Source organism: Eleutherodactylus coqui, chromosome 2 (assembly GCF_035609145.1).
Source record: "Eleutherodactylus coqui strain aEleCoq1 chromosome 2, aEleCoq1.hap1, whole genome shotgun sequence".
Classification (NCBI taxonomy): Eukaryota; Metazoa; Chordata; class Amphibia; order Anura; family Eleutherodactylidae; genus Eleutherodactylus; species Eleutherodactylus coqui.
In genome coordinates this window covers 226010851-226155029 of record NC_089838.1, presented here as the reverse complement: position 1 = coordinate 226155029, position 144179 = coordinate 226010851, and the positions used below count along the sequence as shown (strand labels likewise).

Genomic DNA, 144179 nt, shown 5'->3' with positions numbered 1-144179 from the left:
TGCCTCGGGACATCTCCTTTAATGTGGCTTAAGTGGTAACTAGGCCTGGAGGCAGCCCAGTGTAACGAAAAATTGGTTCAAGTTACAGTTCCAACGCTTTTAAGCGCATTGAAACTTATAAAAATTGTTCAGAAAAATTATTTGAGTGAGCCTTGTGGCCCTAAGAAAAATTGCCCGTTCAGCGTGATTACGTGAGGTTTCAGGAGGAGGAGCAGGAGGAGGAGGAGGAATATTAGACACAGATTGATGAAGCAGAAATGTCCCTGTTTTGGATGGTGAGAGAGAACGTAGCTTCCATCCGCGGGTGCAGCCTACGTATTGCTTACGTATCGCTGCTGTCCGCTGGTGGAGAAGAGAAGTCTGGGGAAATCCAGCCTTTGTTCATCTTGATGAGTGTTAGCCTGTCGGCACTGTCGGTTGACAAGCGGCTACGCTTATCTGTGATGATTCCTCCAGCCGCACTAAACACCCTCTCCGACAAGACGCTAGCCGCAGGACAAGCAAGCACCTCCAGGGCATACAGCGCTAGTTCAGGCCACGTGTCCAGCTTCGACACCCAGTAGTTGTAGGGGGCAGAGGCGTCACCGAGGATGGTCGTGCGATCGGCTACGTACTCCCTCACCATCCTTTTACAGTGCTCCCGCCGACTCAGCCTTGACTGGGGAGCGGTGACACAGTCTTGGTGGGGAGCCATAAAGCTGGCCAGGCCCTTAAAGACTGTTGCACTGCCTGGGATGTACATGCTGCTCGATCTCCGCACCTCCCCTGCTACCTTGCCCTCGGTACTGCGCCTTCTGCCACTAGCGCTGTCGGCTGGGAATTTTACCATCAGCTTGTCCGCAAGGGTCCTGTGGTATAGCAACACTCTCGAACCCCTTTCCTCTTCGGGAATGAGAGTGGGCAGGTTCTCCTTATAGCGTGGGTCGAGCAGTGTGTACACCCAGTAATCCGTTGTGGCCAGAATGCGTGCAACGCGAGGGTCACGAGAAAGGCATCCTAACATGAAGTCAGCCATGTGTGCCAGGGTACCAGTACGCAACACATGGCTGTCTTCACTAGGAAGATCACTTTCAGGATCCTCCTCCTCCTCCTCCTCAGGCCATACACGCTGAAAGGATGACAGGCAATCAGCCGGTGTACCGTCAGCAGCGGGCCAAGCTGTCTCTTCCCCCTCCTCCTCATCCTCCTCATGCTCCTCCTCCTCCTCCTGTACGCGCTGAGAAATAGACAGGAGGGTGCCCTGACTATCCAGCGGCATACTGTCTTCCCCCGCCCCCGTTTCCGAGCGCAAAGCAGCTGCCTTTATGGTTTGCAGGGAATTTCTCAAGATGCATAGCAGAGGAATGGTGACGCTAATGATTGTAGCATCGCCGCTCACCACCTGGGTAGACTCCTCAAAATTACCAAGGACATGGCAGATGTCTGCCAACCAGGCCCACTCTTCTGAAAGGAATTGAGGAGGCTGACTCCCACTGCGCCGCCCATGTTGGAGTTGGTATTCGACTATAGCTCTACGTTGTTCATAGAGCCTGGCCAACATGTGGAGCGTAGAGTTCCACCGTGTGGGCACGTCGCACAGCAGTCGGTGCACTGGCAGCTTAAAGTGATGTTGCAGGGTGCGCAGGGTGTCAGCGTCCGTGTGGGACTTGCGGAAATGTGCGCAGAGCCGGCGCGCCTTTACGAGCAGGTCTGACAAGCGTGGGTAGCTTTTCAGAAAGCGCTGAACCACCAAATTAAAGACGTGGGCCAGGCATGGCACGTGCGTGAGGCTGCCGAGCTGCAGAGCCGCCACCAGGTTACGGCCGTTGTCACACACGACCATGCCCGGTTGGAGGCTCAGCGGCGCAAGCCAGCGGTCGGTCTGCTGTGTCAGACCCTGCAGCAGTTCGTGGGCCGTGTGCCTCTTATCGCCTAAGCTGAGTAGTTTCAGCACGGCCTGCTGACGCTTGCCCACCGCTGTGCTGCCACACCGCGCGACACCGACTGCTGGCGACATGCTGCTGCTAACACATCTTGATTGCGAGACAGAGGAGGAGGAGGAGGAGGAGGGTGCTTTAGTGGAGGAAGCATACACCTCCGCAGATACCACCACCGAGCTGGGGCCCGCAATTCTGGGGGTGGGTAGGACATGAGCGGTCCCAGGCTCTGACTCTGTCCCAGCCTCCACTAAATTCACCCAATGTGCCGTCAGGGAGATGTAGTGGCCCTGCCCGCCTGTGCTTGTCCACGTGTCCGTTGTTAAGTGGACCGTGGCAGTAACCGCGTTGGTGAGGGCGCGTACAATGTTGCGGGAGACGTGGTCGTGCAGGGCTGGGACGGCACATCGGGAAAAGTAGTGGCGACTGGGAACTGAGTAGCGCGGGGCCGCCGCCTCCATGATACTTTTGAAGGACTCCGTTTCCACAACCCTATACGGCAGCATCTCAAGGCTGATGAATTTTGCTATGCGGACGGTTAACGTTTGAGCGTGCGGGTGCGTGGCGGCGTACTTGCGCTTGCGCTCCAACAGTTGCGCAAGCGACGGCTGGACGGTGCGCTGAACTACACTGCTGGATGGGGCCGAGGACAGCGGAGATGAGGGTGTGGGTGCAGGCCATGAGGCGGTAGTGCCTGTGTCCTGAGAGGGGGGTTGCATCTCAGTGGCAGGTTGGGGCACAGGGGGAGAGGCAGGGGTGCAAACCAGAGGCGGTGAACGGCCTTCGTCCCACCTTGTGGGGTGCTTGGCCATCATATGTCTGCGCATGGTGGTGGTGGTGAGGCTGTTGGTGTTGGCTCCCCGGCTGAGCTTTGCGCGACAAAGGTTGCACACCACTGTTCGTCGGTCGTCAGGCGTCTCTGTGAAAAACTGCCAGACCTTAGAGCACCTCGGCCTCTGCAGGGTGGTATGGCGCGAGGGGGCGCTTTGGGAAACAGTTGGTGGATTATTCGGTCTGGCCCTGCCTCTACCCCTGGCCACCGCACTGCCTCTTGCAACCTGCCCTGCTGATGCCCTTGACTCCCCCTCTGAAGACCTGTCCTCCTGAGTAAGCGTTGCACACCAGGTGGGGTCAGTCACCTCATCGTCCTGCTGCTCTTCCTCCGAATCCTCTGTGCGCTGCTCCCTCGGACTTACTGCCCTTACTACTACCTCACTGCAAGACAACTGTGTCTGATCGTCATCGTCCTCCTCACCCACAGAAAGTTGTTGAGACAGTTGGCGGAAGTCCCCAGCCTCTTCCCTCGGACCCCGGGAACTTTCGAATGGTTGGGCATCAGTGACGATAAACTCCTCTGGTGGGAGAGGAACCGCTGCTGCCCAATCTAAGCAGGGGCCCGAGAATAGTTCCTGGGAGTGTTCCCGCTCCTGAGCAGGTGTCATTGTAGTGGAGTGAGGAGGCTGGGAGGAAGGAGGAGCAGCAGACAGAGGATTCGGATTTGCAGCAGTGGACGGCGCAGAACTGCGTGTTGACGATAGGTTGCTCGAAGCACTTTCTGCCATCCAGGACAGGACCTGCTCACACTGCTCATTTTCTAATAACCGTCTCCCGCGTGGACCCATTAATTGGGCGATGAATGTGGGGACGCCAGAAATGTGCCTCTCTCCTAATCGCGCAGCAGTCGGCTGCGACACATCTGGATCAGGAGCTCGGCCTGTGCCCACACCCTGACTTGGCCCTCCGCGTCCTCGGCCGCGTCCACGTCCTCTAGGCCTACCCCTACCCCTCAGCATGCTGTATTACCAGTGATTTGATTTCACAGGCAGGAAATAAATTGGCGCAAGACTGCAGCGAAATATAATTTTTTCCGTTTTTTGAAAACGAAAGGCCCCACTGCCTCTAGTGAATGAATAATCTAAGTTTAATAACTGTGCTGTGTCCCTGCTAATGTGTCACAGAACGTGAGGGTAGCAGAGTTATTAACTCTGGCAGAGCAGGTATTTTTTTTCCCAATTAAGGAAAGCAAATGGCGAAGCCAGGAGTAAAACGTAGCTGGGTGCGTCTGATTTTTAAACGTTGCACACGCAGCCGACACGTGTCCACCGCCCTTAGGACGGACAGAGGCAGGACAAATAGAATTATTTTCAGTTTTTTTCCACCAAAAGGCAGCACTGCGTATATTCAATGAACATGAGAAGTTTAATAACTGTGCTGTGGCCCTGCTAATGTGTCACAGAACGTGAGGGTAGCAGAGTTATTAACTCTGGCAGAGCAGGTATTTTTTTTCCCAATTAAGGAAAGCAAATGGCGAAGCCAGGAGTAAAACGTAGCTGGGTGCGTCTGATTTTTAAACGTTGCACATGCAGCCGACACGTGTCCACCGCCCTTAGGACGGACAGAGGCAGGACAAATACAATTATTTTCAGTTTTTTTCCACCAAATGGCAGCACTGTGTATATTCAATGAATAATAACTGTGTTGTGGCCCTGCCTACACAATTCTTTCCCTGCAGTATCAATGGAGGGTGCAATGCTCTGCAGAGGCGATTTTGAGAAGAAAAAAAAATGCAGCACAGCTAACAGCAGCCAGCACAGTACTGCACACGGTTAAATATGGCCCTAGAAAGGACCGTTGAGGTTCTTGAAGGCTACACTCACTCCTAACACTCTCCCTGCCTATGCAGCACTTCTGTCCCTAATGCCGGGTGCAACGCTCTGCAGAGGCGATTTTGAGAAAAAAAATAATTGCCACTGCTAACAGCAGCCAACACACAGCTATCAGTGGCCCTAATAAGGACCTTTGGGGGTCTTGAAGCCTACACTAACTACCAATTCTTTCCCTACAGCAGCTCCGGTACAAACAGCACTGTCCCTCATCTAACTCACACCGCATCTGAGGCGAGCCGCGGGAGGGGCCGACTTTTATATTCGGCGGACACCTGATCACCCCAGCCACTCACAGCAGGGGGGTGGTATAGGGCTTAAACGTTGCAGGGGGAAGTTGTAATGCCTTCCCTGTCTTTCAATTGGCCAGAAAAGCGCGCTAACGTCTCAGGGAAGGAAGTGAAAGTAACCCGAACACCGCATGGTGTTTGTTACGAATAACGAACATCCCGAACACCCTAATATTCGCACGAATATCAAGCTCGGACGAACACGTTCGCTCATCTCTAATCTTAAGCTTTCCACTTACAACCGTTTTTATCATGATGGGTCAGGGTGGTTCTATGAATGTGGCTCAGTGGTTAGCACTGTTGCTTTGCAGTGTTGGAGTTGTAGGTTGATATCTGTCTGTATGGAGTTTTTCAAAGTTGATGTTGTCCTTGATGAGATTTAAACCTAGGAGCCCAGTATTGCAAGGCAACAATGATAACCACTGATCCGCATTCAGAATCAACACTGGTTTTCCTCAAGTTCTATCTGCATCACATTAAGTACAAGGCAATAAAAAGGATGCATCTGTATTCAGTTTCCATAACTGGAAACAGGAAAGCGCAGCACATTTTTGGTCCAGTATTTAAAAAAAAAACATAATGGAGACAGAAAATACAGTAATGGATTGAAACTGAAGACCTTCCGCTTTAATAGGTTTCTATGGGCTGGAAAACGAAAACCTTTTCTTTCCATTTGCTTTTCACATGACAGATCAGGAAATCACTAGTGTAAAAGGCCCTTAGGCCGGTTTCACATGGCCGAGAATCTCACATGCGTTTGGAGCATTGTAAGACTCATAAAACTTGCACGAATATGGATCATAGTGCGGGAAATGCATGCCCTATTTTTTCATGTTCCTTGGAATGCATTGCCCATTGTTTTCAATGGGACAGTAAAACGCACCGCACGTGAAAACAATGGGAAAGACTTACTGATCCTCTAACGCACCTGAAAGTCGCACCAGAATCGCTATTTCACATAAATGATGGAAGATGTTTTTGAAAACGCCCGTTGACTAGTGTGATATCGCGCCCCTGTGTAGGTAGCCTTAGGGTGGCTTCAGACACAGCATTTTTTTTTAAATGCACTTGCAGTTTTTCCTGAAGCTTTTTCAGCCAAACCCTGAAGTGCATCCAGCAGGAAGAAGAAGTACAAGTTCTTCCATTATAGTTCTCATTCTTGTTTAATCCACTTCTGGCTTTGACTCAAAAAAGTGCATCAGAAACTGTAAGTGCGTTTTCCAAATAAAATGCTGTATGTGAAGCCACCCCTATTACTTCCATTATAGAAAGTGATATGGGATTAAGTAGTTGGTACCCATTTTACAGTTAAAGAAATACTTTAAAAAAAAGAAGAAATCCATCATAGAATTAGTTACCTTCGCTGTGGAGAATCCAGTTCTGTTGTATTCTGCATTTCTTTCCAGCCTCCAGGTCACATGATGACCAGCCTTCTGACAACGCTCTGTTTCCAACTGTCATAAAGATAGGGAAGATGGAATAATACCTCCACAGTACCCATCAAAATTAGACTCTTTATACAAGCCTTGTAATATTGACTGGGAATTAAAAGCAAAGCCAGACTCCATGTACAGACAGCTGTTTCAGGGTATTTGCACTTCATCAGTGTACAGTAGGAGTATGGTTTTACTACTGAAAGGCCTGGGACGGGGGTTAGAAATGCTATCTCTTCTCCTTAGGGATAGCACCTATAAGGTGTGTGAGGAGACTCAAATGGTCATTCATCAACTTCTGGGTAATGTGGAAATAGGGAAGATGGAATAATAGCTCCACAGTGCCACCTATTGGAAGGCAGCATTCCTTCAAGCCAAAGTTATAAGAAAAACCGACTTTGTCCAAAGCAAGCAATTACACTGCAGTTTCATTTCATATTTTGCTCTTCAAAATTAAAGCTGTCCTATGATTGGTTGCTATAGGACGAGGTACAGGTCAGTGATACTGTGATATTATTAAAAAAAAACAAAACAGAGTGCTTCTTTAGTTTTCCTGGTGTTGACGCTACTGTACTACTAAGTAAGTAGAATCCTGTTTTTACTCAGGAGAGAAGTCTAAGAAGTATTCAAATACAGACACCAGAGCATAAACAAGTTGACAGTCTGCATTCCCGCATTATACATAGTTTCCTTCTACTTATCTTTTAACCCCTTCTCGTCATAACAATTTTAGACAGGTTTTTTGTTTTTTCACTCCCACCTTTGAAGAGCCTTTTTCTTTTTTTCCATTTCTACATCAACATACCCATAAGGGTGCCCACCCACTAGCGTTTTTTTACTGCGAAATTCGCAGCGTTTTTTTTTTTTCTGCAGGGGTCTTTGGGCTATGGGACATGCAAAGCTAAAATCGCGATCGCGCAAAATCGCGATATCGCGGTAAATCGCGATTTTGCGCGATCGCGATTTTTACATTACAAGTCCCATAGACCCCCTGCAGAAAAAAAAAACCTGCGAATTTCGCAGTGAAAAAAAACGCCAGTGGGTGGGCGCCCTTAGGGTGACTACCCACTACAGTTTTTTTTCACTACGAAATTCGCAGTTTTTTTTTCTGCAGGGGTCTATGGGACTTGTAATGTTAAAATCGCGATCGCGCAAAATCGCGATTTTGCGCGATCGCGATTTTAACATTACAAGTCCCATAGACCCCTGCAGGAAAAAAACCCATGAATTTCGCTGTGAAAAAAAACTGTAGTGGGTAGTCACCCTAAGGGCGCCCACCCACTGGCGTTTTTTTTCCCTGCGAAATTCGCAGCATTTTTTTCTCTGCAGGGGTCTATGGGACTTGTAATGTTAAAATCGCGATCGCGCAAAATCGCGATTTCGCGGTAAATTGCGATTTTGCGCGATCGCGATTTTAACATTACAAGTCCCATAGACCCCTGCAGAGAAAAAAATGCTGCGAATTTCGCAGGGAAAAAAAACGCCAGTGGGTGGGCGCCCTAAGACAGCTTGTTTTTTGGAGAGTGAGTTTTATTTGTATTGGCATAATTCCATGTACCATAAAATATATTGAGGAACTTTAAAAAATTGTGGAATAGAGAAAGAAAAAAAAATGGCATAACTTTTTAAAAACTATTTGTTTTGATTTCACTGGTTGTGTTGATAAATGACATGTGAACCTCATTAGATTAGTACGGATACAGCGAGACCAAATTTATATACTTATTCTTGTGTTTTACTCCTTTGACAAAATGAAATAGGGGCACCTGTATCTTTTACTGGCACCATATAGGACTATATTTTGATTATTCCTTATTCTTATTTTTGGGAGAAGTGGCCAGGTAACAGCAATTCTGGCATTTATTTTTTACATTGTACACCATGCAAGAGGAGTAACAGTCCATTAGAGTTTGGGTTTTTACATCTGAGCACTTTTTTTCACTGTCACACTCCAACAACCATAAACGTTTTTTTGTTATGGAAACTTTTTGGTTTAAGAAATTTAAGACGTTTTATTAAATTTTTCCAACATACAAAATGATGAAACATCCAAAAAAGAAATTGGGATAAAAGGGGATAGGACTGGGTAATCGTCAGCATTACTCATCATTATAATTTCTACAGTAATCAAAGAGTATGACGAAACAAGACAAACTTCCCAAGGAACATCACATTTGGCAAGTAAGCAAATAGACACCACCAGACATAGACACAGACCAGGGAGGACCACACTCAGGAAAGAACACAAGGGGGCGGACTCGAGGAGAAGGAGGCCCGAGTCCGAGCCTACTCTTCTTCCACATCTTACCCCGCCCCTCCAAGTCAGGAGATGCCTGACTCCACCTTTCAAGCTCGCCTGAGAACCTGAAAGCAACTCAGGCCTGCCAAGTACAATAGTGTTTTTCCCAGGCCTCCGGCTCCTCCGACCCCCCTCCCTTAAAATGCATAAGTGTGTGGAGCTCCTCCACCCACATTATCCAGGTCGGGGTAGTGGTGGACCGCCAAAGCCTTGGAATAGTCCTCCTGACTGCTATAACAAAGAATGGGAGGAGACTATAGATGAGCGAGTATACTCGCTAAAGGCAATTACTCAAGCGAGCATTGCGTTTAGCTAGTATCTCTCCCGCTCGAGACTGCAGGTTCGGATGTCGGCAGCGGGCACGGAGCTGCGGGGGAGAGCGGGGCGGAACGGAGGGGAGATCTCTCTCCCCCTCTCTTCCCCCCGTTCCCTCCTGCTGACAGCCGCTACTCACTGCTCCCCCGCGCCGGCACCCGAACCTTCAGTCTCGAGCGCGGGAGATACTCGCTAAAGGCAATGCTAGCTCGAGCAATTGCCTTTAGCGAGTATACTCGCTCATCTCTAGAGGAGACTCCTTTTCGTTACTCTCATTGAGCCAGGGAACATTGAGAGAAGAGCCACTTCTTATGGAAACTTTTTAACGGTACATGTACTGTATAGTTTTTGTCATTTGTGTTTTTGGTTAGATGGACTGGGAAAAAAGCAATTTGGTGTCTGTTTTGTTTTGACACCGTTCAGTGTGTGATATAAATTTATTCTCTTGTGAAGATGATTATAGTGATGCCAAATATACAGGTTTTTTTTAGTGTTCTGATGCATTTAAAAACACAAAGTAAATGTTTGTCTTTTTTGTTGCTTTATTCCAAGAGCCTTAAAATTTTTATTTTTCCAATGATGGAGCTGTACGAGTGAGTTTTTTATGAAAGAGAAATTGTAGTTTTCATTGGTACCATTTTGGAGTACATAAAACTTTTCATTTTGTTTTAATTTTTTTTCAATAATTGGGAGGCAAGAACATTTCAAATTTCATTGGCACCATTTTGAGGGACATGACACTTTTTTGAAGATGTAAAGCAAGCAGCCATTCTGGCATTCCTGGATATTGTTAGGCAACACACAAAGAAGGTTTATTATGTAGTGATTAATAAGTCAGCACTACCAAAACCCTATTAATAATCTATAGATTTATTAATTTCTGCATAGGCTTTTAGAAGTTGGCTATCCAGGCCTATGTTACACATGATACTAACTGATCACTGCTGGTCACATCTCATTTGCTACCACCATGTGCCCCTTTATTTTAAATATTATTCGATGTTGTCTTTGTCTTTTTGAATAATAAAGTGTTTAGGTTATATTTTAGGGGATATTACCTATGGGTATTTTTTGCATTTGGCAATTAGAATTGTGGTTATAAAACTTATTGTTGGCTCGTTTACTAATCATTCAGTTTTGATACCAATCGTTCAGTTTGTCTCATATATACAGTGAATGTGAACGACTAAACGATTTCTTGTTTGAATGAGACAACGGTGTGCTTGTATAAACAGGTTGCACAAGCGAACTTACATCATTCGCTCATTCAAACGATATATCATGTTTCGTATCCTCCATTTTGTCTTGTAACCTGCTCTTCTGTTAATATTTCACAGTCTTTTCTTTAGCTCATATTGTTTCAATCACAAGAATGCAAGGCTATTTCCAGAAGTCTCATGAGAAACAGTTCCTATCGGCTTGAGAGAAGTCCTACCTCTAAAGACGTCACTGCACTTGTTGTATTTGTAATAACAACAAAGGAGAAAAGCTGGCTCCTTAAAAACACTTATTTTATTTCAGAAAATCCATAACATTGTAAACGGTAGATATCATGTAACACCATGTCTATGTCTAGATGCGTTTTGAAAGACACTTTTTTCTTGATCTCAGCTGGATCACAAAGAAATGTCTTTCAAAATGCGTCTGAGAGTAGACATCGTGTTATATGGGTACCTTCCATTTGTAATTTTATCGATTTTCTGGAATATAAGAAGTGTTTTTAAGGAGTCGGCTTTTCTCCTTTGTTGTTGCTGTTTGAGTCACGGTCGGCCTGAGCACCTGAAAAACTTTGCGCTAAATCAGGATAAATACTAGCCACTAACCCATGGGTGTCAAACTCATTTGCACTGAGGGCCACATCAGCCTTATGGGTGCCTTCAAATGGCCGATTGTAATTGTAATACAGTATAGTAATAGTGGCCCCTCATAGTGGCAGCAGTAGTAAAAGTGACCCCAGTAGTAATAGGGTCCCCATAGTGGTCCCAGTAGTAAGTGACCCCAGTATTGATAGGGACCGCGATAGTGGCCCTAGTAGCAATAGTAACTCCATAGTGGCCACAGTAGTAACAGTGACCCCCATAGTGGCCCCAGTAATAACAATGCCCCCCTATAGTGGCCCCAGTGGTAACAGTGACCCCCATAGTGACCACAGTAATAATAGTGACCCAGGTAGTAAGTGATCACAGTAATCAGAGTGGCTCCAATAGTAAGAGTGGTTTCCATAGTGGCCCAAGTAGTAATAATGCCCCCCATAGTGACCCCAGTAATAATTGTCCCCCATAGTAGCTCCAGTATTAAGTGACCACAGTAATCAAAGTAGCTCCAATAACAAGAGTGACCCCCATAGTGGCCCTAGTGGTAACCGTGTCCCGCGGCTGTTTTCTGCCTAAACCCCTAGACTCCTATGGGCGCTGCCGGAGAAGGGAGGTGTGAGAGTTTAGCAGCGTGTCTGCTATACTCCCACTCCCTCCCTACTCCTCTTCCTAGCGGTTTGCAATGGGAGGAGGCAGGATGGGAGCTAGTGTGCTAAGCTCTCTCTCCATCCAACCCCCTCCTATTGCTGGCAGCCGACAAGGGGTGGAGAGAGGGCGGGAGCTTAGCACACTAGCTCCCGCCCCATCCCCTCGCTCGACGGTATCCCGGGTTCGGCCAGACCGAGCCATCTGAACGGCCGCATGGATTGGTGATGCAGCCATGACTTGGTAACTGCTGACTCTCGTTCATGCGATTTTCTATCCCGCTGTGGCTGTGACACGACTGACCGAAAATCACTGTCCCGTGTGAATGAGCTCTTAGGTTGTTGCATGGCTGGCGAGCCACAGAAAATGAGGCGGAGGGCTGGTTTCGGACTGCAGGCCTGGTCTTTGACACACATGCATTAACCAGATGAAGATAACAATGTTTTATGCATTTTGGAATTTTTAATAAAGAATGATAATAAATAAATTATAATAAATTAGAATTTTTAAAATTGAGGCATGTTCTAGCCTCATTTCAAATGTCTTTGTATAAAATATCTCTGTGGATTAGCTAAAAAATTAGATGACTTCCTATGACATTCAAAGTGTGTATGATTTGTAAGCTTCTTTGAGCTCGGACATGAACACCTAATTTTGCCACATGAAAACATGCTGAATATTTATGCTATCAAATGTGGGGCTGGAGAGTCATTCTTCTAAAGGCAGCTATCCCAAATGGAAGCATTTCTGCATTCTGGAATAGACAGATTAAAGAGCTCCATAAAAGAGGTAAGAAAATTTATTTTATTTTTTTCAAACCACCTCTAGCTTTAAAGAATCTGACAGACAGTATGTTTTTGGGTAAGAAATCTGCATGTAAATGGTGAAGTGGTGTCCGGAGTGTGTGTAGTGTGAACCTGTCACAAAAGGAAATTTCTGAGCATTATTGTCCGTACCCTGTGAATGTGCATGATCTTTAAGTTATTACAAAGGAATGGTTCGCAGGAACCACGTCATCGCCATAGCAACGGCATCCTCTGTACTGCGCACATGCACCGGCACATCGACTAGCACATTGACAAGAGAGGAGAAGACGGAGGAGAGGTGAGCTGGGGTCACCGGGTCGAACTCCGCTGTGGGAATCCTGCATGCGAGGGCCGACCTGCCCCTATACAGGTGGCCATAAAGTGTGAACAAAAGGCTCAACCAGGTAGTTAAACCACAAATGGTGGAGCTAGATGATGTAAGGAATACAAACCAGTATAGTGAAAGAAGAAAAAAAGAAGTGTTTGTGTATGTTATAAATATATACCATTTATGCTCTTGTTGCATGCAACGCAAGTACATGATGTATTCAAAATATTGGGTTCTACTTATTTGAATACGATTGGAGTATGAGCTTAAAATGAGAGAATTGTTTACTTGACAAACCTGACAAGTGCATTGGAAACAGAATCAAATTAAAAACAAAAATTTGCTTAAAAGGGCATCACATTGTCAATGTAGGTAGATTTATGGTGTCAGAGACCTGCCCAGTCAACCTATTAATGCAGTCATACTAACAGGGATACAAGCAGACATTATATATACCTCAAACTATATAATAATAATAATAATAATCTTTATTTGTATAGCGCCAACTTATTCCGCAGCGCTTTCAGGCATGGATAAATGCAAAACAATACAACAATTACAATATAAGGTACATTGGGTTAGACACAAATGGGTTGAGGGTGGAACAGGAGGTGCAGGGGGTGGGGAACACAGGCAATAGGAAATATTATGTACAGATCATTTATCAGAAGGCAAACAGGGTGGAGCACCATAGTGAGGGGCAGGGGACTAGGTCAGGAGATTTGGTATGCTTCCCTGAAGAGGTGCGTTTTTAAGGCACGTCTGAAATTTCGTGCATCGGGAATTGTCCGGATGCCTTGGGGTAGAGCATTCCAGAGGATGGGTGCTGCTCTAGTGAAGTCCTGTAGGCGAGCATGAGAGGTTCGTATTACAGGGGTGTTTAGTCTGAGGGTGTTAGCCGATCGGAGTGAGCGGGCTGGGTGGTGTACTGACAGTAGGGAGGCGATGTATGGTGGTGCAGCGCCATGCAGAGCTTTGTGAGTGAGGTAGAGGAGTTTAAATTTAGTTCTGCAGTGGATGGGCAGCCAATGCAGCGACTGGCATAATGCAGAGGCGTCTGAATAACGACTGGATAGAAAAAGGAGTCTAGCTGCTGCATTTAGTATGGATTGGAGCGGAGCGAGTCTAGTGCGGGGGAGGCCAATGAGTAGCGAGTTGCAGTAGTCAAGCCGGGAGTGGATGAGCGCAACCACGAGCGTCTTTAGCGTGTCCGTGGTTAGGAACGGACGTATTTTAGCAATATTTCTGAGGTGCATGTGGCATGTTTGGGCCAGAGATTGGATATGGGGGGCAAAGGAGAGGTCAGAGTCCAGTGTGACGCCAAGGCATCGGGCATGCCGTCGGGGGGTTATGATGGTGCCAGACACTGGAATGGAGATGTTGAGGGGAGGTCGGTTAGAAGGTGGAAAGACAAGGAGGTCAGTTTTAGAGAGGTTTAGTTTGAGAAAAAGGGAGGACATAGTGTTAGAGACAGCAGACAGACAGTCGGTGATATTTTGGAGGAATGGTCCAGAGATTTCACGAGAGGAGGTGTATAGTTGGGTGTCGTCAGCATAGAGATGGTATTGGAGGCCAAATCTGTGGATGGTTTGTCCAATTGGGGCTGTATAGATAGAGAAAAGAAGGGGACCAAGGACCGAGCCCTGGGGTACCCCGACAGCGAGAGGAAGTGGAGCAGAGATAGAACCAGCAAAGGAAACACTGAAAGAGCGGTCAGAGAGGTAGGAGGAGAACCAGGAGAGAGCAGTATCCTTTAGACCAATAGAGTGGAGCATAGTGAGAAGGAGATTATGGTCGACCGTGTCAAATGCAGCAGACAGGTCAAGGAGGATTAGTAGAGAGTAATATCCTCTCGACTTTGCAGTCATCAGGTCATTTGTTACTTTTGTAAGGGCAGTTTCGGTCGAGTGTAGAGAGCGGAAACCAGACTGGAGGGGGTCGAGGAGTGAGTTGTCAGAGAGAAAGCGAGTAAGCCGGGAGTAGACCAGGCGTTCCAGTAATTTGGAGATAAAGGGGAGGTTTGAGACGGGTCGGTAGTTAGCAGCATTAGTCGGGTCCAGGGTTGGTTTTTTAAGCAGAGGGGATATAATGGAGTGTTTGAATGAGGAGGGAAAAGTGCCAGAGGTTAGGGAGAGGTTGCAGATTGTGGTAAGGTGAGTAATGAGAGCTGGGGAAAGGGAGCGGAGGAGGTGAGAGGGGAGAGGGTCGCTGGCGCAGGTGGTAGGGCGGGCAGTGGAAAGGAGCCTGGAGACTTCTTCCTCTGTCGTTGGTTCTAACGTAGATAGTGAGTAGGTGCTGGGTGCAGTGCTGATGAAGCTGGGATCAGGGCTAACCACGCAGCTTTCAGAGATTTCTTTTCGAATGTGGTCAATTTTTTCTTTGAAATAGGCAGCTAGCTCTCCAGCAGTCAGGTCTGTCGCAGGGGCCTGTTCCTTGGGGCTGAGGAGGGAGTGAAAGGTCTCAAAGAGTTGTTTGGGGTTGTGGGATAGTGAGGAGACAAGGGAGGTGAAATAAACTTGTTTGGCATGGTGAAGGGCTAGGTTATACATTTTAAGCATGAATTTGAAGTGGAGGAAGTCTGCTGGCAGCTTTGACTTTCTCCACAGCCGCTCGGCGCACCTAGAGCACCGCCGGATGAAGCGTGTTTGGGACGTGAGCCAGGGTTGCCGTGGTCTGCGTTTGACAGCTCGCGTCATGGGCGGTGCCACTTCATCCAAGGCACGGCTGAGGGTGGTGTGGTAGTATTCGGCTGCCAGGTTAGGGCAGGGGAGGCGAGAGATGGGCGATAGGGAGGACTGAATAGCTTCGGCAAACTGTTTAGTGCGGACAGACTGGAGGTTCCTAGAGGTGCGATAGATAGGAGGGTCAGGAGAGATGCTAGGGTGCCTGATGGAGAAAGAGAGAAGGTTGTGATCCGAGAGTGGAAGTGGGGAGTTAGTAAAGTGAGAAGCAGAGCAGAGACGGAGGAAAACTAAATCGAGAGTGTTACCATCTCTATGAGTGGGGGAGTCAGAGATTAGCGATAGGCCAAGGGAGGAGGTAAGTGTTAAGAGCCGGGAGGCAGATGAGGAGCTAGAGTCGTTAGTAGGAATGTTGAAATCACCAAGGATGAGGGTTGGCATTTCACAGGATAGGAAGTGGGGGAGCCAGGCAGCAGGCAGCTATATTAGGAGTATTAGGCATTTAATGAACCAACAGTTAACCACCATTTGTGCTAAAGTTTTGGTGCAAGTTCCAGGGGTGTTATGGTCCCCTTAGTCTCATAATACCTCTTGCAGGCATGGAAATACTCCATGGAGCACAAATTAAAAATCCTTCAGACAGATTCACAAAGTATGAGACCTCCCTGCTAGCACCCTCACATCACAATTAAAAATAGTTCTAACTACAGCTTTATTCCTTCTGCTGAATTTATAAAAGGTTGGAATGAAGGGCGGCAGGCGGCAGGAGGCAGACCATGACATTGAATTTCAAGCACGATTGTGTAGAATTAATGGAAGTGAAACTAGGAGTTTTGAAAGCCACCATTCACTACTCACCCAATGGTACTGATACAGAGAGGAGATGCAGCAGCCCGACTCCCCTTGACTGAGGTAAGGCTGAGAGGAGACTTAATAGCAGTCTACAAATATCTGAAGGGCTGTCACAGTGCAGAGGAATCAACCCTATTCTCATTTGCACAACAAAAGGTTAGAAGCTATGGGATGAAACTGAAAGGGAGGAGAGACTAATTAGATATTAGAAAAAACTTTGACAGTGAGGGTGATCAATAAGTGGAACAGGTTACCACGGAAGGTGGTGAGTTCTCCTTTAATGGAAGTGTTCAAACAAAGGCTGGACAAATATCTGTGTGGGATGATTAAGTGAATGACCCGATGACCCTGGAGGTCCCTTCCATCTCTACCATTCTATGAAATTGCTGGAACAGGTCTCAAATGGAGAAAAGGAAGAGTGGCAAAAGAGAAGAGTAAACAGAACATTGATGAGGTCTGAAGAATCTCCTGTTCCTGCTCTGCATGCTTGACTCCATGATGTCACCTGAGCCATGAACAAATCAATCAATACAAGGGGGTAATGTATGGTATACTGTATTTTGCTTGGCTTTCCCAGGGTTCAAAACTGCTGCGACCGTTTGCACTGGACTGCATGGTATGAGCAAGTCACAACCGAGGCCAATTGGTCAAAGTACCTCCTCACTGTTACTTCAAGGCCACACTGCTTCAGCGACTGCAGATTGACTGCATACAGCTACTGAAGGAATGTGTTTTGGAATTTAGGTTGGTTTATATAGACCTCTTCTTACATTTGCTAGAGGCATGGCTTGTAAAATAAAATAAGAATGGCAAACGCCAAAACTACAGCTAAGAGATTGTTAAATGAAGTAATTTGTATATATATGATGTACCAGAAGTCATAGAAAATAATCAAAATGCACATTTTGAGTTGAGCCCCTATGATGTTTAGTTTGATTGAGCCCCTGTAATAGGCCTATACTTTCTCCAATCCCAACATGAGGATCTCACTTCCAACATGGGTACATGTATTACATATATATATATAGACTTAACGGTCACTCATAAAAGGTGTATTTTCCTCAATTTCAGATCCAGACTCAAAAGAGGAGTCGCTAAGCAATATAGGTGCTTAGCGACTTTCAGGTGACTGGATTGTCCTCAAAAGGACATATCGGAAAAAAGTTTGGAACAGAGATTTGATGGACCATGCCAGATCCAGTTGACGACTGCCACTTCAGTAAAACTAAAAGGAAAAGACAACTGGATACACGTCAGCTGCTGCAAGAGAGTTCTCGCTCCTGAACCAGAAAAAGACTCATCGCTATTGTTATGCACTGCCGTACACACACGGACTAAATAATGTGTTAAAAGATTGGGACAATGTTTGTTAAAAATCATGAAATATGTGTTGTAGCATTTGATGATGCAGGAAACGGAATAATTGTTGAATGTATGCCCCTATAGCATCCTCATCTATACCCTTTGTGGCTACACCCCTTTCTGTGCAGATCAGGTCATGGTTTAAAAAAATTCTTGGTACCCCTGTGTTGTCACAAAAGCACCAGAGCACAACTACCCCAGTAATGGCTGGAGCGTGTCTCGGTGACCCCTGGTTGAGTAATTGCTCATGGGGATCATCATGCCATCATTTGCCCAGGAAAATGCCACTGTAGACTGTTATCCCTCCTGGACAAAATGTGCATGTGTAGAAGTCACAAACAATGTGGCCACTCAATTTCTGAATCACACCTACTATGGGGATTGCAGTGGGTGACCTAATACACGTGTACAATGTGTGCAACACCATGATAGATTGGGTTAGAGAGTAGGATGTCTTGCTCTTTGGTGGCAAGTTGTCTGGAGTCCTAGAGCACATGACAGTAGCCATACTACTTTTGTGTTACCGCATGCTTGTCTGTCATAGACGGTAAGCATTGAACATACACTCTTCAAAAGAGCAGCAGATAATTGGCAGAGGCCAAATGGTAAGCCTGAGGTAATGTTTATGGGCATGGCTAACAGGATGGTTTATTTGCCCACTCATACTATAAACGGGAGTTTAGCTAGTGAAAGCTACAGACTATCTAGATGATCAAACTTTCACAGTATCGGGGCTGCTTAATCAAACTAACACCATTCAAGTTTAATTGATTGTTGTTACTAACCAACACACAATCTTGCTAGATTATAGTACAGATGCCCTAGGTTTTGTACTTTGTCACACTTAGGTATTCTCATGCATCAAACACCTGACTACAATTTAGAGCAAAAAGGGATTTTTGTCAGCTAAATGAAACCTGTGAAAGACCTCCCACACTGATGAGTAATACAGTGGATCCAGGAATATAAGCCCTCCCCCCAAAATAAGCCCTACCTACACCTCATGAAGAAGAAGAAAAGCAATATTCACCTAGCAGGCACCATCCGGGTCCCTCCTACTGGTCTCTGGCAGGTTTCCACTGCACTTTTCAGCGCCGACAGATCATCTCTTGCTAGTAACAGGGCTTGAATACCCCGCCTCTAGCAAGAGATTGCTCCGAATGTTTTGCGAGCGCCGCCTCGGCCAGTCAGAGCCGGCGCTCGCAAACCAATCAGAACAAGCTCTTGCTGAAGGCAGGGTTATTCAAGCCCTGTTACCAGCAAGATGATCTGTCAGTGCTGACAAGTGCACAGGAAGCCTGCAGGAGCGCCAGAGACCAGTGGGAGGGACCTGGATGGCGACATCTAGGTGAGTAGAAGACCCTGTGCCACTTTTGGGGCAAAAATTAATGTAAAAGATAGGGTCTTATTTTCGGGGAAACACAGTAGTGAAGTAATGGGGGTAGTGGGGGTCTGGGAACTAGCAATAACTAATGGCTGGGTATGGCATATAATATTGCAAGAGGCCTTAATGCTACCTTATTACTGTTGGACGTGTAAAGTACTAGAAAAGCTGCTCTACAGAACAGAGCTACAATTGATGTTATTCAATCATGGATGTGAGAAATTTTAAGATGTATGTTGTTTAAACTTAACTGATTATTCTGAATCTATTCCTAAAAATATGCAAGATATTAGAAAAAGTTAATAGAGATACTCAGGTAAAATAAGGACCAGGGATAGTTTAATTGGGTTTCTGGTTCCTGGTTCAGTGCGTCTTAGCCTTGGTCTACTTTTCAGTATACTTTCTAGTGTAGTGGTATACTCTTTGCTGTTGCATTCAGTGCATACCAATTCTAGCGGGTTTTATATAACTGGTTCATGGGTCCACAAATACACAAATTTGCAACTTATGTTGTGGGAAATCCAACCCCGACATAACTAAATGGTTGCATCATGTTTCCTCATGTTATATCTATCCCAGCACACAGAATACACGTCTTTTTCCCTCAGGCCCAGGGTTAGCTATAGGGCCTATAGGGACGGGCTGGGGCCACCCTATCTTGGTGTAACCAGGAGAATAATTCTTGGATAATCCTTAGGAACATCCAGCTCCCTCGAAATTAGGTAAGGCAACATGTTCCTTAGTGGTTAGCTCAAGTTTTTGGGAGGAGAATGGAAATCATGCTAAATGGGGGGGGGGGGGGGGGCTATGTAACAGGATTTGTGAGAGAAGCTATATTTCCTATCCTCCATTTTGTCTTGTAACCTGCTCTTCTCTTAAGCCTTTCACTGTCTTTCCTTTAGCTTATATTATGGTTTCAATCACAAGAATGTAAAGCCATTTCTAGAAGTTTTATGAGAAATAGTTGCAATCAGCCTAAGAGAAGTCCTACCTCTAAAGAGTCGTCACTGCACATGAATTTTTAATAATCAATGATAATAAATGAATTATAATAAATTATAATTACTACAAGTGAGGCGTGTTCGAGCCTTGTTTCAAATTTCTCTGTATAAAATATCTCTGTGGATTAGTTAATAAATCAGACTTCCTCTCACATTCAAAGTGTGTGCAATTTGTAAGCATCTTCGAGCTTGAACATTAACACATAATTTGGCCACCTAAAAACATACCAACTAGCGAATATTTATGCTAACAAAATGGACTTACTCTCCAAGCTCATTTTTTAAATGCAAATTAATCACACCAGGTCTCTTCTCTTTTGTGTATGTGTTACTTCAGATATTTTGTTACAGCATACCTTACGAAGAGACCCATGTAGTTTTGAAAGCTTGAGCTATTAACTATTCTTTTTGCTAGCCATTAAAAGGTATATTTACGTTTATTATACTTCTCTAAGAGCAATAATATTCTGTGCCTCCTTGTTACCTCTGTTTACACAGCATGCATCACTAGATTTATTTTATTCCACTATGGAGCTGGATGAATTTTCCCTTACTACATGATTGTTTCCTGGCTATACAGAATGTATGCTTCAGAGTTGGTGCACATTCACTGGAGCGGAAAGCTTTTCCAGCGACTCAGCTACCTATATTCTCCTGCTGCATATAGGGTATTTTATTCGTCCAGAGGTCCCTCAGTTGTTATCTAATGCTGATCTGCTTTTTGGCTCTTTGTATTTCAAATGTTCAATCAGGCATCTATTGGAAGAGATTCATAATGCCTCATCATACATTATGTTGTTTATGTCACCAACCACTGCAAGATTATGCTTCTATAAAGAAATATAAAGTGGATTTAGAAGGGGGTCAAGCATGTTTAAATTCTGAAACCAAAGAGCCATTCAAATGGTTCAAGGAGTAGCTTCCGAATAGTTTAAAAAAATTACAGCAGTTCATAAAGCTAAAAAGTCTTGCAACAGGAAGAGTTGTTCATCTTTTTTTTCCTGAGATATCATTGGAGGATCCAACAAGGGTATCAGAGGGAAATATTCACATTCTTGGATTCATACTTGGACAGTTATCTACTTAAATCAGGACCATTCACTTCAACTAATGAAGTTAATCCAGAACGCTGTTAAATCTACCTAAACTTCTGAAAATATGTCTGAAAAGTAGAGTTTCATTTTCTTGTTAATAAAGCATCAAGTTCTGGTAGACCTTAAAGGGGTTGTCTCACGAAATCAAGTGGGGTTATGCACTTCTGTATGGCCATATTAATGCACTTTGTAATATACATCGTGCATTAAATATGAGCCATACAGAAGTTATTCACTTACCTTCCCTGCGCTGGCGTCCCCGTCTCCATGGCTCCGTCTAACTTCAGCGTCTAATCGTCCGATTAGACGCGCTTGCGCAGAAGGGTCTTCTGCCTTCGGGTCTGTCCGGCAGCAGCGGAGTTCTGGCTCCGCCCCCTTCTACACGGCATCACGTAGCTCCGCCCCATCACGTGTGCCGACTCCAGCCTCCTGATTGGCTGGAATCGGCACACGTGACAGGGCGGAGCTACGCGATGACGCGTAGAAGGGAGCGGAGCCAGAACGCCGCTCGTGACAGACCGAGCTGAAGGCAGAATACCCTTCTGCGCAAGCGCGTCTAATCGGGTGATTAGACGCTGAAGTTAGACGGAGCCATGGAGACGGGGATGCCAGCGCAGGGAAGGTAAGTGAATAACTTCTGTATGGCTCATATTTAATGCACGATGTATATTACAAAGTGCATTAATATGGCCATACAGAAGTGCTTAACCGCACTTGCTTTCGCGAGACAACCCCTTTAAGAACAAAAGCAGCAGAAGCAACACAGGTGGTTTGATACAGTAGACAGATTTAAGTTCATGTATAAAGTTATATCCAGTGGCAACTTGTATCTTAGGAAGCCCTTAATATCACTGTGGCTAAATTAGCAAAATCCCTTTTTACTTTAGAGGATCTCTCAGCACTTAAAGTGATCCTGTATTTCTTACCCGGCTCCCTGATCCCTTAATACTTAAGCAAAACAGCGTTATGTCCACTACATCTCAGCGCCATTTTACGATTTCACCCAGTCATGCACCCGTGCTTCTCCCATGAACCAATGAGCAAAGTCATAAAGACAACAGTGCGTCATCAGGCCAGCCAGTACACACAGTCCCAGCTCATTAGGCTTACAATCTGCACTACCCCACAGTGTATGCACCCATATACCCAGAAGTTCACACCGACAAGGCTCATGAAAACATAAAAACCTAAGCAGTGTCTGTGTCCATGAACATAAGAATGCATGCGCTGGGGCATAACTTTATCATGGTAACTTTGAGAGCATAGACATGCTTAAATACAACGCCACACCACAGCTAAGTTAATCAAAAGGAGCCTATTTTACTCTCCAACAATTAGGGCAAAAAAGCACGGATCATTATGTGGAACATAGCATTCCGATTGAGTGGGCATATTTCCTGGTCCTCCCATTTTGGAGTGCAATTCATGGTTTGTTTGGAATGGTTCAAGTTGCTATTTGCTCTGTTACCTGACAGGTGTAATTGTTTCTACGTCGAAGGTATGGCTTGAGGGCAGCAATTCGTCCATGAAGATAGTTTCTGGCCAGACTTCTCTGAATAGTAGATGAGGGTACCTGGATCCCACAGGTTTCTGCCAGTTCTGAGCTAATAGCACTGCTGGATATCTTTCAAATTCAAAGGGAAGCATGTGGTGTTTTTCATTACCTTGTTCCTTGGCTGACCACTTGGGTGGCCATTTATTTGTGCTTCTTTAAAAAAAAAGAGAGTTTGAACAGAGCACCTTGAGACCACAGTCTGCTTTGAAATCTTTGAATAGGAGACACCTTACTAATGCAGTATTACTACCTTGTATTTTATTGCTATGCTTAGTCTTGCCATGGTGTATGACTTGACATGACACGTCTTCCAAAATCTCACCTTTGCAGCAAAATTTGTTCTTCACCCAATGTTAAGCATCCTACATAGTTGTGTGTTTCACTTAATAACTGTACTTCATCCTAATATGTAAATGATAATCATTATCACCTGTTTGGTATAATTGCCTAATCATACACCTGACTATAAATCACTGACTTTGAACAAGTGTAACTAGAAGAATTAATGATGTTTTGAAGACAAAGGGTAGCCACAAATATTCATATGGAAAAAATCATGCAATTTTTGTGCATTCTGAGACAACTTGCACACAGGTGTACTTACATGGGTGATTTTTCTTTTGCTCTTCTTTTGTGTGAGTCTCGTATGAGAATAGAACATGCAGTTTGGCGGTGTCCCGCACATCGCACAGCACACAGACTGAGTGTGTGCACTGTGCGAGTCGTGCTCAAGAATGTCGGGCACGACTTGCTGTCGCCCATGTGAACGCACCCTTTCTTTTGTTCCTTCACTTTACATTGTTAACTTACAAAAATAAAACTATTAACACTTCTATTTATGAAAGGATTCTTTGCAGCATTGTTTCACACCTAAATCTTTTGCATAGTACTGTACCAATAAAAATGTGATGCATTCCTTCATTCCTTATTGAAACCCTGGAGACAGGACTTTTATCCAGAGAGGAATTTAGATTTACATCACTGAGCAACCTCTAAATTCCAACATTTTATACTTAATAAAGATAAATAATGGTAAGAATTTTAACGGTAGACCAAGTTCAAAGGCCAGAATAAAAGGCATTGAACATTATAAAGCAATGGAAAAGCTCATGATTCGAAGAGTGCCACATCACCTGTCAAACATGGTGGAGGCAGTGTTATGGCATGGGTATGACTTCCAATGAAATAGAGTTACTGGCATTTAATGCTGTGATTGTAGACAGATGTAGAAGGATGAATTCTAATTTGTAGAAAGCTTTACTTTCTGTTCACATTCACTCATGTTACAAAATGGATTGGATGCTGGTTTATAGTACAGATGGTTAATTCTTTAACCCTTTCCAATCCACTGTCTGACATCTTAAGACATTATGATTTAAGGTTGTACAGCTCCAATGTTGGAAGTCGCCCGCCGGGGTTCTCTTACTGTATATTGCCAGCCTTTCTGCTGTCTGAGCCTATCCAGCATGTCACCTCATGCAGTACTGGCTTCAGCCAGCATAAAGCGCCGTTTTAGAACAGCAAAAAGAGTAAGCCCCATAGGAAAATCTGTATACAAATTGGATTGGAAAGGGTTAAAACATACTGTGAAAGTAACCCAAGAGCTTTTTAAGGCTACTGGTACACAGACAGTATTTGTTTTTATGTGCAAGTAGCCTTAGGCAAAGAAATGGAATATACTTCAACTGGCCAAGTCAGTCACCTGACCTCAACCTAACGGAATGCTTTTCACTTATTGAAAACAAAAGTGAAAAAAGAAAGAAAGTCACGCAAATAAGCAGTAACGGAAGATGGCTGCAGTAGTCCTGACAAAACATAGCAAAAAGGAGAAACTCAGCAGGAATGTCCATGCATTCCAGACTTCAGGCAGTCTTTGACAGCAAACTATTTGGTTTTATGTATTAAAAATAATTCTTATATTTATAATTGTTAGTTTGACTAATTACTTTTGAGACAGTAAAAATAGGGGAATTGTGTAAAAAATTGCATTTATATTACCACTAACAATAATAAAAATTAATAACCTTTTAATAAAAGATTAGTGCTACATTTTTGTTAAACCCCTTGAATTGTTGAATTAAAGCTGAAAGGTTACATGTCAATCACATATTGAAGGCTGTGTTTCAAATCCATTGTGGTGGTAGACGCAGGCTAAATTATGAAAATTGCATCACTGTCCGAATACTTCTGGACCCAACAGTGTATGACAGATAGCGCCATCTAAAAAAATCCTTTGTTGGATTATCAATAACTAGAGATGAGCGAACGCGTTCGTCCGAGCTTGATATTCGTGCGAATATTAGGGTGTTCGGGATGTTCGTTATTCGTAACGAACACCATGCGGTGTTCTGGTTACTTTCACTTCCTTCCCTGAGACGTTAGCGCGCTTTTCTGGCCAATTGAAAGACAGGGAAGGCATTACAACTTCCCCCTGCAACGTTTAAGCCCTATACCACCCCCCTGCTGTGAGTGGCTGGCGAGATCAGGTGTTCGCCTAATATAAAAGTCGGCCCCTCCCGCGGCTCGCCTCAGATGACTGGTGAGTTAGATGAGGGACAGTGCTGTTTATACCGGAGCTGCTGTAGGGAAAGAATTGGTAGTTAGTGTAGGCTTCAAGACCCCCCAAAGGTCCTTATTAGGGCCACTGATAGCTGTGTGTTGGCTGCTGTTAGCAGTGGCATTTTTTTTTCCTCAAAATCGGCTCTGCAGAGCGTTGCACCTGGCATTAGGGACAGAAGTGCTGCATAGGCAGGGAGAGTGTTAGGAGTGAGTGTAGCCTTCAAGAACCTCAACGGTCCTTTCTAGGGCCATATTTATCCGTGTGCAGTACTGTCCAGGCTGCTGTTAGCTGTGCTGCATTTTGTTTGGGCTTCTCAAAATCGCCTCTGCAGAGCATTCCACCCTCCATTGATACTGCAGGGAAAGAATTGTATAGGCAGGGCCACAACACAGTTATTATTCATTGAATATACGCAGTTCTGCCTTTTGGTGGAAAAACAAGTGAAAACAAATCTATTTGTCCAGCCTCTGTCCGTCCTTACGGGCGGTGGACACGTGTGAGCTGCGTGAAAAACATTGCTAAATCATACGCACCCAGCTACGCTTTACTGCTGGCTTCGCCATTTGCTTTCCTTAATTGGGAAAAAAAATACCTGCTCTGCCAGAGTTATAATAACTCTGCTACCCTCACGTTCTGTGACACATTAGCAGGGACACAGCACAGTTATTAAACTTCTCATGTTCATTGAATATACGCAGTGCTGCCTTTTGGTGGAAAAACAAGTGAAAACAAATCTATTTGTCCAGCCTCTGTCCGTCCTTACGGGCGGTGGACACGTGTGAGCTGCGTGAAAAACATTGCTAAATTATACGCACCCAGCTACGCTTTACTGCTGGCTTCGCCATTTGCTTTCCTTAATTGGGAAAAAAAATACCTGCTCTGCCAGAGTTATAATAACTCTGCTACCCTCACGTTCTGTGACACATTAGCAGGGACACAGCACAGTTATTAAACTTCTCATGTTCATTGAATATACGCAGTGCTGCCTTTTGGTAGAAAAACAAGTGAAAACAAATCTATTTGTCCAGCCTCTGTCCGTCCTTACGGGCGGTGGACACGTGTGAGCTGCGTGAAAAACATTGCTAAATCATACGCACCCAGCTACGCTTTACTGCTGGCTTCGCCATTTGCTTTCCTTAATTGGGAAAAAAAATACCTGCTCTGCCAGAGTTATAATAACTCTGCTACCCTCATGTTCTGTGACACATTAGCAGGGACACAGCACAGTTATTAAACTTAGATTATTCATTCACTAGAGGCAGTGGGGCCTTTCGTTTTCCAAAAAGGGAAAAAATTATATTTGGCCTGCAGTCTTGCGCCAATTTATTTCCTGCCTGTAAAATCAAATCACTGGTAATACAGCATGCTGAGGGGTAGGGGTAGGCCTAGAGGACGTGGACGCGGCCGAGGACGCGGAGGGCCAAGTCAGGGTGTGGGCACAGGCCGAGCTCCTGATCTCGGTGTGTCGCAGCCGACTGCTGCGCGATTAGGAGAGAGGCACGTTTCTGGCGTCCCCACATTCATCGCCCAATTAATGGGTCCACGCGGGAGACGGTTATTAGAAAATGAGCAGTGTGAGCAGGTCCTGTCCTGGATGGCAGAAAGTGCTTCGAGCAACCTATCGTAAACACGCAGTTCTGCGCAGTCCACTGCTGCAAATCCGAATCCTCTGTCTGCTGCTCCTCCTTCCTCCCAGCCTCCTCACTCCACTACAATGACACCTGCTCAGGAGCGGGAACACTCCCAGGAACTGTTCTCGGGCCCCTGCTTAGATTGGGCAGCAGCGGTTCCTCTCCCACCAGAGGAGTTTATCGTCACTGATGCCCAACCATTCGAAAGTTCCCGGGGTCCGAGGGAAGAGGCTGGGGACTTCCGCCAACTGTCTCAACAACTTTCTGTGGGTGAGGACGACGATGACGATCAGACACAGTTGTCTTGCAGTGAGGTAGTAGTAAGGGCAGTAAGTCCAAGGGAGCAGCGCACAGAGGATTCGGAGGAAGAGCAGCAGGACGATGAGGTGACTGACCCCACCTGGTGTGCAACGCTTACTCAGGAGGACAGGTCTTCAGAGGGGGAGTCAAGGGCATCAGCAGGGCAGGTTGCAAGAGGCAGTGCGGTGGCCAGGGCCAGGGGTAGAGGCAGGGCCAGACCGAATAATCCACCAAGTGTTTCCCAAAGCGCCCCCTCGCGCCATGCCACCCTGCAGAGGCCGAGGTGCTCTAAGGTCTGGCAGTTTTTCACAGAGACGCCTGACGACCGACGAACAGTGGTGTGCAACCTTTGTTGCGCAAAGCTCAGCCGGGGAGCCAACACCAACAGCCTCACCACCACCACCATGCGCAGACATATGATGGCCAAGCACCCCACAAGGTGGGACGAAGGCCGTTCACCGCCTCCGGTTTGCACCCCTGCCTCTCCCCCTGTGCCCCAACCTGCCACTGAGATGCAACCCACCTCTCAGGACACAGGCACTACCGCCTCATGGCCTGCACCCACACCCTCATCTCCGCTGTCCTCGGCCCCATCCAGCAGTGTAGTTCAGCGCACCGTTCAGCCGTCGCTTGCGCAAGTGTTCGAGCGCAAGCGCAAGTACGCCGCCACGCACCCGCACGCTCAAACGTTAAGCGTCCGCATAGCAAAATTCATCAGCCTTGAGATGCTGCCGTATAGGGTTGTGGAAACTGAGTCCTTCAAACGTATCATGGAGGCGGCGGCCCCGCGCTACTCAGTTCCCAGTCGCCACTACTTTTCCCGATGTGCCGTCCCAGCCCTGCACGACCACGTCTCCCGCAACATTGTACGCGCCCTCACCAACGCGGTTACTGCCACGGTCCACTTAACTACGGACACGTGGACAAGCACAGGCGGGCAGGGCCACTACATCTCCCTGACGGCACATTGGGTGAATTTAGTGGAGGCTGGGACAGAGTCAGAGCCTGGGACCGCTCACGTCCTACCCACCCCCAGAATTGCGGGCCCCAGCTCGGTGCTGGTATCTGCGGAGGTGTATGCTTCCTCCACTAAAGCACCCTCCTCCTCCTCCTCCTCCTCTGTCTCGCAATCAAGATGTGTTAGCAGCAGCATGTCGCCAGCAGTCGGTGTCGCGCGGTGTGGCAGCACAGCGGTGGGCAAGCGTCAGCAGGCCGTGCTGAAACTACTCAGCTTAGGCGATAAGAGGCACACGGCCCACGAACTGCTGCAGGGTCTGACAGAGCAGACCGACCGCTGGCTTGCGCCGCTGAGCCTCCAACCGGGCATGGTCGTGTGTGACAATGGGCGTAACCTGGTGGCGGCTCTGCAGCTTGGCAGCCTCACGCACGTGCCATGCCTGGCCCACGTCTTTAATTTGGTGGTTCAGCGGTTTCTGAAAAGCTACCCACGCTTGTCAGACCTGCTCGTAAAGGCGCGCCGGCTCTGCACACATTTCCGCAAGTCCCACACGGACGCTGCCACCCTGCAACATCACTTTAAGCTGCCAGTGCACCGACTGCTGTGCGACGTGCCCACACGGTGGAACTCTACGCTCCACATGTTGGCCAGGCTCTATGAACAGCGTAGAGCTATAGTCGAATACCAACTCCAACATGGGCGGCGCAGTGGGAGTCAGCCTCCTCAATTCCTTTCAGAAGAGTGGGCCTGGTTGGCAGACATCTGCCATGTCCTTGGTAATTTTGAGGAGTCTACCCAGGTGGTGAGCGGCGATGCTACAATCATTAGCGTCACCATTCCTCTGCTATGCATCTTGAGAAATTCCCTGCAAACCATAAAGGCAGCTGCTTTGCGCTCGGAAACGGGGGCGGGGGAAGACAGTATGCCGCTGGATAGTCAGGGCACCCTCCTGTCTATTTCTCAGCGCGTACAGGAGGAGGAGGAGGAGCATGAGGAGGATGAGGAGGAGGGGGAAGAGACAGCTTGGGCCGCTGCTGACGGTACACCGGCTGATTGCCTGTCATCCTTTCAGCGTGTATGGCCTGAGGAGGAGGAGGAGGAGGATCCTGAAAGTGATCTTCCTAGTGAGGACAGCCATGTGTTGCGTACTGGTACCCTGGCACACATGGCTGACTTCATGTTAGGATGCCTTTCTCGTGACCCTCGCGTTGCACGCATTCTGGCCACGACGGATTACTGGGTGTACACACTGCTCGATCCACGGTATAAGGAGAACCTGCCCACTCTGATTCCCGAAGAGGAAAGGGGTTCGAGAGTGTTGCTATACCACAGGACCTTTGCGGACAAGCTGATGGTAAAATTCCCAGCCGACAGCGCTAGTGGCAGAAGGCGCAGTACCGAGGGCAAGGTAGCAGGGGATGTGCGTAGATCGAGCAGCATGTACATCCCAGGCAGTGCAACAGTCTTTAAGGGCCTGGCCAGCTTTATGGCTCCCCACCAAGACTGTGTCACCGCTCCCCAGTCACGGCTGAGTCGGCGGGAGCACTGTAAAAGGATGGTGAGGGAGTACGTAGCGGATTGCACGACCATCCTTGGTGACGCCTCTGCCCCCTACAACTACTGGGTGTCGAAGCTGGACACGTGGCCTGAACTAGCCCTGTATGCCCTTGAGGTGCTTGCTTGTCCTGCGGCTAGCGTCTTGTCGGAAAGGGTGTTTAGTGCGGCTGGGGGAATCATCACAGATAAGCGTAGCCGCTTGTCAACCGACAGTGCCGACAGGCTAACACTCATCAAGATGAACAAAGGCTGGATTTCCCCAGACTTCTGTTCTCCACCAGCGGACAGCAGCGATACGTAAGCAATACGTAGGCTGCACCCACGGATGGAAGCTACGTTCTCTCTCACCATCCAAAACGGGGACATTTCTGCTTCATCAATCTGTGTCTAATATTCCTCCTCCTCCTCCTCCTGCTCCTCCTCCTGAAACCTCACGTAATCACGCTGAACGGGCAATTTTTCTTAGGGCCACAAGGCTCACTCAAATAATTTTTCAGAACAATTTTTATAAGTTTCAATTAGCTTAAAAGCGTTGGAACTTTAACTTGAACCAATTTTTCGTTACACTGGGCTGCCTCCAGGCCTAGTTACCACTTAAGCCACATTAACCAAAGCGATTCACCTGCCATCTTGGTTGGGCATGGCCAATTTTTACTGAGGTACATTAGTACTGTTGGTACACCAATTTTTTGGGGCCCTCACCTACAGTGTAATCATAGTAATTTCTATGTTCTTCGCCTGCACTCATGGTACAGAAAGGTGTGTGGGGTTGGCCTACACTTTAGCTACATAAATGTCACTTGTGCCTTGGCTATACTAAGGCTACTGAAATGGAACTAAGACTGCGCTCCCGCTATACTGCTGCTTCGGAATTGTTACTGGGGCCTGTCTTGAGTGCTACTATTGCTTACATGGAACGAAGACTGCGCTCCCGCTATACTGCTGCTTCAGAATTGTTACTGGGGCCTATCTTGAGTGCTACTATTGCTTACATGGAACGAAGACTGCGCTCCCGCTATACTGCTGCTTCAGAATTGTTACTGGGGCCTGTCTTGAGTGCTACTATTGCTTACATGGAACGAAGACTGCGCTCCCGCTATACTGCTGCTTCAGAATTGTTACTGGGGCCTGTCTTGAGTGCTACTATTGCTGACATGGAACGGACACGTGGAGAGGACACGTAGTGCCTCAAAAACATCCCCCTCCTCCTCCAACAGGGAAAACATTGTTGGCAAATGCCTTTGCATTGGTTCGTCTGGTGGCAGTCCAAGAATTTCACCTTTACCGACACTACAAGAGAGCCCCCCCACCATCCCCCCGCCACGGCCTACTTAATCCTGGCCACATTCCGAAAACCAACAAAATACAACCGTGCTACTAGGTCCGCAGTCACCACCACATTACCACCAACGCGGTTACTGTTAAGGTGCATATTACCAGTCTGACTGGGGCATGCAGACACCTTGACAGAATGAATAGTGTGTGGCACATAGGTTCCCCATTGCTATGCCCAGGTGTGCAGCTCCTGATGGCGGTGGCACAGGATTATATTTCTCATTGCTTCTGTACAGCATTGTGGGCTATCGCCCCGCCCCTATTAAAGAGGGTCGCTACCTAGCCGTGCCAACCCTGTGCAGTGTGTGCCTGCGGTCCCTCGTCGTGGCAGACGCACTTCTAAATAGACATGAGGGTGGTGTGGCATGAGGGCAGCTGAAGGCTGCGCAGGGACAGTTTGGTGTGCGCTGTGGGGGGGAGGGGGTGCGGTTGGGCAGCATGTAACCCAGGAGAAGTGTCAGTGGTGTGTCATGCAGGCAGTGATTGTGCTTTGTTGGAGGTAGTGTGGTGCTTAGCAAAGGTATGCCATGCTAATGAGGGCTTTTCAGAAGTAAAAGTTGTTGGGGGGGGGGGGGGCCCACTCTTGCCGCTATTGTGGCTTAATAGTGGGACCTGTGAACTTGAGATGCAGCCCAACATGTAGCCCCTCGCCTGCCCTATCCGTCACTGTGTCATTCCCATCACTTTCCTGAATTGCCCAGATTTTCACACATGAAAACCTTAGCGAGCATCGGCGAAATACAAAAATGTTCTGGTCGCCCATTGACTTCAATGGGGTTCGTTGTTCGAAACGAACCCTCGAGCATCACGGGAAGTTCGTTCCTAATAACGAACACCCGAACATTTTGGTGTTCGCTCATCTCTATCAATAACCCAAGACCATTAGCTGCCTTATTAATGTATCATATTTCCTACCTGACAAGCCTCCATACTGTGTGGCTTGACGTTTAATAGAAGTACAAAGAAACAGACATCCGTTTTCATATAAAATATTTTATTGTTTCTGAAAACATTAAAAAAACAAATTTTGAGCACTTTCCATAAAAAAACATAACTGAAATTCTACTGCAATTTTAAACTACTGTAGTATCAGCAGTACAACAGACAACAAAACAAGGGGTATTTTTTCTTTTTTTTGTTTTTTCCTTTAATGTGAAAGGATGAAAGGGAATTGTATTTGTCATGTGCTAAAAGATGAAGCACATTCCGCTGGGTCTGTACAGTGACTCAGATATAACGCATATGATAATCTTCCTTTCATAGTCCATAGGTGTGAATATTGCAACGTTTTGCAAAATGATCATATGATACTATATCATGATCCAAAGGTCATTTAGCATTTCATTTTAAAACACTAAAATAGTCATTTAAAAAGTCAAAAACACAAAAAAAAACATTTAACAACTAAGCCGAGTTAGTAAAAAAAAAAATCTAAAGAAAAAAAAAAGAAAAAAAGAAGAACTGAATAACAATGCTTGTCTGGTCAACACAGAACAAGTATTTAGTACAGTAAAAGTGGTTACAGGAATATACTGAGACTGTACAAGGTAATACACACATGCACATTTTGTGATCATGTATTAACACGGTGAAGCAAATAAACTTAATTTCTTCCTGCTGTAATATTCTCATGTAAGAGAATAAGAAATATAAATATCTCACTGAGATTAATGCACATTGCAACATAAGACAATTGTCTGTCATTTTTATGACATTCCGCATTGTTTTCTTAATATAATTAAATTCGTCACTTTTTAAATTTTTTTTTTTATTTTTCTAGTTTAACTCTGGGGCAAAATAGTTGCATTTATCCAAAAAGAGGTGCCGTGCCACAGGTTCAAAAGAAGTTTAGTGCAAGAAGTGAACCTGAGAACTTCTTTGTAATTAATCCTCTTCTTTCCAAGACTGTTCCTATAGGGACAGGATGCATGAAACCTCTTTTTTAAGTAGTTTACAGGCAATAAGAACAGGCACTGCTCCAAGAAAATGCCTTCCAGCAAAATGTAAAGTGTTTGCTGCAATACTATACATATAACACACTGCCAATTTTTTTGTAATCTCTCAAAAGTTAGCAAATTGAGCTAGCTTTCACCGCAAGAAGAGTCTACCTTACACATTCGGCAAACAGTGCAAAATGGTCAAGCGGTAAATAGATCAGAAAGCATATATTCTTTTTTAACTACTATAGAATAAACAGTAAATTACTAGCTATGGTCCAAATGCCCTTGACGGTTTTCAAATTTTGCAAGCTGCCTTAAAAAAATGGCTGCTTAGACCTAAATAATTCAAATTACCCTTCAGGTTTTTTTTTTCTTCCGCTTTTATTTTTTTGTCTTTTAATACTTTGGTACGCAATAGTGCTCCATCTCAATGTACAATAGTGAAAAGTACTAAGAGCAGGTACTGGAAAAAAATTAAAATACCAGCAAACACATAGAACAGCCAAGTAAACTCACTATCACAATCAGGTTTACAGAGCTCGGAGTTGGCCGTAGCACCTTTTGGTAAAATGATATACAACGTTAATTGTCTATTTTTCTTTTTTTTTTTCTTTTTCTTTTTTTTTTTAAAACAATGAAAGCTGGCAAAGATAAAACACAATCAATATTTAATATTCTATACAACTACAACTTCCATTAGACTATGGATTGGGCCAACACTCTAGTCAGTGGGAGTTCTGCACTATTACTCTGCAAAAGTATATTTATGAAGTGCTGCCAAAGATAAAACAATAGTTTTGGAAGTATGAGCGTTTCCAAGCTTGTACACCGAGCTAAAAATTTCTTAACATGCAAAAAGAAAAGAAAAAAAAAAAAAGGAAAAAATGGAAAAAATAAAGGGAAAAAAAAACAGCTTACTTTCAAATGGCATGTTTGCTTATAAAATTCATAGAAGAAAGCTGCTCCAACATACAGCAATCTTGGATAGTTGAGATAAGAAAGTGACTAATGCAAAATAATAATTAAAAAAAAATCTCCATAGGAATTAAATGTTCCTATGTGTTATATCTGGTGTTCAGGAATAACGTCTTTACTCCCCAATTATAAAAGTAGGTTAGCCACTGCTCGGCATGCAAGCATCTTAAGTAAAATGGAGCAAGAAATGAAATGTTATTTGTAGTCCATTAGTAACTTTTCTGGAAAACTGAACACATGCGACAAAGACACAGTTTCTAATATGTACAAATATTAGAAATTTCAAAGCTTAACATTAGTTCCAGTTCAGAAGGATAGGTCTGAGAAAGCCCCTTCTCCAATGAGACTGGATACTTCCCAGATACTTGCACTCCACACTATTTATATCTTCACCAGAGAACAATTATTTTTTCTTCCCCACAATATTTTTTTTTGCTTATATGGACACGTCCAAAAAAAAAGAAAAGAAAAAAAAGAAATAAAAACGTGTAAAAAGGTGTGAGGTCATGAGTTAAAATAATAAAAATGAAAAATTTACATCTTAGTGCATTTTCATAAATTTACAGCTATTCAAAATGAGTCATCCTCAATGAAATAAATAACTTTTTCCTTTAAAATACATATGCCACAAGTGACATGATAATTTCATAGGTACTCAAGTCACTATACTTCGACAAAATGGGCAGTTGTTTCTTGCCTTTAACCAAAATGTTTACAGGGCATATAAGTAGTAGCATGTTGAGGTTTAGCTAAAGTTTTTGTTTTTAATTAGTGTAGCAAAAAAAAAAAAAAAGTGGACTTAATACTGGCTCATCAACTGCCCAAATGAACTGCAGATTAAATGATTATCATGTTAAGAACAGGTGAAATATAGAGAACCTATGCAGCAAACTTTTTGAAAACCTCATAATTATAAATGTTTCTGCTGCGGGAGGCACTTCCATTAAGACAAATACAACGTCTGCCTTTTTTTGTTTGATACAGTGTGCTACATTATAGTACAAGTTTAACCCAACATTTCGACTGCAGGATGGTCTTTACTTTCTATCCATTCAAATCCAGTTGAGGTCATAGAGTTCATAGATTCATTACAGATCTGCTGAAACAAAGGATCGTTGTTCAGCTCCTCCAGTGTAGCTTCATCGTCCTGTACATGCTGCCGTCCTGGATCAAACAACAAGTTTGGATCTAAAGTGTTCAGATCATTGATGCTGCCTGAGAGTTCAGAAGACAACCGGATGTCGCTGGAGAAATCAGAGGCATTGTTCAAATCTGAAGCCACTTGAACGACAAGTTGCTGGTTGGTTTGGAGGCTTTCCCCATCTAACAGGTCTTTAACAGTGCTGTTGAAATCAAGTTGCTGCTCTCCAATTTCAGATTGTGCTTGGTTGTCTCCAGTAGTAAAACCAATTGGATCAGTACTGCTGTTCTTTGTGAGGTAAGCTGGCGTTTGGAATTCATAAGCTGAAGTGCTGGAATTCATCATATTTTGTTGATTGGCACCAGAAAACATGGGGGAGGTTTCCAAAATCTGAGTCAGGTTCATTCTTGCAGTATAGTTAGAAGGCATATTGTTGATTCCCAACCCTCGCACTGCATCATCACGGTCAGAATCCAGTTTGTTTAATAAAACATGGGTGATGTTCTGGGTGTTACTTTGTTTCTGGAGGGATGGGAAAGCGGTCTGCATCATTACAGTTAACGGGACTGACTGACTTCTTTGCGCTAAGCTATTGGCACTGGTGTCTGTTTGGACATTTGCAAGTATATTTTGAACTTCTGGAGTTACCATTGAACCAAAAGCCGTTGCATTAGATCGAGTAGTTGCATTGGAAATGGGGCAATTTGTATTCCCACTTAAGTTACGTTGGCGGTGAACAGCTGGGCTTACACTACGACACCTGAAATTGTTATTTCCAGTTGTACCTGTTCCTTTGTTGTCAAGAGGAGCTGGAACTGCAAAGCCCTCCTGTTTGCTGGTACTGCTTATTGAAGACAGCTGATGCTGAACTGGAGATACAGGAGTTAAACGTCCAAAGTGATTGTCATGATGTCTCGACTGAGACTGATATGACTGACCAGGCACAGCAAAAGCGTGTGGCTTTCTGAAACTGTCTTCTACCAGCTCCTTATAACTTGGAAGAATACCATGAGAGGAAACGGAAGAATTACTAACAGAGCTATATCCATTATTCATCCATTCCAGCTTTGTCTTGTCAGGATGAGTAGCCATAGGCCTCTGCATTGGTTTAACAGGGCTACTTGAAACAATGCTAGCATCATGGTAAGAGATGCTGGAATTTATAGGGGTAAAAGCAAAAGGATTCCTGCATTCAACTGGACTCGGAGGAACACTACTGCTGCAGTTAGAATGTGGCGTCCCAACTGGTGTATGCCGACTACTTCCCAAAGCACTATCTACAGGTGTTGTCTGAGCTAGCCGAGAACACGGGCTTTCTCTTGACAAACTCTGAGGGCCAGAAATCATCTCTGAAGTAGGCGTTGGAGTCAAAGTTGGAGTGGGTGTTGGAGTAGGTGTGTGAACTGGTGTAACACTGCTATGTACTGAATGATAGAAGTGGGCACTATTTGAATGTGTGGGTACTGGTGTACCATGGGCAGCTGATGCTTGGTTTTGGAGCACCATTCCTAAAGTACTATAGTTTTGAGAGTTATTGTTCATTGACATTTGCTCTTCCATAAGTACTAACTCCTCAACAATGCTGTCTTGCGTGAGATCATCATCAAATGAAAAGAAACTATCAGTGGTAGGAGGGTCTGTGAGATCAGAGCGCTGAGGTAACTGGTTAGAAGAATGTGCTTGAAGCTGATTCAAAGACGAATCCTCGAGTTGCTGGCTGTAAGCGTCTTGTGGTAGTCCTTCAAAATCTACAGGTTCCCACACAGTTTTTTGCAGGTTGTCAGCACCAGAAGTACCTGGCATATCCAGGACGCCAATATTTTGAGCCTGCTCACAATTACCAGACGTGAAATTTGAACTTTCAGTAATCTCCTGCCATGTGTTTTGATCAAAAGGAATCTCTGACTTTGAATCACTTACAAACTTAAACACACTACCTTCTAGTTTCACTTTAATGTTCTGGGATGTGGCTTCTAGCTCTTGGGGAGGATCAGGAATTTTGTCAACACAGCTCAAGGAATAATTTGTTACTATCTCTGTCCTATTTCCTTGCTGTGTGCCATCAGTAGGTATTAAAACAACATTTACTGCATTATCATTTTTCGACATCAGTGCTTTTTGAATTTTCTTACCACCACTAACTGCACCAGGTCTCTGACATTCTGAAGAGAGTTGACCAATAAGTGATTTTTTCACTGGTGGGATCTGAGAGTCCTGCACTGCAGTAGTCAAGCGTTTTCTGGGACTCTTACTAGACAATCGGATGTCTCTTCCAGCTGGATCATTATTAGTGTTTAGAATGGGGCCATTATTGAATAAACTCTGGGGTGCAACGCATAAAGTCACAGTACCTTGACTGCTGCTGGTTAAGGAAACAGAAGCACCTTCAGCTAAGCGACTTTTACATTTGGTCCTTGTTCCTTCTGCCCTTTGATCAAGGGCCTTAACAGTTTGAGTGTCACGAGCAACATCTGAAGATTGTTTATCCTGAATGACTTTGGGTGTAAATAACATAACAGGTGTAGCTTTTCTAGATCTGGAACCATCTGTGTTCTCTTGGCACTGCACTTGATGCTCCTCCGTCAGTATTTCGGGTTCAGTTTTAACCTCCACTGAAGATGCCACAGGTGTACCCATTCGAGGTACAGGAGATTGCAAAGAAACTATAGAGCCATTTTTAATTTGTGGCATATTCCTATTTTCATCTATTGAGCTCCCACTTACAGGTGTAGTTTGTTTCACAGAAGTACTAGAGTTAGTGGGAGCAAGCGATATTGTGGTCATTTTCACAACATTCAGCGCGCCGACATGTGACGCGGGCACCACATTTTTAATTGGGCTACTGGTGATAACCACAGTGGTGGGTGAACGGATCGTCAAAGGATTAGAACTGGCTGGCTTAGGCAAAATCTGAGCGTAGCGATGTCTAGCAGATCGATCACCAACAGGACTTGCTGGAACATTTTGGGGAGTCTTTGGTGACTGCTTTACAGACTGCATGTGCTGAGTGACAACTTGAACATTTAGGGGCAGGACCTTCCCCTCAGAGGATCCGATGGGACTAGGCGAGGTCACAAGTGGCCGTGTTCTTTGTACCTGTTACAAGAAATGCAACAGTTTAGTATAAAACATATATAATGAACACTGGAAATGACTGAAACAACTGCAAGACAAGTTGCATTTTTTCATGCCATCACTTTTGGATACATAAAATGTATTGTGTAAAAACTTTTTTTTTTTAGTGGCAGGATCGAGGGAAATAAGTTTTTACATAATATTTTTAATATCATTTTTATGGCATTCAGCATGCAAAAAACCCACTAAGCTAACATGATTCACTGGGATAGCATGATTTCTGCGATACCAGCTTTATCCACTTTATGTTTTGCCTTTTTTTTTGTACACTAATAACACTTTTTAATACAGGTTTTTTTTGTGTTAGCATATTCCTAGAGCCATAACAGTTTACTTGCTCCATCAATAGATCTCTCTGAGGGCTTCTTGTTTTGTCTTCATTTATCCCATTTTTCTGACTAAATCAAATTTTGATCACTTATTTAGTTTTTTTTCTAGATGCAAGAGGATACAAAATCTGAAATTTGGATGTTTTTTTTAATATGATGTTCACCTTGCCGTATAAATATATTAATTTTGCAGATCAGTACAATTACCCCAATACCAAGTTTATATATATTTTTTTCTATAACTATATACCACTATATTTGGATCACCAAATCGTACTTTTTACTGGTACCATTTCGTGATCCACAGGACTTGTTGATTGATTTCTATTCCAATTTTTGTGAGGCAAGATATACAAAATTAGCTATTTTCACAATTTTTCATGGTATGCATCATGCGGATTAAATAATGTAGCAACATTTTCTGTGGGTCATTACAAATACTAGATTTGTTAATTTTTTTAATTTAAATTTTCTTTTTACATAGTAAAGGGGCAAACTTGTGGAATTTTTATATAATTCTAGAATACATCATAATTATATGAAAAAATACACTTCAAACCCCCACCTTTGCCCTTTTACTATGTAACACAAAAAAAACTTTAAAAAAAATCCCAAAAGCATTATATTGATTTATTTTCTTACGCTTTTTCAACACTTTATTCTTGTCCCTCTAGAACCTGTGCAGGGGCACCCGCATGGGAGATCCGCAAATCATGCCGCCCATAGGGATACATGGGTGTCCGCATAGCAGTTTTTTAGCATGCGGATGTAGTTTCTTTTTTTCCCGGCGTGCGGGTCGCACGCGCGGGAAGAAATCGCAGCATGCTCTATTTTCCTGCGGATCCCAGAGACGGCTTCCCCAGAGACGGCTTCCATTAAAGTCAACGGAAGCCGTCCCATCCGCGGCACACCCGCAGCTGTCACTGCGGTCATGAAGAAAGAAGATCCGGCCATGACGGGGGAGATTCGCACTGGATGTGGAGAGGCAAGAAGCTGCACAGGTATGGCTGCGGGATTCAGCAGCCGAATCCGTGCATGCCCGTATGAGCCAGGCCTTACTATAGGAGCTTCTGCTGGTTTACTTACTTCCCCAAGATTCAGAGATGTGTCATATCAAGAAGCTGAGCACAATTAGCACATTGCATTCAGCTTCCCTTCTTGCAGACAGATCACTGCCGGCCCGAGAGAAAGAACTATGCAGCTATGATCTCCCAATGATCAGGCAGAGTGCTTTATGGGCAGTCAGACGAGCACAGTGTTGCCGAGTACCTCTGAGTGGGACTTTTTAGCCACATTTATTTCTTTTATAGAAGTCTTATAGTCCAAAAAAATAAAGTAAATCAACAGAACCAGCAGAGAATGCTGACAAAATACAACTACAAAGCTTTGAGTGTAGCTGTAAAAAAGAATTAGCTATAAGAAATGTTGTAGTTGAAATTCAATGCAGACTTAGTAAGTTTACAGCTACAAGACGACTGACTATAACATAAGCCATTTACAGAAATTACCGGAATTGGGCTAGGAACAGCAGCTACAACAATTCCAATTGGCTGTGGAGAAAGAATGGCGGGGCTTCCATTACAGATACTAGTTATTCCATTGGGTGTATGCCCATCTTGTTTTTTCATTTGCATTTCTCCTGGTAAAGGTGACTGTAGCTTTTGTTCTTGCTGCTTTTTCTGGATTTTCCTCTGCAACTGTTGTTTGGCATCTACAGGAGAAGCGAGAGTCTTCACTTGAGGATGGAAAGCATTACTTTCAGACATAGGCACAAATGCAGATGTCTGTGTTATTCCTTTCAGTCCTGCAAGAAAGTATAGACACTAGGTTACACGACAAGCAGCCCTATGTTTTCAACATTCAAATAATGCTGCCTGGACTAAAGATATTAATTGGGTTTAAAGAGAATCTGCCAGCTATCCTGGCATGTCCTTTTTAGGAAATACCTGTCTTCTCTATTACATAAATTTTGGATCTTCTTAGGGAAGTTCCTGTTTCCCACCACCATGGCTCTCCTGATTAATGTCACCCACCAGAAGCATGCAAGCCTGAAGTTGGAAGAAGGTGCAGACTTGGCATATATGGGCATGGGATGTGTGAGAGAGCACTGGAAAGGGTGCCAGCCGAGCAGTGTACATCAAACTAGCTGCGGATACTGCAGCCACCCAGTCAGCATCCCTGTCGGACAGGAGGCACTTTCACATATTAGGGATGAGCACATAAGCGGTGACTGTGGCTTTAGTTAATTTCTTACACTAGCTGAGCACTTCTATCAGAAATGAACTGATAGAACAGCTGCCTGGCACATATATACAGCCTAAGTGAGGCGTTCACAGCATGTTATGTGAGAGAACTAGCAGGAAAGTCTTGGTGCAATGCAGAAATACTGAATTTTTCACTAGTTCTGTATGGCCTCAAGACTTACCTGCTATCTCTGTCCCGTTACATGCTGTGAAAGGTTCATCTAGGGTTGGGTAAATGGGCTCAGAAGCTTTTGCATCAGTTATTTCTTAGGGTACTTCACACATAGCAGAATTGGTGTAGATTTTCCCCAATGGAAAATCCACACCAAAACTTACATGAAATTCCACATCAAAAACCATGTTAAAATCTGCACTATTGGTACGGATTTTGATGCGGATCCACAGCAGACTTCACCCCCTTGAATTAAAAGGGTGAAATCTGTTGCGGGGTACACATCCAAAACCGCACCAAACAGTGTGGATTTTGTCACAGAGTTTGGTGGGGAACCAAACCAAAATTCGCAGCCCAGATACTGTACCAAATTCCGCTTACATATGCAAGTACTGTTACAAGAAAACAACTAATGTAACAGCTGCCTGGTCCATTTACTCATCACTGATACATGAGAGCTCTGATCAGTGACACTGATCAAGTTTGGAGCCAAGTGGCTGCTGTTTCAGCTAATTTCTTGCAGTATCCTCCTGGGCTGGTGTCCCCAATCACATCTTCAAGTCCTCTTGAGGAGCAGAAAAAAAAAGTTAAATAAAATATAAAACCATAAAGAAAAATAAATTATGTTTTTCCCTACAAAGTATATATTTTATGGAAAACAAACATTAGGTATCGACACGTTCAGAATAATCAGTACAAAAAAATAGCTATCATCCCATATAGCGAATGGCGTAATGAAAAAAAAAGGCCAGAATAAGTATTTTTTATTCATCCACCTCCCCCAAAAAATAAAAAAAAAACTATCAAAAAGTTAAAAAATAAATACTCAGAAATTGTACCACTGGGAACCACGAATCATCCCACAAAATAACCAAAAAGACCTCACGCAGCTCCGTTGGCAAAAAAAATTGTGTCTTAGAATGCAAAAGTGTAGTACATAAAAAAACCACAACATTTAGTAGTGTTTCACAGAATAAAAGGTAACATATCATTTATGCAGTATAGTGACCACCATATGCGGGGGGGGGGGGGGGGGGGATTCCACCAGTCCACCCCTGAAACAGTGTTATTAAAAGTTAAATATAATATACTATACGTATCTCAAAGTGGTGCAAGTCCAGCTCATCCTACAAAAAACAAGGCCTCATATGGCTATTTTTACATATAATTAAAAAAAAGTAGAATAATAATATAAGAAATAAGAATAGGAGTCAGATGATATTTTTTGACCAAAATAAAATGACCACCACTAGAATGCAAACTAGAGAGCACAGAGACTCCTTTCACAGTCACTGTTGATTATCACACAGCTCCTGTCACAAAGTTATAATAGAGGAGATCACAGCTCAGCTTTCTCTGTATTAAGTGAATATATAGAATACAGATGGTACAGGATGTAGTTGATCATTTTAGGCCCCGTCCATGACCATGAATTCGCCGGCGGTAAATCGCCGGAAAATCACGCAGGCTGAAGCTTTCCATAGCGTTGCTATGGAAAGTGCCGCCCCCCTGTCCATGAGCGGAGAATCATTGCGATTCTCTGCTCGCGGACAGCAATTCACAGCATGCTGCCCCGATTCTCCGCGGTCAGCCTATCTGTCAGATAAGCTGACCTGCGGAGAACCGTGTACCAGCTCCTGCTCCCGGGCGGCGGAGATCGGCCGCCGGATACCGCAACGCCCGTGGACAGGGGGCCTAATACCGTAATAGAGGAGGAGGAGGAAATCCCTGACAAAAAAAAGCAGAGGCAGGCAAACAAAACCAATTCAAAATAATAAACAATAGAAAATTACTCAAAAGTATATTTCTTCCAATTTTGGTTCATCTTAATTCCACAGGGGATGCTAATTTGATTACCTGCTGGATCGCCTGCCATTACAGTTAACGCTGCCATTGATTTAGTACCGATATAGTGGCTTTTGACCAGAAAACGAGCCAAATCCAAAACTGAATCAAATGGTTGACTTAGGACCTTCTGAGCCCACTCACAAACAAGGCGACAGGCTGCAGAAACAACCTCTTCATCACTGTTCTGCAGCTGAGCTGATACTTCCATGCCATCCAGCTGAAAACAAGAGAAGAACACACAGTTTAGAGGAAAGTAAAAACGGGCACAAATAGAATTGTATGGGGAATTGCACCCGTAATAATATATTTTATTATAGCTCAACAGCCCTGTAAATACAATTTAGTTCTCTTACTGAATGCACCTCAGTATTAGTGCATTATAGCCACAACTGCATTGACAATTCCATTGGCTGTCAATGAGAATAGTCATCATCATCAGCCGCTCTTAGGTTAAGCTTCCCTTCTGCAATGTGGAGCATCAGATCACTGCTCAGTGACTACACTTCATAGAATATAAATCACCAGTCCATATATAAAATTGTAATATGGTGTTTTAGGGTGGATATTTGTTGGGACATTTACATTTTAGGATAAACACATAACATGCACAGACTTATTGTCTTTAGTAGCACAAAATAATTAAAATCCTTTTTCTAGATATGTTTGTAGAATACAAAAGGCATTAAACTTTGTAAATAAAAATATTAAAAATAGGTCTCGGTATTAGTGTATCTTGACGCCACCAGGAAGTCCTGGTGGAGTCAAGATTGACAGGATGGGGGCGGGGGGGGGGAGCTTTTAGCCTTACATTATTATATGTTAATGCTGGCATGTTAAGGCTAAGCAGATATTTTACCCTCAGCTATTTGCTGCTAGGGGTGTGAGAGGGGCGTTCCTCCTGTCAAACCCCTAGCTTCCGGTGATGTCAAGGTACACTAATACCATAGGTCTCAAAAATGTATATTACATTTTTACATGAAACATAGTAAAACAAACTTGTAATATAATTCTATTTCTAGTTCTCCATCCTTCCTCCCATTTTTGTGGCAAAACCTGTCTACAAAGACTATAGAGGAAAGTTACTAAGAATGGTATGTCAAACGCCGATCTTATCATAATTTCCCCTTTTGACCACAATGTACAGAACCATGGATATGGACCACCTTAAATAAATACAAATCTGAAGTCATTCATCTGTTCACAAGACAACCAATAATGCTTAGAGAAATAAAGTATCTAACAATTACCCCATCTCCCGTCTTGTTGAAATCCAGGTTAGGCAGTGATGGCATATGCACAAAAGCTTTCTTCCTCAATCCACTGTAGCAATACGTAAGTTAATTAAGGTTCAATTCCCAAAGACAACAGAGCAAGAAAAACACAACATTAACATAAAATCTCTGGTATGACAAGATACATCAGTCTAGAACTTATTATGCCATACAAAGTTGCACATTGTAGTACATTATTCCCTGTGAAAGTCAGGAAGGCACCCATTAAAAAAATGGTTTTGAAAAAAATTTGAAATTAATTGCACTGCGATTTTCTATCTAAAGAGTTCCATATAAGTGCTTGTACTACTCGGCTGTCACCAGCAGCCCACAGAGACGAGACTGCGCACGTGTGACCACCGCTTCATTTATTCACACACACTTGGGACGCCCATTCTTGTTGTCAGTGAGGGTCCCCATCACTTAGACACTTATCTCCTTATTCTGGGCATAGGTGATAAGTTGCTTTCCAGAGCAACACCTTTGACCTATGACTTGTCTGTAAGACAACCGCCAGCTTGGAAAATATGTGAACATTGGTGGGGAAATGAGAAAAGGGTACGATTACTCTAAGGCTGGGTTCACACAGGACTGAAATCCTGCCGAAGTCTTGCGGAATGACCACACAAATATTGGGAGATTTCCGCAGGAGAAATGCAGCTTCGATACCCGCAGCCTCTTGCAGCGGCTTCGCCGCCTGCATTCCGCTTCGACCATCTCTTCGCATAGTGCAAAAAATTGACACGCTGTATCTTTTAATTCCGTGCGGCACGTCAATTTCAGCGCGGCTTGGTCGCAACGGATTGACCACAGCGTGTGGACAAGGTTTTTGCAAATCTCGACCACTTTGCTGGCTAATCCCGGAATTAAAGTCTCAGGCGGAATTTACGTGCAGAAAGTCTGCAATTACGACTCATGTGATCCCAGCCTAAGATTCACAAACCGAAAACACTTGAACACATAGGGGGCTTCAAGGAGAAGCAGAACATTCAACTGTATTTTCAAGGTGCTAAATATGGGAGGGAGAAGTGTTTGGGGGTCCGACCAGAAATATATACATCCCACTGCACAGATGTTGCTACAGTATATAGCCAAATCATAAAAAGGTGAGAAAAGATCAAGGTAGACATTACTTTTAATTGTCCTCACACCTTGGAGGATATCACGCTCATCCAATGTGAATGCAGCTTTAGAATATGGCGGTTGCTACAGACAATTCTTCTACGTTTTTGTTTCATTTGTTTTAACCCATTAAGGACCAGATACCTTTTAGGGATTTTACCCATGTGGCAGTTTTACTGCTCTATCTTTTTTCCTTTAGCTACCAAAATTATTTTTGCTGCGTTTTGTTTCCCCATGACATATAGGGCGATTTTTAAAATATCTTTTTCACTGACTTTTTTTTCTTCAGTTTTTTAGTTTTATTAAGGGTAAAAAGCTAAAAAAAAAAAAAAAAAAGATTTTTAAATTTATAGTTTTTAAAATTTTTTTTAAATGAGTATATTTACATTAAAATATAGTACGGGAACGGGTTCCTCATTTTGTTTTGGACATTTTGATATAGTTTTGGATTACGGGGAGCATAGAGCAACGGTTTTGGTTGGTGTCGGCTCTGGGTTATTATCTTTCTTATGTATATAGTGTTATTTTATTCTGGAATTTTTTACTTATTTATGTAACTATACTTTTTACTATTTATGTCCCCCATGACGTCATATAATACCTCTGGGGGACATTGACATGTTTTGTTATATGACATTTTTCCACTGTAGCTGGGGCATCCATAGGAGCCTCAGTTACAGGGAGAAACATCCCCCAGTAGTGACAATAAGTCACTGGCAGAGCTGATCAGGGTCTGCTGGGACAAAGATCACCCTGCGGTCACTGACTGCCGGCTTGTCTAGTGAAAGAAAATTTTCGACTTTCACTTTTTAAGTACATCGCACTCATTGAGCACTGTGTTCTAAATAAAGCACAGGAAGATCCCCTATGTGCCCAAAGAACAGTTTTATGATGATAATTGGAAAAAAGATTTAAAAACTAAGTAAATGTGCTTTTTAGAACAATTCGCTCCTGTTAACTCCTCATAAAAATATCTCATAATTAAACTAAGATGACCAGGATTGGATATAAAATTAGCTATTTTTTTTAGGGAGAAAAAGCTCTAGACAAGCAGACAGTGAAATAATTCTAAATCTGGAGGTATGTAAAAGTATCCTGGTCAGGAAAGTTGTATTTGCATGTTAACTCTTTAAAAGGCCTTAAGGCCCATTTAGACACAACAATTATCGCTCAAAAGATGTTGCTTAGGTGACTTTTGAGCGATAATCGTTGTGTCATTTGCAGCCCCAGATGATCGCTCAAGATGGGCGATCACCTTGCGCTGCCAGTGGAGGATGCAGAAGACAAGGGGGGTGTCCCCGCTTGTCTTCTGCATCCAGCTGTTCTCCACTCCAAGCACTGGGCTTTTATACAGCCGAGCGCTCGGAGCAGAGGATGCAGAAGACAAGTGGGGTGTCCCCTCTTGTCTTCTGCATCCAGCTGTACTCCGCTCCGAGCGCCCGGCCGCTCAGTGCTCTGTTCTTCATACCCAGCTGTCATCAGGAAGCGGGATACAGCTGAAACAATAGTATCAGCTGTATCCCGCTGTGAATCCCTGATAAGACTCATTGTATGAGCGACGGCTTAAAGAAAACTGCACAATGTCAGTGCAGTTACACACAACGATTATCGCTCAAAAGACGGCTTTTGAGCGATAATCGTTGTGTCTAAATGGGCCTTTAGGCTTGTCCCAATCAACAAACCTAAGATGAGAGACAACTCCTTTTCTTTCCACCTTTTATAGAGAAAGTGAGACTGGGAAACTCAAAACCTCTATGGAAAAGGGGGAAGTTTCCTCAAAGGAAGATGGGTCTTAATTGTAACCAACTTAATTGTAAGTCTTAATTTTAGAGAAACAGGGTATGGAGAGTAATGGATTTCGAGATGCGGCCAACAGTAAGGCAACCAAGGAATGACCTCAAAGTATTTGTTGTTCAATAACTGGCCAACCAGAGCTATGGGATTGGGAGCACCAATACCAGATTTGATTTACTAAAAAAGCGTTGTAGTGGGCTGTTAAATTAGGAGCTCCCAAACTGCCATTTTTTAGTGGAGCATATAATATGAACTCTACTATCCGCATTTTTTTATTGTTCTAAATAAAAGATAACAGCTGTTGCTTAAAAAATTGTTAAGAAATGTGGAGGGCATACAAAATTTTAGGTAGTATTTTATAGAGGATAATATGTCCCAACCATGAAGACTCTACCTTTGCTAAAATTATTTACTTCTTCTTGGAAGGAGCAAATTAACAAAACATGATTCACTGAAGCAATATTGCTGAGGGGTTGCATATGTTAATACCCAGGTAGAGATAACCATATAATAAATCAGTGAGTTGAGATATTGAAGGGTCAACTCCAAAGTTACAAAGCTTGGCATAGAATTTACTAGATACTTCCACCATAACCTGGAGGTTACTAATTTTGTAATAGGGGTCTGGCATTTCGCGACTACATCCTTTTCTGTCTGACCGTGCATGGCATACGTTTACTATACCTATTATTGACAAAATAGTAAGGTTTTAATCTGCTATCAGGAGGTTTATCAGTTTAAAAGTGTATTAACTTTTATTAAAGCTACATGGGTTAATTCTGAGGAATCTGTATGAAATTTAGTTTGTAGGTCTTGCAGTTGGGACAGAAGAGTATTCGGAGCTTGTTTTTTTTTTTGTATAAACAGATCCCCCTCATAACCGATTTATAAACATTACAAACTACAAAAGTGTTCATTCCCAGGGTATCATTGATAGAAAGATATTCCTGCAAAGCTTCCTGAAAAGTGTTTTGATAAAACGGTAGTTTCATTAGGAAAGTATTGTTGCGCCAAACACTATTAAAATTGGTGGTGGGGACAAAGCCAAGATCAGAGACACAGGCGCGTGGTCCGATCAGTAGTGGTCCTAACAGTAGCAGATTTAACCATAGAAAGCAGCAACTCTACCAAGAACAAATCAGTCCTGGAAAAGGTTCTCTGTCTTGCACAATAGAATGTATATTCTGTGGAAAGGGCATTAAGGCATCTAAAGGAGTCAAGAAGTTTTCCTAAGCAATGATGATGGCAGAGATGGTGCAGACTGCCTGCCTTGGCTGCTAGTTTCCAGATCTTTGTCTGGGAGAATATTAACATCTCTGCATACTATTAATTTTCTCTTCTGTATTTTTCTTGTTCTTCTCATGACTTTGTTAATAAAACCTACTTGAGGAGGTATTTGGTGCATACACTTGCACTAAAAGTAAAAAGGGAATCACTAATGTTACAGACCAAGACAAAATATCAATATATCAGAAGAGTTTAACCCCTGCCTGTCTTCTGATAGGGCAGAAATCTTATTCACCAGTCTGGGCCTATCTAAGAGGAAGACAACTCCATCACCTCCGGCATCACGGGGCTCCGTCATATTGGTGGTGCATGGTATAGCTCTACTGCTAGAGCCTGAGCTGGATTCTCCATCCCGATGCTGCTATAGAGTGCCTCTCTGTTCAGGGAACGAAGGGGAGGGAGAAGACTGCTCATCTGAGTCGTGCTGTATGTAATCCTCCAAGTCCACTGGGCTTTTCAATGCTTCCTCCAAAGAGCCATGGCCTGGGGCTCCCTCCTCCATATTGCCTCCGAATTCACGGGCAGCAAAGAAGTCTGTTAGCTTTTTGTATCTGTTTTTGATGCTCTGTTGCGGGTCACTACGTGAGTCCTGGTAGGAGGCAGTGGATTTTCCTCCAAACGTCCCGTGGGTAAGCTATGTCAACATCGCTTACAAGATCTTGAAACAGAGCTCACAGAGATGCGACCACCCACATCTATATCCAGGCCACACCCTGAATTTTAGAGTGTTTAATAAAAATACACATTTTAAATCGGCCTATTTTTATCACCTAAATGAACTACAATGTGTGTCGAAAATCAATGTAAGAATTACTTGTATATGCAAAACCTATATAGAGTTATTCTTTGTTGAAAGGCACATATCAGATTTCCAAAATTTCGCCTGGTCATTAAGATGTAAACAGGCTTAGTCACTAAGGGGTTAAAAATACTTTGCCAAAAAAATCTAAAAAGGAGTATTTACTTAGAAGCAGCATCTTCTTTACAATGAGTAAGAGAAATGCCAGGACAGGCTGAATAAAAAAATGTTTCTACAATTTACTAAAATCTGTTAACTACCTTACACACACCTACTTAAAAAAAAAAAAAGCCTCAAATGCACAGCAAAAACCTATGGGGACATTTACAAAAAGGCTGTATCCCACAATACTGGTATACAAAAATCAAAATTATTAGTAGACTCTGAAATAAAAATACATATTGAACTTTAGAATGCATTAGTCCAAAAGGATTTAATTCCCCTTGCTTAGGGTAAAGCGCGCTGTAAGGAATATTGTCTTTAACTTGCAAATAACATTCCCTAAATTTAGTTGCAGGTTGAATTACAAGAACAGATGTTTTGTGAAGGAGCCCGTGCAGATTTGGACACACTTAAGTAAAGGATATTTTGATTTTCCTCTTGTGCCCAGGCGACGTGCCTTCATGTTTGGAAATACATTTTTCATAATCTTTCCAAAGTCAGCAGCACTTAGTGGGTGATAGCCAAGATTGTCACAATAGCTCCTGAAAGACAAAAGATGATAACCTTGATATAAGTAACAGAGTTGGATTGCAGCGCTAAACGCTGTCAAAGGCTTCCATTGTTTCAGTGGAGCCTCTCACACAGGCGCAGAGAGCAGCTGAAAAGTGGCGCAATTTTCTAGCAGAGTCTGTCCTATTTTTGAGTGTTTAGCGCTCCTCATCAATGAGGAGGAATGCTAAATACCGGCGTCAGCTGCAGCATCGCTGTGGCCCAAACAAAGTAAAATGCGGCAAAGCTCCGCGATTTAAATTGCGATGTTTTCCACAATGCACGTGTGAGGGAGGCCTTGGCTACATTCAGACTGTGTTCTGTTCTCCATCTGGCCTATCACACGAAACCCTCAGAAGGGGAACAAAACACAGTTTGAATCTAGCCTAATGGTGGTGCCGAAACTGAAGCCCAATCACAGAAAGGCCATGTGATTGATGAATGTGATCTCAAAAGACCAAAGTAGATACAGCGCTTGGCTAAGTGTCACAGCTCCACAACAGCTGATTAATAGGGATTCTAGGAGATATATATATATATATATATATATATATATCCATCCCCCAAGTAACCCCATTATGGCCCCCTGCACACTAGCAGAAATTCCACAGCGGGATTTCCCACAGAATTTCCACCCCTGCCCACCTGCATAGGATTGCATTACAAAACACAATCCTATGCAGACGGACGCGATTTATCCGCGTGAAAATACACGCGTGAAAACAAATCACGACATGCTCTATTTCAATCCCAGCGCGTTGGCTCCGCTCTGCACATGCGCCTACTGGGCGTCAGCCGGCACATCACAGAGCCGCGGGAGCTGGTGAGAGCCGCACTGCTCCCTGCAGGGGCGTGGATCGGATCCCGCTGGTGATCCGACCCGGCCATCTGCAGGCGGCCTAAGTATTGTGCAAGGAAGAAAGAATATGCAGTCACCAGGAGTTTCATGGTTACGGTATCAATGCCTAGTACAATCAGCCAGCTAGCTTACTAAGGTTTGATATAAGGGTATCAGTTATGATAAACCTTTCATTTGGAGTATCTTTAACATGTAATAAACAAAACATGAAAACACGACTGCAACCAGGTAATTTACATAAAGAGCTTTAAGGGGGTCTTTCATCATAACAGATTGACCTTAAACTCTTACTGTCTGCCTTATTCACTCTCGTCTTGGTTACTGCAACTCCCTACTGATTGGGCTTGCCCTCCCTAACCCATCCTGAATGCATGGGCCAGGCTTATCTTCTTGTCAAGCCGCTACACTGATGCCTCCACCCTGTACCAGTCACTGCACTGCCTGGCAAATATAGAACATGATTTAAACTCATCACTCTCACTCAAAAGGCCCTCCACAGTGCTGCACCGCCTTCTATCTTCTCCTTCATCTCTGACTACCACCCTACTGGCCCCCTCTGTTTTGCTAGTTGACCTTAGATTTAATCCCGTTCTAATCCAGACCTCTCACTCCTGCCTCCAAGATTTGAGCTGCACCAGTTCTCTAGAATGCGCTACCCCAGAGAACTAGGTTAATTCCGAATGCCTTCAGCTTAAGAATGCCATAAAAACAATGCCTACCATATTCCTTAATCTAAACTCTTCTCCATCTACCCTAATTCTACACGTTCCTCTTGGAAACCAGAACCCCTTTTTTTACACTTTTTCCCAGACACACATCTATTCTTATTCACAAACATGGCTGGTGATCAACTCAGCTTTATCAATGAATGAATGAATGAATATATATTTATACACATAGCACACGATGTATGTACTTCCTTATCATTTGTAAGCTCTTGCGAGCAAGGCCTCACCCCTGTTGTTCAAGATTCATATCAGTTCAATACTCAATGTTTTGATTCATTTTGTGTATATCTACCTTGATTTTCAAAGCGCTGCGGAATAGGTTGGCGCTATACGAATAAATTGTATTATATTGTTATTTAAGAGGCTACTAGTGATGTTACAATGGAGAAACTCTGGATTCATAATCCATGCATGGGATAAGCACTGCCTCTATCATAGTAAACCTGATGCTAAGAGCATCTTCATACACATGAGGATGTTACAATAGCCTAGAAACTATGTAAAAAGTGAAAGGAATGATGCCGACTGAAAAAAAAAGGGGGACAATTTCAACTATCAAAGGTGAATTGAAAGGATGGGAGAACTTTACAAGGCTTTTTTTCAGCAATCTTGACTTTTAATCCTTTCCAATCCAATTTGTATCCTGGTTTTCCTAGGGGCTTACTCTTTTTCTGCCATTATACATCTATACTATACTATCTGCTGTCTAAAGCCAGTACTGCATGAGGTGACACGTTGCATAGGCTGTGACAGCAGAGAGGCTGGCAATATACAGTAAGAGAACACTGACGGACGTCTTCCAACATGGGAGCTGTACAGTCTTAAATCATAATGTCTTAAGATGTCAGATGGTGGATTGGAAAGGGTTAAACTGTAAGCGCACATAAAGAAAGACAGCTGCAAGACTGTAACACTAGATAGGAAATCTGGAAAGGGCAGACATGTTTGTGTGTTATCAGTATATAGTTCATGGTGAAACCCAAACACATTAATCAGCTGCCTAATAACTCAGATAGAAAGAAAGAGAAAAGGTGCGCTACAGAGATGCAACCCAACTGGGAGACTGAAGTCTTCACTGCCATCATATCTTTACATTGGCACAATAGCAGACTCTAGACTTTTACTACATAGGGTTGTACAGTACACTCATGTTGTTGATTGTGTTTTTTTCCTGACACTCTGCTTTCTTTCCATTTTTCCAGCAATCCATACCCAACTAGTTTTAGGCCGCCTGCAGACGGGCAGAAATTCCCATGGAATTTTCGCCCTTGGAAGCTGCCATAGGATTGCGTTAGCAAACGCAATCCTAGGCAGACCGCTGCGGTTTGACTCGCGAAATCTCGCGCGGCAAACAAACCGCAGCATGTTCTATTTCTCTGCGGGGCTCACAGAGCCCCGCACAGAGATGTAAGTGCCCGGCCGCCGGCTCCGGTCTGCGCATGCGCCGGTTGCCCGGCAAGCCGGCACATCAAACAGCCGGAGCGAGTACGCGCTGCTCTCTGCAGGCGCTCAGGTCGGGTCCCGCGGCGAGAATCCTCGCAGCCGGATCGGACCCGCCCGTCTGGAGGCGGCCATACACTAATAAAATGGCACCAAGCAGTAATGATCTCAATGGGCCAGAGACAAATGCAAATACAGCCCTAGAGAAAAAACAAATGAAGCAGAGCTGAATGTGTAACTTCATGTTTCTGTGCGGTAGGATAATCATAAAATACTAAGTACAGAATGCTGTATTGTGTCATCATGGTCAGCTGAGCAAAATAATAACCCATTGTAGCGCAGCACAGGAGTAAGAAGCGCGCAGCGTACTTACTTATACTCATCGTAAACCTCCTGCTTTGGCAGAGAAGTCTCTGGGTGCTCCTCTAGGGTATTCCGAATCCAGGAGAATGCATGCGTTTGCTGAGCTCGACTAGATGACAGCGAGCTCTGATCGCTAAGAAGTAAAAGTGGAAAGAAAGAAAGCAAGCAGTAAATATGTGGCCACCAGATATTTATTGACAGAACATCTTTGTAAGATAGCCAGATAGCCATTACTGACAGGTTATCTAAATTCACTCAAATTAACTAATCATCTATAAGTCTGTGCGACAAATAATGCAAACCTCCTACCAGTCTGGCTAGTCCTAGAATGTGCTTATTAACCCCTTAGGCCACCCTCACGCAGACGGTTTTTTTTAGCTTTCAGCGCAGCTAAACATGCTCAAAGGATCCCATTGTTTTCAATGGCGCCTCTCACGCAGCCTCAGACAGCCGCTTTTCAGCGCCGCGATTTTCAAGCGGTGTCTGTTCCACTTTTAAACGTTTAGCGCTCCTCATCAATGATGAGGAGTGCTAAATGCCGACGTCGACCATAGCATCGCTACGGCCGAAAACAAATGTAAAATGTGGCAAAGCGCCACGATTTAAATCGCGGCAGTTACCGCAACGCCTGTGTGAGGGAGGCCTTAGTGATGGGCCCATATTCTGCCCTAATGGCCAGACAATTTTTCCTTTTTTTCACTGTTACATTCGTAGACATAGAACTATTTAATGTTTCCATTGATAAAGCCATAAGAGAGCTGTTTCTTTCACATTGAAAGGCCCCCCACCCACCCCGGACAACTGTGCGGTTTCAGGTTCTTTGTTTTTGCTACTTTTTATTGGCACCATTTGGGGATCCATACATAATAGAAAGCGATCAAAAATTTTATATTTTCTGCACAAGCACTGTGTAGGTTAAATACGGCAATACCAGATTAGTGATGATATATTTTTTTTTTACATAGAAAGACCCCCTACCGTCAGCAAAGCCGGATTCCGCATGCGGGAGCCCACAGCAGATCCCAACCGCGACAGCAGCGGCGTCTACACGTACTTGTATTTTCGCTTCTTCATCTGCACTGCGGATGGATCCAGCAGCTCGCCGTCAGACATGCGCAGTAAAGATTTTTATTGCCCTTACACCTTCGCTAGGCGGTAACGCAGAATCCGCGGCCTGTCTGCAATGTTAACTGCAGACGTGCTGCAGGTTGGACAGTTTCCACTGACTTCAATCGAAGCTGGCAGGCGGAATCTGCACAAAAATGGAGCATGCTGCAATTTTTCCTCCAATTGCAAAAACTCCAATTGGTTTTCGCAAGTGTGCAAGTAAAAGCGTTTTTCCATAGCATACCATGGACAGTATTTGCTGCGGATCCACAGTGCAGATGCCCACTATGTAATCCACAGCAAAAACATGCCCGTGTGCAGGAGGCCTAAAGGGGGAAAGGTTGGAGTTTTAACATTTTTATTTATTTTTTTCATACTTTTTTACTTTTTATATCTTGATTTTGTCCACTTGGGGATTTCCATATTTCTACCTTTGATGCTTCTTATAATACAGTGCTATACTTCAGTATAGCAGTGTATTATATTACCTATGAAGCTCAGCCAGAGGCTGAGCCTCATGGGCCAGAGTACATGTCAGATCCTGAGGTCATCTTTAAAGGGATTGTCCCGCGACAGCAAGTGGGGTTATACACTTCTGTATGGCCATATTAATGCACTTTGTAATATACATCGTGCATTAAATATTGGCCATACAGAAGATATACACTTACCCCCTCCGATGCTGGCGTCCCCGTCTCCATGGCGACGATCAAACCTCTTCTTTGGTCGCACGAACATTCGGGCTTGCGCAGTGAGGAATTCTCTGCTAGCTGTGTCTGGGCTCACGAGCTGCGTCCTGTCTCCTCCCTCTTCTCCGCGTCATCGTAGCTCCGCCTCCGTCACGTGGTGCCGATCAGCCAATGAGGTGGCTGTAATCGGCAGTGGAATGCAGACTGGAGAAGAACATCCACGGTGCACCATGGGAGAAGACCCACGGTGCACCGTGGGAGAAGACCAGCGGCGCCATCTTTGAAAGAAGAATCTTCAAAGCTGCAGATCGGGGATCCAGGTAAGCGATTTTTTTTTTTTTAAATAACAAATGGATGTAATTTAACTGTCTGCTAAGGTGGGGTCTGTGGGGAAAAAAAAAAATTAGGTTTCGGCGCGGGACAACGCCTTTAAGCCTCCAGGTGTGATGGTAACCCATTAGGAACCGGTGATCGCATCTCGATGGTCCAATGGGTGACAGAGGTAGCCACCCTCCCTCTGTCAGCCTTCTGCTTGCTGCGAGCCATGTAAAGGGATTGGAGGTCTCTCTGGCCCCTGCTGTTAAAGCAGGTGCTCAGCTGACACCAGACAGCCAAGCACCTGTTCCTTCCGCACAGGAGAGCTGTGCAATTATTCTAAATGTAGCGCTGAAAATAGTGTCGCATCAAAATAAAGCCCATTAGTGACCCTGTCAAAGGGTGTATGACCGGTCACTAAGGGGTTAACATGCTGGGAGTTATCTTCTAGTGACTGCTGCCAAGATACTGCTCTTACAAACTTTGCCAGTGGCTTTAAATTAATAAAGAAAGGCTCAGATGTGCCTCTTACATTTTAATGCAGGTGATTCACATCCACCAATAACAACGTTTTGGAAAAGTAAACCTGTTTTTGGCATAAAACCATTAAGTTTAGTCAAGCTGAGAGGCCGGATATTTAAAGTGTAACACACCCGTCTGCTTCAGGGGAACGTGCCACATAAAACCATATTAGTGAATGGGTAACAAAGGAAGTCTATCAAAATGTCTAGAGGTTCAAAAGGAAGTAAAATGTGGATGTCTTCAGCAACAGCATAAGATGTAGATGCCATCTTAAAGACACCTGCCAGCTCTCATGGCACCTCAAACTTAGAAACATGGATTCCCAATTCTGGAGCAGCTTTCCTTAGAACTCTGTTGTTGTGATGTACCTCTGCTATTCCTCCTGTAAGGGCGGCTGCACAAGATCAGGTCGGATTCGACATGTGGGAGCCAGCAGCAGAATCCGATTCTGTGCCCAGCCAGCATCTGCGCGTACCCGATATTCTTCTTTTTCCTCTACTGCAGAGGACATGAACTAGTACAGTTTTGTGTTTTTTTTTTTTTTTCTTTGAAATCCCTGCCTCTTCTTTTGTATCGTCACTAGGCAATGACACTGGTAACCGCGACCCTTCCACAATGTCATTGGGGAAGGGTGACGGTTGGCATGGCTTCCACTGACTTTAAAGGAAGCCATCCGTGCGGAAACCGCACTGAAATAGAGCATGCTGAGATTTTTCCTCTGCAAGCGGAAAATCGCATTTAATTTCCGCACATTGACAGGAAAAACAGCAGAAGAAATAAATAAAAAAGAAAAAACAAAGTTCCGTCATCCTTGGGGAGAGGCCTTGTTTCTACAGCATATACACGGCAGTAAAAATGACATGATAACTCTGAGTGGGTATGATGACTACAGTGCTGAATTTATTGTTACATTTTTGCTACTTTTAAAAAATAAAATATCTTTGGAAAGAAATAAAACTATTTTCTGACGCCATATTCTGACAGCCATAACTTTATTTTTTGGTTGGCATCGTTGTATGAGGGCTCATTTTTTGCAAGATATCCCATAGTTTCTATTGGTACCATTTTAGAGTACATAGGACGTTTTGATCGCTTTTTATTATATTTTTTCTTGGAGACATGGCATTGCAATTTGCAATGACAGCCCTGGGGGCTTTCCAAAGTCCTCCCGCTGACATGGCAGCCAAACTGCACCCCACAATCTCATCGTGGGGGTCATTTGGGGCCTCAGAATTCCGGTCGGGGCATCTAAAGGGTTAGCAACTGTGATCAGCGGTGGTACAATCTCATCATGAGGGGGTTGTTTGGGACTCCCGAGCTCTGGTTGGGGCATTTAAAGGGTTAGCAGCTACGATCCACGGTGGTGCTGATTGTAGCTGTAGTGGAAGAGTGTCAGCTGTAAGAAAGAGCTGGCACCCGCACTGTATGGAGTGGGATTAACCCCCAATCCCCTTTCATACAAACCAGGAACCCCCTTGACATAAATGCACGCCCTGGAGTGTTAAGGGGTTAAACGTCCAGTATTTTGTAAACCCTCAAGAACAAAAAAAGTGGGAAAATAAGAAATTTTTATACAATACCAGGGACTCTACGTATACTATATATACAGTCTGACAGAAGTAACACTTTTTTTAAAGTAGTATGGTAAAAAAAAGGACATGTTGTCTAAGTAACTTTTTTTCTTCCTGGCTCCGTAAAGTAAAATGGCCCATTAAGTGACAAAGGAATGACTGAGAGACACGAAGCTGTACTATCACAACCTGTCCTAACATCACAAGTGTAATCAGAAGGTTTGAGGCAACTGGTAGAGTGCAGGATGCCAAAATATCAGGAAGGCAAGTTTCAGCGGCTAGAGAAGAAAAGGCTGTCGCATTTCAGACACCGTTGTTATGAACCCTTAAGAATCCAATAAGCAATGCCTATTAGTCTTCGAAGGTCGTTGGACAAAATGAAAATGAAGCCAAACATTCAGTGAGGTAAAATTTTGTGAGAGATTTTTAACCAAATTAGACGAGGATTGCAACTTTCCAATATATGGTGGTGAGACGAGGCTATGAATCCCCATAATTGTGTATATTGCAGCAGATATTCTAATCAAAGACCTGGTATAGATTACCGGCTCATAAATAAGGGGTCTCGCTTCTGCAAAACCATAATCTATATTTCCATATACTGAATGAACACATACCTTTTCTCCACATTGCTAGGACCAGAAGGCAGTTGGAGGTAGAGGTAGAGTTTCTCAAGGTCTGTAAACTTCTCAACTTCTTGCTACAAAAACAAAAATGTGAAGAGCAAGAGTTCAACAAGAGAGTTAATATACATTGTACTGGCTCTATTCATACTACTGAACCTAGAAACAAGATCAGACAGGAAACACTACAGCAGAATGTGAAAGTTTGTGACACAGGTTCGGAAGACTAATGTTGAATGTGTATGGGGGGGGGGGGGGGGACTAAAGAGAAGAACAAGCCGGTATTAGAGTATCTTGACACCACCAGGAGTTCCTGGTGGAGTCAAGATTGACAGGGGGTGACGCCCCCTGAACATGATTGGCTGCAAAGGCTGTTCAATAGCAGGTCCTGCAAGGCCACTAAATTGTAACAGAAAAAAGGTATACAGCAGCAGCTGCTGCTACGCAGCACCAGGAGAAAGTTCCTTCACCGGTGGCGGATGCGGTGGCACACAAGCCCCAACCTCCCACCAACCTTCTGCAGCAGGGAGCCCATACCCAAGTGAGAGTGGTTAAGCAGGAGCTGCCGTGACTGGGCACTGCTGCGGCCGCCGCAAGCGTGGTGACTGGCGGCGTCCGGGACTGAGCCCTCAGGCGGGAAGGTAGGCTGCGTGCGGAATGGAGAGGTGAGCGGCTGGCCACCCATCACACTTGCCTCAAATCCCGGGCAGCACGGAGTAACACGTGGCAGTGTCTGCATACATGATTCGTATAACGCAGCATGTCTGTAGACGGACATTGCTGCGGAATTCACAGCAGGTGTCTGACCGCGAATTCCGCAGTGATAATCCGACTGTGGACATTCGGCCTTAAGCTCATAGTAAATAAATACAAAGATATATAAATAAATCTTGTTATTTGTATAGTGCCAACTTAGGCCTAATGCACACGGGCATCGTGTAATCCGGACTCCATTGCTATTAAAAATCATTTTTCCATTTCCACGAGCAGAAATCAATTGCGGCACGGCACAGATCCTGACAGGTAAGCAGGAAACAAGTAACCCGGGTGTCTTTGGCCATTGCATTTGGAATTCCACTGCCTCGTTTTGCAGCACTTACAGGTAATTTATTAGCTGATTATACCCAGAATGTGATGACATGACTCGGTCTGAATAATGTTGATTTTTTTTGTTGTTGTTAAAGAATAAATGTAGATTGTTGTTCAAGGAAAAATAAGACATCCCCTGAAAACAAGCCCTAATGCATCTTATTTTCGGGGAAACACGGCCTAGATTATATAAAAATATAAATTGGTAGTACAAGTAGTATGACATTTTTGTGCTGGTTTGGCTAACAGGAGTGGACTTGTCCCCATACGATCCTGTTCTGACGAGGGGCAGCAGCGCCTGATGACTGATCATCTTTAACAACTCAAGCATCAAAAGTTAGACGCTACAATTTTGTGTAATATTTAACCCTTTTCTGTAATTTACCACACACACGTCAAGCTTATCCTCACTACGTTAAGTGTCAAATGTATCACACGCAGCCGGTGTACAATGCCACGCTCAACAAATGTCCCCGCTTGTGAGGTGCCCCAGACAGCGGCAGATGATCAATGACTTCATAGGTCAATAATTCGTTACATTTGGTAAGAATTTTTATATTTTTTGACAAGTTTTCTTTAAAACTTTTATAATGAGTATCCTAACGCACTGGAGGACCCTACAAACCTTTTATGGAAATAAAAAACAAAAACGACAACACTTTGCCAACTACCAAGTGCAATTCTTTACCGAATGTGTTAGACATGACACTGATCAGCCTGCAGACTACTCCCTGTCACTGGCTCTAGGTCACACTCCCATTCTAGTCAGAGAATTGCAATGTTTTTCTTGTTTTCAGCTATTGCAAACTATTTGCTAACAGATTTATTATACTGCTGACTGTTGATGTATTTGGCAGGAGAGCATAAAATATTGTCCAAATCCACTAAATAGGTTACTCTAGTATAACAAACAGGCAAGTCCTAGGCAGGATTTATTTTCCTGCACTGCATATTTAGAACATCCTCTTATTTGCAGTAAACAAGACATTGACTCTCTCTGAAGAGAGTAAACAAGTATAAGGGCTCATGCCCATAAGCATTGTGGGATACGCCCATGGATTTACGCCGTGGGAATAATGCGATTAAAAACGCGATAGTGCCTGCGAGTGATCACGGTTTGCGCGATCTCTATTAAGGCTATATTACTGGAGACCTCCCGCAGCGTAAATCTGCATAATGGCGCGATTTATTTCCCGCTGTGGAAATTTGTGAGTAAAAATGCTCAACTTCAGACACTAATAAAGTAGATCCCTCATTCACACATGCAAGTTCTATCACTAGATGGAGGGAGATCTGCAGCAGCAGTGTGAATGATAGAAGTAATCTCATACCAGCCTGAGCGGGTACAAAGGCGGGCAACTAAAGTAATAAACAGAATGGGTGGACTACAATTCCCAGAGAGGTTATTAAAATTGGGATAATTTACTTTAGAAAAAAGGACAGCTGAGAGGCAAAAGGTCCGCAAAACAAATCCGCATGCTTTAATTCCAGCGTGGACGTTCATTCTCTATGAGCGGCTTGAACTGCGGATCATCCACAATTTAATTCCGACTGTGAACATTGGGCCTTTGTTTGTTGTGCTGACACAATGGCACATTTCTCAGTTGCATCACCATCCCCATTGTTCGTCAATGTCGGACCAAGGCTTTATAGACCATCTTCTTCAAACCATCTACAGAAAGTTTTTAGGATGTACTTTATTCCATCCAATTAGATGTCATCTGCTGAGAATCTTCAATTAGACTGCTCAGCACATTACAAGTTACAGGCATGAGACATTATAAAATAGAAGGTTTATAATCTAACCAGATAATCCGGCATACATGTAGAATAGCTTAATCGCTGTCTAGACTGAGATTATGATGGTTAATGCTAGTGCTAGAGAAATTAGAAATATAGACAGTGTAAAAAATACTAATAGGACATTAATAAGAGCACACCATAGGAGTGTGGCAGAGGTTTAGTGTCCCCCTGTCCAGTAGGACACCATTTAATAGTCTGGATATTAGTACAGGGTTGAGGTGGGCCGCTCTCATGGGTGCTGTATATGCAAAGCCTTCAACAACTCATTCACACGGTCCTTAAATATTCCACTACCGTAGATGAGGGCTAGAAGTAGGAGGGGGATTTTATTTTTGTTTCATCAGCACAGATGAAAAGTTTGGGATACATTGTAACAAAATATTTTTATGGATGATCAGTTACATTATAGCATTATAGAGAAGCCTGCCACTTCAATCAATAACATCAACTTGGCTGAGAGCAATATGCTGGGTACACACGGCTTTCTCTGAACTGAATGGCTTCAGCATGTTTCAGCCTACAGGACAATATTTGCTACTGCTGAGGAAACCGGGTGTTTATGTCACAAAAGAGGATTATCAGAATTAGTAACCTAAATAAGTCAATGGAAACAATTGAGGACCTACAGTCTGCGGACGTTGGGCGGTGGTGCATTGCTTATAAATCACTCTACTGTGACATAATAAACACACTACCAAAAGACATCTACAAGACAAGAGGCGTACCGTAGGCCGGTTTCACATCTGCGCTGGGACCTCCGGTCGGCGGCTCCGTCGCAAATCCAGCTCAAAACACCGGAAAAAAACCACTGCCCCAAGCACTTCGTGCGGCACAGTGTGTTAAGGCCGTAGTATGCAGTCCTAAGCGCTCACTCAAGACCTGAAGATTGCGAGTTCAATCCCGGCATGGTTCAGGTAGCCGGCTCAAGGTTGACTCTGGCTTCCATCAGTAAAATGAATACCCAGCTTGGTGGGGGGTAATAAAGATTTTCTTTGCTGTGTGGGGTCTCACTTAAGAGCCACATCGTCAAATGAATCTGCTTGCACATAAATCCATTCTTCACTGGCTGTAGGTTGTTTGCCTGAAGCCACATGGCTATTACCACGGAGCAGCCACTCAACATTTCATTTATTTGCACAGACTTTTTGTTTCTTTAGGTTTCCCCACTCGCTGCCCAGTATAAACCCTTGGGATAACCCCTCTATTTAGGTATGCTTTTGGAGCATCACCTTGTAACTAGAACAGTTGTGATTTTTGAGGGCTGTCTGTTCTATTTTTGTGCTTTACTGCAATTTTTAAATGTACCTCATCACAATGATGGGTGCGTTAAGCGTTGTCAAACACTGGGACACGCGGTCAAAAATGCTGCAATTTCATACAGTGTTTTCTGAACGCATGTCTGAGAGTGACCTAAAAGTACTCTAGTGCTATAATCTTCTAGTATTTTGGGGAGAGAGGGAAAAAAAGGTTAAAAGGCATAAAACTGTGTAAAATAAAGAAAAAATATACTCTTTACAGGCTTCTCGTCCAGCGCTGGAGCCTTGGTGCCTACCACCCAGACATGCAGGACAGGCTTCAGCTGCCAGTAAAGTAAGTGCTGAAGCCTGTGATCGACTCAGAGGTCACGTGCACAAGGTAGCAGCATACACCAGGGCTGCAGCACTGCATGGCGAGCCTCTGAAGCAGGACAGGGTGCATTTTTTTCCTTAATTCACTCAGTTTTACAGGTAATCTGTAACCATGTTTTTGCAGCTAGCCCTGAGGAGTGCCGGTCCCACTGATTGCTGTGACACGGCTGCTCTGTGTATCTGTGTAGCACTTTAGGACTATTGGCCCTTTTACACGGGATGACGTCACGGCTACGGTCAATAGCAATGAGCAGAGCATTTCCACTGAAAGACTTCCCACTCAGCGCTTTACCTTCTTTGTGAAGCGGGGAGCGTTTACACGGAACGGGAAGCCAGGGATCTAGCAATTGTGTTAAAGTTGATGGAAAGTCAGCTAAACGACCTGTGAACGAAAAGTAAGCAATTTTTGTGCATTTGCACTGAAGATTATTGCTCAAATGCGTTTGTTTGAACGAATTTTGAGCAACAATCATTAGGAATAAATGAGCCTTGACTTGCATTTATCAGCAGCAACCACACAGAGAACCAGTCCTGCATATTAATGAGCTGCAGGATAGCCACTCCCACCCCCCTCTCCAGCCAATGACAGACAGATCGCAGTCAATCAGCGGTTAGAGGGCGGGACTAGCTGCAGCACAGGAACATGCAGCCCCTTAATCACGTAATGCTACTCACTAAATGTCATTTTCCTACTTCTAAACAGATCCATACAGGAAATCTATCACTGCAATCAGTGTGACTGTCACCACCTTAGGGTGCCCTCCAACCACGGTACAAAATATGGTGATAGTCTCTAAGTCTGTGGATTTTTTTTTAAGTCTTGGAAAAAACCCTCTATTGTCAAGCAAAGTTAAGTATGGGGAATATCTGAGCAGTCAGCACACTAGGTTTGGTGGTTTCGTAATGGATACAACCTACCTATGTACGGGTAAGTTCACACATGGAGGATTTGTACTGCACATTGCTGTGGTGGAATTTCATTATGATATCCGCAGTAATGTAAAGTACAATGTAAGTGAATGGGGTTTTAACAGTGGAAAAAAAGATCTGCAGCGGCATATGGCAATGGTGTAGATCTTCCCATCCGCAGCATGCTGGATTTGTTGTGGAAATTCCACGGATTCTCGCCACAATGAATTCAGTGGTCGAAATCCGTACCAAGATCCAGATGAGGATTTTGGTGTGGATTTTGGTGCAGATTTTCCCCACAATGTGTACACGTAAGACCTCCTGCAGGCGGCCGGGTTGGATCCTGCTGCGAGAATTCTTGCAGTGACCCAGCGCTCACCTGCTCCCGGCGTTTCGCTCCGCTCTGAAATGTCCTGCCTGCTGCCCAGTCGGCTCGTGCACAGAGCAAAGCCGGCATGTCAGAGGTGACGTTTCTATGCGGTCCTCTGCGCGGCTCACATAGAAATAGGATATGTTGCAATTTGTTTACCGCGCGAGTTTTTACACGGTCAAATCACTGCAGTCTGCATAGGATTACATTATCTAATGCAGTCCTATGGCAGCGGGCACGGGCGAAAATCCTGCCACGGAATTTCCATCCGTGTGCAGGAGACCTAAGAGCCTTTTACTAGTGCTAGAAATGTCTTTGTCACGCTGGGCTCACAAGGCTGTAAGCAGAATCGGCTGCGGGAAGCCCACAGCGGATTCCAACTGTGAGCCTGGCCGTGACCCTGCGTATGGCCGCGAAATTGTACTGCGCATGACCGTGTACTCACGTAGGTGGTCTTGCTCAGTACACCTTTTTTTTTGTTTACATTTCCTGCACAGTCACTTAGAAATGACGCAGATACCCGACGCCCATACATAATATGGGTATATCCGTGACCATAGAGAACAATGTCGCTGATGTCTGCGGTGAAATAGAACATGCTGCATTTTGTTTTCCCAGACTTGGATTACGCAATTTTTCCGACACGCTAATGTGATCGGAACTGCGTAATTCATTGCATTGTTACTATGTTACTATTTGATCAATCCGCGTATTAAATGGATATACGCTCACGGAATCTGAAATTCAAATCCGGTAGTGTGAGACCGGCCCTATAGAAGTATAGCTGGCTAGTGAAATTGAAGTGATTGGATGGGTATAGAAATACATGCGTAAAAATCGTGACGTTTTACCAGCGTACGGAACCTGCATACTGTTGCTTTTTTTACTTGCGTATACCTGTGCATGCACAATGTATTTTACGTGTGCGCTCCTGCATTGGCTTCCTGGTTGTGATTTTTTTTTTTAAATTACCTTCTCATTTCTCCTAGCAAAATGCAAAAAAAATGCTGCACATATGCAATATAATTGCATATGTAATTGCATATGCACTTTGTTTCGAAGGCATTAGAGATGAGCGAGCGTACTCATTAAGGACAGATACTCGAGCAAGTATCGTCCTTTTCGAGTACCTGCCTGCGCGCCCGCAAAGATTCGGGTGTCGGCGGGGGAGAGAGGCCAACCCCCCCCCCCCCCCCGCTCACTCCCGCAACACAGCGCTCACCCCGCTGGCACCCGAATCTTTGCAGGCGAGCAGGCAGGTACTCGAAATAGACGATGGTCGCTCGAGTATCTGTCCTTAACTAGTACGCTCGCTCATACCTATAAAGGATAGAATTTCTTACCGAAAAATTCCTTTTTTCCCGAGCTGGCATGACGACAGTACATGGAGGTTGCCCTCTGACCTTGTAGGGACAGGAAGTAAGAGGCCTGAAAAGGCTCCTCCTCCCTTCCAATCCTAAGTGTCTTCTAAATTACTTACATGGACATATTCCGATTTATCAGGAAAAACTTTTATTCAACCAAGAAAGAAACATCGTTAGTCCACGTTAAACACATATCTCTCTCTTTTTTTTTTTTTAAACGTAAAAAAGAGGGGTGAGTTACCCAAAAATTAACAGAAGTATATAATTATATATCCATTTTTTATTTTTTTAAAGGGAGGGAAATGACGTGCCGTCATGATGATTCGGAAAAAAGGAATTTTCGGTAAGAAATTCTATCCTTTTCCCCGGCGTCATCATGACAGCAGTACATGGAGCCATACCAAATTACTTCCCTAGGGTGGGACTATCTCCTGTAAGACTTTCCTACCGAACGATAAGTCCGAGGAATGATCGGTATTTAGCCTTTAGTGCTTCACGAATGTGTGTGGGCTAGACCACGTGGCCGCCCTGCATATCTGTTCTGGTGAAGCCATGGCTCTTTCTGCCCAAGAGCACAATACTGCTCTCGCTGAATGAGCCCTCAGTCCTGCCGAAACAGACTTGTTGCTGGAAGAGTAGGCTTGCTGGATCACTGTTTTTTTCCAGCAGCTAATGGATCTCTTAGAAGCCGCCTTTCCTTTGCCCGGCCCCTGAAATTGAACAAAGATCGATTGTATATACGTAATCCCCCGTGTTGACTAGGGATACTGCTAATCTAATGATCTCCATCTTAAACTTTTTATAAATGATAGATTTGTTTAAGCCTTTAAGGTTAAAGATCATCCGATGCGACCCATTTGGTTTTTAATGAGAAAAAGGGGAGAGTAGTACCCCAATCCCTGTTCTACAGCGGGAACCTCCACTATTGCACCCATATGTAGTAGGTTAGTCATCTCTTCTCTAAAGACTTTTTGGAGGGCCGGGGATTGCGTTGAAGTTATCACGAATCTATTAGGAGGCCAGACAAAAAACTCTATTGTATACCCCTGGGATATTAACTGCAGAACCCACAGGTTTTCTGTAATGCCCCGCCATTCCTAACAAAACCTCAGCAATCTACCTCCCACCTGGGAATTCTCTACTGGGGAAGCAACTTTCCCCGTCTTACCCCTGCCACCTTTGGGGTAGGACCATCGACCCGTCTTTCCTTTTCCCCCAATAGGGCCTGAAGGTAGGCTGTCGCTTAAAGGGTTGCAGGGTCCTCCCCTGGTCTGGAAACCCTTGGGTTTTATCCGCTGCCTTTTTCAGGATTTTATCCAGATCAGCCCCGAAGATGTACTGCCCGTAGAAGGGGATGTTGCATAGTTTGCTTTTAGATGTAGTATCCGCTTTCCAGGTTTTTAGCCAGATCGCTCGCCTGGTCATATTAGACAGTGCCATGTTCCTGGCTGACAGTCTAATTCTCTCGGCGGAGGCGTCCGCCAGAAAGGCTGTTGCTAACTTTAACAGAGGTATACACCAGTGGATCTCATCTCTGGATGCCCTCTGCCTGACTTGGTTGTCCAGTTCCTCCAACCAAAGGAACATAGACCTCTCCACTGACGTGGCTGCAATATTTGACTCTGGGGCATAGGCTGATGACTGCCATGTCCGCTTCATGAGGACATAGACCTTATTGTCCATGGGGTCCTTTGGATGGGAGGAATCCTCGAAGGGAAGCACCGTTTTCCTGGCCATCTTGGCCACCTGTGCGTCCACCTTTGGCACGCTCTCATACTCCTATACATCTTCCTCAGAGAACCTAAGTCTCTCTTTATATTTTCGGGGCAGATACAGGTGCAGGCCCATTCGTCGGAAATCACTTTCTTCAGGGTAGTGTTTACCGGGAAAACAACCCTGTTTCTGGCCCTTAGTCCGCCGAACAGGTCATCCTGGACAGACCAGTATCCTCGACTTTCATGGTGCCTCTTACCGCTTTCCCCTGAGCCAAAGTAATATTTTTTACTCCCGTCCGTAGCCTCGGGAGGATGATCGAATAATTCGCCCTCTGGAAGCTCGCCTAGCGACTGCTCTGAGTCCGAGCTCGTCAGTGGCGTATATATGGGCTTCTTGGTGGATTTTTTCTCCTGCTGGGCCGATGGAAGTCTAGAGATGGACGCTCGCACTTCCTCTCTAACTAGGGACCTTATGTCTTCCATGAATGCCGACTGCCCCTCCTTAAGGATTTTTGCCGTGCATTTCGGGCATACTGATTTTTTATATGCATCCTCTAATTTTTTAAGGCACATAGAGCACTTCCTATACCTCTTTTTAGGATCCTGCTTAACTTTATCAGAATCCCTGTCCTGCAACGATACATGCATAGAGGCGCATAAATACACAAGCAGTGCCAGAAAACCTGGAGACGGTCTACTTCTTGGTTCTACCGGTGTGTGATGTCATCGCGTCGTGACGCGTCACAAGCCACGCCCCCCTGCGTCGCGCGGTGACTCTTGCTGCCGGTGAGAGAGGGGTCTTAGAAGCCTCTGGCCAGTCGCTCTTCCTGGCGCCGCGGATAGGAAGAGAGGGGAGGCAAAGCCTGTGGCCTGCCAGTCCCCCGGATCAGCGGATGAATGTAGGCAAGAGGGGAGGCGAATCCTGTGGTCCGCGCCCCCCCCCCCCCCCTGTTGATCTTTCGGCTCCATGGAGGGAGCCCTCTTGCTTGTCCCTGTAGGACAGGAAGCACTAAGGAATGCAAGGTAGGAGGAGCCTTTTCAAGCCTCTTGCTTCCTGTCCCTACAAGGTCAGAGGGCAACCTCCATGTACTGCCGTCATGATGACGCCAGGGGAAAGCACCCTTAGAGAAAAATAGCAGTAAAATAGCAATGCTGTTTTCTTTTTAACGCGTGTGACATACGCAATAAATTTACAAAAGTGCAAGTTAAACAATGAAAATCAACGTACTTCCATTACCGTAATTTACTGAGTCTTAGGCCGCCTGCACACGGGTGGAAATCCCGCGGCGGGATTTCCCGCGGGATTTCCGCCACTAAAAGCCTGCATAGGAGTGCATTACAATACCCACTCCTATGCAGACGGCCGCGGTTTGGCTGCGCGAAATGTCGCGCGGCAAACAAACCGTGGCAAGTCCTATTTCTGTGCGGGGCTCTGCGAGCCCCGCACAGAAACGTCACTCGCCCGGCCGCCGGCTCCGGTCTGTGCATACGCCGGCTGCCTAGCAGCCGGCACATGAAAGAGCTGGGGCCGCCGGGCGCGGGTGAGTACGTGCTCCTCCCTGCAGGCGCTCGGGTCGTGTCCCACGGCGAGAATTCTCGCCGCCGGATCCGACCCGCCCGCCTGCAGGCGGCCTTATGCATGCATACACTGCACTCGTTATACGCAGTGTGAATACACTCGTGTGAGCCCGGCCTAGCTGCACATATATATATTAGCTAGGCCTCCTGCACACGGGCGGAAACTCTGCGGCGGAATTTCCCGCCTGTGCCCGCTGCCATAGGATTGCATTAGATAATGGAATCCTATGCAGACGGCCGCGATTTGACCGCATGAAAACTCGTGCGAAAAACAAATCGCAGCAGGTTTTATTTCTGTGCAAGTCTCGCAGAGGAGACAGCGGAGCAGATGAGCCGCAGTGGTCACAGCAGGGGCACGGCTTGCAGCGGAATCCGACCCGGCTGTCTGCATGAGGCCATGGACAGACAGATGTTTTTGTTATTTATGATATCATAAATAGGATGTGACCTTTACTGACGTAAAGGAGAATTTCAACATTTAAAAAAACCCTGTAAATCGTCTAAAATAGTTTCAAATAAAGTAGTTCTAGAAAAAAATTATGTTGAAATTGTATGCATTTTCTCAGAAACCATTTGTTAATGACAAGGGAACAAGAAATAAGATTAAGCAACAAATATGACTCAAAAGCAAAAATTGTTAGCAAAGACTACCTTAAGGATATTGAAATTCAAACCAGAGGATTACTACGGCATCAGATGTTACTCACCAAAATGCAGTCCACTTTTGACTGTATGGATTTACTGCGGGAAAGAAAAAAAGAACAGTCAGCTTGTCTCGAAATAATGAAAACAAACGTCACAACCCCCAACCCGACATGCTAGAAGATCTATGGCAGCCAATTGAATAAGAGGACTTGGCATTTGTTTATTGTAACCTCTGTTCCTTCTCTCCTAAGAGTCCAGTGGGCGGTCCTAATCGGCAATGGAAAGCCTTCCATGTAAGTGAGCATACACTGATAACTGTCAATCATTAAGTAGGACCGCCCCCTGGACTTCTAAGCTCAGAATAACCTTTAGTTTAAATGAATAAATTACTGTAAAAGTTCTCCTGATTTTCCCCCACAAACATACATATACATGCAGATCAACGCCCGACCCTTTATACGGACGGGTCTTTGTAAAAATGATTGAGAATTGGGAATTTCTAAACATTGTTACAAAAAACTGTACAAAGGTCCTGACATTGACTTGCAGGAATGCTGCCATCCAATAGGTGGCGCTGCAGAGGTATTGTTCCATCTTCCTTATTTGCATGGCATATTAACAATCAGTGGACCTAGGCATGATGCCCATTTTCAGATACACAACATGCCCTATCTATTGTCTGTTTGCCACAGATTCCAATGCAATAAATGGAATCTGGCCAAACCCAAGTGAAAAACCTGTCATGTATCGCATTCAGATTCATGGCGGATTTGCATGCCCTTTCCCCGGCATATATGTTACACGCGGTGCGTACACTTCGCCTGGTAGAGAGCAGCGTCACTTCAACATCAGCGGCTGTGTTAGGACACATGAATTCACATCAGAATAGAGCGGAAACAGCCACTATATCTGTCTGGAGGGGAAAGCAATCTTCCTGTGCGAGACGCTCATTAGCATATTATTAATTCATCTAGCAATGTGTCCTCTGGATACCTACATTTCTAATTAGAACTTATTTCTACCAACAAATGGGAGCAGGAGGTGATAATTACACTATGTGCGTACGTATACAACCCTCACACACCGAACACAACAGCATTTGGAGATTCTATGCTTCTCTACTAAAAGAAATCTAGAGAGATCCACATTATTTTTTTGCCTTGGGTAGAACAACTGGTTTCCTTCAGACTTGCTGACCTCCTTTTACTGCAAAAATAGCCGGAGGATAACTGTGATGGGATGCTGCGGCCAATGCAGAGATGGTCAAGTCTACCAACGCTAATCACATAGCAACCTCTGCTTATCTGCATCTATTTCATCTGGTTGGAAAGATACATTCATGGCAGAATTAAATAGAACAAGTGCGAAACTACAATCTCCATGGAAAAATCAGGAGCAAAGAGATCTTGGTGTGCATGCCCGCCTATCTGTGACTGCAACAGCTGGCGCTGCCACATCTGCCCCCGCGGCTGCGTCTGAAGGCCGAGCCATACAGACAGCGGGATTCAGCTAGAGACGCTATGTTCCTAGATACACATCCTTATAGCGGAATAGAATCCCTCAATGTCTATTAAAGGGTTCCTCCAGGAGTAGAAAGCTGTATGTACAGTCCAGGCGCATATTACTATGACCACTGGCGACGGCACGTGCCGCGGATGTGAGAGGGGAGTGTCGGCTATGAAGGTGCGCGAGGGCTGACCAATACGCTACAATGGAGCGGCTCACCATGTAAATGTACCAGGAGGCTACTAGTTATGTGTCTAAAACAACAAACCTTACTGAGTATAGGGCTCTGAAGCGGATGGATGGTCGCGGCACCTATGCCAACAGTGGTGCAGCGGAAGAAAAGGCTTCCATTTGCACGGCAGTATTGGGATCGAACCACCGCTGATTGGCAAAAGGATGTCTTCTCTGATGAGTCACGTTTTCTGCTTTATTGAATGGATGGACGTTGGCGTGTCAGACGAGAAACATCAGAAAACAAACACCATGCAAACAATGCTGGAAGAACACGAGCCATGATGGCATCGCTGTGGTCTGCGGAATTTTGTCGTGACATTCTCTGTGCCCGCTCATCGATGTGGAAGGCACTCTGAACCAACTGGGTTATGAATCCATCGTTGCAGATCATATACACCAAAACATGCTGTCCTTCATCCCCGGGGCAGATGGGATTCTCCAGCAAGACAATGTGACATGTCACAAGGCTAGAAATGTCCGACAGTTGTTGGACGAGCACGGCCAAGACTTCCAGGTACTTCCCTGGCCCCCTAATTAAGTGCATGCAGCACTTTTTCTTCCGTCCAAAAGCCGAGCAGCTGAGCAAAAAGCAGTCGGACCCCGTTCAGCCGCAGGGATTCCCCTTTCCTGCTCCCCGAACTGAGGCAGAAGTCCCACAGCAGGTGTGAAACGATCAAAATTAAATCACTGGAACAGCGACACCTGCTGGTTAGAGATCAGTACTACAGTGAGTTATTATTTAGTTCCAGATGTGTTCTTTTTCCAGAGGACTCCCACATCTCCTTATGCATTGTGTGTGCATTTGCACATTCCCACATTGACTTCTATGGGGGGGGAAACTGCGTATACTGCATATTTCAACTGCAAGAGGACAATCAAAGAATTCTGCTGCCTTTATGTTTAAAAATGCATGTTTCATGCGTACACAACCACGTACACAATCATGGGTTATGGGTGTAAAGTACAGCCATGAAAAATGCATGTCTGAATACTCCAATGCAAATTAATGGTGTTTAAGCTGTCTGTATTGCATGACTTAAAAAAAAATTATATAAATTTAAAAAAAAATAAAAAAATATATATACACATACACACACACGAATACTGAGCACAAATACGCGCGTGCGAATGAGTCCTTATTAACCCCTTAGTGACGGAGCCAAATTTTGGAAATCTGACATGCGTCGTTCAACGTAGCATAACTCCGTAAAGGCTTTACATATCCCAGTGATTCTGACATTGTTTTTTCGCCACATGTTGTACTTCATTTTGGTTGTAAAAAGAGACCGATATAATTTGTGTATATTTATTAAAAGTACCAATATTGGAAAACTTTTGAAAAAAATGTCATTTTTTCACATTTTCAACCGTAATATCTCAAATATGTTCAAACATACTGTACAAATTTTTGATAATATATATATTTCCATCTGTTTACTTTATTCTGAATGCACACTTGAAAAACTTTGGTTTTTTTTAACCATTTAGAGGACGTACAAATTTAACATTACTTTTCAGCATTTTGAGGAGCACTTTGTTTTCCTGCACCAAGCCAAGTTTGCAAAGGCTCATGAGTGTCAGAATAATAGATACCCCCACAAATGACCCCACTTTAAAAACTACACCCCTTAATGTATTCACTGAGGGGTGTCATGAGTATTTTGATCCTACCAGTTTTTTTCAGGAGTTAATTCAATTTAGAGGAGAAAAAATAAAATTTCATATTTTTTGCAAATGTGTCATTTTAAAGACATATTTTTTTCGTATAGTTTACATGAAAATGAGGATTTACACCCCAAAATGGATTCCAGTTTCTACCATTTTCAGAACATAAATTTTCCTTGAAGGCGTTTTAGGCCCCATACCACATTTGTAGAGCTCTTGAGCGGCCAAAACCAAAAAGAACCCCCACAAGTGACCCCATTTTGAAAACTAGACCCCCCTTATCGGATTTATCTAGGGGTGTACTGCCCATTTTGACCCCACAGTTTTTGAATAAATTCAAGCAAAGCAAAAGGAAAAAAATGTGATTTTCGTTTTTTTGGCAATTCTGTCATTTTAAAAACAGTTTTTTTTGTACAGCACACACATGAATGAAGACTTGCACCCCAAAATAGATACCCCTGTTTATCCCATGTTCAAAGACATACCCATTGTGGCCCTAATCTTTTGTCTGGATGCACAACGGGGCCCAAAATGAAAGGAGTAGTCGGTGGCTTTCAGAACAGAAATTTAGCATGAAGGTGATTTAGGCCCCATTGCCCACTTGTAGAGCCCTTGAGCGGCCAAAACGACAGAGAACCCCCACAAATGACCCCATTTTGAAAACTAGACCCCCTAACGAATTTATCTAGGGGTGTACTGTGTATTTTTACACTACAATTTTTGAATAAATCTAAGCAAAGTAGTAGGAAAAAAATTACAATTTTCATTTTTTTGGCAGTTGTATCAATTTAAAAACTGTTATTTTTGTACAGCACACATAGGAATGAAGACATTCACCCCAAAATGGATACCCCTGTTTGTCCCGTGTTCAGAACCATACCCCTTGTGGCCCTAATCTACTTAAAGAACACATGGCTAGGCCTATAATAGAAGGAGCACCCGTTGGATTTCAGGGTACAACGGAATAAATTCCAGGCCCCATCGCCCACTTATAGAGCCATTGAGGGTCCAAAACGATAAAGAACCCCCACAAATGACCCCATTTTAAAATCTAGACGCCTTACCGAATTCATCTAGGGGTGTACTAAGTATTTTGACCCCACAGTACTTGAATAAATCTAAGCAAAGCAGAAGGAAAAAATTACGATTTTCATTTTTTTGGCAATTTTGTCAATTTAAAAACAATTTTTTTTGTACAGTGTACATAGGAATGAAGACTTGCAACCCCAAATGGATCCCCCCGTTTGTCCCGTGTTCAAAAACATACCCTTTGTGGCCCTAATCTACTTACAGGAAACATGGCAAGGCCTGTAATGGAGGGAACACCCGTTGGATTGCAGGGCACAACTGAATAAATTACAGGCCCCATTGCCCACTTGTACGGAATAAAAATTAACACCTTAAAAATATTCCCCCCCCCACACACACACACACACACTCCGCTACCCCTCCGCGCCCTTTTCGGCGTTCCCCAAATCTTAGATAAAAGTAATAATGTGAACTGTGTAGTATTTCCAAAGACAGGGGTAATTACGGAGGCTGGTTGGGATGGGTACATGGGGCAATAAAACTGGGTATCCCCCCTCCTCTCATGCTTTTTGGGGGTATTTAGTGACCTCAGTAGCGGGTATGGGGTGTAAAAAGTGGCGCTCTGTGAGTCTCCGTAATCTCGCTGAGGTGCGGCGGTCTCACACAGAAGGCGCTCAACAAGCTGCTCCTGGAACTGCATGAAGGCGAACGTTCCCGGGGCTTCTTATAAATTACGGATTACAGGTAGCGGTCTGAATAACGCCGGGCTCACACAGCCTAGGCGGAATCCGCTTGCGGAGGCCCGGAGCGGATCCTGGCTGTGACCCTGCGTACGGACACGTAATGTACTGCGCATAACTGCCTACTCACACAGGCGGTCATGCGCAGTATATATATATTTTTTTGTTTGTATTTCCCGCACCGTTGCTTAGCGATGACGCGGGTACCCACAGCCCGTATACAACGTAGTTGCATATGGGCTGCGGGTATATCCGCGACCATAGAGCACAATGGGCTCTAAGTCACAGATATCCGCAGTAAAATAGAACCTGCTGCGTTCTCTTTTCTGCAAATGGATTACACAATTCTAACCCATTAATGTGAGCGGAATTGTGTAATCCAATGCGATTGATCTGCGTATTACCGCATCGGTGAGGGGAGATAAACCTTCACCCTTTTTTTTACTTTTACGTGAACGCCATTATCCATTGGATAACAGCGAATACGTGATCAGGAACCGCTCACCGCGGCCCCCCGTGAAATCTCCAGGCTCTTGGCTAAGTTTTGTAGCCAGGAGCAGGGAGATTTTAAAGTACCACAGCTTTTGCGCATGCGCCTGCCATTTTGGCGACATGCGCGCAGAAGCTGGGGTAAGGTCCGCGGATAAATCCGCGGGCCTTAGGTACGTCATTTCATCCTCCCTCACGGATATGATCCGTGGGGGGAGATGAAACGCAAGTTTTTTAAACTTTTTTTTAAAACTTTTTACACTTCTTTTTTTACTATACATGATCACCGTCATCCATTGGATGACAGTGATCATGTCCCCAGTGACATCCCTCTGCTCCTGGCTACACATGGCAGCCAGGAGCAGAGGGATTTTAAATTTCCCGCGGCTCGAGCCCCTCTGTGCACGCACCCAATGTCAATCATCGGGCGCACATGCGCAGAAGGGGACACCGGTCCCAAAAGACCGGGACACCGCTGAGGACCGGGGGTGAGTAGTTTCACCTCCCCTCATGGATCTGACCCATGAGGGGAGGTGAAACTTTACTTTTTTAAAACTTCTTAAACTTTTTTGCGGTCGCCGCTATCCAATGGATAGTGGCGATCGCGGTCCTCGGTAACACCTCCTGGTTCCCGGCTACCTTCAGGAGCCGGGAGCCAGGAGATTTTAAATTTGCCGGGGGCTCCCGGGCTTCTGCGCATGACGTCATCGTCTGGCGCGCATGCGCAGAAGGCCGGCGGCGGATCGGGAGGACCAGATCTCGGGGGACACCGCCAACAAGCCAGGTGAGTATTTTCAGCTGCCCTGATGGATCTGATCTATCAGGGCAGCTGAATATCTTACTTTTTACACCTTTTTATTTACTTTTTTGCGACCGGCGCTATCCATTGGATAGCGCCGATCGCAGTGCCGGGGGGCGGGGGACTGCCCGCATCCTGGGATGACAGCTCCATGCTGTCGGCTACCTGCGGGCACCGACAGCATGGAGCTGTCATGTCCTCAGGCAAGTGGGCATTAATCCAAAGAGGATGCATAAAACTACGTCCTCTAGGATTAAAGCCCACTTGCGGAGGACGTAGAATCCCGATGGGGCAGTCGTTAAGGGGTTAATGGCCCTTTGAAAGCAAGCATAAAGCCAATGTGGCCCTCACTGATGTTCCATGCAGTGTCCTTGGATAGAAAAATGCTCAGTCAACTCTATTTCTTCCTTTTATTGTGTAGCGATGAGACCTTATCCTTGCTTAAGGCTGCCTGTCCACGGGCGATTCTTCACTGCGTTTCCTGCGGCGATAATCAGGCCGCGGGAAATGCAGTGAACGCTTTCCTTAGATTACTATGGAAAGTGCAGCCCCGCTGTCCACAAGTGGATGATCATAGCGATTCTCCGCTCGCGGGATTTAAATCGCAGCATGCTACGATTAGCCACGATTCTCCGCGGTGAGCTTATCTGTCAGATAGACTCAGTGCGGAGAACCGTCAGCTCTCCCATGCTCCCGGCGCTGGCTCCCGCATCAGAGATCTGCCGCGGTATATCACTACGCCTGTGGACAGGAGCCCTTAAGATTCTGTTCTGTTTCTCCAAAATGAAGCCCCCCAAGAGGTACTTATTTTACCGACCTCGGCAGGATGAGTCAACCTTGAGTCTGGTACCTGAACCATGCGTGGATTGAACTAACAACCTTCAGGTCGTGAGCGAGAGCTTAGGACTGCATTTCTGCTGCATTAGCACTCTACACAACATTGGATGTATCTGCCTGTCTAAACAGGCTGCATGAGTGCGAACGAGTTAGGGGTGACGTCACTCGCTCATTCAAATGAGAATCAGCTTGTCTAAAAGGGTAGTTTCCCACAGGCGATCTCGATATTGCCACAAGAAAATCGCTGCCGCTCGTGATTTTCCAGCGCAATTTTTTTTATCGCGAAAGTCAATAGGACTTCCTAATATTAAAAACGCATTGCATGAAAATCACAAGTTCGTGCTTTGTAATGTGTTATAAAGGAGGCTCCATGGGGAAACATGGGAGATTAAAAAAATAAAATAAAATCGCACATCACAGAAAAATAGAGCATGCCGCGATTTTTTGTTCTCGCAAAATCGCATGAGCGAAAACATTGCAAACGTGAAGGAAACCACTGAAAATCATTGTTTTAATAATTTTACGTTTTTACCTTCTCTCGTTTTTGTCCGTGTAAAACCACCCTTACAGCGGCCTTACATGGGACAACTACATCCGAATAGTCTATCGACAGAATCACTACAGTGCGCTGTCAGAGTGCTGTTCACATCCAAGGAAAGGAAAGGCTAGGCAAGTCGCTGGACAACTACTGGCAGCTTACGGGGCGAGTCGCTTGGCAACTACTGGCAGCTTACGGGGCGAGTCGCTTGGCAACTACTGGCAGCTTACGGGGCGAGTCGCTTGGCAACTACTGGCAGCTTACGGGGCGAGTCGCTTGGCAACTACTGGCAGCTTACGGGGCGAGTCGCTTAGCAACTACTGGCAGCTTACGGGGCGAGTCGCTTGGCAACTACTGGCAGCTTACGGGGCGAGTCGCTTGGCAACTACTGGCAGCTTACGGGGCGAGTCGCTTGGCAACTACTGGCAGCTTACGGGGCGAGTCGCTTGGCAACTACTGGCAGCTTACGGGGCGAGTCGCTTGGCAACTACTGGCAGCTTACGGGGCGAGTCGCTTGGCAACTACTGGCAGCTTACGAGGCGAGTCGCTTGGCAACTACTGGCAGCTTACGGGGCGAGTCGCTGGGCAACTACTGGCAGCTTACGGGGCGAGTCGCTGGACAACTACTGGCAGCTTACGGGGCGAGTCGCTGGACAACTACTGGCAGCTTACGGGGCGAGTCGCTGGACAACTACTGGACGCTTACCGTGGACCACAGTCAACCAGCGACTAGGTTGTAGGTTAGCTCAAGTGACTAGCGAACACGTTCTCGCTAATCAACCTGTTGGTGGCTGTGTTTACAGCTTGTCGAGCGCCTATTCAGATGATAGTTGTACCAGGTGAAACCATCCTTAGAAAACGAAGACCTTCTTTAAAAAAAATTCTTATAAGCCGTTCTGCACCATCATATTTTGGTCGGTGTAAGTCAAACCAGCAGTTACAGAACTGGGGCAAATCTTCTTACTCTACAGGTTCTGTTTACTCTGTACTCCTAGTTTAGCTTACAAGTACTGGCGCCCGTCTTCAGTGGTTCTCCGTACATGTACTAATATTTACACCACGCTGCTCTCGCTAATGAAGTAGTTCTATACACACGCCGTATACTAGTACAGAGTCTCTCTTCACAATTCTGCGACTTTTCCTGACTGCTCCCTTCTGCAATCATAAAGAAAGGGAAGGGCTGAGGAAGACCAAGAGCAGGAGCGCAGGACCCGTCTTAGGCCCGCTTCTTAACAGTGTTTAGTGTGGTGTTTCAAGCGCCGCACTAACGTTATAAAACGCCTCCATTGATTTCAATGGGGGCTTCTCAGGTGAGCGTTCAAACGCCACAATTTCCGACCGCTGACTGCTCTATTTTAGTGCGTTTCAGCACCCACTGTAACGATTTGATGCATTTAAAAAATGCTGTTGAATGCGTTTAAAAAAAAAACAAAAAAAAAACGCTGCGATTAATCATGGGGTTTTGATAGACCCCTGTGTGAGAGCGGCCCGACCATTGGGCGGGCGGTCTCGGGGGTAGTTTGTATACAGCACACAGGGCAGGTGAATCAAGATTTCTCCGTCATAGAAGCTCTGGCAGAAGAGATCCCGGTATCTTGTGCCTTCACGTCTGAGCGCTCATCGGACAGCGATAATAATTAGTGGGGCTAGTTTCACCTGACAGACTTCCATTTACTCCAACAAACATTGTAGACACTGCATTACATAATAAAGAAAAATGTTAAATATCCCTATGCCCAGACCACAAAATAAGCCGTGACCGCATGAGGAGCCACAAGTGTAATCGGATGCGGCGCTCCCGCTGATTGCAATGGGAGTGAAGCTGGCTATTACACTACGCCACGATGAGCTGATTAGTGGAAATCCCAATAGTCGGGCCGCTGAGGATCAGCAACTGGTGACCTATCCTGAGCATAGTCCCGGGATACCCCTTTACCTTTAACCACATGATATGCACATAGGGAAGCAGAGATACTTCAAGCCAGTATACAGACAGGACCAGATCAAGGTCATTAGATGTGCAAAGAATAAAATAAAATTGTCATAAAATTGGTGGCGGCCCCTTTAGATCAAAAAGTGTCGGATTTGCTGCAGAAATCCACAAAACAAATCTGAATTTGGCTGATTTTGGTGCAGATTTACCTGCAGAACCTATGGGAAAGAAATGAAAATGGTTTTGAAATCCAGAGTTGCAGATTTCAGGGTGGAGCTGCAGGTAATCTGCACAGAATGCCCAATTATACAGACTTGTGGACCTTATTATGGATTTTGACTTGATATTGAATGCAAATTGGAATTACTGGGAGATAATCTACACAAATACACAAAAATTATGAACATGCTGAAAATTTCAAAATGTACTTGGCAGCGGAATCCAGCTGTGACGCGGGCAGGCGACCCCGCATACCTGCTAGTTCAGTACTGCAGATGACCACGGCCGCTCGCCGAGAAATGGAGCCTGCTGCTAACTTTTTCTCGCATATATTTGCACGCAGTGTTTACACGGTAATGTGAATGGATCAATGAAAGTCCATTTACTTTAACGGACTCCATTCACCGTGTGTCATGCAGCCGTGCATCACGTACGTAATATGATTTTACCCGGTGAACCTCGGCCCGATATCACACTCGGGAGCATGCAATTTCACCGGGGATGCGAGACGTTTTAGCGCCATCTCACGCAATTTTCTCGGCCATGTGAGGGTTGAGGCATAACTTGCAGCAGAAACATAACAAGTTGTGTAATTTTACTGAAAATATCCATGTGTTTTTTGGAATGGGACAAGCGGGCTCGGACAGAGAGCGTAATAACCTCCACCTGTTTATTCTGGTGCCGCGTCCTCAATAACAGGTGTTATTTTGAGCTGCACTCCCATGTCCAGTTTTAAACACAGCAGTAAGGGCTTCCTTACACCGCCATTAGGCTCCGGTTCACCGTTAACCATTTCAGTCTCTGACTGTCTGGGGAGCAGAGAAACGGAAATAAAACTGGAATTAAACGTTTCCATTTTATTCCCCATTGATTTCAATAGGTTTTTTTTTTTAAAAAAGGAAACACTTTTTTTGTGTGTTCCGTTTCATTTCTGTTTTTGCGAATGGAATAAATAGCTCTAGTTGACTGCGCTAGTTCTTCAGGTTGAAAAAACGGAAATCAAACAAAAGCAGAATAAACGCAGATTTTATTACTTTTTTTAAACCATTGAAATCAATGGGGAATGAAATGGAAACATTTAATTCCAGTTTTATTTCAGCTTCTCTGCTCCTCAAATAGAAGAGAGAATGTAAACACCCCAACAGGTCTTTCCTCTTCCGCTTGAACCATCTGTAACCAGGTGTGTGCTCCTCACCACAGAGTTTGGTTATCTTTAGCCCCACCCTGTCCTTATCATGTGTTCCACTAATGACTACAAGGTGAAGGAAGGGGGTTCAGGCTGTCGGCCACACAATTATGGACACCGACATCTAAGGAAGACAACAAGTGGCAGGACAGCAATCTATAAAATGACACTGCAGCATCTCACGGTGGACCCGACGGTCGCCTGAGTGTCTATTTTAGTAAATACCCCAGAATAGAACTATTCAGAATTCTGTGCTGTTTGTCTGCTGTTCCTCTTGGAAATGTGTGAAGAAGTTGTCAGCAGGCCATTGCCAGTTGGGAGTGTTCCCTACAAACCCCCACACTGTCCGGTCAGACCTGATGGTAGCAAACTGCGACTGTTACCCTTGAGGGCCATGTTACACGGAACAATTATCGATCAAAAAGAAATTCCTTGGATTGTGCCAATCAGACCGCCAATCGTTCAGTGCAAACACAGCCAACGACTGAACAGGGAGCGAGAATTCGTTAGTTTCTCGATCATTTCCTGCACGCATACAAGCAATCATTTGCACGTCGTTGCGAGCGACTTATAGCGCCGTGTAAGAGAAGCCCCACGGTTATTTTTTTTCATGAGGAATACAAGTGCAGGCCGATTCTAAAAGACTGGTGTAAAAGTAGAGCGTGTATTGGCATACATCAGCCAGAATGACACAGAGAGGTAGAAGAACTCTTCAAGGTTTTAATGCACCTTACAGATGTTGCATGTGGGCGCTATTGGTGGCACGGCAGATGCCAACTCAGTCGTCCAGTTGTGCCCATTGGATAAAAGAGGATATGCTGGAATGTGTCTGGGCAGAACTGGACGACTGAGTTGGCATCTCCCGTGTCACCAGCAGCGCCCACATGGAACATCTGTAAGGTGCATTAAAGACTTGAAAGAGCTCTTCTGCTTCCTGGCTGATGTATGCAAACTCACATGACTGAATTAGCTTCACTTTAGCATCATTCTTCTTAAACCACCCTCTATTTACTAAAGAAGGCATGTCAGGAGAGTCGAGAGGGTATTTAAAGGGAATCTCTCACCAGGTTTATGCAACCCTATGGCCCCCTGCACACGGGCGGAAATTCCTGCAGAATTTCCAACCGTGTCCACCTGCATAGGATTGCATAACAAAACGCAATCCTAAGCACGCAGCCGCGATTTGTCCGCGTGAAAACAAATCGCGGCATGTTCTATTTCTATGCGGGTCTCGCAGAGGCTCTGCGCATACGCCGGCTGGGCGGCAGCTGGCACATCACAAAGCAGAGCAGACGCAGGTGAGCCGCACTGGTCACTGCAGGGGCACGGGAATTCTCGCAGCGCGATCCGACCTATCTGAGGAGATCTTAGAGTAGTGACAGAAACCCCGATTCCAGCACTGTGCAGTATAGAAATTTTTTTTCTTTCAATTCCGCAATATTTAACATTACTGTTCATCAGCTGCAGTGCCAACCCAGCGCTGGAGTTCTCTCAATGATTTGCATGTACTTTGGAGTCCATAATATTCATGAGCAGCTCCCCTGCCTACCGGGCGCTGAACTACTGCTTTCTCACTACACACAGTATAGGGACAAAGCTGTCCATCAGCCCCGAGGGAAGTTTGCTGCTTATAAATTGGAAACTATAGGCCAGTACATCTAAGGGCAGCTTTACACAAGCGTAATTTGCTGCAAGGCGGCACGCAAGTCTAATATAATTGTGTACTGGCTACACATTGCTAATCGCCATGCACTATCATTCTGCCATCTTTACTGAGCATGTATTTTGCGCAATATGTGTGAGCAGCAACCACATGTGAGTGCGGGTAATATGCTGTCACCACACGTTCGTGTGAAAGAGCCCCAACTTCTACTGTAAATCAAATGTTTGAGGGGTTTCTAAGAGACGCTACTCTGGAGGACCTCAATGACAATAGCTGTAGAACTCCGAATCAGCATGGGTTTATGAGGGGTCGTTGCTGTCAAACCAATCAGATCAGCTTCTACCAGGAGGTATCGGCCGTTTTACACACAATAAGAACTGCGGGTCATCCCCAGCTCGCTTGTGTAGTCCGATCTTCGTTGAGAATCGTTCAGTTCTCGTTTGCTTCTTGGTCCGTGTTTCCCATTTCTATGTGACGCATTGAATAATCAGTGTTTAAACCTAACAAGGGGCCAACGATGAGGGTTATGCCGGATGAAACTGAACAATGAATGAAAGGCAAATGATTCTCGTTCATCGTTTAGCCTTCGGCTCTCGCTTAAACTGAATGATTATGGTTCAGTTTCACTCTTTTTAACGATTATTGTCACGTCTATAGACACCTTAAGTTCTAGACTGGGTACTGGAGTCACTGGATCTTGTATATCTGGACTTTTCCAAAGCGTTTGATACTGCGCTGCATAAAAGGTTGGTATATAAAATGAGAATGCTTGTACAGTAACATATCACTGTTGATACAAAACTAAGTCAAGTACACTGACACAGGAGAGGACAATACGTGTAACCGTATTGCACATGACCGCGTAGGCACGCACAGAAATAGGACATGCCGCGATATGTTTTCACACGGACAAATCGCATCTGTCTGCATTACCTAATGCAATCCTATGGCAGCGGGCACAGCCGGAAATTCTGCAGGAAATCCGCCTGTCTGCAGGAGGCCTACTTCAGAAGGGTCGGTGATGAAGCGATTATTCCGATTGCCAGATTGGAGTTGGGGAGGGAATTTTCTCCTCTAAAATGAGGAAAATATTGGCTTCTACGGTACCTCATTGGAGTTTTGCCTTCCTCTGGATCAACACTGCAGGATAGTCGGCTCAACTAGAAGGACATGTGTCTTTTCAGCTTCACACATTATGTTACTATGTTAAATATGAGGAATGAGCAGCGGGACACAGCTGGTAAATAGTAATTTTATAACTACTGGAAGAAAAAAAGCAACAGCATAAAACCTAGTGCCAGATTTTGTTTAAGAGTTTCTTGATAAAGAATTAGAATAGTAATCAATTTGCAATCCAACGAGCATTTGGTTGACAACTATTGAAGAAGTATGGGCATCTTAAAGGGGTTGTGCCATGGCAGCACAGACCTGAGATGCACTGGGGTTACATTACAGGCAGCGCCTGTAGCTCTCCAATACAAAGTCTATATTGTTTTTGTCTCATCACATCCCCTGGCTTGTGTGGCGGGGTGGGGCAGCTATGTCGATGCATATCAGGTCTCGTAGACCTAGGAGCAGTTGTCTGTTCATAGTGAATAGCAGATACTGTTGTGGTATCGCCAGCTTTGGATTATCAGTAACGGTCAGGGTGTATTCAGACTGCGCGGTAAACATACATGTTTGATCATGATCTGCCAAGGTTTTTGATGCAGTTACATTAAAAAAAAAAAGTTCTTCCATGCAGTTTTAACCACACGGTCTGAATACACTACTGGCACCCTATAGAAGCCTTATCTATGTTGGTATTTGCATCATCCTCATCTGTTTATACTTGTCCAGGATATTAGGATTCTAAAAAGTAGTTTCTATAACAGTTTTCCTAAACCTGCTAGCATTCAGTAAAGTGCTACTGATTTGGTTTTATTCTCCCCTTCCACAGTTCTTCTCATCCATCAAACTTTCAGTTTGTGTGATTTGTTTTCTTATTTTTATACAGAAGTTTAAGCACTTTTGGGTAAGGTCACATGGATGAAATTCACATTGGATATCCCTGGAAATCTGATTTTTGCATTCACTTAACTGCTGATTTTTTTAAGCAGATTTTTGATTTGATGTGGAGTCTGTATCTAATAAGTCTCAGGGCACTTTTTTCCATTGACGCAGATTTCAAAATTTGCAATGGCAGAATCCACTCTGTATGCGTTATGGCACGAATTCCCACTGAAATCAACGGGAGCCAGATTTCATGCGAATTCTATTCCAAAATCCACATGAAAATACTCAATGTGAGTAAGGTCTTAGGCCCCCTGCACACTGCAAGGCCCGATTCTGGATGCGGCATCGCAGGTACCTGGTTAGTTTCTTTTTCCGTACTGCGGATGGTCCGCATGGCTCACCATCGGACGTGTGCAGTACAGATTGCTGCGAATCCGCTGTGCGAACGCCTGCCGCAGATTTTGGAGCAACTATCCGTCTGTGAGCAGGAGCCCTTAGGCCGGGCTCACGTTATCCTAAGTAACAGCACGTAGCAAGCAGCTAATACAGAATGACATGCACACTTGCTGCGTGACATCAATCCTCATACACTATCCTGCGCACGTAATACACGCCAAGATAGGGCAATTTTGTTTTACTCAAGTAATACACGCTAAAGAAACAGCAGGTGTGAGAGGCCCAATAGAAATCATAGAATTGGCATCACGTGTTGTGACACGCAATACACCCATGTGAGATCAGCTTGAGTGAGAGTCACTTTCTAACATTAATATAACCGTAGCATCTACTCTTTAGAGAAGTTTATCTGGCTTATATATATACTAACTATTTATAGGCTTGTCATCTATTTTAGGCCGCTGCTCCGTAGCCAGAGTCAATGAAGAACTGCAGCAGAACCGCGAGCTCAATGCTTCCCTATGAAAGGAGAAGACGCTGAATTCAGTCTGAGCAATACGCTTCATACTTGAGTCAAAAGTTGTCCGAAATTGGAGTCTCAATGGACATTTAGGTCCAGAAGCTCGCTATAACATCAGGTATTTATGTCAGCCATTAAAAGGTATCATATCTACAAGATTACTCTTGCTGGGAACAATCACATATGAAAAGCTCAAATAGATCTTTTCTAAGTAAAGTAAAAAGATCCCGCGCTGCAAAGGGGTCAACGGACAAAAGATTTGGGCGGTAGGAAAGCATTATCGGCAAAATCTGTTAGCTACTGGCCACTCTGAAATGGCAGGTGGTCAGCCTCATGCGGTTTACCACAAAACGCTACCCTAAGGGCTCCTTCCCTCTGGCGAGTGCGATACTGCCGGGAGAAAATCGCAGCAATATCGCATTTTTGTTTATGCGAGTTTGGAGCGTCAGCAATGCATTTTGCTGAAAAACATTGCATCGCTGCTGCTGCGATACTCTTGCACGATAGACGGCAACGGGAGTTTGCTAATGTTAAAAATGTATTGTATAAATATCGCAAGTCCGTGCGTTGCGATGCGATAAAACGAAGGCTCCATATGCAGATATAGGCGATAAAAAAACTGCAAAATAGGCAGGCAGCGATTTCCAAATATCACAACATCACAGGACAAAAAACATTTCACATGGGACAGAAGCCATTAAAAAGCATGGGTTTCATAACGGTGTTTTCTCGTACTCTCGCATCCTGCAAAAATCGTGCGATTTTTCTCGCCAGCGTGAAGGCAGTCTCTAAGGCTACACTCACACAAGCATCAATCCCGCAAAACGTATCGCAAATATGAACTCCAGCAATTTTTTTCCCCTCACAGCAATACTACAAGGTAAGAAAAAAAATACAAATTAAAAATAAAAAATCGTAGCAAGTACTATTTTCTTTGCGGCCATCGGAACGCATCAACCATATTTTTTAATGGGACAGTGAAACATTGTATGCTATATGATGCTTGCCATTAAAAACAATGGGAAACACTCACCGATCGACCGACGCGCATGAATCACGTGTCAGAAGATCGCAATTTCAGAGAAGTGATGTGAGTTTTTTTGCATGAAAAACTCCTCGCATCTGCAGGTCAGACCAATAGTGAAAAAGCAGTATCATCGGGCCGGGTTTCTTGGACCAATATCACGCTCACCTGTGTGAAGATATCCTAAGGCTGCCTTCACACATGCAATAAATGATGCAGAATTTACGCTAGCGGAATGGCTGCAGCATTGCAGTATTAGCCATGTGGAGGAGATTTCAGAAAGCTCTTTCACATGATATGAAAATTTTCTGCAAGGAATCCGCAGCAGTTTTAAAAAAATGCTGCAAATTCTAAAACCGCAGCGGGTCTATTTATTCTGCGTATTTCTGTTTTGGAATACAAACCTTGAAATACAAGTGTTGGATTCCACACCTGTTCTGTATGCAAAAAAAACGTCCAGGCCCGCACCATTTAGGTGTGTATCTGGCCACCATGGAATTCCTGCGGATGTTCCATTGTGGAATGCCTGCAGCAATTCCGCCATGTGAGAAGGTGGCCTTAGGGAGAATGTCCGTTACAATTAGATTACAAGCACCAGCCGCTACCTGCACTCATAATACAGTTAGAGGACCCCCATCACGTGTGCTAGAGCGTGAAGAACAAGCCTACACAACCTCTTAAGTCACTCAACAGTGTAGACAGAAGTAGATTCCTTCTTCAGGTTTCTTCTTCCTCACATAAATAGAAACCGTATGTTGTAAGACTTTCAAATCACTTTATGAGCGTTGGGAAAAAGAATTGACTGCAAGGACAAAATAAAATGTTTTCCAGATGGGAACCAATAAACTCGTGTCAAATACTATAAAGCAAAATACTATAAAGTTTACAAAAATGTCACTTTTTTGACAAACAATAGCTAAAATGTTAGTAAATGGAAATGACTGTAGTAAACAAGAACCACCCAGGTAGAATCTCCCATAAGTCTTATTACTTCAGTTGGAGAACTCTCGAGATTTACTGGCTTCCAAGTGTCATAATTTGGCTAAAGAAGAAAACCAGTCCCTTGACCGCTGTCGCTCAACACCGTATACCCTTAATTTTGAGTTGAGCAGATGTTTTTCATGGCCAGCAATAACCAGGAGGAATAAAAACACTTGGATTAAGTCTTAATATCCAGTCAGTAAGAGGGTAATTTGTGAATGTAACCAAAGTGACACTAATCAAGAAAGCTTTAGTACCACAAAGATGTGTTCTTCCAAGTCTAGACTGCTAATCCATCCATGGGTAAAGACGTCTAATGTTATTCCTGGATTTATTTTTTTTCATCAAGGTTGAGGATCGCATCCAAGTGTCAAGCAAGATATATTTGGAATAGATAAATAAACAAAGTTGAGCGCTCCCAGATTAGACATCGTTCCCAATTTACTTGGAAAAAAAAAATACACAGGAACAAGCTGAAGTCTGTCATACAAACTGTATGTTCCATCACACCAGACTATGTTGGTTCAACACATATATAAACATAAAATACTGGTCAACCTGATATGAAAGAAAACAAAAAATATATAACTGTTTATATATAATAACCGAATAAAAATGCAAGGTCCTAACAAATAATTTGATCAAAACATATGGGCCCATCCGCCATGTCCAGGCTAACCTCTCTTTAGACCTACGTCTCAATGGATTCATGGAAAGTTGGATACTAATTAAAGGGCCTGCAACAGATGGGTGGGTGTGGGTGCACAACAAAACAGCAGGCAGGCAGTCCTGCACAAACCTTTAATGTAATGTGAGAAACTAATTGTTATTCCAGTAATGTTTACATGTGTTGACATTAGGGCTTATTTGGACACCCATATTTTCTGTCCATGCGCTGCTTGTGTATTCCAACAAAAGAACACATACTCATAGGCCTAATGCAATAGGCCATATTTCCGCCCCTGAAACACTGCAGAAATCCGCAGCGTTTCACTGCAGCTATTAGGTTCTATTGAACCTAACAGCTCAATGTACATGCTGCGGAATTCCGCAGCATATTGGCCGCAGCATGTCCTATTTGCTGCGGGTATACCCGTGGACGGCTTCAATTGTAGTCAATGGAAGCCGCCCGTCACGCTATTCTTCCACTGTAGCACAGCGGAAGTATAGCGTGACTATGCGCCGCGCCCACCGCCGGCCATGTCATACGACGCTGCCATCGTGTCATGTGGCACCGCCGGCGCGTCATGCGCTGTACTGCGCATGAGCGTCATGCAGGACTTCGGGCAGCGGATCCGGAGGTAAGCATGGGGTGTTTGGGGGGGCGCCGTGACGGATTCTGCTGCGGTATTCCGCTTGCGGAGCCAGTCACGGCCATGTGCATAAGGCCATAATCATCAACTGGGCCATTAGACGGGTGATTTGTAAAAGAACCGATGCATATCCTACTCTCATCCATTTCCATAGAAGAGAGTAGGGCATTCAACGTATCAGGCTCCTTACCTATTGCACAATACAATGACGGCTACAGATACTTCCAAAAACATCGTCAAATCCCAGTAAACAGGCAGTCAATAATTTTTAGCGTTCCTTTCTTTCAACGTCTAAGGCAGTTGACATTGCTAGAGTCTTAAAAAAATAAAGTTCAGATCGCTCCTTAAGTCGCCCAAGTGTCTCAAAGGGCTTGTACATGGTTAGAAAAACATGGCTGCCTACTCTTAAGTGCAGCAAACCCCCTTGTCCATACGTGTGTCTGGTATTATAGCTCTGCTCCATTGAAGTGAAGGGGAGCTGAGCTGTAATACCAGACATAACCCACAGACAAGGGTGACAGTGATTAGAAGTAAGCAACTAGGTTTTGTTTTTTAACCCTGTAAGCATGCAGTAGCTTAGCAACACCTGGAGATTGTTATTATTTGGGTACCCTGGTGTTGCTTTGATACAGAGGGTGTTTCTACACATATACAAATATGGTGAATGCACAGGAGCGGAAATTCCACGGCGGGATTTCGCACAGAATTTCCGCCCGTGCCCGCTGCCATAGGAGTGTATTAGTTTATGCAATCCTATGCAGATGGCAGCAATTTGACCGCATGAAAACTCACACGGTAAACAAATCGCAGATGTCCTATTTCTGTGCGCAGCAGTTGGCATATAGCAGAGCGGAGGAGGAGACGCCGCCGCAGTCACTGCAGGAGCACGAACCGCATCCCCCTGCGAGAATTCTCCAGCGAGATCCGACCCGGCCGTCTGCTTGAGCCCGTAGAGATGCATTTGATGTCTTATGGCTTCCCTGGACTTCTCTAAGGCCTCATGTCCATGGCACGGGCGGGTCGGATTCCGTGCAGGAAGAAGGGGGAGCAGTGCTCTGAGCTCCCGCCCCCTCTCTGCCTCCTCTCCACCCCCTCTCCGCCCCTTTGCACTATTTGCAATGAGAGGAGGTGGAAGGGGGTGGGGCTAAGTTTCAGGAATTAGCTCCGCCCCATCCCGCCTCTCCTCATTGAAAATAGTGCAGGGGGTGGAGAGGAGGCTGAGAGGGGGCGGGAGCTCAGAGCACTGTTCCCGGCTCTTCCAGCCTCCTCTCCCTGCAGAGAGAGACGCCGTATATCGGCTGGGCATGAAAACCCAGCCGATATACGGTCGTATGAATGCACCCTGAGGCTGGGTTCCCACAGGGTAGAAATCTCGCGGAATGTTTGCAGCAGGACCGCACAGAAATTCTGCAAGATTTCCACAGCAAAAAGGCTGCTTCAAAACCCGCCCCATTTGGTGCGGGATTAAAGCGGCTTTTCCGCCTGTATTTTGCTGCAGAAATCTCTCCCCATAGACACAAGAGAGCCAGCAGCGGGAACGGCGATACAATCGACATTGCGCGAATTTGAATTCCGCGACGCATGTCCATTTCCGCGCAGCTTGTCCGCAACGGACTGTTGGCAGCGTGTGAATGAGATTTTTGTAAATCTTGTCCACTCTGCTGCTTAGGCTCAGGTTTAAAAATGCATGTGGAATTTCCGTGCAGAAAGTTCGCACGGATGTTCTGCGGCAATTCCGCCCCATGTGAACCCAGCCTTAGGCCTCCTCATTATGCACATTCTGTCCATATCTACATGAAGTCCATTATGAATGGACATTGCTGTGGAATCCGCAGGCAGACGCCCGCCACACATTCGGCTGCAAAAATCCGCGCATGTGCATAAGCCCTGATGCATACTAACACACACTGCGCATCAGGTAGTCAGAAAAGTGGTGCGGCCCAGTCAGGACAGAGGGTCGCTTGAAAGGGACAATGCTAAAAACAATAGTTTTCCTTATGAATTCTCACTTATCACAATGTTTGATTCTCTTGCAATATCTTGGAAGTATCTACATTAAAAAAACATCAGAGCTGGTGGAGCAGATTTACTGATGTCTACCATTTAGTTAGCGGCGGCTTCAGATCAGACAGACTTCATCAGGGCGGCTTGCATACTAGGATACATTTAGCGCCTCCTGCTACACGTTGGACATGTTTGTCTAACCTTAAACCACCTCCTGGGTAGCTTAGGCTCATTTCACATCCAAGTTTGGGCTTCAGTCATAATTCCATTTCTGTGCTCAGTTTTTAGAGCAAAGAAACAGAATTAAAATGGAAATAAACTAATCCATCTCCCCGCCCCAAAACTTTGTTTGCTTTTTTTTAAATTTAAACCTGATAAAAATCATGGAGGAATACGGATACATTTATTTCTAATTATTTTTCCCTGCTCCACAAATGGAGCAGAGGAACAGAGTTATGACTGAAGGCCTAATGCAGATGTGAATAGAGCCTTACTTTGTGTCAAAGTTTGCACTAAACTTTCAGTGCATCTTCTCCCATTCAGAACCCATTCACGCCTGCGTTAGGGCTTTCAGTCTCTGTTCAATTTTTGTGGAAAAAAAAAAAAAAAAAAAATCACAATTAAGGCCTCCTGCCGGGTCGGATTCCGCCTGCGAAATCTCACAGCGGGATCAGACCAGGCACCCCCCAAAAGACCCCATACTCACCTCTTCGGATCCACGGCGAGAGTCTCTGCCGGCACACATGCACAGTGCAGCACATGATGGGCGGTGATGCAATTTCCCACGATACTTCCACTGTGCTCACAGCGAAAGTATCGCGGGATGGACAGCTTCCATTAACTGCAATGGAAGCCGGTTGCGCGATTTTCCGCGATGACTAGGAAATGCTACGACTCTCACCCGCAAGAGGAAAATCGCAGTTGATTTCCACTTGTGGGCAGGGGAGAATCTGTTAACATAGCATGTCTATGGACAGACATTGCTGCAGGCATCGCAGCGGGGGTCTGACCGCGAATCCTGCAGCGGTTATCTGTCTGTGGGCATTCAGTCTAAAAGTTTCCTTTTCTCCCCTTTGATTTCAATAGGGTTTAAAAAATATAGCAAGCTTTCAAGTTTGCTTCTGTTCCTTTACGTTTCTGCTTTTTTATTTGTTGTTAAAGCAAATAGTGCTGCAGAAAGTGACAATTGTTCCATAAAAAAAACCGACAACAGAAACAAACCAAAAGCATTCTGGTTTTTTGAAAACCTATTTCAATCAGTGGGGAAAAAACATTTAATTCTGCTTTTCTGCTCCAAGCATTATACACAGAGATGGATAGACCTAATGCAGGTGTGAACGGCCTTAGGGTGCCTTCACACTTGCGGAGGAGAAAAAAATAAACAAAACAAAACAAAAAAAAAAAAAAAAAAAAAAAAAAAAAAAAAAAATCGCATGTTTTTTGAGCGATGTGAGTGAGTAAAAGCGCAGAATTATGAAACCAATAATTTTCAATGGTTTCCTTCGTATTTGCGATATTTTTTCTCATGCGATGTTGTGAGATTAAAAAAAACCTTGGAATATCCCATCTTTCTGCGATGTGCGATTTTTTTTATCTTCCCTATGTAGCCTCCTTTTTATCGCATTGCAAAGCACGGACTTACGGTTTTCAGGTGATGTGATGCATTTTTAACATTAGTAAGTCCGACTGACCTTCAATGAGAGCTGTGCCTGCAGTTACAAGAACCGGCCACTACAAAGAGGTCGGCGTGGAGCTTAGGCCTAATAATACTTAGGCCTAATTCACATAGTTTCTGTATCCGAGTAAACTAATAGTATTCAGACCCATTAAAATCAAGGCTATTCAGACATGGCCCCGCTTGTCTTCTGCATCCAGCTGTTAATACCTGGGCGCTCCGAGCAGGGCACAGCTGGATGTTAACAGACGGGCGCTCCAAGTGGAGGATGCAGAAGACAAGCGGGGGACAACCCACTTGTCTTCTGCATCCTCCGCTTGGAGCGCTCATCTGTATAACAGCCGGGTGCTCCGAGCAGAAGACAAGCAGGGACACCCCGCTTGCATCTTCTGCATCCAGCTGTTCCCCGCTTGAAGCGCCCGGCTGTTACACAGACGAGCGCTTCAAGCGAAGGATGCAGAAGACAAGCGGGGGTGTCCCTGCTTGTCTTCTGCTCAGAGCGCCCGGCTATTATACAGCCGAGCGCTTTGAGCGGAGGATGCAGAAGACAAGCAGGGTGTCCCTGCTTGTCTTCTGCATCCAGCTGTTCTCTGCTTGGAGCGTCCGGCTGTTATACAGCTAAGCGCTCCGAGCAGGGGATGCAGAAGTCAAGCGGGGCCACTTGTCTTCTGCATCCAGCTGTTCTCTGCTCGGAGCACCTGGCTGTTATACAGCCGAGTGCTCCGAGCGGGGTATGAAGAGTAACTATAACCCACTGCCTCCTGAAGGGTTAGGAGCAAAATGAAATTTTTAGTGTCCAAATTTATATATATATATAATTAATGTTAGAATAATACTTAGGCCTAATTCACATAGTCAGTTTCTGTATCCGAGTAAACTGATTGTATTCAGACCCATTAAAATCAAGGCTATTCAGACATACGATTTTTTTTTTCTTATTTAAAGGACCAATGGTTTGTGTCATAAATAAGTAAATCTACCGCAGTTTGTCCTATTTTGGGCCGTTTCAGGGACAAGAGTAGAGCATACAATATTCACTCTTCCACACATTTAAATGTCTGCGTGCCATCTGATGTAAGTTGCGCCCAAGAATCTCAGGACCAACTCGTACACGGCCGTCTGAATGCAAGGGAAACTAAGGCCACCTGCACACGAACGGGTTGGTTCCGCATGCGGGAGCCCACAGCGAAATACGACAAATAGGTATTTGATTACCTGCAGATGCCCAATGATTATCTATGGGCACATTGAACTGCAGATCGTCCGCAATTCAATTATACCCGTGGACATGAGGCCCTAAGACCCCCTTATTTCCGCGCACAGTATAAAACCCCCAGATGGGACAATACAACCACTTGCAGAAGCCGCTAGCATTTGTGAAATAGGAGCCAAAACTGGGCTGACACAGGCACTTGATTACCGCATATTAAGCGTGTGCTGTACGCCCATGTGATATGCGGATTATATTTATTCCTCCCCAGGAAATGATTAGAGGAAAGACGAGGCAAGAAACGAGAGCTGAAAAAGGTAAAAACAGAAGTAGAAGAAGGTTCATCCTTTTTATGGTAACGTGACCAAACCATGAATAATCACGGCCGGGCCAATTCTAAATCTTTGGCATTTGAGTGAAGGGGTTTAAACTTTAGAATAAATGGCTTGGTAAGATTCTTCTTGATGTGGATACCCAAATAATTCCTCCAGCAGGTCAGGAAGAAGGGTAATTGTCCTGTATAGAGGCTTGTAAGGGCAAGGTGATGTTTAAAACCTTTAATTTGGTCATCTTAATCTTAAAATCAGATCATGATCTGAAATTTGTACTCCACCCCCAATAGTTATATCAGAGGAATCCTGTATGGAAGATATGAGGTGTTCCATCAGTAAATATACAGGACGGGGGAGAGAGGGCAGATCCACCGGTCCATAAGAGTAACATTTAAATTAAGCGGGCTTTGGTTCATGATGAAGTAAAGATGTTGCCGCCCCGAGAATAGTGTATTGCAGGCCATGCCACTCCATCAAACGCTTATGCCGCATTGATCAATACAATCATAAAAGAGATACGCTTGGACTGTGCAAAGTGAAAGATATCAAGTGTCTTCCAAGTATTGTCGCGGACCTCCCTCCCCAGTGGAACAAAGCCCACCGGATCAGGATGGAACCGTCCAGCCAGCATCTTGGCATAAGGCTTCTACGTTTACTAAGCAGATAGGTGTATAGTTGTAGCAGACTCTGGGGCCTGGTCCGGTTTAGGGAGGACCGTGACATGGGCTTCCATGGCCTACGGAGAGAAGAAGCAGCTGTGTGTTCCGCTCATTTTTTTTATTTGGCAACTAAAAACATTTTCCTCTGAAATCTTTCAGCTAAGCCGCCAACAGCTCCTAGAAATTGTTGTTTTTTCTGCCTTGAGTCCTGACCAACGTCAATCCAACATGTCAGCCATTAACACTGGCCAGTTTAAACCACCCACTTGACATAAAACCATGCAGGACCCCCATAAGTAAAAGACGCTAAACGCTGGGGCCTACGGAGAAGGAAAAGCATCGGCCGTGGATTAAGCTGGACAGCTAAGCAGCCGGCCCATTGTAACGCTGTGTAAATGACCCCTCAAACAAGAGCGCTAGAAGTGTCTCACATAAATAATGCAGCAAGTGACCCCTATAAGGCCGCTCACCGCTATTTACGCCGTTCAGAAACGCCGCTGTAAAACGCCTGCATTTACTTCAATAGGGCTTCTCAGACTAGCGTTCGATTACGGCGTTTCTAACGCTGCGTTTTTTTGAGTGCGGTCTGTTCTATTTTTAAGCACTTTATAACGCACCTCATCACCCATTCCGAAGAAAAAAATTAAGGTAAAAATATTTTTTTTAAATTGCCGCTGAACACTGTACAATGCATTCGAAAATAACGCTCAAAAACACGATAAAACACATCCTGGATGCCTGCATGAGAGCGGCCTACGGGGACAGCAGAAAAGAGTGGCAGCCAAAAACCAAGCCAATATTAGGTTTTGACGCAATTTTTGTTTTCAAACAAGCCGTTAATGGCCGCGCAGCTTATCTGTGAAATCATGCCGTTTTTAAAAATCAATTTTAAAACTATGCCAATTTGCAGTTTGACCACATTTTATATACAGTAGTCTAGATAGCTGGGGGTTGCAGAGATGGGACATCCAACTAGAATTAAAGTCATCAGGATACTTGATCACCCCTGTCCATGTACGCCATCGCTGTAGTGTGCAAACAAATGGGAGGGACGGAGGTTTGGGAAGGTGAGGAACTCTTGCAGCATATGAACACAATCTTAGGCATCTTCAAGGCCCCATTGAAATCAATGAGAGTGTTGTACTTCAGGATGCGCCAGAGCCCCATTCTTCAGATCGGTAGTGATCCCAGCGGTTGGACCCCTATGGGTCTGATAGGAGTCAGACCAAGGGGAAAATCCAACACTGGGGCCTTGAACACAAAACATCAAAAAATATGACCATTTTGCTTCTGCTGTGTACTCCTTGGTCTGACCGTTGTTTCCAACAAATGAAGGCTCGGCGGAGCGCACATATGTTGTCAGCGGGCAGAGGAGAATAGGCCACATCTGGCAGCATTTCTATTGGGAACATAAGATTGAGAATGCTGAAATCCAACATGGCTGATCGGCCTCCGAAGAAGAATTGGCGCACCCCTGCACACGGGTCAGCTGATGCCAACGAGGCAGAGAGTTTGGCTCACTTTCTCTAATGTGTATGGCCCCTTTAATGCTGCTCTCACACACGTTTTCAGAAAACGCAACGTGTAACAGCGGTATTATACCACTATTTCGCGCTGTATTTTCAAATGCATGTTATAGCGTTTGACTGCGGTTTTTAACGCACTCAATCACTGTGACGGGTGATGACGGGTGATGTTAAAAAAGTGCTAAAACATTGCGAAAATAGAGCAGGCAGCGCTCCAAAATCTCAGCTGTGTTAGAGCGCTGGTCTGCGAGGCCCTAATGAAAACAATTGCGGCATTCGGGGACACCGCACTAATTGCGGTAAAAAGCATCCTGTATGAGAGTGGTCTTAGATGGGCCAAACACAATAGATAAGAGTCAGCCACAAGTCTGATTTGGACCATCTATGTATTTCAACAATGTCATTTCTTAATTAAAATTAATTCATGTAATTTCGGTTCAAAAGCAGATTTCTCTCCCAATTCATGATAGAAAGCATATTCAGGTGTATTTGGTCATATTTGCCACCACTAAAACGGTCGTTAGTCTAGAGTTTGTCACCAGCAAGAATTAGGTAACGCCTTCCTGAAATTTAGTAAGAAACTCCAAAAAAAAACAAAAAAAACTTTTTTGTTCCAATTTTACAGAAATGTGTACGGGAGTTAGAGGGTGAAGGCTCATTTACACGGGCGTGTAAATCGGTGGGCCCTTCTGTGTACTTTTTTTGTGTGCGCAAATATGCAATTTTCTGAAACCCGCATACACCTATGTGAGCGAGCCCTTATAACGAGAATGACACCGCGCACATCTTCCTTCACGCAGTAATTTTCAGAATATGAATTATCGAAAATTCTGGTTCTCGGGTACCTGTGACTCGTTAGGTCTGAAAATTAAGATTTTTATAAGTATATTTTAGTAATGAACAAACATGCACAGTTTGGTAAAAATCAGATTAAGACTGGCCTCACATGACAGGAGTTCAATTGCGGAATCCGTGATCGTCGCCCGTGCGGACGATCGGCAGTATTCCGCTTACACTGAAACAGAACATTGACCTGTCCACTCAGATGATCGGATAGTGATTGCTGATTCCGCAAGTGGATTTAAAATGGCAGCATGTTCTTTATGGCCGCCTGCAGACGAGCGGGTCGGATCCGGCAGCGAGAATTCTCGCCGCGCGATCCGACCCGAGCGCCTGCAGGGACGAGCGCGTACTCACCCGCGCCTGGCGGCCCCGGCTCTTTCATGTGCCGGCTGCCGCGCAGCCGGCGCATGCGCAGACCGGAGCCGGCGGCCGGGTGAGTGCGTGCCCCGCAGAAAATTAGAACACGCCGCGGTTTGTTTGCCGCGCGAGATTTCGCGCGGCCAAACCGCGGCCGTCTGCATAGGAGTGCGTATTTTAATGCACTCCTATGCAAACTTTCAGCGGCGGAAATCCCGCGGGAAATCCCGCGGCGGGATTTCCGCTCGTGTGCAGGCGGCCTATTTCTGCGGAATACACAGATGGCTTCCCCTGAAGTGAATAGAAGCCGTCCGACCCGCAGCCTGTCCGCCATTGACATTGAAGATAGGCTGCGGGTCCCCGCATCATCGAATAGCGTCGGCATGGGAAAAACAAATATATATATATTTTTTTTAATCTGTAGTGCGCATGACCGACAACTAGCGTCCGCGGTTATCCACAATACAGAAAAGCAAAGTTGTGCAGGGTCGTTGGCTGGGGTGAGACCCGGAGTCCGCTGTGGGCTGTGACATGCGGAATCCAGATGGCCATGTGAGCCCGGGTGTTACCCTTGGGTGATTTGTCCTGGCATGGCTCACGTTACACAAGCACATTTACGGATACAGTCTGACATATTGATGCACAATGCCGCAATCACATTTTAGGAGATTTACACCCATCCAAAATGCTCAGAAAGACCCAATTTGGGGTAATTTTGTGCACACACAATAAAGAGGTCTGAATGGAGCCTCATCCAACCAATTTTGGTCAGACCTCCTGACATTACTAAGTAGGTCAGACAACAGGCCGACTTGTTTATCCCAGCAATATTGTCTGCGATCATCTAACGGCGAGGGCCACCATAAGACTGGAATCACACATGCAGGAGCACATACCGCACCGTCAACGTCTAGGCAATAGCCCAAAGGGCTGCAAAAATACTCATCAGTCATCACCCAACTCCTTCCAGTGCTAAACACCTAACACCACCCAGTCCCGCGGCCAAGAGTGCACTTATACCCACCGCCGCGTCACAACGAGTACTGGGAATCTCACAACTGTGAGGACAAGGTGTTCTTCATTGACAGCACCTCGTATGACCTTGACATTGTAGAGCTAGTCACTGTTGTGCCGAGGCTGGCTACCAAAAAAATGTCCAAAAATTGCCATTTGTCACGCCAATTTTTTGAGACACGCAAGCGAATGTGACTTTTGATTCTATTAAAGCGCTGCAGACGGTTCCACGAGACGGGCAGATTATGTTTATTAATTATTAAATGGGTGTGGATGTGTGATCTGGTGTTAAGAGCCTTGCACTTGAATCTACAAGGTCATGGGATCAAGTCCTGCCATCACCACTAATCTCGTCAACATGGCTTTAACCCGTTAGCTTCCAAAAGAGGAGGCCGTCCCTTTCCACTAATAGGACTGCTTCTTATTTGCAGCCTCCAGAAATGTATTCTTCTTCCCCGTACAAAACACCTCCATAATCCCGACCTGATGGCAGCAGATCCGCAGTGAATGCTCCGTGCGGCACAGCTGGCACCACAAACAATGCACATGTCTGTTACCAGTACAATAGCAGGGGCTTGCAAGAAATATAGGATGTTTCCATTAACCCGAAGCGCAGCAGTACTAGACGGGCTGCCATTGTGTGCAGAGCCTAACACACCAGCAGATAGGCTGTAAATCACACTGATTAAATCTGGTACACGCAATGTAAATTATGCATAAAAATGGTGTCTATATCAAGGTCTGCACTCCGTAGCCATTTTGTCAGAAATATGACATACCACCACCGAGGATGTAAACAGTCTCCGGCGACCATTTCTCCCCAACCCCGATGCAGAGGAGGAGGAGGAGGAGGAAATATACAGATGCTAATAAAACAGTAATAATCTAGGTCTATACAGTGCAGCCCTATAGAGATGGGCACAGTACGGGCACAGACCATGCCAATAAGCAGCTAAACAGGTGTGATTTTTATCCATCAGTATTAGACACTCCCACAATGCATCAGTCTAGTGACCTGATGCTAGAAACCAGCCAGCAGCCAGCCATTCAGCAAGGAGCCTCCATCTGACCACCTTTGTTATTCTTGTACAAATATGTCATCCCCGAGGAGAGCGATGACCACATCCATCCCCGTCGTATCTGCAGGGGGATACTGATTGGAATCGCAGCAATTAGGAGGCGCTGATGACATTGTACACATCCCTGCACTCCCATCTGCAATCTCCTAGGAAGAATAGGAGCCGCCGTCCTCTGCTGCTCCACCTGCCCCTCCTCCACCGCCACTACCAACTGCTATTTATACCCTGCACCACGCCAACAATGAGGGGGCTCAGGTGACATGTATGTCAGGTCACCTAGTGTACCACATGACCTGTGCCCATGTAGCTCATGGCACGTGTGCCAGTCACATGCCCTACACATATATAGGAGAGGACGCATCATGCCTACAAATAAGGCAGGATATACGTAAAGGTCACATGCCATGAAATGATAAGAGAGATGGGCACTAATGTGTGGTTATGTATGTAAAGGTCACAAGACATATAGACATGGGTATAATGATGTATGTTAAGATCCCGTGACATATAGACATGGGTGTAATGATGTATGTAACGGTCACAAGACATATAGACATGGGTATAATGATGTATGTAAAGATCCCGTGACATATAGACATGGGTATAATGATGTATGTAAAGATCCCGTGACATATAGACATGGGTGAAATGATGTATGTAAAGGTCCAGTGACATATAGACATGGGTAAGATGATGTATGTAAAGATCACGTGACATACAGACGTGGGTGAAAAGTTGTATGTGAAGATCCTGTGACATATAGACATGAGTGAAAAGTTGTATGTAAAGATCACAAGTATACATGTATGAGAATGTAAGTGCAGAGTGAATGTAACAACATATGAACATGTGAAGATATAAATGTATATATTTAGCAACAGTGTATATACATGCACGCATTGATGTGTGCAGAATGTTCACACATGTATGTATTGGCTTGCGTGCATGTATACTTGTACAATGCTGCACACATTACATATGTATTGAGATGAACAACACGCATGTAGTGGGTGATGACACGCATATATTGGCTTGCATGTATAGATTACACATACAGTGGGTGATGACATGTATGAAAAGTAGAATTGTAGATGAATGACACGTGACATTGGCTTGCTTGCATGCATTTATACATCACACATGTAGCAGGTGATGACACGTGTAGGTGACATGTATGAGCAGTAAGATTGTAGATGAATGACGTGTATATTGACTCGCATACATCACACATGTAGCGGATGATGACAGGTGTATATTGGTTGGCATACCTCACATGTAGTGGGTGATGACAAGTGTATATGGGCTTGCATACATGACACATGCAGCAGGTGATGACAGGTGTATATGGGCTTGCATACATGCATACATGACACATGTAGCGGGTGATGACAGGTGTATATTGGTTGGCATACCTCACACATGTAGTGGGTGATGACAAGTGTATATGGGCTTGCATACATGACACATGCAGCAGGTGATGACAGGTGTATATGGGCTTGCATACATGTATACATAACACATGTAGCGGGTGATGACAGGTGTATATTGGTTGGCATACCTCACACATGTAGTGGGTGATGACAAGTGTATATGGGCTTGCATACATGACACATGTAGCAGGTGATGACAGGTGTATATGGGCTTGCATACATGTATACATGACACATGTAGCGGGTGATTACAGGTGTATATTGGTTGGCATACCTCACACATGTAGCGGGTGATGACAGGTGTATATGGGCTTGCATACATGTATACATGACACATGTAGCGAGTGATGACACATGTATATTGGTTGGCATACCTCACATGTAGCGGGTGATGACATGTATACGGGGTTGCATACATGACACATGTAGCGGGTGATTACAGGTGTATATTGGTTGGCATACCTCACACATGTAGCGGGTGATGACAGGTGTATATGGGCTTGCATACATGTATACATGACACATGTAGCGAGTGATGACACATGTATATTGGTTGGCATACCTCACATGTAGCGGGTGATGACATGTATACGGGGTTGCATACATGACACATGTAGCGGGTGATGACAGGTGTATATTGGTTGGCATACCTCACATGTTGCAGGTGATAACAGGTGTATATGGGCTTGCATACATATATACATGACACATGTAGTGGGTGATGACAGGTGTATATGGGCTTGCATACATCACACATGTAGTGGGTGATGACACGTGTATATTGGTTGGCATACCTCACATGTAGCGAGTGATGACACGTGTATATTGGTTGGCATACCTCACATGTAGCGAGTGATGACATGTATACAGGGTTGCATACATGACACATGTAGCGGGTGATGACAGGTGTATATAGGTTGGCATACCTCATATGTAGCAGGTGATGACACGTATATGGGCTTGCATACATGACACATGTAGCGAGTGATGACGCGTGTATATTGGTTGGCATACCTCACATGTAGCGGGTGATGACATGTATATGGGCTTGCATACATGACATGTAGCGGGTGATGACATGTATATGGGCTTGCATACATGACACATGTAGCGGATGATGACAGGTGTATATTGGTTGGCATACCTCACATGTAGCGAGTGATGACATGTATATGGGCTTGCATACATGACACATGTAGCGGATGATGACAGGTGTATATTGGTTGGCATACCTCACATGTAGCGGGTGATGACATGTATACGGGGTTGCATACATGACACATGTAGCGGGTAATAATACGTGTAGGTGACATGTATGAGCAGTAAGATGGCAGATGAATGAATGGCAGGCTGGCATGGGGCTCACCAGATGGAGTTCTTGATCTTCTGTTGCAGTGCATTGGCTTCTGTCCCTTGCAGTCCTGTCACCAGGGCTGGCAGTGCCCCCGGCGAGGAGGAGGAGGGCAGCTGGGGCTGCTCGGGCCGCTGCTTCTTCGCCGCTTGTTGTTGTTGTTGCTCCTCTGCCATGATGACTGCTGATGCTGGGCTCCGTGTGTGTGAGGGAATGGGGAGGGGTGGAAGCAGGAGGACGGAAGGAGCTCTGCACACTAGGCCTTTACCCCGACCTCGAGTATGTCGCCTCCCGGTGCTGGAGGGACATGACGGGGGCAGCCTGCTCGGGGGAGGGGTGGGGTGAGGGCAGCTAGTGCCGTAGAGCGGCGTGCAGCGGGGTGAGGGGCATGGTGAGGCTGGAGGACGGGGAGGGGAGAGGGCTAGGTGCTGGTGGCGGGATGGGTACTGGCAGGAAGGGCAGTTGGGGACGGGGGCATTAACGTCCAGAGGGCAGAGCTGCCCCTCACGGCTGCGCTCCGGGTAAATCCAACACCTGGTCCCACTGCAGCCGCCAGCAGCCCGCACGGCGCTCACTGGAGAGGAGCGGAGGCTGCGCCCGGACTGCGCAGGCGCACTGCTCGTGACAACAACTACTACACACATCATGCCGCACTGACAAGAGCCCTCCTCACCACCGCCGGCCGCCCTGTAGTCACTACATACATGACTACCCTGAAGCACATACACTGCATATGTGTGTCATATATATATAAATATATATGTATATATATATATATATATATATATATATATATATATATATATATATATATATATATATGAAATGTGTATTAGGTATTTGCTTAGATATTACATACTTTCATGTTGGCAGTTTATAATGCCACTTTCAACCAGGCATTTGGAAAAAATACGGCATTTTTACCACATTTAACAGCGTTTTTAACGCACTCCATTATTGCAATGCGTGATTTGCTGCGCTAAACAATTTGTTGAACATATTAAAATAGAACATATAGCGTTCGTTTCAGCGTGTGTTAGAAACGCTTTGCTAAAACGCTCGTCTGAAAAGCCCTATTGAAATGAATGGAGGCTCAGTACAGCGTTTTTAGTGCGCGTTACAAACCACCACTAAACACTGTCAAAAACCGGCTCTGTGAGAGAGACCCACGGCCGGTGTCACACAGGCGGTCGCCATGTCACCGTGGCAAAATTGCTATTTTGTTCATGAGATGTCTATACGTCAGCGATGCTTTTTGTAAGGCCGTTTTCACACGGGCAATAAAATCGCGCAAGAGTGCGTGAAAACCCAGATTTATGAAATCCAAGTTTTTAAATGGTTTGCTTGACGTTTACGATGTTTTCACTCATGCGATGTTGCGAGATTTAAAAATCGCTGCATGTCCTATCTTTTGGCGTTATGCTCTGTTTTATCGCCCATGTTTCCCTATGGAGCTTTCGTTTTATCGCAACGCACAAACTTGCGATTTTTGTATGATGCGTTTTTATAAATTCCTGATTGCAAGCGACAGCAATGTTTTTGCTAAAAAAAAACATCACTGGTGCTCAGATATTTTGTGGACAAACTTACGATTTTGACACGATTTTCTCGCGGCGATATCACCGTCACCGTGTGAAACTACCCTAAGGCTTTCATGAATGCGATATTTTCACGTATGTATTGCAGTTGTGTATAAACTCGCTGCCCGTAATGATGGAGAGAACATTGATCATTGCGGCACAATGTATGCAGTAGTTTTTGTCAGGAGCAGTGCACCTGCACACCCTGTATATATATGAGTGAAAACATATAATATATATATATCAAACTACTAACGTCAACCTGTCCGTCCGTGCGTTTGTGAGTTAGTAGGTTTGTGAGTGACTTACAAGCTCCGCCCCTGATCACATGACGGTGACTTCATCACAGGTTCTGTACGCACATGGCTGCTGTCCAGCTAGGTGTTCTTTAGTATTCCATAGCAACCGAGGCGGGAGGGGGTTTGCAGTCTGTAATCTGCACAAGGATGCAGGACCCATGATGACATCGCCATAATGTGATAAGGGGCAGAGCATGTAACTCCCTCACTGGCGATATAGGACCTTTGATGACATTATCGTCATGTGATCAAGGGCAAAGCATGACGGTGACTTTATCACAGGTCCTTCACGTCCAGTGCTGGGCTGCTTCTGATCCCTGTTGTATGGGATGAACAATGTATGTAGTAGGGCTGTGTGTGTGTGAGGTCCATGTAGCAGAGCTGTGTGACGCATTGCGCCACTGGAAATTTTGATACTATAATTTCCTAATAATTAGTAGTCAAACTACTAATGACAACCTGTCCATCTGTGGGTGAATTACATGCTCCACCCCTGATCACATGATAGTGACATCACCACAGGTCCTTCATCCCGAATGAGTGACTTACAGGCTCTGCCCTAGCAGCATAGACCTCACAGAGTTAATTGATTGAGCTGGCTGGGTGTGGTACTTCCTGCTAGCCAATCTCCTGAGTTTGTGCTCACATATAAACCCAGCTCCTGGTCAGTCTCTGTGTGGTGTTCAGGGTGAGCAGTCATGAATCCTTATCTGTTGAAGTTTGCTGTGTGATCTGTGTCTTGCTGGTTCATGTCAGTTTGTTTGTTTATATTCTGTCAGTTTTGTGTTAGCTTGCTGTGTGACCTGCTATCTGTGTCCTGTTGCAGCATTCTGTGCGAACTTTGTCCAGTTCTGCTGGACTCCTGGTTAGTGTAGGGACTAGCGGTATAACCAGGAGCCATGAAGTTTGGCCCGCTAGCTTCCATGTTTTGTACAAAATATCAACTAATACCTGGTATTTATATTCAGCTTCCTATCTGTTACTAGTGGTTGCATTTCAGCTACTGTAGCGAAGACCACTGGGCTGCCCTTATTGGGGCAATGTCCCCGCTTAGGTAGGGCCAGGTAAAATTCCCGGTAGCACAAGGCCAGTTTGCCAGAAACCCGTGTGCGTACCCAGTCCTCTTTGGTCGCGATCGTGTGGGCCCCGTGCTTAGTTTGCCCACACGATCGTAACAATGGCATTATGGTCGGGGGAAGACCACCTGAAGCTGTGGGTGCAAATGGTCAACTAATAGGTCCCTGTAGTGTTCACCATTAAAGGATTGTGATATAATGACTAACGGTACTAGGCCATGCCAGGAAAATACTCCACAGATCGTGACACTGCCACCACTGGCTAGGTGCACCCATGGAATACAGTTCCATGCTGTTTATGCCAGATACAAACCTGGCCATCCATATGAGATCCTTAAAAGAGACTTGTCACTCCAGATGACCTTTTGCCATGTGTCCAATGTCCATTGATGTCTTTTCTTGGCCCTTGCAAGGTGTTATTCATCAGGGGAACTCTTGTCCGTCTTTAGATATTGAACCTCAATCAATGCAAGGTTTCCACATGGTCATTTTGGAAATTTGTCTAACTTCCCTGCTGTTGTACTGCTGGGTCAATTGGCCTACTATGGCATGTCATTGCTGAGATACCAGACATGCCACCAGATGTTCGCCTCTAGGATCAACCACCTGTGGCCTGCCGCTGTGTGATTTTCTGTATGATTATTCCATAGTTCAACCAGTCTTGGTACACGCTTGATACCTTGGTGTAAGAACAACCGACAAGTGCAACTGTTTCAGAAATACTGGCACTACACCTCTGGGCACCAACAATCCGCCCGCGGTCAAATTCACTTGAGTCAACACGTTTACCCCTGTGCAAAAGAGAGGCCAGCACATTATCTCAGAGCAGATTGTGACTCAGCCATCATGTGGTACCGTGTTACTCATCACAGGATCTCACATGCTAGCTCTTCCAAATGCAATGATCCTCCAGTATATATATACATAGGTATATATATCAGAGTGTCCCGAAAAATGTATACACACTTCAATAGTGTGTTATCTATGGCCTATTTTAAAATCCAAATTGAATATATGGCAGCAATATGTGGTATTATCTCGTCTATAATGATGCCAGTAGTTGTACAATTGATAAAGCCTCCATGTGGTCATCAGGAGAATCAAATAAAATGGCGGAGGCACACTTGACAATCCCTGTCAACACCGGTACCAATGCTGTTTGTGCAGTAGTTCACGGAAATCAGAAGTGTCTGGATGTTAATGGTGAGCACTTTGAGCACCTAATGTGATTACAGAAGTCAAACATGACTTACAGCTATCCTTTGATGTCTATGTAAATCTAGTTATAAAGCTTTTATACAGATTTTTTTCATGTTGAAGTGTATTTTCCCATATGTGGGACACTCTACAGAGAGAGAGAGTCCAAACGTAACATTAAAGTCACTGGTAGATGAAGTAAGTAAGAATGATTATATCCTACCAATGGCATCTGTCAAATTGGGTTGCCATGACATTGCAGTTTTCCAAAATGTGTGGACCCAGACTCGAGTCTTAGAGTTGATGTATTGGTAGCAGGAAATACGGGCAAGCGTTAGGATTTGAGCAACTTTGACAAGTACATAACTGTGATGTTTAGATGACTGGGTCTGAGAAACTCCAAAATAGCAGGTCTTATGGAAAGTACATGCCAAAAGGGACCTAAGGAAGGAAAACTGGAGAACTAGTAACAGAGACTTGATCACTTAATGATTGTTGATTCACGTAGGTAGTAAAGTCTGGTCCTATCTTTCAGAAGAGCTAATGTAACGCAAATTGCTGAAAAAGTTAAAAGGGGTTTTCCAGGACTTTACTATAGATGACCTCAGGATAGGTCATCAATAGTTGATTGTAGGGGTCCACCTCTTGAAATCCTAGATGATCAACTGGAAGCAGACACCTCTGTCCACACTACAGTGGCTCGGGTTGGCAATGTGGGCACAGCTGCCATTCACACACACATCAGAGTCAGCATATCCATAAGACAACTTATAATATGGCCTGCTTAGATACAGCAACTAAGCTATATGTCAACAAATAATGGTTAGGTGCAAGTTTTACCAAGTGAAAATTAAATATGGTACAGTTACATCCAGAGACTAATAGGTGAGGTCTTCCTTGATTGGATTCTTCTTTCTGTCCCAGACTGACATGAAAACGCCTTCCAACTAGGACTCATTTCTGCACACAAACTCACAATCCTGCTGCTACCCCCAATTAACCTTTCAGTGTCCCCTATGCAGTGACCAAGGCACAGGGCCCACAGCTGAGGAGATAGCAGGGTAGCCGAAAGGAAAGTCATAGTGGCACTACCATCTCCTCCCGTGAGGGATGCATGCAGCCCTTTGCCAAGGCCCTGGCAGGCCTCTCCAGGCAACGCTAGTGGTGGGGTTACCTAAATAAATTTCTGTGTAGAAACTTCAGTACATGTCACGGGTGATGCCACCGTTCCATCCACTGCAGTGAACTCCGACGATGGTGCAATAAATAGTCCAAACACACACAGGGCTGTACTTTAAATAGACTAAACCGGGAACGGTCGGTGAAGTCCTTCTTTACTGTAGCATCCAAAATGGATAACACACAACAGTTCTTACAATGGAGAATTGGCTCTGGAACAACAGTTACTTGGGAAGTGGCAGGGAGGCAACTTGGGGGATCTTGATACGCACAGTCCTTACTATCTGTAGCATCACTCTCCCGGACGATTTCTCTCACTCTCTACCTGCAAACACTCACGGTTTAGATGTCCATTAGGGCGCATTCTCATTCCTTCCATGATGACTGACAACTCTAGACCAACTGGGGGTAAAACGGGGTATTCTCCATATTCAGGTAGAAGGGATGCCTCTCCACTTCCTTCATCTTTGAAAGGCCTAGGTGGAACTTTCTCCTGACTTTCACACTTCTCTCAGACGGATTATAATCCACAGGGAGACATGCAGGCTCACTCAGGGACTGTCTGGCAGGATGACTTGACTTTCTGGTCACTCACTAACTGACTAATAACTAACTAACCAACGGAAGTAGTGGTGGAGACAAGATTGACAGGCCAGTGACACCCCCTGTTCCTGATTGGGTGCATGGCTGGCACCCATTCCTCGGCCTCACAGGTCCTGGCACTCACCACTCCGGTCTCCGATTAGAGTGTCCTGCTGCCTTCCACACAAGCCACAGATGCGAGTGTGCCGTTGCTATCTGCTGCTGCGACGGGGCTGCTCCTGCCCCCGCTCTGACTGTAGCCGCCAGCTTGCCATCCCAGCAGCGCTGCTGTGACTGTATCTCCCCTTACTATCTCCCCTGACTGGCCCCGCTGTCACTCTCGTGTCCCGGCGGCAGTCTCCTACCTCCAACACCCTTACCAACCACGCTGTCAGTCTCCCTGGCAGCAGCGGTAGTCTCCCACCTCCGCTCCTCTTACCGGTCCCACTGTCAGTCTCCCCAGCGTCCGTCTCCCACCTCCATCCACTCCCCTTACCAGCCCTGCTGTCACTCTCGGCGGCAGTCTCCCACCTACGCTCCCAGCGTGGGCAATGATTTATTGCTGGGATGGAGGGTTAGGGTTAGTTTCTGTGTAAGGCTTACATTGTTTGCTGTGAATATTTCGGTGCTACTGTGGCTGTACAGCTAATAATGTAAGCCTAACACTGAAACTAACCCGAACCCTCCATCATAGCCATAACTACATCCCCACACTGCTAGGACCTTCCTGCAGGCAGCCAATGAGGACCTTTAGAGGCGTACCCTAGGCCTTAACTTTCAGTGTAGGTCTCCACCCATTATTGTGGTGGTGACAAGATAGTATTCAATAGTACTCTAACCAAAGTCCTCTATTTGCACAGCTTGCAAACGCATATATCTTTTATGTTCACGCGACAAGTTGGATACTTGCAAACTGTTACATTTTCCAGACACACCTAGGCATTAACCTCTGTATTGCAGCTGTGCAATACACATAAGTCACTGACCACACAATTGCACAGTGCATCCACATTAAACACATGACATTTATGGAGAGGCCAGATATGTATACTTCAGGCCACTACACCTACACAGTAATAATGCTCCCTTTTGTGCAGACACAGTACTAGTACCTCTTTTATGTCCGGCTAAATGATAGTACCCACACAGTGTTAATTCCCATATTATGCCCACCACAAAGTGATAGCCACCCTCCTTTGTGCTCCTGCACAGTAAAAAATTCCCTTGATGCCTCAAAGTAATAGTGGCACTGTTTGTACCCACACGCTGTATTAATAATTACTTTGTGCCCAGTTCCTTAGTAATTATCTGCCTCAGTGCCTAAAGCTAATAATTATTGACAACCACAAGGTGATGCCCCCACAAATTAAGAAGTAATAAGTGGACCCTCTTTGGCCACCACCTGAAATTTATACTGCTCCTCTCTTTATGCGCCCACAATATAATAGTGGTCCCTTGTGCATCCCCCTCAGAATAATAGTGGTACCTCTGTGCCTCTAGAATAGTAGTGGTGTCTTTCTGCCCTCCATACCAAAATAATAGTGGTTACCCTAAAAACTTGCTGTGCCGATATATCGCTAATTCTAATTGATGCTCCCATTCCTGGTCCATCCCCATGGGCATCCGTGTTGTAGCTGCGTGCACGTGCAGCAATTGGGGTCAAGCATGCCCTTGACCCAGATTATGGGGCCCACAGTCTGACTACACTTTTACCATTTTAATGCACTCCTTCAATACACAGTGTTGTACAGAGCAGTGTGTCTATCCTGAATTCTCTTCCCCGTCTACTGCTCTGAGACGCTGAAGTTGAGAACCCTGAGACAGGGCAGGAGAATGCATTAAGCACATGCTGCCATACGCCACGGTGTTTATCGAAGGATTACAATAACCCCCTTACCGACCAGGTCCCATTTTTCAAATCTGACATGTGTCACTTCAAGGTTGGCTTCACACTGGCGAGGGCAATATCAGGCCATGATTCATGTGAAACCCCTGGATGTGAGGTGTTTTTCATTTGAAAACAGCCTCGCATCACTCCGGGGAATCCCTTCATCCCCGCGGGGATACCTTTAACCTCTTCCGTGGCTAAAGGGATTTTCCCGACGCACCTGAAGGGATTCCCCGTGGGGCTAAAAGGATTCCCCACCGGGATGCAAGAATCCCCTGCCGCGGCTGTCACAGCCGCGGTAGAGTACACCCATTGCTTTCAGTGGGGCCAGCACTGCTGCCGCTAGCCCCGTTGTAAGCAATGGGAGACATCGCAAAAAGATAGAACATGCTGCAATTATTTTTTTTTCACTCAACATCTCGTGAGTGAAAACATCACAGATAATTCTGCACTTTCCTTACTCTCCCATCGCGTGAAAATAGCACGATTTTCTCGCCAGTGTGAAACCGGCCTAAGTGGGATGCTTTTACTTATTCAAATTATTCTGAGAGTGATATTTTTTTGTGACACATTGTACTTTATGTTGGTGCTGAATTTTGGTCGATACTTGCGTTTTTTTTATTTTAAAAATTCTAAATTTACAGAAACTTTTGACAAATTTGCATAATGAATTTTTCGCCTTGTAAGAAAGATCATACCACACAAAGTAAGCAATAAATAACTCTTTTAGGGGTTTCTTCATGAACTAAAGCAAAGTGGATGATAAATTTGAAAATCGCAGATTTCGAATTTTAAAATTTTTATTCTGTAACACAAAATAATAAACACAGAAAAACAAAACTCAATATTTATTACTTTGCGTTGAGCCGCTGTCGGGGATGCACAGTACCGATTTTTTTAAAAACTCCTGCTTTCCCGCGGAATTCGGTCGGACATCACAGTAAAATAGAGCATGCTGCAATTTTTCCTCCACAAGCGGAAACTGCAATTAGTTTCCGCTCGTGTGCAGGAAGAATCACTTTTTCATAGCATGCTATGGAAGGTATTTACTGTGAAACCCAGAGGTGTACGCAAAAATCCGCCTACGTGCAGGCGGCCTTAAATGTTACCATCTTTGGGTGCAGACAACATTTTTCATTGGTTTATATTGCATTTTTAGTAGATAGCTGTTCAAAAACTGGCAATTGTGGCATTGTTTTTTGATATTTAATTTTTTTTTAATTCGCCCAACATGCCCAAGTGATGTTATTTTTATTCTGGGGGTAAGTGCAGATGTGTCACTACAAAATTTATATCTATATATATATTTTATTATTTTACCACTTGCTCCAACGAGCTTACATACTACAAATAATGGGGTGATGTAGAAGGTAAAGAGGCTAGAGATGTGCACAGTATGGCGAGTTGGAGTGTAAGGGATGCTATACACACTTACAATGGTTAGGCCATATAGTGATGGAGTCGGTATGACTGCAGGGGGCGGTTGATTACAGCTAGCAAGGATTGCAGTCAGTAGGACAGGGAGCATGTTATCAGGTGGAGTACAAAAGGGTTAGGTTAAGCAGATATGGCATGCCTCCCTGAATAGGTGCGTTTCTACAGCACACGTGAAGTTTTGTGCGCCAGTAATTGCCCGGATAATTTTGGGTAGTGTGTTCCAGAGGAACGGTGCTGCTCTGGAGAAGTCTTGGAGGCAGGAATGAGAGGTTTGAATTAAAGGGGCAATTAGTCTGATTTCGTTAGCGGGGGTGCGGGCTGGGTGCTGGATTAAGATGAGGGATGCAGTGTAGGGTGGTGCAGTGCTGTAGAGAACTTTTTGGATGAGGGTAATGAGTTCGAATTGGATTCTGTATTTGACGGGCAGCCAGTGCAGTGACTGGCACAGGACAGAGGCGTCCGAGTTGCGGCTGGACAGGAAGCTGAGCCTGGATGCCACATTCAGGATGGATTAGAGAAGGGAGAGTCTGGCGCGGGGGAGGCCAATTAGCAGCGAGTTGCAATATTTGAGCCGAGAGTGGATGAGTACAACAGTGAGCAATTTTAATGTATCAATGGTGAGAAAGGGGCGGATTCTTGCGGTGTTCTTGAGCTGTAGGTGATATGTTTGGGCAAGAGATTGGAGGTAGGGATAAAGGAAAGTTCAAAGTCAAATATAACCCCAAGACAGCGGGCGTGCTGTCTGTGAGTTATGGTGGTGCCACACACTGAGATGGAGATGTCAGGATGAGGTTGGTTAGTAGAGGGCGGAAACACCAATAAGTCAGTTTTGAGAGGTTCAGTTTTAGGTAGAGAGAAGACATAATATTAGAGACAGCAGATAGACAGTTGGTGGCATTCTGAAAGAATGGTGCTGTGATGTCACGGGAGGAGGTGCATAACTGGGTGTCGTCAGCATAGAGATGGTACTGAAAGCCAAATCTCCTGATAGTTTGTCCAATAGGGGCTGTGTAGATTGAGAAGAGGAGGGGGCCGACGACTGATCCCTGGTGGACCAGCAAGGGGAAGAGGTGGGGAGGTAGAGCCAGCAAAGGATACGCTGAACGAGCGGTCAGATGGATAAGAGGAAAACCAGGAGAGAGCAGTGTCCTTTAGCCCGATTGAGCAAAGCATATTGAGGAGGTGTTTATGGTCGACAGTGTCAAATGCTGCGGAGAGGTCGAGGAGGATCAGTAGGGAGTAGTCGCCCCTGGATTTAGCTTTAGGTTCTAAAAAAAAAACTTGTTTCAATGTGCAGCATGAGCTGGGGCATGATATATTGTTATTTTTTAAATGGACCCCATATTTGTTTACCACTGTACTGAGATACAGTGGTACACATGGCCACATGATTGAATCCCAAATGTGCTTGTGTGCTTGAGGCCTTAGGTTGGCTTTGCACCCCATTCATTTTTTCTAATTGGATTTAGTTGACTTTGTTGAGGGGGGAAACATGGTTTTGTGGTTATTTGGGACCCATTGCTAATTTTTATGACTGTCAGGCTATGTGCACACAGCAGATCATGGCCTTAATTTGACATAGAATCTGTGCCGATTCCAATCCATAGCAATTCTGCATCAAGAGTGTTCAATGGATTCCAATTGAAATCCGCACCATAGTATATACAATGCTGACCTTTTTTTTCTACACAGATTTGAAATACACATGCGAAAAAAAGGAGTGATATATCGTCCGGGTTTTCATGCCCGGCTGATATATGCTGTCTCTCTCTGCAGGGGGAGGAGGCTGGCCAGGTCGGGAACAGTGCACTGAGTTCCCGCCCCCTCTCCACCCCTCACCACTATTTGCAATGGGAGGGGGCGGGGTGGAAGCTCAGTGCACTGCTCCCAGCCTGGCCCACCTCCTCCCCCTGCATAGGGACAGCGTATATCGGCCGGGCGTGAAAACCCGTCGGATACACGCACGTCGAAATAAGCCCTCATTGTTATAGGGAGCACTGAGACTGCGACTTATATGAGTGGTTACCAGTACTGGTGTACTGTGGCTTGCACTTTTATTAGGGTGCTATGGCTGGCTATAATATTTTTTGGCCAGACATATATAAGTCATTTACACAGCAATATTTGCCATCCATACACCATCCATATATTTAGTTGAATTATAAGAATGAAACTACTTTCAAAAGAAGTTAGTAGAAAACCTTTTACTGGCCTAGAAGCCTGGAAATAGCATTAAAAATGGCCATGTTACAAATGTTCTTTATGTGTGGAGACAGTGTGTGACAGCTACAAGTGTATACATACTATAATTCCCATACTACAAGAACAGATGTAGAAGTGTATGTTTTAGTTTTTTTCCCATGGAAGCTTACTAACCTACCAATATGGACTTCTGAATTTAAAAAAAAAAAGGATTTTAAGTCATAAAGATTCACTGTATTTTTTTTCATTCAAACATCAATTATTACACTATAGCTTTTTTAGAACATAATTGTACAGGGTGTCCCACCCGCTGGAGGCTCAGAAAAAGTGGCTATAAATCCAAGACTAATAAACAAGATTTTTCCAGATCTGCAGTGAGTAGGACACCTTGTATGTTGTTTGTAAATTGACAAGAAAGAATGTTTTTTTGTCAAAAAAATCAAGCACCTAGGAGTTGTCATTTTGTTGCAAAATTTCAGATGCATTTACATCTCAGGTGGATATGCAAATGATGGAATAGTGGCATGATTAGATGAATGGTCTTGCTACATGAGGCCTAAAAGTGGTTCCAACCTTGGTCTGTAAAAAGGCTCTCAAAGGCTACTTCTGTGTAGTGCAATTCTTTTTCTGAAGAGATTTTCCCCAGTTAACAGAGTTTGGAAGGGGGCGCATTATTAGAATGCGAGAAGCTGGATATTCGTATTGATGAATTGCCCGCCACTTGGGCCATTCTGACCAGACTGTTAGAAGGTGTTGGCACCAGTAGATGTGTGAGGGCACACACACAAGGTAACCGAGCTCGGGACACCCTTAACAGATCACCAGTAGTGAGGATCGTTTGATAGTCCGACACACACAAGTAGCTTCAACTGTTTCATTGTCCGCAATCCAGAGACAGGTGACATCATCGTTACAGACTCCTCTGTCTGTCGGAACCATTTCCAGGTGCTTGGCTGAAGGACATTTGGTTTCATAGTGTCCATTATGTGCATTACCTTTGACACAACCACTGTAGCCTCCATTTGTAGTGGTGTCGTGAACAACAAAACTAGATTGCTGTGGAGTTGTCTTCAGCAACAATTTGGGTACTGAGGATAGCTGTGTTAGTTTCTGGAGACCAAGGGGTGAGTGTCTCAATTTTGCCTTTGCTGGTCACCTCTAGTATTGGACAATGACAGCTCAGTGATATGTTCAGGACATCCTGCAGCCACATGTGTTCCTCTCATGGCAGCTTCCAAAAGGCATTTTCCAGCAGAATCATTCTCGGCCGCACACAACAAGGGTGTCACAGGAGCCTCCACAACATTGCAACACTTCCATGGTTTGTACGGATTAATCACCAATAGAACATCTATGGGACCATCTGGGACGCCAACTTCAACAGCCTACGAGTTTGCACAATCTAGAGGCTCAGTGACAGCAAATGTGGACCAATATGCCACAGGATACCATACAGAACTTGTATGCCTCCATGCCTGCCCATATTACATTTTGAATCCAAGCTATAAGCATCACAACAGGGTACTAGAGATTCCCTGCAAGTGTTCAGTTTTCCATAATAAATTATCATTTGGCTCTGATATTGTAATCACTTATAGTACAATCAAACAAATAAAGATTCGTTCGATTCCGACAACCCCTAGGCCTTGATTTGTTTCGCATTAAGTGATAATTTTGTTCATCTTCCTTTCCTTGTGAGATTGTTGCATTTCTTCTGAGTTTCAGAATTTGAATTCATTGTAAAACTTTTCAGCTACTCCTTCATATGCGTATGTTGTTTGGGTATGAACTTGTCATGGAAAGCAACTAACTTTATTTACAGTTGATGGTGAAGAAATGGAACTGTTTTTTATACAAAAGCAAAGAAGCACAGCACAAATGACACTTGTTAAAGATTAAATACCTATAAATTATAATCATCATGTGAAATTATATGTCTATAAAAACAAAACCTACTGCACACTAATGAGGGGCAATCACTCAAAACAGCTGTCTGTCCATAAGGAGAAACAATACCCTTCCTGACTAAGCTCTTGCAACATACATGTGTGAGTGTTTCTCCCTCCCCCCTCTGCTTTCTATAGAGTTCAATAAGCACAATGACTCATGCCCCTTCTCTACCCCTTATCTAAAGTCATTCTAGTGGCCAGAGAGATTTCTCATGACAATCTTAGGTAAATTAAGTAAATAGCAGTTTTGGTAGTTATCACACTAGCTATCATATTAGGACAAGTTGTTTGAAAAGTTAGTGACCATTTAGATAAAAAATATTTTTAAAAATTCAAAAGGAATTGCTATCACTTTGCACTGGTAATTCAAGTTGCCTGATTTCCCACAGAATTCAGGTATGAAGCTCCAGCAGTGGAGCTTCCCATGATCTTCAGATCCCTTCCCATGCCTTCCCCTGCAGCACTGAATGTCAGAGCCACGGGATCTCACTAGTTATTATGAGATCTCAAGGAATTGAATGAAAGAGCGGTATTCAGTAAAATAATGCAGCAGTAATCATCAACAATAACATAATTGCTATGTTTTTATTTTAATAGTTTTTATTTTTTTAATCAAAAATATGCAATAGGTCCTTTTTAGGTATATTAATTGAAGTATAAAAGGGGTTTTTAGAATAGGTTTTGTTTGTTAAAACCCCATTCCATGTGCAGTAAAATAACTAACTCACACTCGCTCCACCACTCAGTCCTCCTCTCTGGTTGTTTGTTTACAGGCTGCAGTCTTGCTTGTTTACGAACAATCACAGGCTGCTGCAGCCAATGACAGAACCCAGAGATCAATTGCAGACCTCTGTGATTGGCTGCAGTAGCCTATAACATCCTGTAAACAGACTGGGGCAGCCTGTAAAAGTGAAGTCAGAGGAGAGACCCAGAGAAGTCGGCATAGGTGGGTATATGCCACATAGATATTTTACTGAATGGGGAACAGGGTTTTTAACAAAAAACACTTCTCTGACAACCACTATAACAACACTGGTACCACCTGCATCAGCTAGCCTCTCTTCCTTTATACAGTATATACAGAGCTAAAGAATCTATTTAGTAGCTCTGCATTTTCTTGACACTAATGGCCCATTTAGACATAACGAAAATTGCTCAAAAATCGCTCAAAGCCATCTGACATTGTGCAGTTTTCGTGCATGAGTCGTTAATCGCGTACTTCAAGTTTTCTTGAAATGAGCAATCAGCTATTATCAGCACAGCCGGCTGTTATCAAAGCCGGCTGCTCTGATAAAATTCCCTGTGCCTGTGTTCTGCTGTGAATTCACAGTGGGGCACGGGCTGTAAGAGTGCAGAACAACACAGATGTTTGCGTATGCAAAACAGCTGTATTGTTCTATTAGCGTCCGCGGCGGTGTGCTGCTCCCGCTGCATAACTGTATAGTAGCTAGTTAGCTACTATAAGGTATGCAAAGTTGATCAATCAAAACTGTTGTTTGAGTAACTTTTGAGTGATCATCTGTCAGTGTAAATGGGGTCTTAATGACCATTATTTAGCCGTGATATGTTACAAACATAAGATACTAGATAAAATATAAAAAACTAAACGCTACGAAGAAATAAAACCTTTTTTTTAAATACATTGTATTACATATACATTAAAAACCTAACAAATTATATTACATAAATATTCATAAATAACTTGCACTTGACCCAGAACAAACCCCTTTGATAAATGGCAGAGAGTAGGAAGGGAGGAAGTAGTCAAATCCCACAATCACACATCAGTTTCAGGAAATCACAAAATATAGTGGTAAAATCATCCGGTAAACTGCCAACAATTGGAAGTAATGGATAGTAAATGCATTCCTTATATGTGGTACTCACATATTGCTGAGTATTTTTCACAGTGTGCAGAAAGTACTAACTTGAGGGTGGTAGTTTGCCAATCTGTATCTGACAAAGGAATTGTCCAAGGACTTTCTCTGAAGAAGGCAACCCAATATGTGTTCGGTACAAAGTTCTAGCACAGCTCTGTCTTATCTCCAGCAATGTACAATTGCCAATAAATGTGTTTGTGTCCGACTGTATATCGTGATATGTCTCTGTCTCTTTCTAGCAGGCCTCCTTACTGTCTGTCCATATTTACTTGTGTGAGCACACTTGGTCTTGATTGAGTTCAGCCACTTTGGGATGCAAAAGTGCATTGGCCATTGAGTCCAACAGGACAAATTCTGGTGGGCCAGTCATGTCCTATTAGGGCTGCAACTACTATTATAGCAGCATAGCAGCTGCTATGTAGCCAAAGTCTCAGGGAGGCCAGGCTAGCAGGCTGTTACTAAGAAGAGGAGGCTATGAAATAAAAAACAATATATACACCTCCTTTACTGTCCCCATTGTTTTTTTCTGGTCTGGTCCTCTCTGACTTCCATTTGCACAATTATATGTTATGGCACATGACCACTGCAGCCAATCCCTGCCCTCTGCATCTGAGGTCAGTGATTGGCCATAGCAGTTATCTGTCTACACATTCTGCCTATGTAGATTGGGTTACTAATGCATACCTATGTGGGAGGGTGGTATAACTCGTAATTGAAATTTGTAATGTTAGAACTGAGCACTGCATGATGATGGCAATCTTAAAGGAGATGTCCCGAGGCAGCAAGTGGGTCTATACACTTCTGTATGGCCATAATAATGCACTTTGTAATGTACATTGTGCATTAATTATGAGCCATACAGAAGTTATAAAAAGTTTTATACTTACCTGCTCCGTTGCTGGCGTCCTCGTCTCCATGGTGCCGACTAATTTTCGCCCTCCGATGGCCAAATTAGCCGCGCTTGCGCAGTCCGGGTCTTCTCCTCTTCTCTATGGGGCTCCGTGTAGCTCCGTGTAGCTCCGCCCCGTCACGTGCCGATTCCAGCCAATCAGGAGGCTGGAATCGGCAGTGGACCGCACAGAAGAGCTGCGGTCCACGAAGACAGAGGATCCCGGCGGCCATCTTCAGCAGGTGAGTATGAAGACGCCGGACCGCCGGGATTCAGGTAAGCGCTGTGCGGGTGGTTTTTTTAACCCCTGCATCGGGGTTGTCTCGCGCCGAACGGGGGGGGGGTTTAAAAAAAAAAAAAACCCGTTTCGGCGCGGGACATCTCCTTTAAGCAACTCACCATACAGCAAAATGTACAGCAATTATTTTAGAATATAATGGTATTATTTGGTGAGTGTGCGGTAGTAGTCAAATATAGTGTAGTGTTTATTGAAAGAAAAGAACACCCACTCATTTTACTCTCTTCTACCAAAGCATGATTAGGCCTAGTTTAGTGCAGTTTTTAATATTTATTTTACGCAGTTCAAAACCAGGTGTGAATCGTTAAGTGGGGATAAATACAAAAAAACTTATATAGTTCTGTTTTTTAAATTCACACTAAGTTTTTATTTATTTAAGATGAACTGATTTTTCCCCTAAATGAAGTTTTCTTAGATTGTTTTCTTTCAATGTATTAGATACACGTATCACAGAGGGGAATCCAACATAAGGCTTTACCAGTCCAATACTATTGATGACCTAACCTCAGAATTGGTAGATTGAGGGGCTCACTATCTGGGTTGTGAACCAATCAGCTAATGTGAAGTACCCACAGGCTGGAAGATAGGCTCAAAATGATAGCATAGTGGCCTGATGCAGTAGCTGCACAACTATACTGGGCTACTTCTCCACTGCATTTGGACCCTTCTGGCAGGCCCATGACTACTTCAAATAGTGCTATTGATTACCTATCCTATGGATAGCTCATCAATAGTATTGGACTAAAAAAAACCTTTAAAAATATGCTTAGCTAGAAAGGAAATGTACTGCAAAAATCTGCTCTCTGGAGGACTGCAAGACCGTACATTATATAGCTACTAATTCATTTAAAGGGGTTGTCCCGCGAAAGCAAGTGGGGGTATACACTTCTGTATGGCCATATTAATGCACTTTGTAATATACATCGTGCATTAAATATGAGCCATACAGAAGTTATTCACTTACCTGTTCCGTTGCTAGCGTCCTTGTCTCCATGGTGCCGTCTAATTTCAGCGTCTAATCTCCTGATTAGACGCGCTTGCGCAGTCCGGTCTTCTCCCTTCTGAATGGGGCCGCTCGTGCTGGAGAGCTGCTCCTCGTAGCTCCGCCCCATCACGTGTGCCGATTCCAGCCAATCAGGAGGCTGGAATCGGCAATGGAACGCACAGAGCCCACGGTGCACCATGGGAGAAGACCTGCGGTCCACCGTGGGTGAAGATCCCGGCGGCCATCTTCGCAAGGTAAGTAAGAAGTCACCGGAGCGCGGGGATTCGGGTAAGTACTATCCGGTTTTTTTTTTGCATCAGGTTTGTCTCGCGCCGAACGGGGGGGCTATTGAAAAAAAAAAAAAACCCGTTTCGGCGCGGGACAACCCCTTTAATAATGGCCAGAGATTTCAGTAGACTTTTCTAGACTTGTAGCTATCAACTGTACTTAGAAAAGAAGGAGTAGGTAGTTCTGACGGGACGACTCTTTTAATGCTACGTCTTTTTTTTAAATTTGAACTGTTTTCTTTTAAGATACAAAAACTTGTTTGTTAAAGAGAAAAAATATATGTCTCTTCTCTCTCATTCTGCTTGTAAATGAGACTACACGGACATAAATGACTATTTACTATGTTTTATAGTAAAGAGTGTATGAACCATTTTCTGTAAGGTAGTTAGTGTGCCTGCAGAATTTAATACTGAAATTCCCACTTTTCAATGGCCCACATTATTCTTTGTTTTCATTGGAAACCATTAAAATCATAACCCAGCTGTGTAATCACAGTCCCGGAAAAATACTTTCAAACACACTTAATGCTATGTTAGACCCATGGCTTCATTCATGAGAGAATCAGGCCATGCTCATTCCAGAAGGAGTGGACTTATTGACATTTCCAATTCGCCATGGCCATAATATAAACCCAAATGAATGTATTAAGCATTAGCACGGTCAATCACTTTCAGTGCCATTTTATGGCGTAAACACATGTATGTTGTCTGCACAAAAATAAAACAATGAATTGAAAATGTTTGCAAAACTTCCAGAGAGGCTTAATCAACAACTGCGGCAATTATCTGAAATTGGCTGAGTTAATGTGTTTTATTTCCAGTCATTTATGATGGCTTCTGGCATGTGCTGCATCTTATGTATCCAGCATACAGTACATTCACTGAACACATGCTGATCTATTTTATGAGAGTGGCGCAGTGTAAATATAAATTGCAGGCAGTTATGTTAGATTTGGCTACTTCATTAAATTGTACAATGATAGCAAAAATGACAATGACTGTAAATATGGATTTGTAGAGCAACTTACATACTGTTATAGATTATGCATTGTTATACGTGCCAGAAGGAAATTTCCTCAGTTTACATTTGTTACATAGTATAAGTCGTGATGTAGCAAAGCAAAATTTGGAAATAAGCTGCTGTGATTATGATAATTTTAGCAGAAAGTTCACGGCACACAACACGTACCTAGACAAAGTACCTTGAGAGCTTTTCTACAGCCATGCCCAGCTGCTTACTGCCCTCCCTTCATCTCAATAAAAATACCAAGACATTGGATGGAAAATGATTGGAGAAGAGCATCAGAGTCTCAAGAATGGTGGAGGAAATGTGAAGGACTGGGAGAGCTTTGGTGCTGGAAAAGTGGAAAATTTGTACATGGTAAAAGGAATCACAAAACAGGTCATGTTCACACGTAGCATATTTGGTGCGGACTTTCCACAGCAAAATAATCTGCACCATTTGGGGCAGATTTTCATGTGGATCCGCGATTTTCCACTCGCATATAAAAATCACAGCATTACGCAGTTTGGCTGCGATTTTCTGCGATGAACCTATCATTGATTATAGGTTAATTGCAGAAAATTGCAGAGACCTAGCGTTCTCACGCAGTTGAAATCCACTGTGGGAAAATGCTACGCTCGTGGACCGGCGGCCATAGGCCACTCTCAGTTGGCAAACTGCTGCCATTTTACTGTAGTTTTCGGATGCCTCCTACTGAAAAAAGCAATGGGGACAGTAGAGGAGGTGTATATATTGTTTTTTTATTTCATAGCCTCCTCTGCTTAGTAACTGCCCGCCAGTCAGGCCTCCCTGAGATGTGGGCCACATAGCAGTTGCTTTGCTGCTATGATGGTGGTAGGACATGACTTGGCCACCAGAATATTTATGGTTCAAAAGGATTTTATTGGTCTGCCATGCTTACATAATGTGTACAATATTATGCGGAGATGTCAATAGACAAACTATATAAACAATCTAAACTTCTATTCTTTTCTTGTCTTGTCTTGTCTTGTCTTGTTGTCTTCTTTCCTGTAATATAATCTCTTGCTATAAGGCAGTTTATTTTCTTAACTAAACATTTTTGAACAACTCCAAAATATCTGGTTCTTATACTATGTTTTTTTTTTGTTTTTTTTTTTAATTATACATTTTATTCAGGATATAAAGTCTCTCATAACACCATTGTTTGCATTCAGCACCTATGGGAGAAGTTACATGCTATCTGTAAACCTTTTGTGCTTGTACACGGATGTGAGTATCAATCCAGTACAAAACAGTGTGACTGCGACAGTAATAATGCCCACGGCTGGTCCATGTCGTTTATTGCCCACTGGCACCTGGAGAACAAGTTTCTTATTAGCCTCAGTGTAAGGTAAGGCCATCCACTGGCATCTTATTCCATCAGTAGGTCCACAAGGAGCTTCAACTAAAGGGTAATCCAAGCAGCCGTTCAAAAGAAAGTCTTTCCTGCAGCGAATGAGCAGTTGAGGACTGGACAGCACAATGGAGGCTTCACTGACTTGTGCAGACGGGCGGTGGTATCTAGCATGGATCGGCACTGAGGAGATGAAGCAATCATCACACGACTCGTCGCGTCTTGTATACACCAGTGCATTCAGTTCTGTGGACAGATACTCTGGAGCTTCTAAATCCACTGCATTCAGCAAAACGACCTCTGTTAGATTGTGCTGTCTCAGAGAAGATAGCTGATAGGGATCCAGAAACAGCCCGGATGGAATAGTCTCCTGGAGTAATATGCTGCAGCCGTCTATCTGCTCTGCAGAACTGTGAAGCTTCACTCTGGTTACCAGATCCCTGTGAAATCCACTTTTCAAGATGCCTCTGCTAACCGTTACTGCGGGGCAGGACGTTTCTGCAGCTGTCCTAATCCCGAACCAGAAGAGACTGCTCAGCAGTAAGAAGGTGGAGGCATCTGCCGATCTCAGCATGTCAATATCTTCCGCTCATCCTGCAGCCACTTCCGCCTCGTACATGCTAGTGGGCTAAAAGGTTCTTATACTATGTTTAGATATATTTTCCTAAATTAATTATAACATACAACTGGAATTGATAATTGGAGTAAAATAGAATATAGAAAAAATAGAGAGGAGAGATGAGATGGGACGGGGGGAAAGGAGGGGGGGAAATAGGGAGTGTTGTGTGGGGTGAAATCCGGTCTAAGTCCCATGAAGATTGGGTTGTATCTACTGTTTGGGGGGTTAATGATCCGTTGGTTGTGGTATAACTACGGTCGTGTTCGTGATTGGGGGGGCACCGGTTTCCAACCAAGTAGTTAGGTCTGAAGAGTGTCGGAACTGATCCCAGATCATCCAGGTAACAATATGTTTCTCATACCTTAGTTCATCTTTAGCACATAACTCTTCCATACGTTTTATCTGATCCATGGCCTCCAGCCACATTATTCTAGTGGGGGGTGACGTAGATTTCCAAACTCTGGGTATTATTTGTCTCATAGTCAGAACAAAGAATCTGAGTAAGGATTTTTTAGCTTGTGTCACTGGTCCGGGGAGCATAGATAGTAATGCAATCTCTGGTGTAAATAAAACGTGGTTTCTACTGACCGCCGTGTAAAGGGCATTGACCTCCTGCCAAAGGGGTTGAATGCGAGGGCATGACCACCATAGGTGGATAAATGACCCTTTTTCTGTTGTGCATCTCCAGCAGGTATCCGGATACTGGGGGAATATCCTGGCTAATTTCACTGGGGTCTGGTACCATCTTATTAGAATTTTATAATTTAACTCCTGTATTCTGTTAGAGATAGTGATTTTGTGTGATAGGATGTATGCCTTTTCCCAGGACTCCTCTGGGGGGATGTCAGTCAGGTCTTGTTCCCAATTCCTTATTATATCTCTCCCACTGTTTTGGGTGTCTCTTTCGATCAGCATCCGATACAATGCCGATATTGTTGATTGTTCTGAAGTGGGTGAGATGCTTATTTTCTCGAAAGAGGTAATGGGATGGCTTAGTTGTTGGATGGTTCCTAGTGACCTGATGTAGTGTCTAAGCTGTAGATACTGGAACCATGCTCCGGGCTGGGGTCTCCCATCTCCCTGTATATCGTTCAACGGCCTGAGTCCCTCTTCCGAGACCACGTCCCGGACTCTTATCATGGTATTTGGTGAGTTTTGTATCAGAGGTATGCCTCTGAAAAAGTCAGGGCACTCGGGGTTGCCTGTCAGGGGAGTCAAGGGACCGGGTTTGTTGATTAGGCCTTTTGTGGTCGCGTATTCTAACCAGGCTGTGATCATGTTTTCTGTAAAGGGTGATAGTCCCTGACCTCTGTGATGCCCTTTGCCCGGTAGCCATGTGAGACCCAGTCCCTTAAAGGGGGTTGAGTTTTGTTCCGCTCTTGCCCATAATTTTTGCGTTCCGTCGCGCTGTAATTCTAGGATGTGTTTAGTTAGAGAAGCCTTGTGGTACAAGGCTAGGTTTGGGATGCCCATTCCCCCTAAGTCTTTGGGTGCTGTCAGAGCCCTCCAATTTCGTCTTGGTCTGTTGTTTCCCCAAATAAATTTCATCATGGATCTCCTAATCTTTAGAAGGAATGTCCTGGGTAGCTTTATGGGTACCGTCTGAAACATGTACAAAAATCTAGGGAGGGCGTTCATTTTGACGGTGTTAATCTTTCCAAACCAGGACAGATGGACCGTCTTCCATCTATCAAAGTCCGTCTCTAATTTGGTTAGAAGAGTTTTGTAGTTTTTCTGGAAGAGCTGGTCTAGGTCTGGTGTTATCGTGACCCCTAGGTACTTGATCTCGTCCTGTCTCCAGGCAAAAGGAAGGGATGGTTTTAAGGTGGCGACTTCTAAGTCTGTTAGTGTGATATTTAAGATTACTGATTTACTCAGGTTTACTTTAAAGTTAGAGAGCTGTCCAAACCTTTTAAATTCCTCTAATATGTTGGGAAGACCTATCCTGGGGTTTGTGATGTACAGTAAAAGGTCGTCCGCATATAGAGCTGTTTTATGTTCGGTGTCATCCAGCTTAATCCTGCATATATCCGGGTTTGCTCGGAGGGCATTTGCCAGGGTTTCCATAACCAATATGTATAGGGAGGGAGACAGGGGACACCCTTGACGCGTTCCATTGCAGATCTGGATTGGGTCCGACAGCTGGCCGTTGACTCGGATGCGAGCCGTGGGGTCTCTGTATAAAGCCATTATTCTGCTCCTGAGTTTGGGACCGCAGCCGACCCTCCCCAGGACTGCCTCCAGGAACCCCCAGCCTACCCTGTCAAATGCTTTCTCCGCATCTACCGATAGGAGACAGAGGGGGTCCCTAGATTTAACTGCTCGTGATATAAGAGCCAGCGTTCTTATCGTGTTGTCCCCTGCCTCCCCCCCCCCGAGACAAAGCCAGCCTGGTCTTTGTGAACTAATGATGGTATGTGTGTTTGTAGACGGGTGGCCAGGATCTTTGCATAGATTTTTGTGTCAATGTTTAAGAGGGAGATCGGCCTGTAGCTACCACAGGCTGATGGATCTTTGCCCGGTTTTGGGATGACTGTAATCACCGCTTGTAGGCCTTGGGTTGTAAAAGGGCATGTGTGCGAGATGGAGTTGAAGGTGTGGAGTAGTAGGGGGGCTAAGTGTTCCTCCAGGAGCTTAAAAAATCGGGGCGTGTACCCGTCTGGCCCGGGGCTCTTTCCTAGTTTAAGCGTTTTGATTGCCTCTTTTACCTCCTGAAGTGTAAAGTCCTCTTCTAGTAAGGTCTGATCAGAGTCCGATATCCGTGCTGAGACGTGTTCGTCTAAATATGCGTCTCTTTCCTGCATTATGTTCGTCCCCTTTCTCCCGTATCTGTCTGGTAGGTTGTATAGGTCGCGGTAATATTGGTGAAAGCTATTTATTATTTTTGTGTTGGTGTGGACTAATCCTTCCTTTTGTGTTTGAATGGCGAAAACATATGTCTGTGGGGTCCTGGGGTTTAGTGCTTTGGCTAGTCCTTTGCCGCTCTTATTTCCGTGCTCGTAAAACCAACCCCTCGTCTTGTCTCTCTGGCATAACGAGTTCTGATCTAATATGTGTAGGATCTCATCTCGTACCGACGAAATTTCCGCGGCTCTGCTGGTGGAGGATAGGGTTTTGTTTGCCTGTTCAAGTTGTTCTAGTTGGGTAATTAGACTCTTTAGCGTTCCAGCTCTCTCTCTCTTTAAGCGCGCTCCATGCGAGATAAATATTCCTCGAATTACGCACTTAAGGGCTTCCCATTTCGTGGGTGCTGGGGTTGGGTCTAGGGCGTGATCTTGGTTAAAGTTTTTAATGGTCTCTTGGATTTCGTGTAAGCATATGGCGTCATTCAATAAATTATCATTTAGACGCCAACTAGTGCCTGTATTGTTATTCTGGAACCCCCTTAGGGACCCCCAGACCGGAGCATGGTCGGACCATATAAGGGAGCCTATTGAGCTTGAGGGATCTCGATCTAGAAGTTTGTGTGATATGAATAAGTAATCTAATCGATAATAGCAGTTGTGTGGTGGGGAATAAAAGCTATAGTCCTTTGTTCCCGGGTGTAACGTCCGCCAGAGGTCAATCAGACGGAGGTTCGCTAATTCCCTGCGGAATCTACGGAGTGCTGTGTATGCAATAGTTGACTTACCCCCAGAGGAGTCGATTTTGGGTTCCAGGCTGAGGTTGAGGTCGCCTCCCATTATGATGTTGGAGCCATCTGCAAAGGTCCTCAGGGCCCCCAGTATCCGGATCCCGTATCGTACCTGTGACTGGTTCGGGAAGTACACATTAGCTATGGTAATAATTTCATTGCCAATCTGGATTTTTAGGAAAATGTAGCGGCCTTCGTTGTCCTTTGACATGGAAATAAATTTATGCGCGAAATTTTTATGTATAGTTATCGAGGTGCCTCCTGCTTTTTTGTCCGGATGGGGGCTGTGATACCAAGTGGTGTAGTTGCGGTTCTTACAATTGGGTATCTTGTTCGTCTGAAAATGTGTTTCCTGCAAGAGTGAGGCATGTCAGAAGAAGAAATAGATCCTTTTCCTCTGTCAGGTATGCCTAGAGAAACTGGCGACCCAATGCTGGGTGCTGATCCTGGGAGGTCAAGTCTCTGTCTTTACCTGGAGGTCAGAAATTATGATTTCCAGTCAGAGCAACTGATGGTCCCTACCCTTTCCAGGGCAAGAGTAAATAATAGTGTACTTGTAGAATGTAATATAAATCTAACTTTCCCATAAATAATGTTGGGAAATGATTTACTGGACCAGGTGGGTAAACAAGAGGACGATACCATGCACTAGCTAATTGTCCCAAGGTCCCAATTGTCCCAATAGTTCAGAGAACTATTCTGGATATGGCTCATGGTCATATTTTTAAGTGGCCATTTGGGGGTCGAGAAACCATCTGAGAGGATATTACAGAGATTCTTCTTACCAAGCGTACATGGGGATATCAAGAAATATTGTGAGTAAAGCGGAGAGTGTCAAATATCAGGCCCCAGATCTCACTATCATAGTTCCCTGGTACCAATGCCTCTTGAGATACCTTTTGAACATATAGGTATGGATCTAGTTCGCCCATTAGTAAATTCCTACTGGGAGTACCCGTATATTTTGGTGGTAATAGATTATGCTACCCACTACCCGAGGCTATTCCTTTGCATAATCCTTCTTCCAAGGATTAGTCCAGATGTTTAATTGTTTGGGTATTCCTAAGGAGATACCCACCAATAAGGGGACCCCCGTCATGTAAAGAGTAAGAAAGAAATTCTGCCGGCTTATTAAAAATAGAGCATTTATGCACCTCCATTTACCATCCCCAGAAGGATGAGCTGGTAGAAAAATTTAATGAAATTTTAAAGCAAATACTAAAAGAGGTGCTTAATGGTGTTAGGTTGTGCGTATGGGACCTGTGGTTCTACAGGTTTCCATGAACACAGCTTCACAGGTGAGGGTTAATTGATCTGGCTGGGTGTGGAGCTCCTCCCGCAAGCCAATCCCCACGGGTCTACTGCATATATATATCAGTCCCTCTGCAAGAGGAAGCTGGTATTTCTTCACTATAGGGTTTGGTTTTCCTGCATGCCTGTTATACATGTTCAGTGTATATGTGTGTAAAGAGTGTTGTATTCAGTGTTTGTGTGGGTGGCCGGACATCAGGTGTGAACAGGCATATTTAGTGTTAATGGTGTTCTGTCTTGCATGCTAGCCCTAGTGTGTTGGTGTGAACTGTGTCCTGTCCTGCTGGATCATGCATCATCTCTGGGCTAGTGAGGCCCTTTGGTTCCAGTGCGGAGCCGCCCTTTCCAGGGCAATTGCCCTTCTTTGCCGTCAGGGCTCTGGTGAATGTTGTCTCATTAGAGTAGGGACTTGCAAGACAATGAAGACCCTTGAAGTTCAGACTCACCAGCTTAAGTGACTTGGCCAATCCACAAACTAATACCTCATACCTTTATAGCAATTCCATCTGTTATGTGTGCAGGTATGCAAGATGAGTGTTTTGTTTGTTTGTCAGTCCTTATGTTATATCTGTCTATGAGTTCAGTTCTCAGTATGCAGTTGTGTCCCTTTGATGTTCGAGCCAGGGCGTCCTGTTTGAACGCGATACCACTCCTGAGTCTGTCCTGTGGCGAGGTGCACCCGGCGGGCGTAACAGATGGGGATGGAAAAGACTGGGATTTCCTATTACCATACCTGTTGTTTACTATAAGAGTGGTGCCACAGTAATCCAAAGGGTTTTCAACCTTTGAATTACTATATGGAAGAAGGCCCCGGGATCTCTTAGATATAGCTAAAGAGGTCTAGAAGGGACAAGCCATGCCTTTTAAAACTGTTGTGGAACATGTGTCCCAAATACATGGTTGCATTGCAGCTGTTATGCTCATTGTTAAATATCACATGGAATAGGCTCAACAAGCCCAAAATATGAGTTATGATAGAGGGGCCAAAGTACATATATTTAAGCCTTATTCCAACAGTGGAAAGCAAATTCATAGCCAAATGGCAGTGACTGATTGATGTGATGTATGAAGTATAGCAACCAGGAAAAAGGAAACCAAAACAGGTTTGCCATGTAAATCTGATCAAACCTTGGAAAGATCAGATATATTTGACTGCGGAACTGGCTTTATCTACAATTGACTAGTCCGATCTGGAGGTTAAGATCGCTGAGGAGTTATCAGATGTTCAAAAGAAGTTAGCCATCCAAAACAAAGACTTCTTTTCAGAGAAGCCAGGTTGGGCTATGATGATTAAACATGATATTATTGCAGAACCAGTTGTGAAAGTCAATGTGAAACCCTATAGGATTCTAGGGGCCTGGTGTGAAGTCGTCTCCAAAGAAATAAAAACCAAGTTAGAATTAGGAGTGATTGAGGAATTGCTCTGGGAGTGCTGTTCCCAAGACTAGACATAACCATCAGGTCTTGCAATGACTTTTGGAAATTGAATGCAGTATCTAAGTTTGACGCATATCCTAAGCCCAAAATATGTGGATGAACTTATTAAGAGACATGGTGCGGCCCATTATATTACAATATTAGATTTGTCAAAAGGTTATTGTCAGATCCCTATTACTAATACAACAAAAAAAAATAAAGCCTTTTCCACACCAGATGGACTCAGCCTTTCAGACTGCAAAGAATCCCAGCAACATTCCAGAGATTAATGGACAAAATATTAAGACCCCACCGACAATATGCTTCTGCTAATTTGGATGATATAGTCATCTTTAGCTAGGACAGGATGACACACCTGACTTACATACAGGCAGTTGTTGTTGACTCGTGGGCCACCAGTCTGACAGCCAATTCAAAAAATGTCCCATTGGATTGAAGAAAGCCAAATACGTGGGTCATCTCATATATTCTCATATATACAAGTCTCTTTGACTGAGCTGACAAAAGGGAAAGATTCTGGGTTCATAATATGGAGTCCGGAGGCCGAAACTGCCTTTCAGACACTAAAACCGCAGATTTCAGAAAATAGTTCATAGTGCAAACACATGTCTCCAGCACGAGACTGGGAGCAGTCTATTCCCAAACCTGTGGTGAAAAGGGCATCCACTGTTATACTTAGGTCGAAAAATAAACAAGCGCCAAAAAAATTATGCAATTGTTAAAATAGAGTGTTGGCTATTAAAAGCGCTCTCGAGGCTTTGAGGTACTACCTACTAGGGAGAAGATTTAGGCCGGTAATGGACCATGCTTCTTTAAAATGGATGTCCCAAAATAAACAAAAAAACAGCCATGTGATGAGGTGGTTCCTGGCATTACAACATTAAATTTGTTGGTGGAGTACCAACTGGAAAAATTGCAAGGAAATGTCGATGCCCACTACCGGGCAAATGATTGTGCTGTGGTAAGTGCTCAGGCTGAGTGCCCTGACCAGAGGCGGGAATGTAGCAGGATGATAGGAGTTGCAGTGGATCGGAGGTATATTTATCCAAGACTCCTATCATTCTGTGAAGCAGCAGAGAAAAAGTTCACCTGCTAGTTCATTATTGGCCAGCTTTAATGAGTTTGATAAAAGGGCAGAAGAAATGTGCATCCTCTCTCTCTACCTGGCGATTGAGTGCTGAGATCCGCTATTGGCTGCAGCGGCTGTACGTCCTGTAAACAGGCTGGGGCAGTCTATAAATGTGACATTAGAGGTAAGAACCAGACACAGCGGGAGCGGGGAGACGTGAGTATATGCCAATTTTTTATTTTGCTGCATGGAGAACATACTTTCATTGAAAAATATAACCCAGACCACCCCATTAATAAAAACTGTTTTGAGATAAAAATTGTGTTTATACTTTTTATTTATGGACTATTTCTTACATTCATTTTATCTAACTATTTTTCTAATAGAGAACTTTTTCTTTTGATTTAGAATTTTTAATGATAATGAATTTGGCTACTTATATTGCTTGTTCATGAAAACAAACTGGCATGCATCTGTTTGGAAATACTTAATGGGTGTCCAAACATTCATTCTCTCTGGACAACCATACAAACTTTGTTCGGTCTTAGGCTGTCAAATAAAACCGTCAGCCCCTGTGATTATGTCTCAGCTGTGCTCCTGTGCGTAATCTGTTGGGCGCCACAGCGGTGTATAAAGGAGCATTTGAACATACAGAACATTCAAATGTGCCAAGGGATTAAAGGAACATTAAACCTAGAAATGACTGATAAAAGTAAACAAAAGATTATCTCACATCCACGATTTGCCAGCCTGCAGGATTTTCTGCATGTTCCTAAAAACAGCCTTGTAGAAATCCTGCAGAGAAAACAGGGGTTAATCTCTTGCTGATCTGTTCCATTTTCTTCTGGTGTCCAACTGAGGAACTTAACCAAATGGGTGGGGCTTAGCAGTCTTTACATCCTACTGCTGACAGGGCAGAGGTGGGATGTTCCTGCTGCAGCCTGTTGTCTTATAACCATACATAGGATAGAGAGGAGGAGAGGGGATATGTCTGATCTCAGAGGATACATAAAACAGTATTATTTATATAGCATTTTTCTCTATTTTACTTCCAGTGGTGCATTAGTTTTTGTAATAAATAGATATAGTACCAGAACCAAGCTCAATACATAGATTCAGTACCAAGACCAAGCTTACTGCATAGATATTTGCAATGTTTTCACACATGCTATGTTGCGAGAAAAAAAATCGTAGCATGTCTTATCTTTCTGCATTTTGCCTTTTTTATCTCCCATGTTTCCCTATAGAGCCTCTTTTTATCGCATCACAAAGCAGGAACTTGCGTTTTCCGTGCAATGCATTTTTAACATTAGAAAGTCCTATTGACCTTTGCATAAAAAAATTGTGTGAAAAAACGCATGAGAAAACCGCAAGTGGCAGTGATGTTTTGCAAGAAAAAGCAGTGCTGACGCTTAAAACTCATGGGGAAAAGGTGCAATTTTGCCACAATTTACTTGCAGCGATATCGCCAGTGTGAAGGAGCGCTAAAACGCTGAGGATTTTCTGCAGGTAATTCTGCTACAAATAATCAGCAACAGTCATGCTACATATAGATGACACCAGCTCAGATTTGTTCTGAAATTTCAGATGAAATAGCGCAGCATGCTGCACTTTTTCATGCAGGAAAATGCAGGTGGGCAGGATGGCAGCTGGACAGACCACATTACAGTCAATGGGGTCCATCTGGCGCTGTTCTGTTCCATTGTAGCACAGATACTGCTTTCCATTTTTCTGGTCACGTGAAGGAACAGAAGAATGGAGTGCAAAATGGCAGTGTGAATACACACATATCTAGTCTATTAAATGTACACATACATACACATGTACACTTTTACAAACATACTGAGAGCACAGGAACAATTATTGCTGGGACGACCTGTCGGACATCTGCATCCCACAGGCCGTCCCTTGTAAAAGCACCATAAGGGTAAAGTCAAATGAGCATTTATTTGTGCACGCTTATGTGCGCATAAAAAAAGCGCGTCTAATAGAACAATTGGTTTCCTATGGAGTGTTCACATGCCTGTCTTTTACAAGTGCAAAATACTCTCACCTGCAAAAGATAGCACATCCGTGCGCCAGGAAGGTCTGTGTTGCACGTAAAGAATCCCCGCGGGGAGTGCCCTCATAACTGAACACTGTGACAACACTGTCACAGTGTTCAGTGATAGGGGGACTCCCTGCGGGGACAAAAGAATCCCCTGCCACAGCTGTCACAGCTGTGGCAAAGGAACAAAATGTTCTCCCATTGCTTTCAATGGGGCTAGCACTGCTGCCATTGGCCCTATTAAGAGCGAAGGGATGCAGACAACCTCCGCAGGGAATTTTGGGAAAGGGCATAAAATATAAGCCGCTCAATGAATGGCTGAGTACTGCCTTTGATTGGCTGAGCACTCAGTCAATCAGACCCAGCACTTTCAAGAGGCGGGGATTTTTAAATCCCTGGCCAGAAGAAAGTGCTTTAGATGAGTGCCGGGATGCCAGAGTGAAGACATGCCGGAGCTCCAACAGCGGCAGAGAGGTGATGTTTGTTTTTTTTTACAGCAGCTAGGGATGATTTTCAGGAAAGGGATTATATTTGAAGCCCTTCCCTGAAAATTACTGCGGGGGTTGTCTGTATCCCATTGCTTTCAATGGGGCAGGTGGCAGGAGTGCCGGCCCCATAGAAAGCAATGGCCACGGGGCTACAGTCACGCGCATTCGAGCATGCGTAGAGTGCTTTTTTTTTGCGCACATAGGTGCACAAAAAAAAGATGCTCGTCTGACTGAGCCCTAACACTGATATAACATATATCACCTGTCTCATGGATAGATGATAAACTTTGGCATGTGAAATAGTTCATTAAGGCCCAATGCCCACGGGCGTATTTGCAGGCGTTCGCCTCCAAATTCCTCAGCAAATACCAGCCATAGACATGCTATGCAAAACGACACCCATGAGCAGAAATCAACTGTGATTTTCCGCTTGCCGGGGAAATAATCGCAGCATGTCCTACTTTAGTGCGGGGGTCACCATCGGGGCACAGGGTCTGATTCCGCTGCGAGATCTCGCAGTTGGAATCTGACCTGGCCGTGTTCATTGGGCCTAAGTGTACAGTAAGTTCAGATTTAATAGTGAAATAAGATGTACAATATAGATTATAGCGATGATAAACAGAGGTTGGGTCATTCACAAGCAGACTTTTTACTGTATTTTTCTCTATGAAGCAATCATAAGATAATATGAGCTAAAAGACCCCAAAATATTTTCTGCTGTTAACGTAAATTATGTTTGTACAAGTCATAGGCTTTGTGAAGCCTTTTAGCCAATAAAGTGAGATAACAGCAATCTTTACTGCATCTTGGGAAAAACTCTCCAGGGTAAAGTACCATATGCATCAAAGTTAGAGGAATTTAGACATTAAGAGAAAGCGAAAATGAACAGTTATGGTGACAACAGATGCATACATTACAAAATCGTCTTTAAAAGCTCATAATCACATAGGCTATGACAAGAAGCAATAAGAATGGATAACAGATCATGACTCGGGCAAAAAATTCTGGGTGAGAGAGTAAGCGCGATCTAAGAATACTATATATTTAAACTTTCTCTTTGAGAAGAGTGTTGCCAGGAATGTAGTTTTAGAAGATCATTTCCTTCATTTCCATAATTCTGTTGACTCAGTTTTAACAGCTCTTGGATGGATATGGAGGTACAGCTTTGCAACACATTAGTATCAAAGGCATTTACACATTCAGCAGGTATAAAAGTAGCAATTGGTTGGAAGGAAGGAAAAGTATTAGTATGATGAATATACCAATCATCTAAAGAAAATATGATTGAATGTAGGCCCGTACTATCAGTTTCAAGAAGGGTCACTATTAGAGATGAGCGAGCATACTCGCTAAGGCAAACTATTCGAGCCAGTATTGCCTTATGCGAGTACCTGCCCGCTCTTCTCTAAAGATTCGGGTGCTGGCAGGGGAGAGCGGGGAGGAACAGGGGGGAGATCTCTCTCTCACTCTCCCCCCTGCTCACTCCCGCAACTCACTGCTCTCCCCCGCCGGCACCCAAATCTTTAGAGATGAGCGGGCAGGTACTCGCATAAGGCACTACTCGCTCGAGTAGTTTGCTTTAGCGAGTATGGTCACTCATCTCTAGTCACTATATGTAACTGTAGGAGGGCTAGTTGCTTGTACAAAAATTAACAAACAGGCTCAGAGTGCAGACAAAGTGACATAAATTTGCAATAGATGAAAGGAAGCATGGTGAGATCCTCGTTGCACAATCCTTGAATCTGCTACACACATTGGTGCCTCAACTGAAGGCCGCCTGCACACAGGTGGATTTTTGCTTTACGCGGCAGGTGTCCGCACCGTGGATCCGCAGCAAGTACTATCCATAGCCTGCTATGGGAAATTGATTCTTCCTGCACACTTGAGGAAACCAATTGCAGTTTCCGTAAACGGAGGAAAAATCGCAGCATGCTCCATTTTTGGGTGGATTCCACACGAACAGCTTCCATTGAGGTCAATGGAAGCCGTCTGACCCGCGGCCCGTCCCTAATTAACATTGCGGAGAGGTCACAGATTCTCCGTCATCCCCTTGCGACGGCACAGGAAAGATAAACATTTGGGAAAAAAATCTGTACTGCGCATGTCCACCAGCGGCTTGCCTTGACCATCCGCAGTACAGAAAAAGAAGAATAAATTCAGGTATGCAGGGTTGCCGGGCGCAGTCAGCGATGGAATCCGCTGCGGGAGACCGCATGCAGAATCCGGCTCTGCAGTGTGCAGGCGGCCGAAAGGGAGGACAATTTTCATTCGTAGAAAATCAAGTTGATTGAGACTGCGTTGAAAAGATATCCAAACTTTCTTCCGAGAAATTTTAAATCCACTGGAATGCAAAGTAATGCTGGACCAGAACTCTTTTGTGCTTCTGACACTCCATGAGTACTTTAATCACAGGACCATCCCCTTGTAAGCAGCATAAATATAAATTATATTGTGAATGATTACGTAGCTGATGAAAGAAATCACATCTTTACGTCTCATAAGAACAGAAAGAATACAAAACCCTTAAAATACCTGTTTATTTCGAGACATAACTAGCAATTGCTATGCATTCAATCACATAATAAAAAATAATACAGCATAAAAACAAGACTTAATTGCAATATGCAAAAAAGAGAGAAAATCCCAAACAATCTAATCAATATATTTGCTTGGGTCATCAAAAATATAAATAACTCTACAGGAGCGTAACTAAAGGCTCAGGGGCCCATACCCATACCTAAACCGTGCAGCATACAGCTGCAAAACGAATGTACATACATGATTTAACCCCTTAGCATAAGCTGTTCAAACATGACTATTTTTTCTGGACTATGTGAAAATTTGTTTACAGCCACATGGGCCAGGCTCACATGAGTGTATGATTACCACATATTAAAACCTCATGTGGTGCAGAGTATTAGGGCAGCAAAAATGCAGTCCTAAGCTCTCGCTCATGACCCGAAGGTTGCAGATTTAAATCCAGGTAGCCGGCTCAAGGTTGACTCAGCCTTCCATCCTTCTGAGGTCAATAAAATGAGTACCCAGCTTGCTTGAAGGGTAAAAAGTAGTGATGAGCGAGCACCAAAATGCTCGGGTGCTCGTTACTCAGGACGAAATTATCGCAATGCTCGAGGGTTCCTTTCGAGTAACGAACCCCATTGAAGTCAATGGGCGACCCGAGCATTTTTGTATATCGCCGATGCTCGCTAAGGTTTTCATTTGTGAAAATCTGGGCAATTCAAGAAAGTGATGGGAACGACACAGCAACGGATAGGGCAGGCGAGGGGCTACATGTTGGGCTGCATCTCAAGTTCCCAGGTCCCACTATTAAGCCACAATAGCGGCAAGAGTGGGCCCCCCCCCCCTCCCAACAACTTTTACTTCTGAAAAGCCCTCATTAGCAATGCATACCTTAGCTAAGCACCACACTACCTCCAACAAAGCACAATCACTGCCTGCATGACACTCCGCTGCCACTTCTCCTGGGTTACATGCTGCCCAACCCCCCTCCCCCCTGCACGACCCAGTGTCCACAGCGCACACCAAATTGTCCCTGCGCAGCCTTCAGCTGCCCTCATGCCACGCCACACTCATGTCTATTTATAAGTGCGTCTGCCAGAGGAACCGCAGGCACACACTGCAGAGGGTTGGCACGGCTAGGCAGCGACCCTCTTTAAAAGGGGCGGGGCGATAGCCCACAATGCTGTACAGAAGCAATGAGAAATCCAATCCTGTGCCACCTCCATCAGGAGCTGCACACGTGGGCATAGCAATGGGGAACCTATGTGCCACACACTATTCATTCTGTCAAGGTGTCTGCATGCCCCAGTCAGACCGCGGTTTTTTATAAATAGTCACAGGCAGGTACAACTCCGCAATGGGAATTCCGTGAGCACCCACAGCATGGGTGGCTCCCTGGAACCCACCGGCTGTACATAAATGTATCCTATTGCAGTGCCCATCACAGCTGAGGTAACGTCCGATTAAATGCAGGTGGGCTTCGGCCCACACTGCATGCCCCAGTCAGACTGGGGTTCTTTAGAAGTAGACACATGCAGTTACAACTCTGTGTGGACCGACAGCATGGGTGGGTGCCAGGAAGCCACCGGCGGTACATAAATATATCCCATTGCATTGCCCAGCACAGCTGAGGTAATGTCATGTTTAATGCAGGTGGGCTTCGGCCCACACTGCATGCCCCAGTCAGACTGGGGTTCTTTAGAAGTAGACACATGCAGTTACAACTCCCTGTGGACCCACAGCATGGGTGGCTCCCTGGAACCCACTGGCGGTACATAAATATATCCCATTGCAGTGCCCAACACAGCTGATGTAACGTCAGCTTTAATGCAGGTGGGCAAAACATTAATTGGATTACACTGTAGGCGAGGGCCCCAAAAAATTGGTGTACCAACAGTACTAATGTACGTCAGAAAAATTGCCCATGCCCAACCAAGAGGGCAGGTGAAACCCATTAATCGCTTTGGTTAATGTGGCTTAATTTGTAACTAGGCCTGGAGGCAGCCCAGTTAAAATAAAAATTGGTTCAGGTGAAAGTTTCAATGATTTAATGAGTATTGAAACGTATAAAAATTGTTTACAAAAATTATATGACTGAGCCTTGTGGGCCTAAGAAAAATTGCCCATTCGGCGTGATTACGTCAGGTTTCAGGAGGAGGAGCAGGAGGAGGAGGATGAATATTATACACAGATTGATGAAGCTAAAAGGTCCACGTTTTTTATGGTGATAGAGAACAATGCTTCCATCCGCGGGTGCAGCCTACGTATTGTTTAGGTATCGCTGCTGTCCGCTGGTGGAGAAGAGAAGTCTGGGGAAATCCAGGCTTTGTTCATCTTGATGAGTGTAAGCCTGTCGGCACTGTTGGTTGACAGGCGGGTACGCTTATTCGTGATGATTCCCCCAGCCGCACTAAACACCCTCTCTGACAAGACGCTAGCCGCAGGACAAGCAAGCATCTCCAGGGCATACAGCGCGAGTTCAGGCCACGTGTCCAGCTTCGACACCCAGTAGTTGTAGGGGGCAGAGGCGTCACGGAGGACGGTCGTGGGATCGGCTACGTACTCCCTCACCATCCTTTTACAGTGCTCCCGCCGACTCAGCCTTGACTGGGGAGCGGTGACACAGTCTTGCTGGGGAGCCAGAAAGCTGTCAAAGGCCTTAGAGAGTGTTCCCCTGCCTGTGCTGTACATGCTGCCTGATCTCTGCACCTCCCCTGCTACCTGGCCCTCGGAACTGCGCCTTCGGCCACTAGCGCTGTCGGATGGGAATTTTACCATCAGTTTGTCCGCCAGGGTCCTGTGGTATAGCATCACTCTCGAACCCCTTTCCTCTTCGGGTATGAGAGTGGAAAGGTTCTCCTTATACCGTGGGTCGAGCAGTGTGTACACCCAGTAATCCGTAGTGGCCAGAATGCGTGTAACGCGAGGGTCACGAGAAAGGCATCCTAACATGAAGTCAGCCATGTGTGCCAGGGTACCTGTACGCAACACATGGCTGTCCTCACTAGGAAGATCACTTTCAGGATCCTCCTCCTCCTCCTCAGGCCATACACGCTGAAAGGATGACAGGCAATCAGCATGGGTACCCTCAGCAGTGGGCCAAGCTGTCTCTTCCCCCTCCTCCTCATCCTCCTCATGCTCCTCATCCTCCTCCTCAACGCGCTGAGATATAGACAGGAGGGTGCTCTGACTATCCAGCGACATACTGTCTTCCCCCGCCTCTGTTTCCGAGCGCAAAGCGTCTGCCTTTATGCTTTGCAGGGAACTTCTCAAGAGGCATAGCAGAGGAATGGTGACGCTAATGATTGCAGCATCGCCGCTCACGATCTGGGTTGACTCCTCAAAGTTTCCAAGGACCTGGCAGATGTCTGCCAACCAGGCCCACTCTTCTGTAAAGAATTGAGGAGGCTGACTCCCACTGCGCCGCCCATGTTGGAGTTGGTATTCCACTATAGCTCTACGCTGCTCATAGAGCCTGGCCAACATGTGGAGCATAGAGTTCCTCCGTGTGGGCACGTCGCACAGCAGTCGGTGCACTGGCAGATGGAACCGATGTTGCAGGGTGTGCAGGGTGGCAGCGTCCGTGTGGGACTTGCGGAAATGTGCGCAGAGCCGGCGCACCTTTCCGAGCAGGTCTGACAAGCGTTAGTAGCTTTTCAGAAAGCGCTGAACCACCAAATTAAAGACGTGGGTCAGGCATGGCACGTGCGTGAGGCTGCCGAGCTGCAGAGCCGCCACAAGGTTACGGCCGTTGTCACACACGACCATGCCCGGTTGGAGGCTCAGCGGCGCAAGCCAGCGGTCGGTCTGCTCTGTCAGACCCTGCAGCAGTTCGTGGGCCGTGTGCCTCTTCTCTCCTAAGCTGAGTAGTTTCAGCATGGCCTGCTGACGCTTGCCCACCGCTGTGCTGCCACGCCGCGCGACACCGACTGCTGGCGACGTGCTGCTGCTGACACATCTTGATTGCGAGACAGAGGTTGTGTAGGAGGAGGAGGAGGGTGGTTTAGTGGAGGAAGCATACACCGCCGCAGATACCACCACCGAGCTGGGGCCCGCAATTCTGGGGGTGGGTAGGACGTGAGCGGTCCCAGGCTCTGACTCTGTCCCAGCCTCCACTAAATTCACCCAATGTGCCGTCAGGGAGATATAGTGGCCCTGCCCGCCTGTGCTTGTCCACGTGTCCGTTGTTAAGTGGACCTTGGCAGTAACCGCGTTGGTGAGGGCGCGTACAATGGTGCGGGAGACGTGGTCGTGCAGGGCTGGGACGGCACATCGGGAAAAGTAGTGGCGACTGGGAACTGAGTAGAGCGGGGCCGCCGCCGCCATCATACTTTTGAAAGCTTCCGTTTCCACAACCCTATACGGCAGCATCTCCAGGCTGATAAATTTGGCTATGTGCACGTTTAACGCTTGAGCGTGCGGGTGCGTGGCGGCGTACTTGCGCTCCAACACTTGCGCTAGCAACGGCTGGACGGTGCGCTGAGAGACATTGGTGGATGGGGCTGAGCACAGTGGAGGTGAGGGTGTGGGTGCATGCCAGGAGACGGTAGTGCCTGTGTCCTGAGAGGGGGGTTGGATCTCAGTGGCAGGTTGGGGCACAGAGGGAGAGGCAGCGGTGCAAACCGGAGGCGGTGAACGGCCTTTGTCCCACCTTGTGGGATGCTTGCTGGTGGTGGTGAGGCTGGTGGTGGTGGCTCCCCGGCTGATCTTGGTGCGACAAAGGTTGCACACCACTGTTCGTCGGTCGTCTGCACTCTCAGTGAAAAACTGCCAGACCTTTCAGCACCTCGGCCTCTGCAGGGTGGCATGGCGCGAGGGGGCGCTTTGGGAAACAGTTGGTGGATTATTCGGTCTGGCCCTGCCTCTACCCCTGGCCACCGCACTGCCTCTTCCAACCTGCCCTGCTGCTGCACTTGCCTCCCCCTCTGAAGACCTGTCCTCAGTAGGCGTAGCAAACCAGGTGGGGTCAGTCACCTCATCGTCCTGCTGCTCTTCCTCCGAATCCTCTGTGCGCTCCTCCCTCGGACTTACTCCAATTACTACTACCTGACTGATAGACAACTGTGTCTCATTGTCATCGTCCTCCTCACCCACTGAAAGCTCTTGAGACAGTTGCCGGAAGTCCCCAGCCTCATTCCCCGGACCCCGGGAACTTTCCAAAGGTTGGGCATCGGTCACGACAAACTCCTCCGGTGGGAGAGGAACCATTGCTGGCCATTCTGGGCAGGGGCCCGGGAACAGTTCCTGGGAGTCTGCCTGCTCCTCAGAATGTGTCATTGTAATGGAGTGAGGAGGCTGGGAGGAAGGAGGAGCAGCAGCCAGAGGATTCAGAGTTGCAGCAGTGGACGGCGCAGAACTCTGGGTGGTCGATAGATTGCTGGATGCACTTTCTGCCATCCACGACAGGACCTGCTCACACTGCTCATTTTCTAATAAAGGTCTACCGCGTGGACCCATTAATTGTGAGATGAATGTGGGGATGCCAGAAACGTGCCTCTCTCCTAATCCCGCAGCAGTCGGCTGCGATACACCTGGATCAGGAGCTCGGCCTGTGCCCACACCCTGACTTGGGCCTCCGCGTCCTCGGCCGCGTCCACATCCTCTAGGCCTACCCCTACCCCTCAGCATGGTGTATTACCAGTAGTGCAGAAACAGAACGCTGTAATTAAATGTGCCGCTTATTGGCCTGTGGTTGGAGGCTGACTTCGCTTACGGAACGCACAGCAGAGGCAGGAAAGAAGTTTGCGCAAGCCTGCTGTAACACTTAGCTGGCTGCGTATGAATTAGGACAACTACCCCCAGCAGAGACCCAGTACACTTGTGGACAGGAATACAGCGGTGATGTAGGAGGAAACACAGAGGCAGGAAAGAATTTTGCGCAAGCCTGCTGTAACACTTAGCTGGCTGCGTATGAATTAGGACAACTACCCCCAGCAGAGACCCAGTACACTTGTGGACAGGAATACAGCGGTGATGTAAGAGGCAACACAGAGGCAGGAAAGAATTTTGCGCAAGCCTGCTGTAACACTTAGCTGGCTGCGTATGAATTAGGACAACTACCCCCAGCAGAGACCCAGTACACTGAGGACGGTCACAGGCAGCCCAAATAGATTTTTTTCCCCAAATGTTTTTGGAAAGGCCCACTGCCCATATACACAAAATATGTCTTCTGTCCCTGCCTCACCACTACTGGCCCTGGACAATGTAAAATTACTGCAGGACGCAATGCTCTGCACGGCCGATATACAAAAAAAAAAAAAGTGCAACACTGCAAAAAGCAGCCTCCACACTACTGCACATGGTTAGATGTGGCCCTAAGAAGGACCGTTGGGGTTCTTGAAGCCTAAAATAACTCCTAACGCTTTCCCTATAGCAGTTCCAGCACCAGCAGCGCTGTCCCTGATCTCTGTCAGAATGCATCTGTGGCGAGCCGCGGGAGGGGCCGATTTATATACTCGGGTGACACCTGATCTCGCCAGCCACTCACTGCAGGGGGGTGGTATAGGGCTTGAATGTCGCAGGGGGAAGTTGTAATGCCTTCCCTGTCTTTCTATTGGCCAGAAAAGCGCGCTAACGTCTCAGAGATGAAAGTGAAAGTAACTCGAACATCGCGTGGTACTCGTCTCGAGTAACGAGCATCTCGAACACGCTAATACTCGAACGAGTATCAAGCTCGGACGAGTACGTTCGCTCCTCTCTAGTAAAAAGATGACTGGAGAAGGCAATGGCAAATCTGCTGCGATACACACTGATAGGCTGGATCACCGGCTGCTCCACAGCGGTAAAACGCTGCGTGACACATGCAGTGTTTTTTTTACGTTTATGGCCAAGTGAGTCTGGCATTGGGCTGTGTTCATGTGTTTTGTTTCATTTTTGAACTACAATTTAAAGAAAACACATTAAAAAACTGCATGTGGTATTCAAGAAACTACATACACTGGATTTAAACAACATATGCGTTTTGGGTTTTTTTTAAACCGCATGCAGGTTTTTGATGCATTTTTTAATTGTGTGTAAAGTGTGCAATCATATACAGAAGATACTCAGGTTATACCAGCATGGTGATGTACATCTCCTGTATACAGTGATATCGACCACTCTGGTGTAAGGATAGTTTCACATCTGTGTTGGATCCTTTGGCCGGAGATTCCGTCACAGATTCGGCTGAAAAAACTGTAAATGTGTATTCTAGACTCCAGGAACTTAACTTTAAGATATTGTCGCGATGGTACAGGACACCGGAGCGCCTACATAGAATGCTCGCCCACACCTCCCCCAGTGCTGGAGGTGTTCTGGAAGTAGGGGTAGTATGAGTCACATATGGTGGGATTGCCCCCCTGTAGCAGCATTGTGGTCAGATGTCTTGGCCCTGTATAACAGCATATGTGGTGCTCCCAGTGTTCTTACCTGCGAGATGGCTTTGTTGTCTATGTTTCCGGGATCCATAGCAGAGGTAAAGAGGGGTTTGTTACGATTCTTTGCCTAGGCCGTTAGGCAGATTATCCCAAGATTGTGGAGAACCAACATTTCCCCAACCAGAGTTCAATGGGTGGAGGCAACCAAAACCCTGGTGAGCTATGAAGAGATGAGAGCTGAGGAGGACCTAGATCTTAATGCATTTTATGCGGTGTGGCAGCCATGGCTGGAATTTAGGTCATCTCCCAGAATGGAACAATGGTTGTCTTTAGGTTCGGGCATGGCATAGTAAAAGCATCTTTGGGCTTGCCCCTGGTTCCCTCGGCCTCACATGAATGTATATAGTGATATATCATCATGGTCTATATCACTGCACACATGATGTATAGCTTATACCAGCTGTACATATATAATTAGATACAGAACATGTCCAGGTTATACCAGCATGCTCCATATCACTATATACAGGAGATATACATCCCCCTGTATGTAGTGATATGGACCATGCTGATATAACCTAATATCTCTTGTGTATAATTATATATGTACAGCTGGTATAAGTTATACCAGCTATGCATACACAATTACATGTGGTGCATACCTCTCATTTTCACTATCAGTCACCGCCAGCCGAACCAATCATGCGGCCGGCAGTACACTGATAGTCTGTAGTTGTGACCAATCACAACTGCAGTCTCTCAGTGGAATGGAGGGCCACACGCTGGAGGAGTCTGCAGCCTGTAACTGGCTGCTGGCTCCCCGGGTAACAGGACCCTCCCCTCCCTGAGTGCTATCCACAGTCGGCTATGGGCCGCAGTGCTAAAATAGCATATGGTGGGGGCCTGCGGGCCCCAGTCACTAAGGAGCTGGGTCGCATTTGCAACCCCTGGTGGTACACCAGTGACTCAATAGTAAAACATTTTATTTTTTTTGAAGTCTTGTAGGAAATCTCATATTCGCATGGTGTACCAAATGGCAATTTTCACACCTACAGCAGTTTGGCTATGGTTCTATCTAGGGTTCTTTCTAAATGCTGCTTTTGGTATTCACCATGTGGAATAAATGACATGCTAACTTTGTTTAGTGATTCAGTAAGATTATAACAATACAAAATTCATATAGTTTAGTTTTATGTTTTACTACTTTTAGTGCAGTTAGAACTGGCAGAACAATTAATAGAGATACACTTAAAATAAAAAATAACCAAAACCTTCTAAACTGTACTGTGACTTATTCTAGAAGGCTGACCAATAAGTTTGACAAACTGGAAGAAATAATGACATAGTGGGAAAGCTGTGACTGGGCGGTGAACAAGGTTTTTTCTTATATTTAAGAACTCTATAGTGACGGGGCCTGTTCCACAGGATTGGAGGGATTGGAGAGTCATCGGATCTTGTTTATCTGGACTTTTCCAAAGCTTTTGATATTGTGCCGTATAAAAGGTTGGTATATAAAATGAGAATGCTTGGTCTGGGCTAAAATGTGTGTGTAAGAAACTCAGTGATAGAAAGAAGGGAGTGGTTATTAATGGTACATACTCTGATTTGGTCACTGTTACTAGTGGGCTACTATAGGGATCAGTATTGGGCCTATTCTTTTTAATATTCTTATTAATGACCTGGTAGAAGGATCAGTGGTCAGACCACACATGGAATATTGTGTACAGGTACTCAAGAAGGACATATCAGAGCTTGAGTAGATTCAAAGGTGGGCAACTAAAGTAATAAACGGAATGGGTGGACTACAATACCCTGAGAAGTTATTGAAATTATTGTTATTTAGTTTAGAAAAAAGACAGCTGAGAGGCGCTCTAATAACACTGTACAGATAGTCCCCGACTTGCGAACATTCGACTTGCGAATTTCGCTAGATACGAACAATCTGTTCTGCACAGTATGATGTAATGCTATGGCATTACATCATACTGTGCAGGGACCGGGCAGGCTTCTATCAAGCCTGATAGAAGCCTGTCCGGTCACATCGCGGTTGCTGGGCAGCCGGGGGCCTTCTGAAAGGCCCTAGGGCTGTCTATGCAGAGCGCCTAGCAAGCCGTGCGCTTGATGGGCACTCTGCATAGACAGCCCTGGGGCCTTTCAGGAGGTCCCCGGCTGCCTAGCAACC

At 44.9% G+C, this 144179-nt stretch overlaps 2 protein-coding genes across 2 annotated transcripts; both read right to left on the bottom strand.

Annotated features, from left to right (window-relative positions):
* Window positions 1–31756: 31756 nt before the first annotated feature.
* On the bottom strand, window positions 31757–102058 carry RFX7 (regulatory factor X7). The gene is made up of 9 exons (XM_066592557.1): window positions 101427–102058; window positions 68927–68960; window positions 57758–57840; window positions 52947–53069; window positions 49423–49539; window positions 43810–43894; window positions 42572–42779; window positions 39808–40103; window positions 31757–37931 (listed from the first exon to the last, which is right to left on the bottom strand). The coding sequence occupies exons 1-9, from the start codon at window positions 102056–102058 to the stop codon at window positions 34701–34703; spliced, it is 4809 nt and encodes a 1602-aa protein (XP_066448654.1). The 3' UTR covers window positions 31757–34700.
* Window positions 102059–121284: 19226 nt separating this feature from the next.
* Window positions 121285–122134, bottom strand: LOC136610754 (phosphatidylinositol-glycan biosynthesis class X protein-like). Its single transcript, XM_066589966.1, has one exon. The coding sequence runs from the start codon at window positions 122089–122091 to the stop codon at window positions 121354–121356; it is 738 nt and encodes a 245-aa protein (XP_066446063.1). The 5' UTR covers window positions 122092–122134; the 3' UTR covers window positions 121285–121353.
* Between the last annotated feature and the right edge of the window lie 22045 nt (window positions 122135–144179).

Excerpts from the sequence above, each read along its gene's own strand:
- RFX7 (XM_066592557.1), bottom strand. The coding sequence starts at position 102,058 with ATGATGTGTGTAGTAGTTGTTGTCACGAGCAGTGCGCCTGCGCAGTCC. Across the intron at positions 53,070-57,757 it reads CCTAGCAATGTGGAGAAAAG|CGATCAGAGCTCGCTGTCAT; the intron begins GTATGTGTTCAT and ends TTTACTTCTTAG. Across the intron at positions 49,540-52,946 it reads GAGGTTTACGATGAGTATAA|GAGCTATTGTGACAATCTTG; the intron begins GTAAGTACGCTG and ends TTTGTCTTTCAG.
- LOC136610754 (XM_066589966.1), bottom strand. The coding sequence starts at position 122,091 with ATGCTGAGATCGGCAGATGCCTCCACCTTCTTACTGCTGAGCAGTCTC.